Consider the following 144,179-nt stretch of genomic DNA (forward strand, 5'->3'; position numbering starts at 1 on the left):
GATAGATCCTGGTGAGCACCTGGAGCCATCCTCCTGGCATTGGGGAAGGAAAAAATTTGCAACTGGGGGGAAAAGATAATTTGCTAGCTCCATTAACTAGGAGAGCTTAGGACACAAGCGGTTCCTGTCCAGGCATAAACCACCCGTGGACCTTGAGCGCCTTTCCCTTCTGCATGGACCTGTGTGGGCCTATTTCGGGAGAATAGGCCCTTGTTGGCAAACTCCAACCATTTCAGCGGTGCGGTGGAGAGGTGGGTGTTTGACGTTTGACATTGCTTTGCCTATTAAACAAGGTCCCCACCTACCCACAACAAGGACCTAAGGACTGCTGGCTCCACTTGTGTCACCCAAACACCTGTGACAGGGGTCCAGGGATAACTGGTACCTCCCAGTCCTTACAGCAAAAACTTTTGGTGCCCATGGTCCCTCTGCAGAGCCCACCCTCCAGCACGCTTTAAGGAACAGAGACATGTTTTCCTGAGAGACGCTTGAGGGTCAGTTCTCAGCCCCCTGCCTTGTTCAGAGCGTGACACTGCTGCAATCAGATACCGGTATATAAGCCAATCACCCCTGCCCCTCTAAGACTGTAGGACAGAGCCTGTACCACACACTTGATGATCAGCTACCTGGAAACCGGAGCGGAATTCATATAAGAAAACTGAATGGACTGTAAGACTGATATACCTGATAACAGCTCTAGCCAGCTGGGGATAGGACACCAGAGCTCCAAAGATGAAAATAATCAAGCTAGCTCACTCAACCAACCCATAGGGGTATACCAAAACAAAACAAACCAAGCAGCTATGACACAGTAAGCAAGCATAAACCAATACAATAACTTATAGATGGCTCGGAGACAACAGTCAATATCAAGTCATATAAAGAAACAGGCCATGATCACCTCAACAGGCTCTCAAAACGAAGAATCCAGGGATCTTCTAGATGAAAGTGCATTCCTGGAATTACCAGACCAAGAATACAAAAGTTTAATATACAGAACCCTTCAAGACGTCAGGAAGGAAATCAGGCAATACGCAGAACAAGACAAGGAACACATAGATAAAGCAACTGAAAAAATCAGAAAGATTTTTCAGGAACATAATGAAAAGTTTAATAAGCTGGAAAAATTTATAGACAGACAGCAATCAGAAATTCAGAAGATTAACAATAAAATTACAGAATTAGATAACTCAATAGAAAGTCAGAGGAGCAGAATTGAGCAAGTAGAAGCTAGAATTTCTGAACTCAAAGATAAATCACTTAGCACTAATATATTTGAAGAAAAATCAGATAAAAAAAATTTAAAAAAATGAAGAAACCTTAAGAATCATGTGGGACTTTATCAAGAGAAATAACCTATGAGTGATTGGAGTACCAGAACAGGGAGGAATAACAGAAAATACAGAGAAAATTGTTGAGGATTTTTTGGCAGAAAACTTCCCTGATATTGTGAAAGATGAGAAGATATCTATCCAAGACGCTTAAAAGAAAGTCACCGAGGTATCTTAAAAGAAAGTCACCAAGACATATTATAATCAAACTTGCCAAAACCAAAGATAAAGAGACAATTATAAGAGCAGTGAGGGATAAAATAAAAGTCACCTACAAGGAGAGCCAATAAGAATAAGCTCAGACTACTCGGCAGAAACCAGGCAGGTAAGAAGGCAATGGGATGACATATTTTAAAAAATTGAAGGAAAAAAATTGCCTGCCAAGAATCACATATCCATCAAAACCGTCTCTTAAATATGAACATGAAATTAAGACATTTCCAGATAAAAACAAGTTGAGGGAATTCGTAAAAACCAGATCAAAACTACAAGAAATACTAAAGGGAGTTCCTTGGTTAGAAAATCAATAATATCAGGTATCGGCCCAAGACTAGAACACTGGGCAGAGCAACCAGAAGTCAACCCAGACAGGGAAATCCAAAAAAAAAAAAAAAAAGCAAGATTGAAAAAAAAGACAACACAGGGTAACAGCGATGTTATTATATAAAAGAAGACAACATTAAAATAGTAAAGAGGGACTAAGAAATGTAATCATACACCTTCCGTATGGAGAGGAAGATAGGGCAATACAAAGAAATAAAATTTTATATTAGGAAAAATAGGGGTAAATAATAAGGTAACCATGAAGGAGACAAACTATCCTACTCATCAAAATAAAATACAAGAAAAAAATAGAGATGGCAGAAACAAAATCAACAATAAATATGATGAAAGGGCAATATATAAAGAAAATGTACTCAGCACACAAAATTAAGTGGGAAAAAGAAACTGTCAACAACACACAAAAAGATCAAAATGATAGCACTAAATCCATACCTATCCATAATTACCTGGAATATAAATGGACTAAATGCACCATTAAAGAGACAGAGAGTGGGAGAATGGATTAAAAAACAAGATCTGTCTATATCCTACCTACAGGACACACACCTTAGACTTAGAGACAGAAACAAACTAAAACTCAAAGGATGGAAAAAATATATATCAAGCAAACAACAACCAAAAGAGAGCAGGAGTGGCAATATTAATTTCTGACAAAATAGACTTTAAAGTTAAATCCATCAGAAAGGATTAGGAATGCCACTACATAATGATTAAAGGGACAATACACCAAGAAGATATAACCATATTAAATATTTATGCACCCAATGACAGGGCTGCAAGATACATAAAACAAACTCTATCAGCATTGAAGAGTGAGATAGCTCCACAATAACAGTAGAAGACTTCAACACACCACTTTCGTTGAAGGACAGGACATCCAGAAAGAAGCTCAATAAAGACACGGAAGATGTAAATGCCACAATCAACCAACTTGACCTCGTAGACATATACAAAACACTCCACCCAACGGCAACCGACTATACTTTCTTTTCTAGTGCACATGGAACATTCTCTAGAATAGACCACATATTAGGTCATAAAGCAAGCCTTAGCAAAATCCAAAACATTGAAATATTACAAAGCATCTTCTCTGACCATAAGGCCATAAGAGTGGAAATCAATAACAGGAAAAGAAATCAAACACCTGGATACCCTGCTCAAAATAGACTGGAATATAGAAGACATTAAGGATGGAATGAAGAAATTCATAGAATTCAATGAGAATGAAAACACTTCCTATCAGAGCCTTTGGGACACAGCAAAAGCGTTGTTCAGAGGCCAATTTATATCAATAAATGCACACATCTAAAAAGAAGAAAGGGCCAAAATCAAAGAGCTATCCCTACAACTTGAACAAATAGAAAGAGAGCAACAAAAGAAACCCACAGGCACCAGAAGAAAACAAATAATAAAAATTAGAGCTGAACTAAATGAAATAGAAAATAGAAAAACAATTAAGAATTAACAAGACCAAAAGTTGCTTTTTTTTTTTTTTGGTTTTTTTTTTTTTTAAATAATTTTTATTGTGCTTTAAGTGAAAGTTTACAAACCAAGTCAGTCTGTCACACATAAGCCTATATACACCTTATACTACATACAAAAAAAAAAAAATTTTTTTTTTTAATGAGTCACCCCACTCCCTCCCTACAGTCTCTCCTTTCCTGACCATTTTGCCAGTATCTAACCCTCTCTAACCTCCAATCTCCCCCCCAAGACAGGAGACACCAACACAGTCTCAAGGGTCCATCCGATACAAGTAGCTCACTCTTCATCAGCATCTCTCTCCAACCCATTGTCCAGTCCCTTCCACGACTGATGAGTTGTATTCGGGAATGGTTCTTGTCCTGGGCCAACAGAAGGTTTGGGGACCATGACCACAGGGATTCTTCTAGTCTCAGTCAGACCATTAAGTCTGGTCTTTTTATGAGAATTTAGGGTCTGCATCCCACTGTTCTCCTGCTCCCTCAGGGGTCCTCTGTTGTGCTGCCTGTCAGGGCAGACATCAGGTGTAGCCGGGCACCATCTAATTCTTCTGGTCTCAGGATGATGTAAGTCTCTAGTTCATGTGGCCCTTTCTAACTCTTGGGCTCATAGTTATCGTGTGACCATGGTGTTCTTCATTCCCCTTTGATCCAGGTGGGTTGAGACCAATTGATGCATCTTAGATGGCCGTTTGTTAGCATTTAAGACCCCAGATACCACACTTCAAAGTGGGATGCAGAATGTTTTCATAATAGAATTTATTTTGCCAATTGACTTAGAAGTCCCCTTAAACCATGGTCTCCAAACCCCCGCCCTTTCTCTGTTGATCTTCAAAGCATTCAGTTTATCCCGGAAACTTCTTTGCTTTTGGTCCAGTCCAGTTGAGCTGACCTTCCCTGTATTAAGTATTGTCCTTCCCTTCACTTAAAGTAGTTCTTACCTACTAACTAATCAGTAAATAACCCTCTCCCACCCTCCCTCGCTCCCCGCTTCGTAACCACGAAAGTATGTGTTCTTCTCAGTTTATACTATTTCTCAAGATCTTATAATAGTGGTCTTATACAATATTTGTCCTTTTGCATCTGACTAATTTCATTCAGCATAATGCCTTCCAGGTTCCTCCATGTTATGAAACGTTTCACAGATTCCTCACTTTTCTTTATCGATGCGTAGTATCCCATTGTGTGAATATACCATAATTTATTTAACCATTCATCCGTTGATGGACACCTTGGTTGCTTCCAGCTTTGTGCTATTGTAAACAGTGCTGCAATAAACACGGGTGTGCATATATCTGTTCATGTAAAGGCTCTTATTTCTCTAGGGTATATCCCGAGGAGTGGGATTTCTGGGTTGTGTGGTAGTTCTATTCCTAAATTTTTAAGAAAACGCCAGATAGATTTCCAAAGTGGTTGTACCATTTTACATTCCCACCAGCAGTGTATAAGAGTTCCAATCTCTCCACAGCCTCTCCAACATTTATTATTTTGTGTTTTTTGGATTAATGCCAGCCTTGTTGGAGTGAGATGGAATCTCATCGTAGTTTTAATTTGCATTTCTCTAATGGCTAATGATCTTTTAGCTGCCTGAATATAGCTGCCTGAATATCCTCTTTAGTGAAGTGTGTGTTCATATCCTTTGCCCACTTTTTGATTGGGTTGTTTGTCTTTTTGTGGTTGAGTTTTGACAGAATCATATAAATTTTAGAGATCAGGCGCTGGTCAGAGATGTCAAAGCTGAAAATTTTTTCCCAATCTGTAGGTGGTCTTTTTACTCTTTTGGTGAAGTCTTTGAATGAGCATAGGTGTTTGATTTTTACGAGCTCCCAGTTATCTGGTTTCTCTTCGTCATTTTCAGTAATGTTTTGTATTCTGTTTATGCCTTGTATTAGGGCTCCTATCGTTGTCCCTATTTTTCCTTCTATGATCTTTACCGTTTTAGTCTTTATGTTTAGGTCTTTGATCCACTTGGAGTTAGTTTTTGTGCATGGTGTGAGGTATGGGTCCTGTTTCATTTTTTTGCAAATGGATATCCAGTTATGCCAGCACCATTTGTTAAAAAGACTATCTTTTCCCCAATTAACTGACACTGGGCCTTTGTCAAATATCAGCTGCTCATATGTGGATGGATTTATATCTGGGTTCTCAATTCTGTTCCATTGGTCTTTGTGCCTGTTATTGTACCAGTACCAGGCTGTTTTGACTACCGTGGCTGTATAATAGGTTCTGAAATCAGGTAGAGTGAGGCCTCCCACTTTCTTCTTCTTTTTCAGTAATGCTTTACTTATCTGAGGCTTCTTTCCCTTCCATATGAAGTTGGTGATTTGTTTCTCCATCACATTAAAAAATGTCATTGGAATTTGGATCGAAAGTGCATTGTATGTATAGATGCCTTTGGTAGAATAGACATTTTTACTACGTTAAGTCTTCCTATCCATGAGCAAGGTATGTTTTTCCACTTAAGTATGTCCTTCTTAATTTCTTGTAGTAGTGCTTTGTAGTTTTCTTTGTATAGGTCTTTTACATCTTTGGTAAGATTTATTCCTAAGTATTTTATCTTCTTGGGGGCTACTGTGAATGGTATTGATTTGGTGATTTCCTCTTCAATGTTCTTTTTGTTGATGTAGAGGAATCCAAGTGATTTTTGTATGTTTATCTTGTAACCTGAGACTCTGCCGAGCTCTTCTATTAGTTTCAGTAGTTTTCTGGAGGATTCCTTAGGGTTTTCTGTGTATAAGATCATGTCATCTGTAAATAGAGATAATTTTACTTCTTCCTTACTGATCCGGATGCCCTTTATTTCTTTGTCTAGCCTAATTACTCTGGCTAGGACCTCTAGCACAATGTTAAATAAGAGCGGTGATAAAGGGCATCCTTGTCTGGTTCCCGTTCTCAAGGGAAATGCTTTCAGGCTCTCTCCATTTAGAATGATATTGGCTGTTGGCTTTGTATAAAAAAATAGATGCCCTTTATTATGTTGAGGAATTTTCCTTGAATTCCTATTTTGCTGAGAGTTTTTATCATGAATGAGTGCTGGACTTTGCAAATGCCTTTTCTGCATCAATTGATAAGATCATGTGGTTTTTGTCTTTTTTTTATTTATATGGTGGATTACATTAATGGTTTTTCTAATATTAAAACAACCTTGCATACCTGGTATAAATCCCACTTGATTGTGGTGGATTATTTTTTTGATATGTTGTTGAATTCTATTGGCTAGAATTTTGTTGAGGATTTTCGCATCTATGTTCATGAGGGATATAGGTCTGTAATTTTCTTTTTTTGTGGTGTCTTTTTTTTACCTGGTTTTGGTATCAGGGATATGGTGGCTTCACAGAATGAGTTAGGTAGTATTCCGTCATTTTCTGTGCTTTGAAATACCTTTAGTAGTAGCCGTGTTAACTCTTCTCTGAAAGTTTGGTAGAACTCTGCAGTGAAGTCGTCCATGCCAGGGCTTTTTTTTTGTTGGGAGTTTTTTTTATTACCTTTTCAATATCTTTTTTTGTTATGGGCCTATTTAGTTGTTCTACTTCTGATTGTGTTAGTTTAGGTAGGTAGTGTTTTTCCAGGAATTCATCCATTTCTTCTAGGTTTGCAAATTTGTTAGAGTACAATTTTTCGTAATAATCTGATATGATTATTTTAATTTCAGTTGGGTCTGTTGTGATATGGCCCATCTTGTTTCTTTTTTGGGTTGTTTCCTTTCCTGTATTTCTTTAGTCAGTCTGGCCAATGGTTTATCAATTTTGTTAATTTTTTCAAAGAACCAGCTTTTGGCTTTGTTAATTCTTTCAATTGTTTTTCTGTTCTCTAATTCATTTAGTTCAGCTCTAATTTTTATTATTTGTTTTCTTCTGGTGCCTGGTGGATTCTTTTGTTCCTCGCTTTCTATTTGTTCAAGTTGTAGGGACAGTTCTCTGATTTTGGCTCTTTCTTCTTTATGTATGTGTGCATTTATCAATATAAATTGACCTCTGAGCACTGCTTTTGCTGTGTCCCAGAGGTTTTGATAGGAAGTATTTTCATTCTCATTGCATTCTATGAATTTCTTTATTCCCTCCTTAATGTCTTCTATAACCCAGTCTTTTTTGAGCAGGGTATTGTTCAGTTTCCAAGTATTTGATTTCTTTTCCCTGATTTTTCTGTTATTCATTTCCACTTTTATAGCCTTGTGGTCTGAGAAGATGCTTTGTAATATTTCGATGTTTTGGATTCTGCAAAGGTTTGTTTTATGAACTAGCATGTGGTCTATTCTAGAGAATGTTCCATGTGCACTAGAAAAAAAAGTATACTTTCCAGCTGTTGGGTGGAGTGTTCTGTATAAGTCTATGAGGTCAAGTTGGTTGAAGCAATTAGGTCTTCCGTGTCTCTATTGAACTTCTTACTGGAAGTCCTATCCTTCTCCGAAAGTGGTGTTTTGAAGTCTCCTACTATAATTGTGGAGATGTCTATCTCACTTTTCAGTTCTGTCAAAGTTTGTTTTATGTATCTTGCAGCCCTGTCATTGGGTGCATAAATATTTAATATGGTTATATCTTCTTGGTGTATTGTCCCTTTAATCATTATGTAGTGTCCTTCTTTATCCTTTGTGGTAGGTTTAACTTTAAAGTCTATTTTGTCAGAAATTGATATTGCTACTCCTGCTCTTTTTTGATTCTTGTTTGCTTGATATATTTTTTTCCATCCTTTAAGTTTTAGTTTATTTGTGTCTCTAAGTCTAAGGTGTGTCTCTTGTAGGCAGCATATAGACGGATCGTGTTTCTTTATCCAGTTTGAGACTCTCTGTCTCTTTATTGGTGCATTTAGTCCATTTACATTCAGTGTAATTATAGATAAGTATGTGTTTAGTGCTGTCATTTTGATGCCTTTTTGTGTGTGTTGTTGACAATTTCATTTTTCCACTTACTTTTTTGTGCTGAGATGTTTTTCTTTGTAAATTGTGTGTTCCTCCTTTTCATAGTAGTTGAATTTAAGTTTGCTGAGTTGTTATGTTTTTCTTGATTTTCATTTTGAGTTATGGAATTGTTAGACCTCTTTGTGGTTACCTTAATATTTACCCCTATTTTTCTAAGTAAAAACCTAACTTGTATCATCCTATATCACCTTGTTTTCCTCTCCATATGGCAGTTCTATGCCTCCTGTATTTAGTCCCTCTTTTTGTTTATTGTGATCTTTTACATAATGATTTCAATGATTCCCTGTTTTGAGCATTTTTTTTTCTTTTTAAAATTAATCTTAATTTGTTTTTGTGATTTCCCTATTTGAGTTGATATCAGGATGTTCTGTTCTGTGACCTTGTGTTATGTTGGTATCTGATATTATCGATTTTCTGACCAATTTCCTTTAATATTTCTTATAGCTTTGGTTTGGTTTTTGCAAATTCTCTAAGCTTGTGTTTATCATTTATCTGTAAATGTTTTAATTGCACTTTCATATTTGGGAGAGAGTTTTGCTGGATATATGATCCTTGGCTGGCAGTTTTTCTCCTTCAGTGCTCTATATATGTCATCTCATTGCCTTCTTGACTGCATGGTTTCTGCTCAGTAGTCTGAATTTATTCTTATTGATTCTCCTTCGTAGGAGACCTTTCTTTTTCCCTGGCTGTGTTTAAAATTTTCTCTTTATCTTTGGTTTTGGCAAGTTTGATGATAGTATGTCTTGGTGATTTTCTTTTTGGATCAGTCTTATATGGGGTTTGATGAGCATCTTGGATAGATATCCTTTCATCTTTCATGATGTCAGGGAAATTTTCTGCCAACAGATCTTCAACTATTCTCTCTGTATTTTCTGTTATCCCTCCCTGTTCCGGAACTCCAATAACACCCAAGTTATTCTTCTTGATAGAGTTCCACATGATTCTTAGGGTTTCTTCATTTTTTTTAATTCTTTTTCCTGATTTTTCTTCAACTATATTGGTGTCAATTGCCTTATCCTCCACCTCCCCCACTCTGCATTCCAATTGCTCGATTCTGCTCCTCTGACTTCTATTGAGTTGTCTAATTCTGTAATTTTACTGTTAATCTTTTGGATTTCTGAATGTTGTCTCTTTATGGATTCTTGCAGCTTATTAATTTTTCCACTATGTTCTTGAATAATCTTTTTGATTTCTTCAACTGCTTTATCAGTGTGTTTCTTGGCTTTTTCTGTAGATTGCCTTATTTCATTTCTGAGGTCATCCCTGATGTCTTCAAGCATTCTGTAAATTAGTTTTTTATATTCTGCATCTGGCAATCCCAGGATTGTGTCTTCATTTGGGAAAGATTTTGATTCTTTAATTTGGGGAGTTGTAGAAGCAATCATGGTCTGCTTCTTTATGTGGGTTGATATCCACTGCTGTCTCCGAGCCATGTATAAGATATTGTAATGATTTATTTTATATTTGCTCACTGAGTCTTATCTTGCTTTGTTTTCTTTCAATATACATAGATGGGCTACTAGATTGGGCCATCTTGATTGTTGTAACATTTGAATCACTTATGTCCTATTACCAGCTGGTTTGGGCTGTTACCAGATATATAAGCCTAGGTGTCCATTCACTATTCTTGAGTAGAATCTGATTTTGGATCACCAAGTGTGTGGTGTAGGCTGTCACCTATTCACTTAGAGGAGTAGTGGTGATAGTTGTGTGCACCAGATTCTAGTAGCAGCAGGCGGGTCACACTCCGGGGGGGGGCAGGATGCTGACAGGCTTCCCCCAAGTGCCAGTGAGGTAGGTGTGTCTCTATGCCTAAAGCACTTAGATGGATGGGCTCTGTAGCTGTACCTTAGGCACCAAATGCAGGTACCTCTACAGATTGGTAGCTGTCACTATCCTCAGATCCCTATGGCAGGAGGCTAGGTGGTTTGAGTGAGCTTCAGCCCTCAGTTTCCCATTGTGGGTCAGTGAGGGCTCTGTTTAATAGGTAGAGATATCAGACCTGGAGAACTTGTCTGTCCAGTAGTCTGCTAAAACAATTATAGTCAGTTCAGTACCAGAATTGTCTTTGAATTATAATAGCCACCTTGTTCCCTGTAGGGATGAAAGCCCAAGACTGTGGACCTCATATGCTTGGTTGGAGCTTGTTCTGTATTTTTATTCCAAATTCGAGAAGTCAGGGAAGGATTTTTGGTCCCTGGGTTTTTTGTAGCTGCTTCTCTCAGGGCAGGAGAATGGGTTAGGAAAAGACAAAAACAAACAAACAAAAAACTGCAGAGCACTTCACTCTGTGGCCCAGGAAATTCCAATGTTAATGAAGCTGCCTGGGAAAGGGAGGGGAGGGATCAGATAGACAGGAGAGAGTGGTAGCACCCAGGAATATAGACAAAGTTACTTATCTTGCTTGGTGATGACCATTTTATCTGAGATTCTTGAGGGGTGTGTAGCCTATGTGCATTGGCTGGGTCAAGATTGTCCCCAAGGGTCAGGCCCACGTCATGTGCTTGTGCTGACTCAGAAGCCGTGGTCATTTCCTCTGCTCCCAGTCAAAAGCCCAGTGCCAAGGTTTCTGGGCTGGGACGCCACACTCCAGGCTCCAAAACCAGTCACTGTCTCCCGGTGATTTCTCCTACTGTCAGCCGCGTCACTGCGCTGCCTGCGTGCACTGGCTGGGCTTCCCCCGAGGTCACTTCTGGGGGCTAGGGCTGTGTCCCATGTTTGTGCCACCTCAGAATGCCGTTCTCTGCTCCCCTGTGCCCAGTCCAAAGCCCGGCACCAAGGTTTTCTAACTGGAACGCTGGCTTCAGGCTCCAAAAACAGTCACTGCTTCCCTGTGGTTGCTTGTTCTCTCTTTAGCCCCGTTAGTGTGCAGCCTGCTTGCGCTGGCTGAGTCTCTGTGGAGGTTACCCCAGGGGGCTAGGGATTAGGGCTGTGTCCCGTGCCTGCCCCACCTCAGCAAGCCGCAATCAGCCCCACCACTTGGCACCCGGGAACCATGAGGGCTCAAGACTGTGGCACAGGCTGCCAGTTCCAGAAGCGGTTGCTGCTTCAGGATGCAGCTTTTTGCTCCCCTGTAACTCAGGTCAACTCTTTAGATCTGTGTTTGATGGTCAGAGCTCGTAGATTGTCATGTATGTTATCGATTCACTTGTTTTTCTGAGTCTTTGTTGCAAGAGGGATCCGAGGTAACTTCTACCTAGTCAGCCACCTTGGCCCCACCTCGAAAAGCTGTTTTTTTGAAAAAACTCAACAAAATTGATAAACCATTGGCCAAACTGACTAAAGAAAAACAGGAGAGGAAGCAAATAACCCAAATAAGAAATGAGTTGGGCAATATTACAACAGACCCAACTGAAATTAAAAGAATCATATCAGATTGCTATGGAAAACTATACTCCAACAAATTTGAAAACCTAGAAGAAATGAATGAATTCCTAGAAACACACTACCTACCTAAACTAACACAAACAGAGGTAAAACAACTAAATAGACCCATAACAAAAGAAGAGATTGAAAAGGTAATAAAAAAAAAACTCCCAACAATGAAAAGCCCTGGTCTGGATGGCTTCACTGCAGAGTTCTACCAAACTTTCAGAGAAGAGTTAACACCACTACTACTAAAGGTATTTCAGAGCATAGAAAGGATGGAATACTACCTAACTCATTCTATGAAGCCACCATATCACTGATACCAAAACCAGGTAAAGACACCACAAGAAAAGAAAATTATAGACCTATACCCTCATGAATGTAGATGCAAAAGTCCTCAACAAAATTCTACCCAGTAGAATTCAACAACATATCAAAAAAATAATTCACCGTGACGAAGTGGGATTCATACCAGGTATGCAGGGATCGCTCATCATTAGAAAAACAATTAATGTAATCCACCACATAAATAAAACAAAAGATAAGAATCACATGATTTTATCAATTGATGCAGAAAAGGCATTTGACAAAGTTCAACACTCATCCATGATAAAAACTCTCAGCAAAATAGGAATAGCAGGAAAATTTCTCAACATAATAAAGGGCATTTATACAAAGCCAACAGCCAACATATCACCCTAAATGGAGAGAGTCTGAAAACATTCCCATTGAGATCGGGAACCAGACAAGGATGCCCTTTATCACCACTCTTATTCAACATTGTGCTGGAAGTCCTAGCCGGAGCAATTAAGCTAGATAAATAAAGGGCGTCCGGATCGGCAAGGAAGAAGTAAAAGTATCTCTATTTGCAGATGACATGATCTTATACACAGAAAACCCTAAAGAATCCTCCAGAAAACTACTGAAACTAATAGAAGAGTTCAGCAGAGTATCAGGATACAAGATAAACATACAAAAATCAGTTGGATTCCTCTATATCAACAAAAAGAACATTGAAGAGAGAATCACCAAATCAATGCCATTTACAGCAGCCCCCAAGAAGATAAAATACTTAGGAATAAGTCTTACCAGAGATGTAAAAGACTTATACAAAGAAAATTACTGTACACTCCTGCAAGAAACCAAAAGAGACTTACAAAAGTGGAAGAACATACCTTGCTCATGGATAGGAAGACTTAACATTATAAAAATATCTCTTCTACCAAAAGCGATCTATACATTTAATGCAATTCCAATCCAAATCCCAAGGACGTTCTTTAATGAGATGGAAAAACAAATCACCAATTTCATATGGAAGGGAAAGAGGCCCAGGATATATAAGGCATTACTGAAAAAGAACAAAGCAGGAGGCCTTACTTTACCTGATTTTAGAACCTATTATACCACCACAGTAGTCAAAACAGCTGGGTACTAGTACAAGAACAGATACATGGACCAATGGAACAGAATTGAGAATCCAGACATAAATCCATGCACATATGAGCAGCTGATATTTGACAAAGGCCCCAAAACAGTTAAATGGGGAAAAGACAGTCTTTTTAACAAATGGTGCTGGCATAACTGGATATCCATCTGCAAAAAAATGAAACAAGGCCCATACATCACTCCATGCACAAAAACGAACTCAAAATGGATCAAAGACCTAAATATAAAATCTAAAACGATAAAGATCATGGAAGAAAAAATAGGGACAATGTTAGGAGCCCTAATACATGGCATAAACAGTATACAAAACGTTATGAGGAACATAGAAGAAAAACTAGATAACTGGGAGCTCCTAAAAATCAAACACCTATGCTCATCCAAAGACTTCACCAAAACAGTAAAAAGACTGCCTACAGACTGGGAAAAAAATTTTAGCTATGACATTTCTGATCAGCACCTGATCTCTAAAATCTACATGATACTGCAAAAACTCAACTGCAAAAAGACAAACAACCCAATTAAAAAATGGGCAAAAGATATGAATAGACAGACACTTCGCTAAAGAAGACATTCAGGTAGCTAACAGATATATGAGGAAATGTTCACGATCATTAGCCATTAGAGAAATGCAGATCAAAACTACAATGAGATTTCATCTCACTGCAACAAGGCTGAGCTTAATCCAAAAAACACAAAATAATAAATGTTGAAGAGGCTGTGGAGAGATTGGAACACTTCTACACTGCTGGCGGGAATGTCAAACGGTACAACCACTCTGGAAATTGATTTGGCACTTACTTAAAAAGCTAGAAATAGAACTACCATTCGATCCAGCAATCTCACTCCTTGGAATATATCCTAGAGAAATAAGAGCCTTTACGCGAACAGATATATGCACACCCATGTTTATTGCAACACTGTTTACAATAGCAAAAAGATGGAAACAACCAAGGTGCCCATCAACAGATGAATGGATAAATAAATTATGGTATATTCACACAATGGAATACTACGCATCGATAAAGAACAGTGAGGAATCTGTGAAACATTTCATAATATGGAGGAACCTGGAGGGCATTATGCTGAGTGAAATTAGTCAGCTGCAAAAGGACAAATATTGTATAAGACCACTATTATAAGAACTTGAGAAATAGTTTAAAATGAGAAGAAAACATTCTTTTGTGGTTATGAGGAGGGAGGGAGGGAGGGTGGGAGAGGGGTATTCACTAATTAGACAGTAGATAAGAACTACTTTAGGTGAAGGGAAAGACAGCACACAATACAGGGGAGGTCAGCACAATTGGATTAAACCAAAAGGAAAGAAGTTTCCTGAATAAACTGAATGCTTTGAAGGCCAGCGTAACAGGGGCAGGGGTCTGGGGACCGTGGTTTCAGGGGACATCTAAGTCAATTGGCATAATAAAATCTATTAACAAAACATTCTGCATCCCACTTTGAAGAGTGGCATCTGGGGTCTTAAATGCTAGCAAGCTGCCATCTAAGATGCATCAATTGGTCTCAACCCACCTGGATCAAAGGAGAATGAAGAACACCAAGGACACAAGGTGATTACAAGCCCAAGAGACAGAAAGGGCCACATGAACCAGCAACTACATCATCCTGAGACCAGAAGAACTAGGTGGTGCCTGGCTACAACCAATGACTGCCCTGAAAGAGAACACAACAGAGTACCCCTGAGGGAGAAGGAGAGCAGTGGGACGCAGACCCCAAATTCTCATAAGACCAGACTTAATGATCTGACTGAGACTAGAAGACCCTGGTGGTCATGGCCCCCAGACCTTCTGTTGCCCCAGGACAGGAACCATTCCCGAAGCCAACTCTTCGAACATGGATTGGACTGGACAATGGGTTGGAGAGGGATGCTGGTGAGGAGTGAGCTTTCTGGATCAGGTGGACACTTGATACTATGTTGGCATCTCCTGCCTGGAGGGGAGATGAAAGGGTGGAGGGGGTTAGAAGCTGGCAAAAAGGACACGAAAAGAGAGAGTAGAGGGAGAGAGTGGGCTGTCTCATTAGGGGGAGAGTAATTGGGAGTGTGTAGCAAGGTGTATATGGGTTTTTGTGTGAGAGACTGACTTGATTTGTAAACTTTCACTTAAAGCACAATAAAAATTATTTAAAAAAAAAATTACAGCCAAGAAAATCCTATGGAGCAGTTCTACTCTGTAACACATGGGGTCACCATGCATCAGAATTAACTCAGCAGCAGTGGGTTTGGTTTTTGGTGTCTGATGTGCTTCATTCAGTGAAATATTATCATGGTTCTTCCGTGTCATAGCATGTATGGGAATTCCATTTTCTTTATGCCTGTATAATATTCCATTGTACAGGTACAGGACAGTTTGTTTATCCATTTATGTGTTGGTGGGCACCTGGGCTGTTTCTACCTTTTGACTATTGTTAAGAATGCTTGTAACAAATATTGGCGGGTAAGTATCTGTTTGATTCAAGTCTTTTGGGTATATACCCAGGAGTGGAGTTTCTGGATCATATGGTAATTTTATGTTTAATTCTCTGAAGAACAGCCAAACTGTTTTTCACAGAGGCTATGCCATTTTATATTCCCACCAGCAATGATCAAGAGTTCCAGTTCCTCCACATCCTTGCCAACACCGGTTATTTTCCTTTTTTTTTTTTTAATGTAAGTAAAGTTTTTATTGCAATACAGTCACTTCCATTTGTTTACATATTGTCTATGTATGGCTGCTTTCACACTACCATGGTAGAGTCAAGAAGCTTTAACAGAGACCGAACAAACCGCAAAACCAAAAATATTTATTATCTGGCCTTTAGTAGAAAAAATTTGCAGCAAGTGAACTATATTGAGCACATGCTATGTGCCAGGCCCTGTGCTAAGCACTCAGACTGGAATATTGGATCAGCCATTCCTGGTTTCAATAAGTTCACAGACTAGTGCTTCCTAGTGGGAGACAAACAAATTAATCGGCAATATAGGGTCACTGGGTTTTTTGGTTACAGGGTCACTATGAGTTGGGTCAACTCAACAGCAGTGGGTTTTTTAATGGTAATTGCATGTTGTGATAAAATTGGACAGGGATAAGACAGAATTTGATGGGAGCTTGGATAAAATTTGTAACCCAGACTTGAGAATGGAAAAAGAGAATCAAGGAAGCCTTTAAATCCAGACCTAAAGTATTTTGGAGACAGTTGGAGTGAGATGGAAAGAATTTCAGCTATACAGATATTCATTATAACATTATAAAGTGAATGAATAGAGAAATAAAATAAAACAGGGTCACGTGTAGACCAACAATGAGAATATACAGTGATCCAAGAATTATTATTACTTTGTGTGTGTGTGTGCGTATGTGTGAGAATTTCACTATGGCTGGACCTCAAATTTGAAAGGAAGACGTGACGATGCCAAGGGATTGGGCTAGAGCAGCAGGCAGAGGTCAGCTCATGAAGGGCCTGATCGGCCACGTCAAGGAAAATGGTCTCTGTCCTGGATGATGACTGAACCTGAAAGAGTAAAATTCATAAAGCAACAGATTCCACATTTGGGAATATTTTCACTAAAACTGTCTCTGGCCCTAACTGGTTGTAAGATCTCTAAAAACTCCTCCAGCTTGGGAAGTCTATAAATCTGTGTATTCTTCTGGCACCAGAAAAGGACTTTAACCTGGGAAGGGGGTATTTTCTGAGTTTTTTTTAGAGGGGAGTAGAGGGGTGGCCTTTCCTGCTTGTTGTCACCCACAAGAGTCTATTCAGCAAGCTTCCTCTCACTCTGTGACCCTTACATCAGCTTCCCTGTTTCCTGTGATTTCCAGAGGGGTGGGAAATTAGACTGACTGGGCCCTATCTCTGTTTTTTTTTTTTTTTTGTTTGGGCTCTATCTGAACCACTTAGCAGTTGTTGTGTAGCTATGAGCAATGTAGTTAACCTCTCTGTGCTCAGCTTCCTCTCTGTAAAATGGAGATTATAGTACCTGTGTCTTGGATCACCGTAAGCCCTAAATCAGATGGAAGTGCTAAATGAGATGGTCCATGAAAAGCATTTAGCAAAGTACCAGGCATATAGAGAATGCCAAACAAATGTTAATTATTTACTCAGACAGTTATTATTCAGGTAGTGTTAGAGGAACATGAAGGACAGAATGACCTGTTATAGTGGACGTATCTTGTTTTTTCCTGCTCAGCATTCCTTCATTTGTGGGACCAAAAGAAGGTCCAATAGATCCAGTCGAGCATGTGAGTAGGTTGGGCACATGACCTAGGCCTAGCCAATTATCATTAACCCATCCCATTATGGATTTATACAAGGCAAAAGAAGTCTATTGGTTTACTTGGAGAACCTGGTTCAATCTGAGACATGGAGAATCAGAAAATATTGCTAAAAGAAGGTACGTTTTCAACCATCCACCCAAAGCTTAATAAGCTTCTCCTAAAATATGTGGCCCAGCCTCTCCTTGCATACATCCGTCACACAGCCCTACTTGATAGGGAAAGAAAGTAGTTCCCTAAGCTGCCAGTATGTGCCAAGGATTGTGCTGGGTACTGTTCATATATAATCCACACAGCAAAACCGGTGGAGGAGGTATTGCCTTTTGTACTATATTTATAAGGAAAGTGGCATTGGGAGATGTTGAACACAAAACTGAAAACATTTTTTTTTTTTTTTTTATTGAGTGGCACAAATGGTTAAGCTGGTAGTTAAATGGTTGGCAGTTCAAACCCACCCAAAGGTGTCTCAGAAGACAGGCCTGGAGATCTGCCTCTGAATGGTCACAGCCTTGAAAACCCAATGGAGCAGTTCTACTCTGCACTTGTAAGGTCATCATGAATTGGAATCAGCTTGATGGCAATTAATAACCACCACAACAGCAACACTAATTAGACCTTATTTGATGACAAGGACAAAGGTTCACTCATGCTAACTCAAGGAGGAGGTGATTCATAACAAGAACACACATGGTCCGGAATTGGTGCACAAAACCTCCAAGACATTGCTTCTTCTTCTCTCAGGGATCTGTTTCCGCTTCTTTCTGCACCTCGGTCGCAACCAGCTTCCTCATGATTTCTGCTTGCTCATGGTCCATAACATACACTCCAGCTTCAAACCCTTTCCATGACCCTTGACGCAGCTCTCTTAGCTCATTGACTCATCCTCTCAATTCTAAGTTCCAGATTCCTGAAAGAAAATTTCAGGCCCTTCAGTTCACTTTTTCCTTGCTAGGTTGTAGTTCACTGGTGCATCTGTGGTTGGTTACCCTGGGATCAGCCCCGGCTATAGGGAGAAAGATCCCACTGGACAGAACACAATCATTCCATTTGTTATTTCAGCAGTAGGGTCCGTGACTGCGGTATAAAGTCCCTTAGGAGTGGCTGGGGTGGGCAGGCAATAACTAACAACCCTAACACAAACAGGAATTGTTAATGAGTCTGTCACCAAAATAGCCCATTGAATTACTTAGGAATCCATTCCACTGGCGGTAACATAAATTTCAATTCACCGAGACCTATACAAATAAAGGATTTATTTTTCCTCTCATGACAAGCCTAGATGTAGGCAGCCCAGAAATTCAACAGTACCATCAAGGACCCAAGCTCTACTATCTTTCTATTCCTCCATCCACAGCATGTTGGTCTGAAACATGGTCACAGAAGGACTAGTGTAGTTCTGGATATCAAGTCTATTCTTGGGAAAGGAAAGGAGAGGCAAAAGGGCTTTCACCTTTATAGTCCTTGTCTTTTTATTTGGTGAGAGAAGATCTTCCCTGCCAACTTTCTCTTATAATTTATTATCCAAAACTAGACTACCAGTCTGCCCTCAAATCCATCTTATAACACAACTGATTTAGGCCAGTTGGGGTCATTTTAGGGTAGGGACCTAGGGTTCCTGAGATCCAGGGATGGAACATGCTGGTTACATGAAAAAATAAGATTTCTGTTTGGAGATGGAAAGGCTGTGGCCAACAGTCAGCATCTCCTTCAACAGAGCATCCAGAAGGGTAAGGGATCTTGTATTTATACCTTCTGCAGCTGGTTCAATGCCAGACTTAAAATAAACAATAAATTCTTATTGAGTGAATGAATGAAACAATGAATGAATATTTTAACTCCTTAAAGGAAGAAAATGATACAAAAGTAAAAAGAAGACTAGGGTACTTGTCAGGAGATGTAAACACTTCAGAAATCTCTGATACCTTGCCTCACCTTTCTGAGCCTCAATTTTCTCATCTGTAAAACAGATTAAATTATATCTTCACCATGAAATTGATTTGGGGACCAAATGAGACAACTTAGGGGTAAGTTCTTTGAAATCATAACAAATGAGATAAATGCTGTTGCAATTTATAAGCAATGGAAACAAAGATGGGAGAAAGCTGGAGTGAGTCAAGTCTGTTTCCTCGAATAGAAAAGGAGAAATGGAACCTGGGTGGGTACGTGTTCTGGTTGGTTCAATAAGTCATTGTTACATTGGGTTTACCCTCTGAAGATGAAAGAGAGTTTCCATTGAAACAAACATAGGAAGTGCTGAAACCTTGGAAACCCAATTCTTACCCTTCCAGCAAGCCCAAAATCTGTGTTAAGAAATTGAAAGTGGGAGAATTAGATGCAGGAATTCAAAAGTAAAGCTTTCAGCTTCCCTAGTGATAGTCTAGTTGATACAAATACAGTGAAATTGCTACTTCCAGGTCACTTTATACTGCAGAAACTCAGTTGAATATAGCTGGTTGCCTTTGGCAATTGAATTTTATTTAATATAGCTGAATAATAGTTATTTTTTTTACAAATATTCCAGTTATCTTCTGGGCACATTCTCCATCCCCTTCATGTTAGGTGTGGCCACAGACTCGATCTGGCCAGTGCATGTGAGCAGAAGTGGCATGTGCCATTTCTAAGTGCAAGCCTTTAAGAACTGGTATACAATTTGCTACTTTCCCGGGCAGAGCAACTGGCTCCAAACAGTGAAGGCTCCACAAGGGCAGGTCATCCAGCAGTGATTCCTCCAATAACCTGCAATGGAAGCAAGAGAGAAAACATGTCTTTTTTTTCAGCAACCAAATTGTTCATTCATTTTTTAACAGCAGTGTAACCCAATGCATTCTGACTAATACTACCTCGATCATGTACAAACAGCAATGAGGAATGGTTAAGAACACAGTCTTTGGAGAGAGATAGTCCAGGGTTGGCAGCTATGCCATTTACTAGCCACATGGCCTGCAATCTCCGCCGCTATGGCTTAGCTCTTGTTCTTGACTCAGTCTAGATCTGTGGTTCTCAGATCTTTAAACCAAAAAATACACTCAGGGTCCATTCCTAGAGATTATAATTCATTGGTCTAGGGTGGGGCCTGGGCATTGGAGATTTTTTATTTGTTTTTGCTGTTAGCTCAAATATATAACTACGGCTGAGAACCAGTGGTCTATCTACAAAAAAAAAGCCAAACCTGACTCCAACTCATGGTGACCCCATCAGTGTTCGAGTTGAACTGTGCTCCAGAGGGTTTTCAATTATTGATTTTTTGGAAGTAGATCACCAGACTTTTCTTCCAAAGCACCTCTGGGTGGATGCAAACCTTTGCTTTTCAGTTAGCAGCAGTGCACGTTAACCATTTGCACCACTCACGGACCCCACCGGTCTATCTAGAATGTCCTTAATCTTATTTACCCAGTTCATCCTTCAACACTCAAACTAAATTTCTTTCAAAAAGCCTTCCTGAGTCCAAACTTCCCACTTCGGCTGCAGTAGCAACCTTGGAACGCATCTATCTCTGTGCTAAGAACATGGAATCAGGATTATCCATTCCCATATATATTTCACCAACAAAAGTGTAATGTCCTAGAGGGCAGAGCCTGTACTAGAACCATTTTGTAGTCCAGAACTTAGCATATATCGGGCTTCATAGCATATATTAAAGCGTATACCAAAAAATGCTCATTGATCTAACCAAAAAAATTAAGAAAACATCAGCACCCTTTGAGAAAATGGCTATAATGGAATGGTAAAAGAAATTATAATTGTTCTAGATTGGAATTGAATGAGAAAGTAAGTTTGGTTAACTATTTGAAGAAATACTCTTGAGATGAGAAATAGGAAGGCAGATGATGATAGTTAAGAAAATCTTGGAATTAAGTTTTAGGATGGGAAAATAGCAACTTTTGTAGCATTAGGTAAAATATAATTAGAAATGGAAAATGTGTTTTAACATAAAAGTATAATTTTTTTTGTCAAGGATTCAGAAATGAAAGAAGGAGGTGGAAAAAAGTACACAGGTGTACAAAATGTTAGCAATGGCTATTTCTGTGCACTGGGGCTTTGGATGGTTTTTTTTTTTTTTTTTTTTTCCATTTCTAGGGGTGATCAATAAGTATTCGTTGAATGAGTGAATTTTCTTTGCGTGAGTGAACATGAGTATATCTTTTCCCACAGGTGGAGGGTTGAGTTCATCATACTTTTGGAGGCACTGTATTATCATGGGTCTGTTAAGCCTTCACATATGTTCTCTGATATTTCCATACCTACCCCAATTCCTCTCTAATATGTTGAATAAACATCACCAGATGTGTCAGTATTCCTGAAAGATGCATAGTATTGATCTGTATGTTTTAAATTTACAAAATATTTTGCTATAGATCTCATTTGGCTTCCTTTTTTACTCAACCCTGGTTTTTAAGATCTAACCATGTCACTCTACGTACGTTTAGTTTGTAGCTTCTTACTGCTGCATAATATACCATTGTAGGCATACACCCTGTTATACTCACCCATTCCCTTAATAATGAATGAGGTAGGTTACCTCCAACTCCCCACTAACACAAATAGTGTTTCACAGAACAACTTCATACATGCCCTCACATGGACCTGAGAAAGAGTTTCTCAGGGATATGAATCCAGGAAGGGGATTATTAAGTCATAGGCTAGTCACACACTTAATTTCACTAAATACTGCCGAATCTGTCTCCAGGATAACCCATCAGTTTTATCCCTACTTGCAGTAACTGAGAGTTCTGTTTCTCCATATTTTAGATAATAATATTATCCCTCTGTATCTTTTTTGCCAAGTTGATGGATGTAATGTGCTGTTTCATTGTTGTTCTCTTTGGATATCTTTGATTACTAGTGAGTTGCATTATCTCTTCACATACTTGCTGTTTATGTTTCCCCTTCTGTGAACTGATTTCTCATAATTTGCCCATTTTTCTATTCATTTTCTTGTGTGTATGTGTGTGTAATGTCATCTCTGAACATTAAAAGTAATTTCTTTTACTCCAATATCCTTCTGCCAACTTTGTTCATTGTGTACCACATCAAACTGAAATCCTTGATAATGAAATATTAAAATCCACCAAGTTTTATTTAACCTTATAGCTTGTGCTTTGGCAGTCTTAAGAAATCTTTTTCCACTAAAAGATTACAATAATATTTGCCTATATTTTTTCCATTAAGTTTATAGTTTTACTTTCACAATTGGTCTTTAATCCCTCTGGAGTCCACGTTTGTATATGGTATGAGGTAGGGATCCATCAGGTTTGTGATGTCATCTCCATCATATAACATATAGAAAATTTAGATGGAAAAATGTATGTGTGTGTTCTATGCTATCTAGTTTGTTCCACTGGTTTTCTGATTTTCTAACAAGCTTTAATATTAAAAGAGCTGAATCCAACCCCTCTCAGTGCCTTTGCTCTTATTTTATCAAAATCTCTTACCTATTTTATACTTTACCCTTTATACCTCCATGAACATTCTAGAATCAGTTGTCAAGCCCCTAAAAAGGTCCTATGAAATTTGTTGGAATTGCCATGAATGACCTGATTGATTTGAGAAGAATCTTTATCTTTACATACATTAAGTCATTCCATCCCTAAGCTTGGTACATTCAGGTCTTCTTTGTGATCCATTGTAATTGAGTTTAAATTTTTTCTTCATAAAGGTTTTCTACATTCTTAATTATGTTAATTACTATATGCTTTATTATTTTTTTTTATTTTTATGGATAATGTAATTAGTACCTAATTTTTATTTTGCTGGACAATCATTGTTGAAATAGAAGAATAGTCTTGATGTCTCATTTTCTATTTTGCATTCAATTAATTTTTTAACATAGTTTACTTTGCAAAAACAGAAAGTTTTGAGAAACAAAAGAAAAAAAAGCACACAGATGGAGAATGTACCTTTTCAAAGGAACAAGGCTAGTTCTTCCTCTAAAACAGGGAGGGGTAAAATAAGAAAGGTTAAAGATACAGAAAAATGTAGTGGGTTAAGTGGGGAATGTTGAACAGTTAAGATTTTGAGCTGAAATAGTCCTGAGCGGTTTAAATCTCATCCCTTAAAGAGAGAAAATACGTTTCTTTCAGAAAACCCAGTTCAGTCATTGTGAATTAAGGAGTTGCTAAGGAAACCACTATTTTCAAAGTGGTTACATAAGCCAAGAATTGAAGACCTAAACCTTTAGAGGAAAAAGAAAAACTAAGTATCAGAATGAAAACGAAACAATATATTCTCCAGCTAGTTCCTCATCTATAAAATGAAGAGGCTGGACTAAATGATGTCTATCTAAGCTTCCTTCTGCCTCCAGTTTCTCTCTCTCTATTTTTTTTTTTTTTTTTTTAGAAAATGAAGAAATGGTGGTGGAAAAAAAGACTTTAAATGTAAATGGATCCCCTCCATTGATTATGCTATTCTATCATTTTCACTGGTAAAGAGATTTTGAGAGAAGTTGCTATTGAAAGGAACTCAAGGGGAATAAATATAGTCCACGTAAATGGAAAGAGGCAAATTTGGACTGGGCACTTCTAGAGAAGAACTAAATTATTTTTATCATTGTCATTTTGGCTGGTTACTGTTGGTCTCAGGTTCTTTCCTTGTCATCAGCTCCAATCCCCTCTCTAATATTGAAGTTTTTTTTTTTTTTCAACTGAGTCCAAGTATTTTAAGAGTTTTCTAGTTTGGGAAGAGAAGAGGGAGAGGGAGAACTGAAACCTCTGGAGTTGCATTGCTAAAGTAAGCTTGTTCTTTCAGACACTTCACTGTCAATTTTTTATTCAAAAGTTCCCCTTTTTTAGGGTAGTTTTTTTTTTCTCCACATTCAAATCACAAAAATATCTGAGACAAAGTACAAAACCCATCACCTGCATGTCTTGCCTAATAGACATATTTTTTTACTTGGATGAGTTCCATTTCTCCATCTATACACCAAGTTCGATGCCCTCACCAGCATCTCTAGACTCTCTAGGACAGAAGCCAATGTTAGGCTTTTGAAGAGATAGGCAGATCTTAAAACCAAAGGATTATCTCAAAACACAAATGTATGTTTTGAAAATAGGTGGGGGCATAAATAAATTCTTAGAAGTAAATATAAAATTAGTGATAATAATAGCATAAAATTGAAAATAGCCTCAATGTTATGTACCATCAATATGGAAATCCATATTCAGTCATCAATGTAAAGATTCAGCAAACATATTAAAGAATGTTGTAAATGTACATATTGATGGGAAAAGATCTCCAGTATAGAAGTAAGGAAAAAAAGTCTTCGAGATTGATGTGATAATCAAGATACAAAAGATTAGGCACAATATTGATCCATTTTTATAAGAAGAAACACACATATGCACAGACACAGGTCATAATGTAATATAAAATGTTAACAATGATCTCTTCTGGACAGAGGAAACAGGTGATTTTTATCTCCTTTTTCTTTTATATATCTCTATTTTCTAATTTTGTTTAAGAGTTAACTTATATTCTTGTATTAAAGCAAAAGTTTTAAAAGGAAAGAAAACATAAACGAAAAATGCAAGTGAGCACAAGAGATCTATACCCTAGAGTTAGTGGGTCAACAGATTAATGGGAGAAAAGCACAAAACTTTCCTCCTGCCTCTGTTTCCTCATCGGTAAAACAGGAATCATTGCCTTCCTCTGGTAGAGTTTTTGTGATGAGCCAAAATGCTCTCCCACAAATAGCTTATCATTAAGGTAAGGGTCATTTTTTGCACTTAGGCTCCCTGAAAGATCACGGCAGCATTATGCTAACCTGAACAAAACTGAAAACAATTCAAATATCTTATAATAGAACACTACTCGGCAATAAAAAATAATAAATCACTGATACACGCAAGAGCATTGAAGAATCTTTCAAATACTACGCCAAATGAAAAATTCAGACGTGAAAAACTACACACTGTATTATTCCACTAATATGACATTCTGGAAAAGGCAAAACATGTTGTTGTGCGCCGTCCAGTCAATTTCAAATCATAGCAACCGTCTATGGCAGAGTAGAACTGTCCCACAGGGTTTCCTGTGCTGTATGTAATCTTTACGGGAGCAGATCGCCAGCTTTTTTCTCCCCTGGAGCTGCTAGGGGGTTTGAACCTTTGACTTTTCCATTAGCAGCTGAGAGCTTAACTAATAGAGACAGTAAAGAGATCAGTGGTTGCCCAGTGTTCAGGGAGAAGGAGGAAGGATGAATAAGTGGCACACAGGGATGTTTTAAGGGCAGCAAAACTATTCTGCATGATACTGTAATGGTGAACACGGGACATTATGCTTTAGTCAAAACCCTTCTGATTGTACCTAAGGAAGAGTAAATCCGAATGTAAAGAATGCACTTTAGTTAATAATAATGTATCCACATTGGTTCAACAATTGTCACAAATGCAACACAAGAATGTAAGATGTTAATAACAGGAAAAACAGGTGCAGGGAGTCTATGGGAACTCTGTACTTTCTTTGTAATTTTCCTATAAACCTAAAACTGCTTTAAAAAATAAAGTGCTTTAAAAAAAAAATCCAGACACAGAAGACTATATACTACACTATTCCATTTACATGAAATTCTAGAAAAGGCAAAAATTATAGTTACAGCAAGCACGTTAGTGATCGCCTGAGGTGGGGCTAATGGGAGGGGATTGCCTGCAAAGAGGCACAGAGGGGCTCGTTGGAGTAATGGAAATGACCTGTGTCTTGAGTGTGGCGGTGGCTACACAATTATATGCATTTGACGAAACTTATCTAGTGTACATTTAAAATGAGTGAATTTCATCAAGGCTAAATTATACCTCCATATAGCTGTTTTTAAAATCATAGAGCAGAATTATATTGTAAAATGTAAAGCTCCACAAAAACAAAGAAATTTTCTTGGATGCATTTCATTTAAAACAAAGTACAAAGAAACAACCTTGGAATGTATTCAGCTAATGGCAATTTTCCTTTGCTAAAAGGGGGAGTGGGTGTAGGAAAAGAGAAAAGGAACAATTGTTATCTGTTCCTTTGATTTCTCTTAGCTGTGTTAAATTTTACTTAACAGTTGAGGGGAAAACATACATCCTCTAAATTACCTTAATATTTTTCTCTGCTAAAGACAGTAGGAAATTAGAAAGGAGAAAATAGAGGGGGGAAAAAAAACTTCCTCAGCTTTAGCCAAAAATCTTGCCATTAGAAGCCTAGCAAAAACACCACCATAAGTTTAATAATTTGGAAAACCGTTAAGTCCACATTCTCTGTTTCCACGGCACTTTGGAGAAACTGAGTCTGCAAATAGTTAATTACTTGTTTGAGGACACATGCTAATAAGCGGTAGAGCCAGATCCTGCAGAATGACTAGAGCCTAGATGTCTGGTCAGGTTCCCACACTGCCTCAGAAAGGATTCCCACAAAGAATACAGTAATAATTAGTGACAGAAGGAATGTCCCTGACTTGAGGAGCTGGGGAGGGGTCTGGGAGGAGGAAGTCATTTGAAAATAAAGAAGTAGTAAATGTGGGGTGACCACATAAGGAGAAGGGGCCCAAAGGGGAAATGGCAAAGTGCCCAAAGTCAGGTCCGCCTTTCACAGCTCTGGCCTGAACTGGCTTCAGGTGCCCCTTACCATGGACATGGAGGAAGATGACTACATGACACAGTCTGGACTGGGTCAAGAGTGACTGCTCAGTGTGTCTCAGTCACTGGGAGGGTCATTTTTTGCTCTTAGGCTCCCTGAATCTCTGGGCTGAAAAGGAACAGCTAGCAACCCTTCTTGTTAAACTGTATTTACATTTTGTTTCTAATTTATCTTGTCTGCTCCCTTTCCCATATTTCTGGGTTCCTAAGGGTAGAAATCAACACCACAGTAACTAACAACAACAGCTATGTGACAGTGTGGTCTTTGGGTGACACAAATGCACTTGCTGCTAACCTAAAGGTTGGTGGCTTTAGTCCATTCAGAGGTACATCAGAAGAAAGCCTTGGCAATCTGCTTCCAAAAGATCACAGCCACTGAAAACCCTATGGAGCACTGTTCTACACTGGCCACGCATGAGATTTCCTGACTTGATTTGATCATTAAGGTTGTGTGTCAACTTTGTTGGGGCATAATTCTCTGTGGTTTGGCAGTTATGAAGTAGTTTGGCACTTGTATAATGATGGAGTCTCTTCTATGATGAGACCTCATATAATGTGATCACCTCCATGATGGGATCTGCTATGAGTAGCCAATCAGTTGAAAGGGAGTTTCCTTGGGGTGTGGCCAGCATCCAATATAGGTGGACTTTCTAGCAAGGCTCATGGACTTTTTCTCACTCTAGATCCTGCAGCTGGCTCCTGTTCATCTGACCTCTGGTTCTTTGGACTTGAGCTATCAGCTTACCTGCCAATCTTGGGATTTCTCAACCTCTGCAACCTGTTGTCTGACATGCTGATCTTGAGTTTGCCAGACTTTGCAGCTACGTGAGTCAGAAGAGGGTTCCAGCCTGACCAATGGACTTCAGACTTTCCAGCCTCTATAATCATATAAGTCATTTCCTTGATATAAATCTCTAAGCCCCCAGTGCCGTCAAGTCGATTCCAACTCATAGCGACCCTATAGGACAGAGTAGAACTGCCCCACATAGTTTCCAAGGAGTGCCCAGTGGATTTGAACTGCCAACCCTTTGGTTAGTAGCCGTAGTACTTAAACACTACGCCACCAGGGTTTCCATATAAATTTCTCTCTCTATATATATATGCCTATAGACACTTCACTGGTTTTGTTTCTTTAGAGAACCCAGCCTAAGACAATTGATACCAAGAGCTGTTCTAGAGAAACAAAGGATGAGTTGTAAGGATGAGTTTTTTAAATTGGTTCTTAAGCCTGGTTAGTCTTAAAGATGTTGATGACTATGCTTCCGGTAGTAAAGTGGACACTGCTAATCCATGGCATGAGGTGGCAATAGAAATATGCAAAATATATCCATCAGTAGATCAGGTATTGGTGAGAGGCAAGACCCTAGGTGATCACATGTTTGATACCTTTCTACAATTTTGTCATAATGAGAACTATAAGGAAGCTGGTTGGTTGGTCCTACTTTCACTAGACAAAGTGGTAAAAGAAAGAGATGAGTTCAGGGCTTCGGAGTCAAAGCTCAAGTGCTGCAAAAACAACCTCAAACTTTCCACTTGGGCCTTGAAAGAAAGCCTTATTTCTTACAGTAACAGAGCTGATATTGCCAAAAACCAGACCCAGAGTCTTATTGTAAGAGTGGCTGAACCACAATGCCAACTGAATTCCCAATTTCAAGGGGTGTCTGAACTTAAAGTGAGGGCACTGATTCAGAAGAAATGGGATCCTGAAACTTGAAAGTGGGACATATGGGCAGATAATAAGAATTTGCAGACACCGAACCCCTAAATTCCATTGACTCACTCCTGCCAACAGAACCAGCCCTCTCAACTGCCGTATGAAGAGATTACTCCATCTTTTTCTGCTAAGCCACCCTCTCCAGTAAAACCATTAACCCCTCCATCCCATCTGGTAAGATTAACCCAACTGTGTCTGAAAAGCCTTTGTCTAAGGCATTGCCTGGGGCATTGCCTGAGTCAGATGCCTTACAAGACAATGCTGAATGTTGTCAAAACACATCCCCACCACCCATTTTGGCTTCTAGACCTATAACTAGACTTAAGTCCCAGCAAGTCCCAAAAGGTGAAGTACAAAGTGTGACCCAGGAGGAAGTATGCTATGCTCAAAAGAACTGCTTCAGGAGGCAGAGCCAAGATGGTGGAATACACAGACGCTTCTGGCAAGCCCTCTACACAACAAAGACCTGAAAAAACAAGTGAAATGAGTATATTTATGATGAGCTAGGAGCCCTGAGCATCAAAGGCAAGCTTAGAAAATGAACTGAGGGGCAGGGAGAGGAAGAGACTGCTCAGAAGTGGAGACGAGTTACTGGACCTGAATCACGGGGATCCCTCAGGCACCATTCCTGGAGCCGCGGTGATGGGTTGATACTAGTGTTTGGCCGCAGTTTCCCCAGTGACAAGCACCCAATCACACAGCCTACTCATACCTGAAGAACCAGAAAAGAATGGCGTCCTTGGCAAAAGCTAAGTACTTGCATATATTTTACCGTGCCCCCCCCACCCCCAAGCCAGCTTCAGAAGCTGAATTCCCCAGGCCTGAGACAGGCGCCGTTGAGCACCTAGAGCCATCCTCTCGGCCTAGGAGAAAGGAAAAAATTTGCAATTGGGGGAAAAGTTAATTTGCTACCTCCACTAACCACGGGAGCTCAGGACAGAAGCAGCTCCTGTCCGGGCATTAACAGTCTGTGGGCTTTGGGCATCTTTCCACTCTGCATGGATCTGTGTGGACCTATCTCAGGAGAATAGGCTGTTGTTCGCAGACTCCAACCATTTCAGCTGTGCGGTGGAGAGGTGGATATTTGATGTTTGACATTGCTTTGAATATTAAACAGGGTCCTCATCTACCCACATTAGGGGCCCAAGGACTGGCAGCTTCACTCAGGTCACCCAGCCACCTGTGACAGGGGTCCAAGGATAACTGGTACCTCCCAGTCCTTATGACCAAAAACGTTGGGTGCCCATGGCCCATCTGCAGAACCCACCCACCTGCACACTCTAGGGAACAGGGAGATCTTTCCTCAGAGACACTCAGAGGTCAGTTCTCAGCCCCATGCCTTGTTCAGAGTGTGACCCCCTGCTGCAATCATATATCGGCACATACACCAATCACCCCTACCCCTTTAAGACTGTAGGACAGAGCCTGTACCATACACTTGATGATCACCTACCTGGAAACCTGAGCTGAATTCATATAAGAAAACTGAATGGACTCCTAGACTGATATACCTGGTAATAGCTCTAGCCATCTGGGGACAGGACGTCAGAGCTCCAAAAGCTAAAATAATCAAGCTAGCTCACTCAAGCAACCCATTTGGGCATATCAAAACAAAACAAAGCAAGAAGCTACAATACAGTAAGCAAGCATAAACTAATACAATAACTTATAGATGGCTCGGAGACAACAGTCAATATCGAGTCATATAAAAAAACAGACCATGATCACCTCAACAGGCTCTCAAAACAAAGAATCCAGGGATCTTCTAGATGAAAGTGCATTCCTGGAATTACCAGAGCCAGAATATGAAAGATTAATATACAGAACCCTCCAAGACATCAGGAAGGAAATGAGGCAATACGCAGAACAAGCCAAGGAACACATTTAAAAAAACCCAGTGTCATCGAGTCAACTCTGACTCACAGTGACCTTAGGACGGAGTAGTGTAAGGAACACATAGATAAGGCAATTGAAGAAATTAGAAAGATTATTCAGGAACATAATGAAAAATTTAATAAGCTGGAAAAATCCATAGACAGACAGCAATCAGAAATTCAGAAGAGTAACAATAAAATTACAGAAATAGACAACTCAATATACAGAGGAGCAGAATTGAGCAAGTAGAAGCCAGAATTTCTGAACCTGAAGATAAATCACTTAGCACTAATATATTTGAAGAAAAATCAGATAAAAGAATTAAAAAAATGAAGAAACCTTAAGAATCATGTGGGACTCTATCAAGAGAAATAATCTACAAGTGATTGGAGTACCAGAACAAGGAGGCATAACAGAAAATACAGAGAGAATTGTTGAAGATTTGTTGGCAGAAAACCTCCCTGGCATCATAAAGTATGAGAAGATATCTATCCAAGATGCTCATCGAACTCCAAATAAAGTAGATGTTAAAAGAAAGTCACCAAGGCGTATTGCTAAAACCAAAGATAAAGAGAGAATTTTAAGAGTAGCTAGGGATAAACGAAAAGTCACCTACAAAGGAGAGCCAATAAGAATAAGCTCAGACTACACAACAGAAACCATACAGGCAAGAAGGCAATGGGATGACTTATTTAAAAAACTGAAGGAAAAACATTGTCAGCCAAGAATCATATATCCAGCAAAACCGTCTCTTAAATATGCAAGTGAAATTAGGACATTTCCAGATAAACAGAAGTTTAGGGAATTTGTAAAAACCAAACCAAAACTACAAGAAATACTAAAAGGAGTTCTTTGGTTACAAAATCAATAATATCAGGTATCAACCCAAGACTAGAACACTGGGTAGAGCAATCAGAAGTCAACCCAGACAGAGAAATCAAAAAAAACAAAGCAAGATTTAAAAAAATAAATAAATAAAGCTCAAAACAGGGTAACAGCGATGTTATTATATAAAAGCAGACCACATTAAAACAATAAAGAGAGACTAAGAAATGTAATCATAGGTCTTCCATATGAAGAGGAAGGTACGGCAATACAAAGAAATAAAAGTTAGGTTTAAATCTAGAAAAATAGGGGTAAATAATACGGTAACCACAAAGGAGACAAACTATCCTACTCATCAAAATAAAATACAAGAAAAAAATAGAGACTCAGCAGAAACAAAATCAACAACAATGAATATGAGGAAAGGACAATATATAATCTACTCAGCACATAAAATTAAGGGGGAAAAAGAAACTGCCAACAACACACAAAAAAAGAAGCCATCAAAATGATAACACTAAATTCATACCTATCCATAATTACACTGTATTAAATGGACAAAATGCACCAATAGACAGAGAGTGCCAGAATGGATTAAAAAACACGATCCATCCATATGCTGCCTAAAGGCACACACCTTAGACTTAGAGACACAAACAAACTAAAACTCAAAGGATGGAAAAAAATATATATCAAGCAAACAACAACCAAAAAAGAGCAGGAGTGGCAATATTAATTTCTGACAAAATAGACTTTAAAGTTAAATCCATTAGAAAGGATTAGGAAGGACACTGTATAATGATTAAAGGGACAATACACCAAGAAGATATAACCATATTAAATATTTATGCACCCAATGACAGGGCTGCAAGATACATAAAACAAACTCTGTCAGCATTGAAAAGTGAGATAGACAGCTCCACAATAATAGTAGGAGACTGCAACACACCACTTTCGGTGAAGGACAGAACACCCAGAAAGAAGCTCAATAAAGATACAGAAGATCTGAATGACACAATCAACCAACTTGACCTCATAGGCATATACAGAACACTCCACCCAACAGTAAGCGAGTATACTTTCTTTTCCAACACACATGGAACATTCTCTAGAATAGACTACATATTAGGTCATAAAGCAAGCCTTAGCAGAATCCAAAACATTGAAATATTACAAAGCATCTTCTCTGACCATAAGGCCATAAAAGTGGAAATCAATAACAGAAAAAGCAGGGAAAAGAAATCCAACACTTGGAAACTGAACAATACCCTGCTCAAAAAAGACTGGATTATAGAAGACATTAAGGATGGATTAAAGAAATTCAGAGAATCCAATGAGAATGAAAACACTTCCTATCAGAACCTTTGGGACACAGCGAAAGCAGTGTTCAGAGGTCAATTTATATCAATAAATGCACACATCCAAAACGAAGAAAGGGCCAAAATCAAAGAATTATCCCTACAACTTGAACAAATAGAAAGAGAGCAACAAAAGAAACCCACAGGCACCAGAAGAAAACAAATAACAAAAATTAGAGCTGAACTAAATGAAATGGAAAACAGAAAAACAATTGAAAGAATTAACAAGACCAAAAGCTGGTTCTTTGAAAAACTCAACAAAATTGATAAAACACTGGCCAAACTGACAAAAGGAAAACAGGAGAGGAAGTAAATAACCCAAATAAGAATGAGATGGGTGATATTACAACAGACCCAAATGAAATTAAAAGAATCATATCAAATTACTATGAAAAATTGTACTCTAATAAATGTGAAAACCTAGAAGAAATGGATGAATTCCTAGAAACACACTACCTACGTAAACTAACATAAACAGAGGTAAAAAAAAAAAAAACAACTAAATAGACCCATAACAAAAGAAGAGATTGAAAAGGTAATTAAAAAAAAAAAAAAACTCCCAGCAAAAAAAAGTCCTGGTCCGGATGGCTTCACTGCAGAGCTCTACCAAACTTTAAGAGAAGAGTTAACACCACTACTCCTAAAGGTATTTCAGAGCATAGAAAAGGAAAGAATACTACCAAACTCATTCTATGAAGCCAGCATATCCCTGACACCAAAACTAGATAAAGACACTACAAAAAAAGAAAATTACAGGCCTATATCCCTCATGAATGTAGATGCAAAAATCCTCAACAAAATTCTAGCCAATAGAATTCAACAACATGTCAAAAAAATAATTCACCATGACCAAGTGGGATTCATACCAGGTATGCAGGGATGGTTCAATGTTAGAAAAGCAATTAATGTAATCCATCACATAAGTAAAACAAAAGACAAGAATCACATGATTTTATCAATTGATGCAGAAAAGGCATTTGACAAAGTTCAACACCCATTCATGATAAAAACTCTCAGCAAAACAGGAATTGAAGGAAAATTCCTCAACGTAATAAAGGGCATTTATACAAAGCCAACAGCCAACATCACCCTAAATGGAGAGAGTCTGAAAACATTCCCATTGAGATCGGGAACCAGACAAGGATGCCCTTTATCACCGCTCTTATTCAACATTGTGCTGGAGGTCCTAGCCACAGCAATTAGGCTAGTTAAAGAAATAAAGGGCATCCAGATTGGTAAGGAAGAAGTAAAATTATCTCTATTTGCAGATGACATGATCTTGAAACAGTAAGAATTCCTCCAGAAAACTACTGAAACTAATAGAAGAGTTCAGCAGAGTATTGGGATACAAGATAAACATACAAAAATCGGTTTGATTCCTCTACACCAACAAAAAGAACATCGAAGAGGAAATCACCAAATCAATACCACTTACAGCAGCCCCCAAGATGATAAAATACTTAGGAATAAATCTTACCAGAGATGTAAAAGACTTATACAAAGAAAACTACAGTACACTCCTGCAAGAAATCAAAACAGACCTACATAAGTGGAAAAACATTCCTTGTTCATGGATAGGAAGACTTAACATTATAAAAATGTCTATTCTACCAAAAGCCATGTGTATATTTGATGTAATTCTGATCCAAATTCCAATGACATTCTTTAGTAAGATGGAGAAATAAATCACCAACTTCATATGGAAGGGAAAGAGGCCCAGGATAAGTAAAGCATTACTGAAAAAGAAGAACAAAGTGGGAGGCCTTACTTTACCTGATTTTAGAACCTATTATCCCACCACAGTAGTCAAAACAGCCTGGTACTGGTACAACAACAGATACATAGACCAATGGAACAGAATTGAGAATCCAGACATAAATCCATGCACATATGAGCAGTTGATATTTGACAAAGGCCCCAAAACAGTTAAATGGGGAAAAGACAGTCTTTTTAACAAATGGTGCTGGCATAACTGGATACCCATCTGCAAAAAAAAAATGAAAAAAGACCCATACATCACTCCATGCACAATAACTAACTCAAAATGGATCAAAGACCTAAATATAAAATCTAAAATGATAAAGATCATGGAAGAAAAAATAGGGACAATGCTAGGAGCCCTAATACATGGAATAATCAGTATAGAAAACACTGCTAACAATGCAGAAGAGAAACTAGATAACTGGGAGCTCCTAAAAATCAAGCACCTATGCTCTTCCAAAGACTTCACCAAAAGAGTAAAAAGACTACCTACAGACTGGGAAACAGTTTTTAGCTATGACATTTCTGATCAGCGCCTGATCTCTAAAATCTACATGATACTGCAAAAACTCAACTACAAAAAGACAAATGACCCATTTAAAAAATGGGGAAAAGATATGAACAGACACTTCATTAAAGAAGACATTCACGTAGCTAACGGATACATGAGGAAATACTCTCGATCATTAGCCATTAGAGAAATGCAAATCAAAACCACAATGAGATTTCATCCCACTCCAGCAAGGCTGGCATTAACCCAAAAAACACAAAATAATAAAAGTTGGAGAGGCTGTGGAGAGATTGGAACACTTACACACTGCTGGTGGGAATGTCAAATGGTACAACCACTTTGGAAATCGATTTCGCGCTTCCTTAAAAAGCTAGAAATAGAACTACCATATGATCCAGCAATCCGACTCCTTGGAATATATCCTAGAGAAATAAGAGCCTTTACACAAACAGATATGCACACCCATGTTCCTTGCAGCACTTTTTATAATAGCAAAAAAGATGGAAGCAACCAAGGTGCCCATCAGCAGATGAATGGATAAATAAATTACGGTATATTCACACAATGTAATACTACACATTAGTAAAGAACAGTGATGAATCTGTGAAACATTTCATAACATGCAGGAACCTGGAAGGCATCACGCTGAGTGAAATTAGTCAGTTGCAAAAGGATAAATATTGTATAAGACCACTATTATAAGAACTCAAGAAATAGTTTAAACTAAGAAGAAAATATCCTCTGATGGTTACAAGAGTGGGAGGGAGAGAGAGGGGTATTCACTAATTAGATAGTAGATGAGAACTACTTTAGGAGACAGGAAAGATAACACAATACAGGGGAGGTCAGCACAACTGGACTAAACCAAAAGCAAAGAAGTTTCCTGAATAAACTGAATGCTTTGCAGGCCAACGTAGCAGGGGCTGGGGTTTGGAGACCATGGTTTCAGGGGACATCTACGTCAATTGGCATAATAAAATCTATTAAGAAAACATTCTGCATCCCACCTTGGAGAGAGGGGTCTGGGGTCTTAAATGCTAGCAAGCAGCCATCTAAGATGCATCAATTGGTCTCAACCCACCTGGATCAAAGGAGAGTGAAGAATGCCACGAGGTAATTAGGAGCCCAAGAGACAGAAAGGGCCACATAAACCAGAGACTACATCAGCCTGAGACCAGAGGAGATAGATGGTGCTCGGCTACAACCGATGACTTCCCTGACAGGGAACACAACAGAGAACCCCTGAGGGAGCAGAAGAGCAGTGGGATCCAGACCCCAAATTCTCATAAAAAGACCAGATTTAATGGTCTGACTGGTCTAGAAGGACCCCGGTGGTCACGGCCCTCGAACCTTCTGTTGGCCCAGAATAGGAAACATTCCCAGAGCCAACTCTTCAGACAGGGATTGGACTGGACAACGGGTTGGAGAGGGATGCTGGTGAGGAGTGAGCTTCTTGAATCACGGGGACACGTGACAGTGTATTGGCATCTCCTCTCTGGAGGGGAGATGAGAGGCTAGAGGGGGTTAGAAGCTGGCAAAATGGACACGAAAAGGGAAAGTGGAGGGAGGGAGCAGACTGTCTCATTAGGGGGAGAGCAATTGGGAGTATGTAGCAAGGTGTATATAAGTTTTTGTGTGAGAGACTGACTTGATTTGTAAACTCTCACTTAAAGCACAATAAAAAATTAAAAAAAAAAAGAACTGCTTGACTTTTCTAATATGTACACACAGAAACCTGGGGAATATGTGTAGGAATGGCTATAAAGTGTGTGGGATAATAGTGCAAGGAACATAAAGATTGATCTGAGTTTATTGATATGAGCCCACTAAGCACTGATTCTTCAATATTTCAGCTCGAGAAGTTAGGAAATGATCTAATAGTTTCTTTGGTTGGGTTGCCGAAGCATGGATTACACAGTTTTTTTTACACTAAATCATGTTGAAGTACCAGGCCTGCTTCAGTATATTGTAGAAGAACGTATCCAAAGGCTTAGGGAAATTGGCATGTTAGAGTGAATTTATTAGGTTAGATCCACAGACCCACACATGGAGTTCCCAGAGGACACACCTTTTGCCACAACTGTAAGGAACAAATTTGTGAAGAGAGCCTTAGCTTCCGTGAAGACTGCTATGATTTGTTATTTTATGTAAGTCAGATTTGACAGTGGGAACTGCTCTAGCTGAATTAAGACATCTAATAGTGCTGATTGGACCCCATGAGGGGCCAAGTGGTGGGGATGGTTACCATAATGGACAGCAGAGTCAAAGCAGTAAACAGAATAGTCTGATTATAGTATTTTCTACTTAGTCATGGTGTCCCTAGGAGAGAAATAGATAGGAAATCTACTAAATATTTACTTAACCTGTACAAGTGGAAGAATTCTAGGTAAAGTGAATGGCAGTCTAACTCAAATCTCCAGAATAGACAGCCACAGCCCCTCAACCAATTCCCGGGTTGTAAGCCACTTTACAGACTCACAACCCCTTGAATGAAAGGGAAGCTTGATCTCCTTGAGGAAGGACCCTACTACACTGCCAAAAATTTGTACTCTTAGTCTTCTTCCCAGCCTTCTGCAAAGGGATTTACAGCCTTTTAGGAGAGAGACTGTTCACTGAGGAAAAGTAAATAATTAGACTTTTAGCAGATTACTGGATACTGGCTCTGAACTGAAACTAATTCCAGGATACCAAACATCACTATGGCCCACCAGTCAGAGTGGGAGCATATGAAGGTCAGGTTAGTAATGGAGTCTTAGCTCATGTCCATCTCACAGTAGGTCCAGTGGCTCTCTGAACCCATCCTGTAGTGATTTCATCAGTTCAGGATTGCATAATTGGAATACAGATACTCAGCAGCTGGCAGAACTCCCACATTGGAACCCTGACAAATGGACTAAGGGCTATTATGGTAGAAAAACCAAGTAGAAGCCATTAGAACTGCCCCTTCATGGGAAAATGGTAAACCAAAAGCAATACTGCATTCCTGGAGGGATTGCAGAGATTACTGCTACCATCAAGGACTTGAAGGATGCGGGGGTGGTAATTCCCCACCACATCTCCATTCAGTTTATCTATTTGGCTGTGCAAAAAACAGATGAATGACAGTGAATTATTGAAAACTTAACCAGGTGGTGATTCCCATTGCAGCTGCTGTTACAGATGTACTGTCATTGCTTGAACAAATTAATAAATTTCCTGATACCTGATATGCAGCTATTGATCTGATTAATGCCTTTTTCTCCATACCTGTTTCAAAGGACCACCAGAAGCATTTTGCCTTCAGCCGGCAAGGCCAGCAATACACCTTCAGTGTCCTACCTCAGAGTTATATCAACTCTCAAGTCCTGTGTCATAATTTAGTCCACAGGGACCTTGTATCACCTTTTCTTTTCACAAAACATCACACTGGTCCATAACATTGATGACATTATGCTGATTGGACCTAGTAAGGAAGAAGTGTCAACGAATCTAGACTTATTGGTAAAACAGTGTTGTGCTAGAAGGTGGGAAATTAATCCCACAAAAAATTCAGGCACTTTTCACCTCAGTGAAATTTCTAGGGGCCCAATGCTGTGGGGCATGTCAAGATATACCTTCTAAAGTGAAGGATAAGTTATTGCATCTGGCCCTTCCCACAACTAAAAAGGAGGAATAATGCCTAGTGGGCCTCTTTGGGTTTTGGAGGCAACATATCCCTCATTTGGGTGTGCTACTCTGGCCTATTTACCAAGTAACTCGAAAAGCTGCTAGTTTTGAGTGGTGCCTAGACCAAGAGAAGGCTCTGCAACAGGCTCAGGCTGCTGTGCAAGCTATTCTGCCACTTGGGCCACATGATCCAGTTGATCCAATGTTGCTTGAATTATCAGTGGCAGATTGACATGATGTTTGGAGTCTTTGGCAGGCCCCTCTTGGTGAATCACAGGGCAGACCCTTAGGATTTTGGAGCAAAGCCCTGCCATCCTCTGCAGATAATGAGAAACGTCTTTTGGCTTGTTACTGGGCCTTAGTACAGACTGAATGCTTAACTATGGGCCACCAAGTCATCATGCAGCCTGAGCTGCCCATTATGAACTTCATGTTGTCTGACCCACAGAGTCATAAATTTGGAAGTGCACAGCAGCACTCCATGATTAAATAGTGGTATATACTAGATCAGGCCTGAGCAGGACCTGAAGGCACAAGCAAGTTGCATGAGGATGTGACCAAAATGTGCATGGTCTCCCCTCCAGTCACATTACCTTTCATCTCCCAGTCTTGCACTTATGGCCTTATGGAGAGTTCCTTATGATCAATTAACTTAGGAAAAGAAAATTTGTGCCTGATTTACAGATGGTTATGTGTGATATGCAGGCACCTCAAGTGTAGACAGTGGCAGCACTACAGCCCCTTTCTGGGACTTCCCTGAAGGACGGTGGTGAAGGAAAATCCTCCCAAAGGACAGAATTTTGAGTAATGCACCTGGTTGTTCACTTTAATTGGAAGGAGAATTGGCCAGATGTGTGATTCATGGGCTGTGGCCAGTGATTTGGCTGGATGCCTGGGGACTTGGAAGGAACATGATTAGAAAATTGGAGACAACGATTTATGGGGAAGAAGTATATGGATAGACCTCTCTGAATGGGCCAAAGAAGTGAAGATATTTGTGTCTCATGTGAATGTTCACCAAAGGGTGATTTCAGCAGTGGAGGATTTTAACAATCAAGTGAATAGGATGATGTATTCTATGGAAACCATTCACCCTGTTTCCCCAGCCACTCTTGTCCTTGCCCAAAGGGCTCCTGAACAAAGTGGCCATGGTAGCAGGGATGGAGGTTATGCATGGGTTCAGCAACACAGACTTCCACTCACCAAGGCTGACTTCGATACAGCCACTGCTGAGTGCCCAATCTGCCAGCAGCAGAGATGAACACTCAGTCTCTGATATGGCACAATTCCTCAAGGTGATCAGCCAGCAACCTGGTGGAAGGTTGAATATATTGGACTGCTTCCAGCATGGAAAGGGCAGCATTTTGTTTTCACTGGAATAGACACTTACTCTGGATACGGGCTTGCCTTCCCTGCATGCAATGCTCCTGCTAAAACTACCTTCTGTGGACTTACAGACTGCCTTATCTAGTGTCATAGTATCCCACACAGCATCATCTTGGATCAAGGTACTTGTTTCACAACTAATGAAGTGCAGCAATGGGTGCATGCTCATGGAATTCACTGGTCTTATATCATGCTTCCCATCGTCTTGAAGCAGCTGACTTGATAGAACCATGGAATGCCCTTGTAAAGATGCAATTATAGTGTCAGCTAGGTGACAATAGCTTGCAGGGTTGGGGTAATGTTCTCCAAAAGGCTGTGAATGCTCTAAGCCAGAGTGCAATATATGGTGCTGTTTCCCCCATAGCCAAGAGTCATGAGTCCAGGAATCAAGGGGTGGAAATGGAAGTGGCATCACTCACTATTACTCCTAGTGACCCACTTGGAAAATTTTTGCTTCCTGACCCCGTGACCCTATGCTCTGTGGGTCTAGAGATCTTAGCTCCAAAGGTAAGAATGCTCCCATCTGGAGACACATCCATGATTCCACTGGACTGGAAGCTAAGAATGTCTCCTTGCCTCTTTGGGCTCCTTACGCCTCTGTATCAACAGTCTAAGAAGGGAGTTACCATACTATCTGGTGTGATTGATCTTGATTACCAAGATGAAATCAGATTGATATTACATAACAGAGGTAAAAAAGAGTATGTCTGGAATGCAGTAGATCCCTTGGAGCTTCTCTTAGTACTGTCCTGTGATTAAAGTCAATGGAAAACTACAGCAACCCAATTCCAACATGACTTCTAATAGCCCAGACCATTTAGAAATAAAGGTTTGGGTCACTCTATCAGACAAAGAACTATGACCAGCTGAGGTGCTTGCTGAGGGCAAAGGGAATACACAATGGGTGGTGGAAGGAGGTAGTTCTAAATACGAGTTACAGTCACGTGACCAGTTGCAGAAATGAGGACTGTAATTATTATAAGTATTTCTTCCTTGTATGTGTGCTTCATATGTTTTTGTTTTCTTCACTTATAAAACATAAGATATAAATTGGGCTAGTGCATCTTTGGTTGTACATGTGTTAGTTGTATCATGTTAGGTGAAAGTACGACTTTATAATTGTCTTTATTCAGAGATTATGTACAGTTTAAGGAGATGTGTACAGGTGCCAAGCTGACAAGGGGTGGACTGTGATTGTTGAAGTTGTGTGTCACTTTGGCTGGGCCATGATTCTCAGTGATTTGGCAGTTATGATGTAGCTGGCAGTCATGTAATAATGTAATCACTTCCATGACCATATCTGATATAATGTGATCACCTCCATGTTGGGATCTGCTGTGAGTAACCAATCAGTTAAAAGAGAGTTTCCTTAGGGTTATGGCCTGTATCTAACATAGGTGGACCTTCTAGCAAAGCTCACTGGTTTTTGCTTACTCTGGATCCTGTAGCTGGTTCCTGTTCATATGCCCTCCAGTTCTTGGAACTTGAGCTAGCAGGTTACCTGTCAATCTTGGGATTAGTCAACCTCCACAGTCTGTAAGCCAGCAGCCTGCCAGCTTACCTGCTGATCTTGGGATTTGTCATCCTCTGCAGCCTATAAGCCAGAGGTCTGTTGTCTGACCTACCAATCTTGGGCTCACTAGCCTCTGTGGCTATGTGAATCAGGAGAAGCCTCTAGCTTGACCCACAGACTTGGGACATTCTAGCCTCTACAACTGCTTGAGGCATTTCCTTCATATAAATCTCTCTTTCTCTCTCTCTCTACATATATATACATACACACACACACACACGCATATATATATACATACCACTGCTGTCGAGTCAATTCTGACTCATAGCAACTCTATAGGACAGAGTAGAACTGCCCCATAGAGTTTCCAAGGAGTGCCTGACAGATTCGAACTACTGACCTCTTGGTTAGCAGCTGTAGCACTTAGCCACTATGCCACCAAGGTTTCCTATATATATATATATATATATATATATATATATATATATGTGTGTGTGTGTGTGTGTGTATACATATATATGTAGATGTTTCATTAGTTTTGCTTCTCTAGAGAACCCAGCCTAAGACAGTTAGGGTTACTATGAGTTGGGGTTGACTGTTTTTTTCCAATGTAAGAGAGTCCTGATGCCAGTCAACTGTTGCTTTGCTTCACCATACATTTTTTGTCTGAAAGGAGATGGTCTGGAGGAGTCAAGGATCACAGAGGTTTACAGCCTTTTACACTATTTAATTTCTAGGGGGTACCTTCTAAAGCGAACTTCCATTGGTTTTCTACCAGTATTGTTACACAATGTATTACCATCACTTATCTCTCTTTTCTTCATTTCCTAGAAAGGAAAAAGGACAAATCACTTACAATCCCACCACTAAGAGAGAACCATCCATAGCACTATGATGTACATCCTACCAATCATAAACACAAACACGTACACTATGTCTAAGCTTTGGAGACCAGGTTTTTGTCATTTACTGCATCATAGACATTTTTCATATTCTAAAATTTTAACTTAAGCATTCTTCTATTATATATTTGTTAATGTCTACGTGATTGGTTGTGCACTGTATGGATGTGTGATAATTTATTTAAATATACTTTACTGGATAGTTAGATCCCTTTCCCTGAAATTTTTACTATTAGAAGCAGCACTTTAATACCATCACTTATAAAGTATTTTTTCCAAAAATATTAAAACTGAATCTAATAGAAATTTTAGCACTTCCTTAAAAAACTACTACCACTGACTGCTCTGACAGGAATCATAATACAGGGTCCGAGACAGAGCTGGAGAAAAATGAAGAATAAATTTCTAACTCACAAAAAAAGACTATACTTACTGCCCTGACAGAGACTGGAGAAATACCAACGGTATGGCCCCCAGACACCCTTTTAACTCAGTGCTGAGGCTGCTTCTGAGGTTCACCCTTCAGCCAAAGATTAGACAGGCCCATAAAACAAAACAAGACTAAATGGGTACAACAGCCCAGGGGCAAGGAAGAGAAGGCAGGAGGGGACAGGAAAGCTGGTAACAGGGAGCCCAAGGTCTAGAAGGGGAGAGTGTTAACATGTCATGTGGTTGGCAACCAGTGTCACAAAACAATACGTGTATTAATTGTTTAATGAGAAATTAATTTGCTCTGTAAACCTTCATCTAAAACACAATTAAAAAAAAAAAAAAACTAAACATGCAACTATCATTTGATTCAGCAATTGCATTCCTGGGCATTTATCCCAAAGAAAAGATTTATGGTCACACAAAAACCTGTACATGAATGTTTATAGCTTTGTTCATAATAGCCACTAACTGGAAACAACACAGATGTGTTTCAATGGGTGAAGGGTCAAGCAAAGTATGCTATATCCACACCGTGGAACGCTACGAGAAGAAATCGACTCCTGACGCACACAACAACTTGGATGAGTCTCCAGGGAATTATGCAGAGTGAAAAAATCCAATCCTGAAAGGTCACATACTATATGTTCCCGTTCATATAACATTTTTGAAATGACAAAATAACAGAATTGACAATATTAGTGGTTATCCAGGTCAGAGACAGGGTTAGAGAAAAGTGAGGTGAGTATTAGTTGACTGTATCAATGTCAATACTAATGTCAATGATGTATTCACATTATTTCTTACTGGGAGAAGCTGCATAAATGCCATTCACAGTGTCTTTGTATTATTTCTTGCAATTACATGTGAGCCTACAACTATCTCAAAATAAAAAAATTCTAATTAAAAAAAAAATATCTTGACCACACTTTCCAAAATCAACAGTATTATCCCGTCAAAGAATAAATAAAATTAAAAGTAACATGTCCCAGTGGTTACCTTTGGAAGAGAGGTGGAGAAAGGTAGGTGTGTTACTTTTCATTTTCTATCTTTTTCTCTCCTGTGTTTCAATTTTGTGTGTGTGTGATTTTGGTGACAGTTTACAGAGCAAATTAGTTTCTCGTTAAACAGTTAATACACAAATTGTTTTGTGACATTGGTTGCCAATCCTACGATGTGTCAGCACTCTCCCGTTCTCTACCCTGGGTTCCCTGTTTCCATTCTTCCAGTTTTCCTGTCCCTTCCTGTCCTCTCATCTTTGCTTTTGGACTGATGTGCCGATTAGTGTCATATATATAATTGAACAATGAAGCATGTCCCTCAAGTGTTTTATTGTTGGCCCTATATACCTGTCTAATCTTTGGCTGAAGGGTGAACCTCAGGAGTAACTTCAGTGCTGCGTTAAAAGAGTGTTTGAGGGCTATTCTCTTGGGGTTTCTCCAGTCTCTGTCAACCAGTAAGCTTGGTCTTTTTTTTTTTTTTTTTTGGTGAATTTGAATTTTGTTCTACATTTTTCTGCTGCTCTGCCCAGAACCTCTATTATGATCACTGTCCGAGAAGTCCGTGGTAGTGAAGGGCACCATCTAGTTGTTCGGGGCTCAGTGTGGTGGAGGTTGTGGTAGTTGTGGTCCACTAGCCTTTTAATTAATCTTTCCCTTGTGTCTTTGGTTTTCTTCATTCTCCTTTGCTTCACCTGGGATAGGGCTAGTAGATATATCTTAGATGGACCCCTTGCAGGCTTTTAAGGGCCCATTCACTACTCATCACAGTCAGATGTAGAGCATTTTCCTTACAAACTATGTTATGCCAATTGACCTATATGTCCCTCGAAACCATGGTCCCCAGCCCTTAGCTTAGAAATTCGGTTTGTCTGTGAAGCTTCTATGACTTTGCCCTCAAGTTGTGCTGACTTCCCCAGGATCATGTACTGTCTTATCCTCCACCAAAGTTACTACATGTCTGCTATCTAGTTGGTGTTTTTCCCTCTCCATCCTTGCCCTCCCTCATAACCATCAAAGATCATTTCTTTCCATGTGGAAACATTTTCATGTTTTTTCATCACAGTGGTCTCATATACTGTTTGTCCTTTTGTGATTGACTTATTTCACTCAGCATAATGCCCTCCAGATTCATACATGTTGTGAGATGTTGCGCAGATTCATCATTGTTCTTTATCATTGTGTAGTATTCCATTGTGTGTATGTACTGTAGTTTATCCATTCATCTTTTGATGGGCACTTAGATTGTTTCCATCTTTTTGCTATTATGAGTAATGCAGCAATGAACATGGGTATGTATATGTATATTTGTGTGACAGCTCTTATTTCTCTAGGACATATTGCTAGGAGTGGGATTGCTGGATCATATGGTATTTCTACTTTTGGCTTTTTAAGGAAGCACCATATCATTTTCCAGAATGGTTGTACCATTTTGCATTCCTACCAGCAGTGCATAACAGTTCCAATCTCCCCGCAACCTCTCCAACATATTTTATTTTCTGTTTTTTTGATTCGTGCCAGTAATGTCAAGGTGAGATGGTATTTCATTGTAGTTTTGATTTGCATTTTTCTAATGGCTAGTGATTGCAAGCATTTCCTCATGTGTCTGTTATATAGCCTTTGCCCATTTTTTAATTGAATTATTTGTCTTTTTATTATGGCGGTTTTGGATTTTCCTATAGATTTTAGAGGCTAGTCCTTTGTCAGATGTATCACAGCCCAAAATTTTTTCCCAGTCTGTAGGTTCTGTTTTTATTCTTTTGGTGAAGTCTTTTGGTAAGCATAAGTGTCTAATTTTTAGAAGATCTCAATATCTAGCTTATCTTCTAGTGTCCTGTGTTTTACTTTTTTGTGTGTACATATAAATTTTTATGCTAATGAAATTATCTGAGAAGGGGATTATGAAATATTTTTTGTTTTCTTTATATTTTTGGTATATTACAAAACCTAGTAAATATTATTTTAAAATTTACACTAACCAAACCTCATTACTTAATAAGCTAAAATAAACTATCTTTGGCAACTCAGAAAGATCTATTTTACACATTTAACTGCAATTTTGTTAAAGAAGATGATGTGTTAAATGAATCATTCCTAGTTTCTATAGGGAACCCCAGCCTGGGGGTAATTGAGGTATGAATCACAATCCCCTGCTGAGAAGTTTCTCTGAAAACTTTACCCTCTTACAGCTCCCCACCCCAACAACCTCTCCACCTCAACCAGAAATGTGTCTGAGTAATGAACCTCAAGTTGCAATGCCTCCACCCATCAGTATTTTAAGTACAGAATCTTTTTGCCACAGCAGTATCAACTTTTGGATTCTATTCTACCACAATCAAAAAAAAAAAGCTTACTCTCAAGTACTCAAAAATATATATTCAAGGATAGGATAGCAAAGAACTATAAACAACTCATATATCCCATTAATGTGGAATACATTAACTACACTATGTTATAACTATACTATGGAATCCTGGACAGTGGTAAAACAAAATGAAACAAATCTATATGAACAGACCTGAGACTATTCCTAAAATCAACTGTTAAGTAACAAAGTTATAGAATAGGAAGCATAATTTGATCTCATTTTGAAAAACGTAGTGCAAAACAAAATGTATACTTGTATGGGTATTTATATTTGCTTAGAAAAAGTTGTGGAAGGATATACAGCCGACTGTGAATAGTAGTTACATCTTGGGTATAGAATGAGAAGGGCAATGGGGAGAGTATTTTTTCCAGATGGCTTAGTGATTAGAAGCACTCTCTAAGGCAGCACCATCCAATAGAACCTTCTGTGATGGCGGAAATGTTCTGCGCTGTCCAATAGGTAGCCATTAGCCACAGGTGGCTATTGAGTACTTGAAATGTGGCTAGTATGACTAAGGAACTGAATTTTTAAATTTTTAATTAATTTAAATTAAACCATATATGGTTAGTATTTAACTTGTTGGGCAGCAGAGCTCTAGAATCAAAATGGAGAGATTCACATTCTGATTTCACCACTTTCTAGTTGTGTAAACACATTTCTGAACTCCCCTAAACCACAATTTCCTTACCTGTAGAATAAAGATGATTGGAATTTCTACTCCTAAGATTATTGTATAATGCGCTCAGTACTACACTTCAATATTGATAATTATTTCACTTTTTATTTAATATTTTGTGTATTGTTTGAATTTTTCACGATAAGCATGAGTTTTGTGATTCTATAAAATATATATATTTTAAAAACTAAACCTTTACTGGCTTTGTAGAATTTTTCTTCCATTGACAGAAAAAAGTCCTACATTGAGTCTTACCTTTCCCTCTACCCACTTGCCAGTTAAGGTTGATGTTATTAAATGGACAGGGTATAAAGACAGAAATGCCTGTGACTTGGTGGTGTCTAATTGGTCTGGGACTGTCCTGGCTTCAGGCTGCATTTTTGCGGTTCTTTTATGGACTCCTGCAGAAAGTTAGCTGTATGGCACTGCTGTACCACACCCATGCCTCTTAAGGTCATTTCTCGTTTCTGTGAGCTATTTCCCTTCCCTCTCACAGGCCTCAGATGTTTAACCTTTTAGAACTACCATTACTCACTTCCCTTCATAGAGCTCAGAGTCTAGTGGGAGACACAGAGAAAACAAAAATAAATTAATTAAAATCTGAGAGAAACTCTATGAATAAAATGAATGAAAAAAGGGTTGGAGGGAAAACTAATCAAGGTAAGCCTTTCCAAGAAAGTGACATTCAAGCCGCTCTCCAAAGTGAGATGACAACCAAACACTTTGAGGGACAGAGTAGCAGGGGTAGGGGTCTGGGAACCATGGTTTCAGGGGACATCTAGGTCAATTGGCATAACAAAGTTTATTAAGAAAACGTTCTATGTCCCACTTTGGTGAATGGCGTCTGGGGTCTTAAAAGCTAGCAAGCAGCCATCTAAGATGTATCAATTGGTCTCACCCGACCCAGAGCAAAGGAGAATGAAGAACACCAAAGACACAAGGAAAATATGAGCCCAAGAGAATGAAAGGGTCACACATGCCAGAGACTCCATCAGCCTGAGACCAGAAGAACTAGATGGCGCCCAGCTACCACCAGTGACTACCCTGACAGGGAACGCAACAGAGAATCCCTGATGGAGCAGGAGAAAAGTGGGATGCAGACCTCAAATTCTAGTAAAAAGACCAGACTTCATGGTCTGACTGAGACTGGAGGGACCCTAGAGGACATGGCCCGCAGACTCACTGTTAGCCCAAAACTAAAACCATTCTCAAAGCCAGCACTTCAAAGATTAGACTGGACTATAAGACATAAAATGACGCCAGTGAGGAGTATGCATTTTAGCTCAAGTAGACACATGAGACTATGTGGGCAGCTCCTGTCTGGAGGAGAGATGAGAAGGCAGAGGGGGAAAGGAGCTGACTGAAATACAGGATGGAGAGAAGGAGTGTGCTGTCAGATTGTAGGGAGAGCAACTAGGGACATATAACAATGTGTGTATAAGTTTTCGTATGAGAAACTGACTTGAATTGTGAACTCTCACTTAAAGCACAATAAAAAAAAATTACGGTTTTGATAAGTACAAGTATAAAAACCTGTACACAGTATGGAATGGCACGGAACATGAAGTAGAGAAGACATCCAGAAAAAAGGTAAAGACTGAGCTGGATGTCAAGAGGCAAATGGGAGTTAATGAGTTAAATGAAGTTACAAAGAGTATGCTAAGCAGAGGAATCAGTACTTAGAGAATGGTGAACCATTTGGCTTGGCTGGAGGATACGGTGGCAAAAACAGAGGGAGGAGGAGGGTGGGAGCCACATTAAGAAAGGCCTTGCATAATGAAGCAATTCAGGTGTTAGTCTGCAGGTAATGAGGTGAAAGACAGAGGCCTAAGCAGGAGGGAAATATGACAGGCCCTGCATTGTAAGCACATTTCTATGGTGGCTGTGTGTACAGCAGACCGGAGGGGGACCAGGAAAGAGGAAGAGTGGCCACCTGAACTGAAGGCATAGCTGTGGGTAACGAAGGGGAGGATGGATTAAAGAAACAGACAGGGATATAATCAGTAATAGGCTGGACTAATTGCTTGCAGGAGATGGAGAAAGAGCTTTGGGCAGGAATGAAGCAAGAGCATTTGGTTTCCAAACTAGAAGCTGTTTGGGGGAGTGGGACTAGAAGATGCTAGTTTCAGATGTGGACACAGAACACTCCAGCTGCCTGTGACATTGTTTTTGTTGTTAGCTGTCTTAGAGTTGTCCTGACTCATGGCAACTCCACACACATAGAATGAAACACAGCCCAGTCCTGTGCCATCCCCATGATTAGCCAAGGATCAAACAATGCTCCGTTATGATCCATATGGTTTTTATTAGCTGATTTTCTGAAGTAGATTGCCAAGTCTTTCTTCCTAGTCTCTCTTAGTCTAGAAGTTCAGCTGAAACCTGTTCAGCATCATAGCAACATGCAAGCCTCCACAGACAAGCTGGAGGTGGCGATGCCTGAAGCACATTAGCTGGGAATAGAATCTGGGTCTCCCACATGGAAGCTAAGAATTCTACCACTGAACTACCACTGTCCTCCACCTGTGAGATATCCAGTGGAAATGTCCAATAAGAAGTTCACAACAGGGTCGGAAGCTCAGGAGAGATATCAGGCTGTAGTAGAAAATTAGAAGTCTCCAGAGAAAAAAGATGTCAAGGAAGAAGCAGACTGTGGGTTAAGTCCGGTAGAACACTGATACTTAAGGAGAAGGAGATAGGGGTCCCAGCTACAGATACTAAGAACAACTGCAGAGGAGAAGGAAGAAAAGCAAATAAACCATGCCACCTCCTAAGAACAAAAGGAAAGTTGTAAGAAGGGTGGTTTGGTCAGTGGGGTCAAATGTTACAAAGAGTTCAAGTTTGATAAGAATTGAGATATAGCCACTGCACTTACACTGAACTTTTGCCTGATGGCTTCATTGGAGAGATGGGACATTAACTTAAGTTCAGCTATGAGCAGGAACCGACTTGAGGTCACGTAACAACAAGGAGTAAATGGGAGACAGGGGAATGGATATTTGGAACAAAAAAGTTAGGCTCAGAAGTTATGGAAGGGACAGGGAAGTAGTTAAAGTTATTAAAGCGATGGCTGTTAATGGCTTTTATTTGTCATTTTGTTGGTTAAGTAAGAATAGTAGATTTGAACATGCTCAAGTGCAGAGGAGAAGGTGCTGACAGAAAGCGGGAAGTTGGAGATTCAAGTGAGGTGAAATTTACATATACTATTTTTTTTAAGAGATCTTACAAAGTTTCCACAGTCATGGTCCTTGTTCAAAGCGCAGATGTCCTCAGTCCAAGCTTTTCTATTCTGGGGAGTTAAAAAAACAACCAAACCCGTTGCTTTCGAGTCAGTTCCAACTCACGGTGACCCTATAGGATAGAGTAGAACTGTGCTATAGGGTTCTGTAGGCTGTAATCTTTATGGGAGCAGACTGCCAGGTCTTTTCTTCCACAGAGCGGCTGGTGGGTTTGAACCACCAACCTTTAGGTTAGCAGCCAAGGATATAACCATTGTGCAACCAGGGCTCCTTCCACAGACCAGATCCCATAAAAAATCCTTCCTCACATATCTCCCAAGTCCCAAATGCTTCCTATCAATCAATGCAAGTCCCTTTTCTATTCTTAATTTATTTTTATTGAGGTATTTTTCACATACCATAAAATTCACTATTGCAAGTCTACAATTCAGAAAGAAAATGTTCTACATTCTACTTTGGTGAGTAGTGTCTGGGGTCTTAAAAGCCTGTGAGCAGCAATCTAAGATACTCCACTGGTCTCACCCCTTCGGGAACAAGGGAGAATGAAGAAAACTAAAGATACAAGGGAAAGATTAATCCAAAGGACTAATGGAACACAACTACCACAGCCTCCACCAGACTGAGTCCAGTATTAGATGGTGCCTGGCTACCCCCACTGACTGTTCTGACAGGGATCACAATAGAGGGTCCCAGGCACAACTGGAGAAACATGTAAAACAAAATTCTAACTCAAAAAAAAAAGACCAGACTTACTGGCCTGACAAAGACTGGAGAAACCCCAAGAGTATGGCTCCTGGACACATTTTTAGCTCAGTAATGAAGTCACTCCTGAGATTCACCCTTCATTCAAAGATTAGACAGGCCCATAAAACAAAACGAGACTAAAGGGGCATACCAGCCCAGGGGCAAGGACTTGAAGGCAGGATGGGAGAAGAAAGCTGGTAATAGGGAACTCAAGGTTGAGAAGGAAGAGTGTTGACATGTCATGGGGTTGTTAACTAATGTCATAAAACAGTATGTGTACTAACTGTTTAATGAGAAGCTAGTTTGTTCTATAAACCTTCATCTAAAGTACAATTTAAAAAAATAACATCTGTGGTTTTTAGTATATTCACAAGATTGTAAAACCATCACCTCTAATTTTAGAACAATTTCATCACCCAAAAAGAAACCCTGTACCTATATTTTTACAACAATAAAAACGTAATAAAATTAAAAACAAAAAATCCTGTACCTCTTAGTTAACAGTTACTCTCCATTTCCATCTCCCTCCTACTAACCCTGGCAACCACTAATCTACTTTATATTTTATGAATTTGCCTATTCTAGATATTTCATATAAGAGAGATCATATAATATTTGTTCTTTTGTGTCAGACTTATTTCACTCAGCATGTTTTCAGACTTCATTCAAGTCATAATATGTATGTACTTCATTCTTTTTTATAGTTGAATAATATTCCATTTTATGGCTATACCACATTTTTTAAATATATTCATCAGTTGATGGATATTTGGATTGTTTCCACTTTTAGCTGTTGTGAATAATGCTACTGTGAACATTTGTGTACAATTTTTGTATGAATGTATGTTTTCGTTTCTACTGAGTATATAACTAGAAGTGAAATTGCTAGGTCATGTAGTAATGCTATGGTTGATTTTTTAAGGAACTGCTGAATGTTTTTCCAAAGTGGCTGCACCATTTTATATTCCCACTAGAACCAGCATGAGGGTTCCAATTTCTCCACATCTTAAGCAATACTTGTTATTTTCTATTTTTATTATTATCGCCATCCAAGTGGGTATATACTATCTCAATGTGTCTTTAATTTGCATTTCCCTGATGATTAATGAGGTCATTGTGTATCTTCTTTGGAGAAATGTCCATTCAAGTCCATTGCCAATTTTTTTTTAACCTGAAAATCTTCATTTATTATTATTATTATTACTTATCGTGCTTTAGTTTCTCATATAAAAATTTATACACATATTGTTGTGTGACCCTAGTTGTTATCCCTATAATATGACAGCACACGCCCCTTTCCACCGCAGATTTCCTATGTCCATTCAACCAGCTTCTATCCCTTTCTACCTTCCCATCTCTCCTTTGGACAGGAGCTGCCCATTTAGTCTCGTGCATCTACTTGAACTAAGCAGCACACTCTTCAAGAGCATCATTTTGTCTTATAGTCCAGTCTAATCTTCGTCTGAAGAGTTGGCTTCGGGAATGGTTTTAGTTCTAGGTTAACAGAATCTGGGGGCCATGTCTTCTGGGGTTCCTCCAGTCTCAGTCAGACCATTAAGTCTGGTCTTTTTACTAGAATTTGAGTTCTGCACCCCACTTTTCTCCTGCTCTGTCAGGGACTCTCTGTTGTGTTCCCTGTCAGGGCAGTCATTGTCAGTAGCCAGGCACCATCTAGTTCTTCTGGTCTCAGGCTGATGGCGTCTCTGGTTTATGTGGCTCTTTTTTCTCTTGAGCTAATATTTTCCTTGTGCTTTGGTGTTCTTCACGCTCCTTTGCTCCAGGTGGGTTGGGACCAAATGATGCATCTAAGATGGAGGCTCGCTAGCTTTTAAGGCTCCAGACGCCTCTCACCAAATTGCTTTGCCCACTTTCTTGTTGGATTATTCGTCTTTTTATTATTGAGTTGTAAGAGTTCTTTACATATTTTAGATACTAGACCCTTATTAGACATATGATTTGCAAATTCTGTAGGTTGTCTTTTTACTCTCTTGTGAGTATCCTTTGATGTACAAAAGTTTTTAATTTTTTTTTTGGGTTTTTTTAATAATTTATTTTATTTTTTGTGGTTGTTGAGACTATACACAGCAGAATATACACCAACTCAACAATTTCTACATGTGCAATTCAGTGACAATTATTACAACCATTCTCACCCTCCTTTTCTAAGTTGTTCCTCCCCCATTAACACAAACTCACTGCCGTCTAAGGTTCCTATCTAATCTTTGCAGGTGCTATTGTCAATTCGATCCCATATAGATAGCTGTTAAAGGAGCACAGTTCTCAAAGCAGACATTCTTTACTAGGTAAGCTAAACTAGTGTTTGGTTTTAAGAAGACTTCAAAGGATATTTTTGGCTTAAGGTTTAAAGGTTATCTGAGGACAATCGTTTCAGGGGTTCATTCAGCCTCCATGGCTCCAGAAAGTCTGAATCCCATAAGAATTGCAAATTCTGTTCTACATTTTCCCCTTTTTGATTAGGATTATTCTACAGAAGATTTGATCAAAACGTTCAGTAATGGTACCCACTCCTAGGTCTTTCTTAAACTCAGCATTTCCTTCTGTTACACTCTTGATTATTCCCTCAATCCATTTATTCTGGTCTCTCAATAAAACCACTTGTTTTTCACATGTTAACTCCTCATTGATTACCCTTCTTGCCTAAAATCTTCTAGTCACAAGCCTTTTGGAAACCAGATGTCTATTTTCAAATTGTATCTTTGTTTCTTAGGATCTTCACAAAGGACCAGAACACCGAGGAAGAGAATACAGAGGACCAGTTTCTCTATGACCTCCTTTTCATGCTCTTCAAGAAAAATAAGGTGGAGATCGCAAGCGCAATAACGAAGACTTTCCCATTTTTTATGGGCCTCCGAGACCGTGGCTTCCTCTCTGAGCAAATGTATGAGGTTAGTGAGGAGATGTCCTCACGATGGGAAACCAGCCCCGCTATAGCATGCCAGACTTCAGGGGGCAATGACCTGGCTGAAGGGCCTCCTGTAAGTGGAAACCTTCATCAGCCCTTCTTCTAACTGAAGAAACTGTCTTCTGTAGTTAACATGAGTGATGAGGGATGGTGACAGAGGTGTGGCAGGACTGGAATCAGGAATGCTTCACAGATGTAGAGCGTCTTCCAAAACCCATTGCTGTCGAATCAATTTTGACTCATAGCGACCTTGTAGGACAGAGTGGAACTGCCCCGTAGGATTTCCGGGGTGTAGCTGGTGGATTCAAACTGGTTAGCAGCCATAGCTCTTGACCACTGTGCCACCAGGGCTCCAGAGCACCTTAGGTACGTTTATAAACCTTTTGCCATCAAGTCGATTCTGACTCATAGGTGCATTTATAAAATATAATAATAGAAACTAAGATGAAAATAAATGAGTTGGGTGGTGTTCATTTCAGAGTGCACGTATTTCAAACACTTGGCTTTGAGATAATGGAAACTCACAGGGAAGTTGACCCCCTTAGTATAAATTTGAAAGCAGATGATTGCTATTCTCTTTACAAATTATTTCTTGTTTTTTAAACATTTCTGGAGCCCTAGAATGCAGAGGAGGGCAGTGGTAGAATTCTTCCCTACCACGTGAGAGACTTGGGTTGGATTCCTGGCCAGTGCACTTCCAGTGTAGCCACCATCCATCAGTAGAGGCTTGCATGTTGCTATGATGCTGAACAGGTTTCAGTGGAACTTGCAGACTAAGGCAGACTAGGAAGAAAGGCCTGGTGATCTACTGCCAAAAAATAAGCCAATGAAAATCCTACGGACCACAGCAGACTGATCCTGTTGTGCATGGGGTCACTGTGAATCAGGGGCCGGATCAATGGCAGCTATCAACAACAGAATGCAGGTAAAGGTTAGCACTAGGTCTTCCTGGGGATACTGGGGATGAGCCTACTTTTTACCCTGTGAATTTTCTTTGTTCTGTAGTCAAGTTCACAGCAGGGGAGGTGGTCATCTGGCTTCCCGGGGCCCTTCAGGCCAGGTCAATCCTCGGGTTTATTGTCTAGTCAACAGAACTGTCTCTCCTCACCTGTTAGGGTCACTCCGGAAGCATCCTGGCCAGCCTCTTCAAGGGCCACATTACATTCAACTTTGAACCCATTTTATTCATCACAGTGACTCTCTTCCATTGAGTGTACATCAGTGCCAGGAAGTCAGGTTCATAAAGTAATAGTCTGTTTTTATACTGGAGGACATTTAACAAGTCATCCAAATACATGAAAAATTCTAAATTTTCACAAGAGAACAAATGGTCTCTCTATGACCTAAGAATCTTCTATAATGTAAGAGTAAATTCATAACTACATAATTCTCCATTCAATATTTTTAAGCATTTTCTAGACACCTGTGCAAACCTGGTCCCAGTGGAAAGAGTGGTGTACGATGTCCTTACTGAACTGGAGAAGACGTTTGACTTGCCGCTTCTGGAAGTCTTGTTCAGCAAGGTGAACATGAAGGCCTATCCTGATTTAATTGAGGTTTACCAAAGCTTCCAAAATGGTAATTACACTTCTCAATTACCTTTGGGGATTCAAGTCTGTTTCATTCACTAATGCATTCATTCAGCCTTCAGTAAGACCTGACAAGTATTTAATTGAGTGACCATCACATTCCATGCACAAAGGGAATGCAGGCATGGCCTGTGCCCTCATGGAACAGAGCGGGGGTGACTGGAGTTAACCAAGTCATCCCACAGAGGAGTCCTCAGCCAAGACCTGTTTTTTGTGCTGAGGCGTTTTTCTTAGTAAATTTTGAGATCCTTATTTTCATTGTGTTTGACTTTATGTTAGTTGAGTCGTTACGTTTTTCTTGGCTTTTATCTTGAGTTATAGAGTTGTTATACCTTTTTGTGGTTACCTTATTATTTACCCCTATTTTTCTAAGTAAAAACCTAACTTGTGTTGTTCTATATCGCCTTGTATCACTCTCCATATGGCAGTTCAATGCCTCCTGTATTTAGTCCCTCTTTTTGATTATTGTGATCTTTTACCTATTGACTTCCATGATTCCCTGTTATGTGTGTTTTTTTTTTTAAATAATCTTAATTTGTTTGTTTTTGTGATTTCCCTATTTGAGTTGATATCTGGACGTTCTGTTTTGTGACCTTGTGTTGTGCTGATATCTGATATTATTGGTTCTCTGACCAAACAATATCCTTTAGTATTTCTTGTAGCTTTGGTTTGGTTTTTGTAAATTCTCTAAACTTCTGTTTGTCTGTAAATATCTTAATTTCGCCTTCATATTTCAGAGAGAGTTTTGCTGGATATATGATCCTTGGCTGGCAGTTTTTCTCCTTCAGTGTTCTGTATATGTCATCCCATTCCTTTCTTGCCTGCATGGTTTCTGCTGAGTAGTCTGAACTTATTCTTATTGATTCTCCCTTGAAGAAAACCTTTCTTTTCTCCCTGGCTGCTTTTAAAATTTTCTGTTTATCTTTGGTTTTGGTGAGTTTGATGACAATATGTCTTGGTGTTTTTCTTTTTGGATCAATCTTTCATGATGTCAGGGAAGTTTTCTGTCAGGAGTTCTTCAACTATTTTCTCTGTGTTTTCTGTCCCTCCTCCCTGTTCTGGGACTCCAATCACCCGCAGGTTATCCTTCTTGATAGAGTCCCACATAATTCTTAGGGTTTCTTCATTTTTTTAAATTCTTTTATCTGATTTTTTTTCAGCTATGTTGGTGTTGATTCCCTGGTCCTCCAGATGTCCCAGTCTGCATTCTAATTGCTCGAGTCTGCTCCTCTGACTTCCTATTGCGTTGTCTAATTCTGTAATTTTATTGTTAATCTTTTGGATTTCTGCATGTTGTCTCTCTACGGATTCTTGCAACTTATTAATTTTTCCACTATGTTCTTGAATAATTTTTTTGAGTTCTTCAACAGTTTTATCAGTGTGTTCCTTGGCTTTTTCTGCAGTTTGCCTTATTTCATTTGTGATGTCTTGAAGCATTCTGTAAATTAGTTTTTTATATTCTGTATCTGATAATTCCAGGATTGTATCTTCTTTTGGGAAAGATTTTGATTCTTTTGTTTGGGGGGTTGGAGAAGCTGTCATGGTCTGCTTCTTTAAGTGGTTTGATATGGATTGTTGTCTCCGAGCCATCACTGGGAAACTAGTTTTTCCAGAAAATCCGCTAAAAAAAAATGCAGTCAGATCCCTATCAGAGTTCTCCCTCTGGCTCAGGCTATTCGGATGTTAATGAAGCCGCCTGGGGAGGGTGGGGGAGGGAACAGAGAGATAGGAGAGTAGCACCTCAGAATATAGCCAGAGTTGCTTGTCTTGCTTGGAATGACTATTATATCTGAGATTCCCGCGGGCGCGTCGCCTATGTGTGCTGGCTGTGTGGAGATTGCCCCCGCGGGGTCTGGCCCACTGGAGTCACGGTCAGATCCTCCGCTTCCAGCCCCACGCCCAGCATCAAGGCTCCCCTGCTGGGACAGTGCACTCTCAACTCCAAAATCAGTTGCTGCCTCCCGGGGACTTCTCGTCCCTCCAGCCGCGTTGCCGTGCCAGCTCTGCGAACCAGTTGGGCCTCCTCCCGGGGTTAGTTCAGGTGGGTGGAGCAGCTCCCCGTGCTTGTGCCGTGACCCAGTGTCCCGGCTGGGACGCTGTTCTCCCCGCTCCAATACCAGTCGCTGCCTCCCGGGGACTTCTCCTACCGGCTGTGTCCCACGCCGCCCGCGGAACCGGCTGGTCCCCCTCCCAGGGTTAGTTCAGGGGGGTGGGGCAGCTCTCTGTGCTTGTGCCGTACCTGACTGGTACACTGGCTCCAGGCTCTGGAAACAATCGCTGCTTCCCCGTATTAGTTCATTCTCCGTCTCTAAATCTGTGTTTGTTGTTCAGGGTTCGTAGATTGTTATGTATGTGATCGATTCACTTGTTTTTCCGTGTCTTTGTTGTAAGAGGGATCCGAGGTAGCATCTGCCTAGTCCGCCATCTTGGCTCTGCCTCTAAAAGTTTTTAATTTTGATGAAGTTCAATTTATGTTTGCTTTGGTTACTCCTACTTTTGTTGTCATACCTAAGAAACCATTGCCTAATCCAAGGCCATATATACACCTATGTTTTCTGCCACTCTTAATCTTTGAAGTGCTGGTATGAGGCAAACGCATGATAAAAATTTGTTAAATGTTGAATGAAAGATCAGCTAGGGGTAGAAAAACCAACGTAAATTTTCTTTCTTATGTCAGTCACAAAAGGACAAATATTGTATGATCTCACTTGTGTGAAATAAATAAGACAAGCAAATATAGAAAGACAAAAGTTTATTAGTGTTTACCAGGGATGGTAGGGAGGAGAAAAGAGGGAGTCATTGCTTAGGGGGTATTGAGGTTCTGTTAAAAGTGATGGAAAAAGTTGGAAATGGATAGTGGTGATGGTTGCACAATATGATGAACATAATTGTTACTGAATTGTACATGTAAAAAATGTTGAAACGGCAAATGTTTTGTTATATATATGCTTAGCACAATAAAGAATATATATATATTTGTTTCTTCAAAAGTATGAATCAGAGAGAGGCGGAGCCAAGATGGAGACGGAGAACGAACTAATACCGGGAAGCAGCGATTATTTTCAGAGCCTGGAGCCAGCGTACCAGTCAGGTACGGCACAAGCACAGAGAGCTGCTCCACCCCCCTGAAATAACCCTGGGAGGGGGACCAGCCGGTTCCACGGGCAGCGTGGGACCCAGCCGGTAGGAGAAGTCCCCAGGAGGCAGTGACTGGTCTTGGAACGGGGAGAGCAGCGTCCCAGCTGGGGAACCGTCCCGCCGGGATTTGGACTGGACGCAGGTACGGCATAAACACGGACAGCTGCTCCACCCCCCTGAACTGTCCCTGGGAGGCAGCAACTGGTATTGGAGCGGAGAGAACAGCATCCCAGCCGGGACACTCGGTCACGGCACAAGCACGGGGAGCTGCTCCACCCACCTGAACTAACCCCGGGAGGAGGCCCAACTGGTTCGCAGAGCTGGCACGGCAACGCGGCTGGAGGGACGAGAAGTCCCCGGGAGGCAGCAACTGATTTTGGAGTTGAGAGTGCACTGTCCCAGCAGGGGAGCCTTGACGCTGGGCGTGGGGCTGGAAGCGGAGGATCTGACCGTGACTCCAGTGGGCCAGACCCCCCGGGGGCAATCTCCACACAGCCAGCACACATAGGCGACGTGCCCCACGGAAATCTCAGATATAATAGTCATTCCAAGCAAGACAAGCAACTCTGGCTATATTCTGAGGTGCTACTCTCCTATCTCTCTGTTCCCTCCCCCACCCTCCCCAGGCGGCTTCATTAACATCTGAATAGCCTGAGCCAGAGGGAGAACTCTGATAGGGATCTGACTGCATTTTTTTTTTAGCGGATTTTCTGGAAAAACTAGTTTCCCAGTGATGGCTCGGAGACAGCAGTCCATATCAAACCACATAAAGAAACAGACCACGACAGCTTCTCCAAGCCCCCAAACAAAAGAATCAAAATCTTTCCCAAATGAAGATACAATCCTGGAATTATCAGATACAGAATATAAAAAACTAATTTACAGAATGCTTCAAGACATCACAAATGAAATAAGGCAAACTGCAGAAAAAGCCAAGGAACACACTGATAAAACTGTTGAAGAACTCAAAAAGATTATTCAAGAACATAGTGGAAAAATTAATAAGTTGCAAGAATCCATAGAGAGACAACACGCAGAAATCCAAAAGATTAACAATAAAATTACAGAATTAGACAACGCAATAGGAAGTCAGAGGAGCAGACTCGAGCAACTAGAATGCAGACTGGGACATCTGGAGGACCAAGGAATCAACACCAACATAGCTGAAAAAAAATCAGATAAAAGAATTTAAAAAAATGAAGAAACCCTAAGAATCATGTGGGACTTTATGAAGAAGGATAAACTGCGGGTGATTGGAGTCCCAGAACGGGGCGGGGGGGGGGGACATAAAACACAGAGAAAATAGTTGAAGAACTCCTGACAGAAAACTTTCATGACATCATGAAAGACGAAAGGATATCTATCCAAGATGCTCATCGAACCCCATTTAAGATTGATCCAAAAAGAAAAACACCAAGACATATTATCATCAAACTCACCAAAACCAAAGATAAACAGAAAATTTTAAAAGCAGCCAGGGAGAAAAGAAAGGTTTCCTTCAAGGGAGAATCAATAAGAATAAATTCAGACTACTCAGCAGAAACCATGCAGGCAAGAAAGGAATGGGATGACATATACAGAACACTGAAGGAGAAAAACTGCCAGCCAAGGATCATATATCCAGCAAAACTCTCTCTGAAATATGAAGGTGAAATTAAGATATTTACAGATAAACACAAGTTTAGAGAATTTACAAAAACCAAACCAAAGCTACAAGAAATACTAAAGGATATTGTTTGGTCAGAGAACCAATAATATCAGATATCAGCACAACACAAGGTCACAAAACAGAACGTCCTGATATCAACTCAAATAGGGAAATCACAAAAACAAACAAATTAAGATTAATTTAAAAAAAATACACATAACAGGGAATCATGGAAGTCAATAGGTAAAAGATCACAATAATCAAAAAGAGGGACTAAATACAGGGGGCATTGAACTGCCATATGGAGAGTGATACAAGGCGATATAGAACAATACAAGTTAGGTTTTTACTTAGAAAAATAGGGGTAAATAGTAAGGTAACCACAAAAAGGTATAACAACTCTATAACTCAAGATAAAAGCCAAGAAAAACGTAACGACTCAACTAACATAAAGTCAAACACTATGAAAATGAGGATCTCACAATTTACTAAGAAAAACGCCTCAGCACAAAAAAGTATGTGGAAAAATGAAATTGTCAACAACACACATAAAAAGGCATCAAAATGACAGCACTAAAAACTTATTTATCTATAATTACGCTGAATGTAAATGGACTAAATGCACCAATAAACAGACAGAGAGTCACAGACTGGATAAAGAAACACGATCCATCTATATGCTGCCTACAAGAGACACACCTTAGACTTAGAGACACAAACAACCTAAAACTCAAAGGATGGAAAAAAATATATCAAGCAAACAATAAGCAAAAAGGAAGAGGAGTAACAATATTAATTTCTGACAAAATAGACTTTAGACTTAAATCCACCACAAAGGATACAGAAGGACACTATATAATGATAAAAGGGACAATTGATCAGGAAGACATAACCATATTAAATATTTATGCACCCAATGACAGGGCTGCAAGATACATAAATCAAATTTTAACAGAATTGAAAAGTGAGATAGATACCTCCACAATTATAGTAGGAGACTTCAACACACCACTTTTGGAGAAAGACAGGACATCCAGTAAGAAGCTCAATAGAGACGCGGAAGATCTAATTACGACAATCAAACAACTTGACCTCATTGACTTATACAGAACTCTCCACCCAACTGCTGCAAAATATACTTTTTTTTCTAGCGCACATGGAACATTCTCTAGAATAGACCACATATTAGGTCATAAAACAAACCTTTGCAGAGTCCAAAACATCAAAATATTACAAAGCATCTTCTCAGACCACAAGGCAATAAAACTAGAGATCAATAACAGAAAAACTAGGGAAAAGAAATCAAATACTTGGAAAATGAACAATACCCTCCTGAAAAAAGACTGGGTTATAGAAGACATCAAGGAGGGAATAAGGAAATTCATAGAAAGCAACGAGAATGAAAATACTTCCTATCAAAACTTCTGGGACACAGCAAAAGCAGTGCTCAGAGGCCAATTTATATCAATAAATGCACACATACAAAAAGAAGAAAGAGCCAAAATCAGACAACTGTCCCTACAACGTGAACAAATAGAAACTGAGCAACAAAAGAATCCATCAGGCACCAGAAGAAAACAAATAATAAAAATTAGAGCTGAACTAAATGAATTAGAGAACAGAAAAACAATTGAAAGAATTAACAAAGCCAAAAGCTGGTTCTTTGAAAAAATTAACAAAATTGATAAACCATTGGCTAGACTGACTAAAGAAAAACAGGAAAGGAAACAAATAACCCAAATAAGAAACGAGAAGGACCACATCACAACAGAACCAAATGAAATTAAAAGAATCATTTCAGATTACTACGAAAAATTGTACTCTAACAAATTTGAAAACCTAGAAGAAATGGATGAATTCTTGGAAAAACACTACCTACCTAAACTAACACAATCAGAAGTAGAACAACTAAATAGACCCATAACAAAAAAAGAGATTGAAACGGTAATCAAAAAACTCCCAACAAAAAAAAGCCCTGGCCCAGACGGCTTCACTGCAGAGTTCTACCAAACTTTCAGAGAAGAGTTAACACCACTACTTCTGAAGGTATTCCAAAGCATAGAAAATGACGGAATACTACCCAACTCATTCTATGAAGCCATCATCTCCCTGATACCAAAACCAGGTAAAGACATTACAAAAAAAGAAAATTATAGACCTATATCCCTCATGAACATTGATGCAAAAATCTTCAACAAAATTCTAGCCAATAGAATCCAACAACACATCAAAAAAATAATTCACCCTGATCAAGTGGGATTTATACCAGGTATGCAAGGCTGGTTTAATATCAGAAAAACCATTAATGTAATCCATCACATAAATAAAACAAAAGACAAAAACCACATGATCTTATCCATTGATGCAGAAAAGGCATTTGACAAAGTCCAACACCCATTTATGATAAAAACTCTTACCAAAATAGGAATTGAAGGAAAATTCCTCAACATAATAAAGGGCATCTATGCAAAGCCAACAGCCAATATCACTCTAAATGGAGAGAACCTGAAAGCATTTCCCTTGAGAACGGGAACCAGACAAGGATGCCCTTTATCACCGCTCTTATTCAACATCGTGCTGGAAGTCCTAGCCAAGGCAATTAGGCTAGACAAAGAAATAAAAGGTATCCGGATTGGCAAGGAGGAAGTAAAGTTATCACTATTTGCAGATGACATGATTATATACACAGAAAACCCTAAGGAATCCTCCAGAAAACTACTGAAACTAATAGAAGAGTTTGGCAGAGTCTCAGCTTATAAAATAAACATACAAAAATCACTTGGATTCCTCTACATCAACAAAAAGAACACCGAAGAGGAAATAACCAAATCAATACCATTCACAGTAGCCCCCAAGAAGATAAGATACTTAGGAATAAATCTTACCAAGGATGTAAAAGACCTATACAAAGAAAACTACAAAGCTCTACTACAAGAAATTCAAAAGGACATACTTAAGTGGAAAAACATACCTTGCTCATGGATAGGAAGACTTAACATAGTAAAAATGTCTATTCTACCAAAAGCCATCTATACATCTAACTCACTTCCAATCCAAATTCCAATGTCATATTTTAAGGGGATAGAGAAACAAATCACCAATTTCATATGGAAGGGAAAGAAGCCCCGGATAAGCAAAGCACTACTGAAAAAGAAGAAGAAAGTGGGAGGCCTCACTCTACCTGATTTCAGAACCTATTATACAGCCACAGTAGTCAAAACAGCCTGGTACTGGTACAACAACCGGCACATAGACCAATGGAACAGAATTGAGAACCCAGACATAGATCCATCCACGTATGAGCAGCTGATATTTGACAAAGGACCAGTGTCAATTAATTGGGGAAAAGATAGCCTTTTTAACAAATGGTGCTGGCATAACTGGATATTCATTTGCAAAAAAATGAAACAGGACCCATACCTCACCCCATGCACAAAAACTAACTCCAGGTGGATCAAAGACCTAAACATAAAGACTAAAACGATAAAGATCATGGAAGAAAAAATTGGGACAACCCTAGGAGCCCTAATACAAGGCATAAACAGAATACAAAACATTACCAAAAATGATGAAGAGAAACCCGATAACTGGGAGCTCCTAAAAATCAAACACCTATGCTCATCTAAAGACTTCACCAAAAGAGTAAAAAGACCACCTACAGACTGAAAAATTCAGCTATGACATCTCCGATCAGCACCTGATCTCTAAAATCTATATGATTCTGTCAAAACTCAACCACAAAAAGACAAACAACCCAATCAAAAAGTGGGCAAAGGATATGAACACACATTTCACTAAAGAAGATATTCAGGCAGCCAACAGATACATGAGAAAATGCTCTCGATCATTAGCCATTAGAGAAATGCAAATTAAAACTACGATGAGATTCCATCTCACACCAGCAAGGCTGGCATTAATCCAAAAAACACAAAATAATAAATGTTGGAGAGGCTGTGGAGAGATTGGAACTCTCATACACTGCTGGTGGGAATGTAAAATGGTACAACCACTTTGGAAATCTATCTGGCGTTATCTTAAACAGTTAGAAATAGAACTACCATACAACCCAGAAATCCCACTCCTGGGAATATACCCTAGAGATACAAGAGCCTTCACACAAACAGATATATGCACACCCATGTTTATTGCAGTACTGTTTACAATAGCAAAAAGCTGGAAGCAACCAAGGTGTCCATCAACGGATGAATGGGTAAATAAATTGTGGTATATTCACACAATGGAATACTACGCATCGATAAAGAACAGTGACGAATCTGTGAAACATTTCATAACATGGAGGAACCTGGAAGGCATTATGCTGAGCGAAATGAGTCAGAGGCAAAAGGACAAATATTGTATAAGACCACTATTATAAGATCTTGAGAAATAGTAAACCTGAGAAGAACACATACTTTTGAGGTTACGAGGAGGGGAGGGAGGGAGGGTGGGAGAGGGTTTTTTATTGATTAATCAGTAGATAAGAACTGCTTTAGGTGAAGGGAAAGACAACACTCAATACATGGAAGGTCAGCTCAATTGGACTGGACCAAAAGCAAAGAAGTTTCCGGGATAAAATGAATGCTTCAAAGGTCAGCGGAGCAAGGACGGGGGTCTGGGGAACATGGTTTGCGGGGACTTCTAAGTCAATTGGCAAAATAATTCTATTATGAAATCATTCTGCCTCCCACTTTGAAATGTGGCGTCTGGGGTCTTAAATGCTAACAAGCGGCCATCTAAGATGCATCAATTGGTCTCAACCCACCTGGAGCAAAGGAAAATGAAGAACACCAAGGCCACACGACAACTAAGAGCCCAAGAGACAGAAAGGGCCACACGAACCAGAGACCTACATCATCCTGAGACCAGAAGAACTAGTTGGTGCCCGGCCACAATCGATGACTGCCCTGACAGGGAGCACAGCAGAGGACCCCTGAGGGAGCAGGAGATCAGTGGGATACAGACCCCAAATTCTCATAAAAAGACCAAACTTAATGGTCTGACTGAGACTAGAGGAATCCCGGCGGCCATGGTCCCCAGACCTTCTGTTGGCACAGGACAGGAACCATCCCCGAAGACAACTCATCAGACATGAAAGGGACTGGTCAGCGGGTGGGAGAGAGATGCTGATGAAGAGTGAGCTAATTATATCAGGTGGACACCTGAGATTGTGTTGGCAACTCTTGTCTAGAGGGGGGATGGGAGGATAGAGAGAGAGAGAAGCCGGCAAAATTCTCCCGAAAGGAGAGACTGAAAAGGCTGACTCAAGAAGGGGAGAGCAAGTGGGAGTAGGGAGTGAGATGTATGTAAACTTATATGTGACAGACTGATTGGATTTGTAAACGTTCACTTGAAGCTTAATAAAAGTTAATAATAAAAAAAAAGTATGAATCAGTCATTCTCCAAGTGTTTTCTAGGCTCAAGCAGGTACAGGGTCTGTCAAACAGAGGAAGCCCGTCTCAGTAGTCCACAGTACAGAACAGCAAAGGTTACCTTAGAGCATTTCCTTGCATGCCTAAGGGGATTTTCTTCTTTCCTTATTTTCACAGCTTGTGGGGGAAAACAAGAGCCAAGTCAGCAACACAGCTGTGGACGAGCTTCCTGGGAAGCTTTACAAGAGCATGACAACGTTCAGATGTTCTGTTCCCAGGGCTGCCATCTACATGGTGCTCTTGCCATGGAGGCCAGACATCGCACAGAGCTCCTATTTCCCAGTGTCATGCTCCTTTTCCTACTTGGGTTTTCACCTGCCCTACCCATTGTTGATATTTTCCTGTTTTATGTGTTTTGTGTCTTTTATGTTTTTCCAGAGCATTTGTCATATAGAACATGAAAACTTGCTGTCACCTCTCCACCCCGAGTCTCTCTAGGATAGCAGTTCTCAACCTTGGCTGCACATTGGAATCACCAGAGAAATTTTTTAAAAATTGTAATATCTGGGCCCCACTTCCTAGGATTCTGATTCAGTTGGTCTGGGCATGAGTCACTATCCAAGCTTTCCAGGTGATTCTAATGGGCAGCCAAGATTGAGAACTCCTGGTCTAGGAGAGTCCTTGAGGCTCACACTCCAGCCAGCCATGTGCGTAGTTACTTCAATCCCATAAAAGTCTTTTAAAGCAACTTTTTCCTCCCCTACTCCATCCCTAGCACACACAGAAAGGTTCTAGGAAATATCCATTCAATCATTTATTCACTGATTTTAATAAGCATGCCCTTGAGTGCCTACTAAGTGGAAGTTAGGTATTGAGAAATGCAGACACTTCCCTCAAGGAGCTCAGTGTAAAAAGTACCAACAACCTAAACATCTCTCATACTAAGAACTAAGTTATAGGGTCACCATTTATCATTGCAGTTTGTATGGTGCAAAGATCCAGGCTCAGACTCCATCTGATAAGGCTCTGCCCCACTCAGGACCAGGAGGAGGAGGGAGCCTTTTTGGGATTCACACATAGGTGCCACACATGCGGGGGACATGGGGTAGGGACCTGTCTACCTGCAATATGATCTGAGCATGGCACTAGCACCAAGCCTGGCATATGGAGGCATGGTATAATATTTGTTGAGTGAATAAAAAGGGTTGTACAGGAATCTTCAGAAGAGGGATTAATTCTGTCTAGGGAGACGATGCTCAGAAGGACTGAAAATGTGCCATTCGAGCTGGGCCTTGAGGAACAATCTCCCCAGTAAAGGAATGGGGGGGGGTGTGAGTTTCTAGCAGGTGGAATGACCCATGGAGTAGTGGATGGATATCTGGGATATTTATATCCACTGGAGTGCAGCAGGGAGTAGGTCTGTGAGGCAGGAAAAGAGAACTGGGGATACGTTATAAAGGGCTTGCTATGGACTTTGGACTGTTACCCAGTGAGGAAGAGTTGAAAGACTTTAAGCTGAGATGTAACACAATCAGATATTGAGTTTTTTAGAGTACACTGGTGACCGCGTAGAGGAAGGGCTCTAGAGGAACTGGAGAAAGACCCCACTGGCCACCAAAGATACCAGGTCAGAGCTAGAAAGACCCCTGGGGACCTTTAGAATCTCCACGGAAAATTTAGCATTAGATTCCAGGGAATTCTAAGTATTGGTATCTTTCTCCCTCAGCCTCCCACACACCATGCTCACATTCTATGCCCAGGACACCACCTCATTATTGGTCAACTGTCATTACTTCTACGATGGGTGAAGCAATGATTTTTTAATGTGTATTTCCTTAGGAAATCTGATGCCTTCATGAATCAAAGGAGGAAAAAAAAGCATTCAGAGGATGTGTATCCCAGAGACCCTCCAATGCTTTTCACAGACAACCAACGAAGGGAGACCTTGAAGAAGAGAGACCAGTAGGCGGACCAAATGACAAGTGTCACTCCTTTCCTTCAAGAGAGCACTAGGAATCTGGACAAAACATGTCTGCACTGACTAGACTATGAAAACTAGGATATAAACATTTTGTAGAGTTTTCCTATATTTTGGGGACTCTGGGTGAAGAATTTTATTTCACTTCCAAAGTGTCATAGCCATACTCACAAAGCCCCCAAATAAACTTTTTATCTCAATTTTTGAGATTTATATCCACAGTAAGCAGAAAGGAAGGACAATTTCATGCTTTTATTTCTACATGGTTTTAATGAAGTCTGAATGTTTTTGTTTAAATGTAAAATAACTTAGTCACTTGTCTTCTGCAATTTAAGCAAACAAACATATTAAATTGTCAGTTGCCACCCATCTTACTGAATCAGAAGCCCTAGGAGTAGGCCCAGGAATCTGCATTTTAACAAGCTCCCAGCTGATCCAACTAATGCCTCCCCACCTTCAGACATCTTCGTAACCTTTGCCATGCTCACGTTGCCCTTTTGTTATTATTTACTTGAATTGCTTTAGATTAATTAACTTTAAATTTTTAGTCATTCTAGATAATATTCAATCATGGGTTTGATGCAGTTTTGTTTTTTAAATTAAAACTCATAGCTATTTAAAAACCTATTTGTGGGCCAACTGAACTCAGCTTCTGCCCCACCCCAATACTGCCTCTCAAGGCTGTGAGTTTGAGGAGTTTAGGCTCAGCGGCTGCTGGGCCCAACACAGTAAGAACCAAACTTTGGTGTCTTATCTGTCTCCTTCCAGGACCCCTCATGTCAGCCCTGAGGACCCTCACCAACCCTATGGAAAGCCTCTCATTGCCAGGATGTACCCCTCTGCACCCCTCCTTTCCCTACATACCCTCTCCTGTCACCTCAACCAAGCTGCTCTCTGATCCTCCTCACTCAGGGCACCAAAGTTTGGCTCTGAATGCATTATCCCTAGCAATAGCTGAGCGCACTCTCCTCAAACTCAGAGCCTTAATGGCTGTAGTGAGGTGGAGCAGGAGCTAAGTTTAGTTGGTCCACAAATGGGTTTTTAAATAGTTACATGAGTTCTAACTTTAAAAACAATAATGTATCAAACCCATGATTAAATGGATATTATCTCTTGTTGTTAGCTGCTGTAGCGTGGGTTCTAACTCAAAGCAACCTCATATGACAGAGTAGAACTGCCTCATAGGGTTTTCTAGTTTGTAATCTTTATGGTAGCAGATCACCAGGTCTTTTCTCCTATAGGGTTGATGGTGGGTTCGAACCTCCAACCTTTAGGTTAGCAGCAGAGCATTTAACTCTCACACCACTAGGGCTCCTTGGATATTATCTAGGGTGATTAAAAATTTAAAGTTAATTAATCTAAAGCAGTTTGAGTAAATGGTAGCAAAACGTCACTGTGAGCATGGCAAAGGTTACGAAGATGCTTGAAGTTGCGGTTAGGTTGCTGTGGCCACACTGACTTCTTTTGGTCCTTAGAACACAACTCCCTCCCTCTTAATACGCAAGCTTCTTGCCCCAAGATTCTTGCATTTGGGGAGGGGGGCGGGGTTTCTTGCTGCCAGATCTTCCTGTGGCTGCCCTTACTCATCCTTCCGGTTATAACTTAAATGGCACCTCTTTCCCACAGGTGGCCCCGACCAACCTAGTGAAAGCTGCTCCATTCCCCACCCACCCGTCCCCCAGGCACCTCTATTGCAGTGGTAATTTTGCCCCTCAGGTGACATTTGGCAATGTCTGGAGACATTTTGGGTTGTCATCACTAGGGGCGTAGGGTGCTATTAGCATCTAATGGGTAGAGGATAGGGATGCTGCTTAACAGTCTAGAATCCAGACAGCCCTCCACAACAAAGAAATATCCAGCCCCAGCTGTCAGTGACACAGCTGAACAGCCCTGCTATGTCACATTCTCTTTTATCGGCTTCGTAGCATTAATCAGTACCTGCAATAATGGTTTTGGGGTTCCTTCCCTACTAAATCAGAGGTCCTTGGGAACTAGAGCTCAGGATCCTTCTGCTAGATCCCAGCAACTAGAAGAGTTCTGGCACATCTAAACTCTCAATACATTTTGACCCACTTTGACCTTGGCCTGTGAGCCCAAAGCAAGTTGAAGACACCTGGCCCAGACTAACTGATAAACCCGGGAAAATAGCAAGTCAGTTTTCAAAATGAAAAATCTTTTATTAATGAGTGTACATACAAATGAAACTAGGCAGTCACCAAGAGCCCCTCACGTTTCCAAGTGCTCACAAATTATTCCAACCGTCTTTACAGTCATCAGTGAAAGGCTGGTTCTGCTGTTTCTCAAAGCTGTGCAAAGTTACTGAAGCTTAAAACAGTCTTAATTACACCAGTGTCCTAAGAGCCCGAGACAGATTGCAGGCAACGGAATCTCAATTGTGTTTCAAAGTATCAAAAATGAAAAAAACATATTCAACACATTCTACAAGATTGATATATTTACAGAAAAGAAGTTCATATCATCAACCAAATTACCTCCCTGCCCTCCCCTCTTACCCATTCTTCCTTCTCAGCTATTAACAAATTCTTACTTCTTGATCAGCAACAACAGTATGAGACACAAATAACTGAACATCAACTCTTTCAAAAAAGAAACACTGAAAAAATAAGAGGTACAATATAGCAAGAGACTTAAGATTGCAACACCATTGAAATTATTTATTGAGCACTAACGCTAGGTCTGCTGTTACTATGAGCTGTACTGGAAAAAAGAAACAAAACCACCTTTCATTTCTGTAGTGTTTACTTTTCCAAGATGTTTAACAAGTACCGTTTCATTAGCACTTACCACTATACTTCAAGGTAGGTATGGCAATGATCATCTCTATCAGACGAAAAAACTTAGGCATAAAGAACGATTCGCCCTAATGGCATTGGGTGAGTGTTACTGTTAGATGAGTTAGGATTAGAACCCAGGTCTTCTTATTCCTAAGCCTGTCTGCAGCCTATTTCCTCCCATACTCCCACATATTCTGTCACAGAATGTGAGTGGGTGTGCCATGAACAAGAGTCATAAGCTCAAACAAGTTTTGGAAATGCTGGATGAAACAAAGTTAACTAGATCCCCAGAGACTTTAACACGCATTGTAAATCTCCAGAAAGGGCAGGGAGAACAGAGCAGGCATCACAAACACCAGGCATGTCACAAAAGTTGAGAGTGGCAGATCCCAGGGTGAGGAGATGGACTAGAGGGCGTGGCCCCATCTAACGGGGCCCCAACCACTTTGGAATACAGCCCCATGTGCTATGCAGAGGGTCTATTCAGAGAGGCTACACATCTGGGTTTTAATTTCAAAACTTCAAGTTTATGCACATTGGCTACAAATAGAAAAAAAGAAAACACTGTAGACGGAACAACATGTATGCATAGAAAGATGAGGCTAGCCCTGCTGGGAAATCCAGTGTACCATGCTTCCCAATCTTATTTTCCCATAGAACTTTTATTCAAAGAGGACCTAGTCGTTTCCCTGAGCTCTGCAGAACAGTGTAGAAAATGTTGCCTTAGAAAGCAAGCATCCTACCCTCCTAGATCACCATAGTGTGAGTAGCTCTGAACCGCAAGCATGGATCATTGTAGAGTTGACTCCAATTGGAACTGAAATTAGCCCCAGCCTTGTTAACCATTCAAGTAGAAATGTTTCTCTTCTGATAACTCTTGCCCTTGGAAATTGACATGAAAAGGGGTCAACCACATTTCTAAACCATCAAACTGGTGACTGAGATGTACAATAAGCCTTTGTTTGACTCCTTTGGCAAAACTCAAAATTTAATTGACTCTTGGGAAAAGATAGCATTGGAATTGATCAGGTAAAAGATCCTTCATCTTTCTGAACCAAGAACAGTTTAGAAATTTAGAATTTTGGTTGGAACTAGTGATGCTATCGAGCAATGCTATTATATTTGTAAAACAGTTTTTGTAGAGTCTTTAATAAGGCAGAAAGCCTTTTTCCCTACTCCCTCCCTTTCTTATTTTTTCTGGCTTTCAGTACTTCCCTGCCTCATGCTAAAAATTATTTCAGAGAGCCATATGGTTGTCTATAGAGCGCCTAGCACTGTGGCACAGACATACCATAAATGTGTTGAATGTCATGGCAATTGATTTTCTTCCCATGCTGTCTACTTGGTTCATAATCACTACCCAACAAACTGGTGATGGCCCCAGAAATTACACATGGTCCTTGTGATTTTCTAGCTTCTTCTAACTGCTAAAATACTCCTCCTGGTCCCAGGGAAAGCCCTTGATACTTCATATTTCCAGAACCAAAATGAGGAGCCAAATCGATCTATAATGGTGAAATTAGACTCACTTCCTATCTCCCCACGAGGGAAACAAAAACCTGTGCAACCACATGATTTGAAACCCTCTGGGGAATCTAGGAAATGCAACTGTTGGAGTTACAAGACCAAAAAATGAAAGAAAAAAAAAAGAGCATCATGAAATGCCTACAGGTAAAGCTCTTCTAAGCCCTCAGTAGGATTTGCTGATTTTAAATTCTACCCCTCTCTTCTTTGACATCTTTGGTGACCAAGAAAGAAGTTCATTTCTTGTTTTCCTAGTGAGGCTTCTCTTTGATGGATACAGAATTCCTGGGGGCTAAAGAGAATACTGAGGAGCCCTGGTAGCACAGTGGTTAAGCGCTTGGCTGCTAACCAAAAGGTCAGCAGTTTGAACCCAACAGGGGCTCCGTGGGAGAAAAATGCGGTAGTCGGATTCCATAAAGACTGCAGCCTTAGAAACCCTATGGGGCAGTTCTATGCTGTCCTATAGGGTCGATATGAGTCAGAATCGACTCTACAGCAACAGATTTTTTAAAGAAAATGTATGATTCTAAAACTTTTGTGTTTGAGAAAGAGCTCTGTGATGATCAGATTATTTGAGCCAGTCTTAGGGTAGAAAAAAAATAGGACTATATCACCAAAGGGGTTGACTGCATGCAGTTTTGAGCTAGAGAGTCATGGTGCCCAATGCCACTGACATGTTGGATGCCAGGTGAAACTGACAAAGAAAAATGGCCCTGGAGCTTAGAAGTCTGGCACGGGGACAGCTGGTCTGTGTCTTCTGCAGTCCTGATCAAGCCTCTGCAGGGCCAGTGGGTCTTACTCCATGACATAAACATCCTCCTCAATAATGTAGACATTGTCTTCTGCTCGGACGGGCGATTCAGCTGCACTTCGTAAAGCGTCAATTTTAGGGCCATTAAATGAAACTGCTCTGTAGAAAGAGTTGTTAAAGAATACAATGAGTAAGGGAAAGAACAGACCAGTTCTAAAGTACAAGCAGCACTTTGGTTTACGATCACCCAAAATGAGTATTTGCAACTCCAGAGCTCTATTCACATAGACTATGAATGAATAGTGCCCTCTGGGGTTATAAAAATAGTGGCCGTAAGTATTAAATTGCAGAGAAGTTTAATAATCAGGTAGACAACCTAATTAGTGCTTAAAATCTCAGGCTGGTCTCCTTCAGGAGACTCATGTAACAGAATATCAAAATGGAAAATCTAAAAAGACAGGTATCAGATGTTGTTATGGATTGAATTGTGTCCCCCCCCCCAAAAGTATGTTGTAAATCCTAACCTCTATGCCTATGGTTATAATCCCATTTGGAAATAAATTACCATTGTTATGTTCATGAGACAGATTTAGTGTAAGGTGTATCTTGAGTCGATCTCTTTTGAGATATAAAAGAGATCAAATAAATGAGCAAAAGAGAGATGGGGGAAGACTGATGCCAAGCCACATGGAGATCTCCAAGGAACTGTGAAACAAGCTGAAGAGACAAGGACCTCCCCCAGAACCAACAGAGAGAGAAAGCCTTTCCCTAGAACTGTTACCCTCAGTTTGCACTTCTAACCTCTTTGTCTGTGAGAAAACGAACTTCTGTTTGTTAAAGCCATCCACTTGTGCTAATTCTTTTATAGCAGCGCTAGACAACTAAGACAGAGGTCAAACTGAAGTGCTAAATTTTAAAGGTGACTAAGAACTAGTTTGACCGGTATTTTCCAACTGTGGATTGTGACCCTTTAGAGAAGGGCATTAACTCTATTTAGTGGGCCACAACCTGCACTTAAGAAAAACATAGACTAGAAAAGTAGCGGAGCATATTGGATGTAGTTAAAATAGTATTGTTTCACGTAACTAGGTACTGGATCATGGTGTCAAAATCTGGTTCTCATGGTCAAAAATTTCAAAGCCATCAGTTAGATGACTTTTATAGCACAGATACATACACCTAGGAGACAAAAGTGTCAGGCAGGAGGTTAAGGGATTAATATTTTGGAGAGAGCTGCTATGAGAGAGATGCTTTGGTGAGGCTGCTTGAAGAGCTTACCCTGTATCTCCTGCAGTTTGTGGGGGTCATAATAGACTGATGCTTGAGTTTCACAGAAATCAGAATAAAGAACAGAAGTACAAGTCAAGGTCAATGGTGGAGTTTTGATGCAGCTGATCTTTTGTAATCTGAATAGTGACTTTCTATCACCTAAGACTACCCAGAAAAGCTATGGAACCTACTAAGTCTTCTACCAGCCACAGAGGAAGAACAATGCCCCACTGAGTACCTTTAAAGGGACATGAGAGGCAAAAATAAAGTTTCTCTATGTCCTGTAAATGGATTAGTCATACATGTGTGAAAAAACACTTAGTTCAGGTGTCAATAGGAGCCCTGGTGGTGCGATGGTTAAAACACTCGGCTGCTAACCAGAAGGGTGGAAGTTCTAACCTACCAGCTGCTCCACAGAAGAAAGATGTGGCAGGCTGCTTCAGTGAAGGTTTACAGCTTTGGAACCCTATGGGGTGGTTCTACCCCATCCTATAGGGTCACTATGAGTCAGAACTGACTTGACAGCAGTGGCTTTGTTTTAGGTTTTAGGTGTCAATAAGCTCAAAATGAGTCAGTGTGATATAAATGCCAAAAAGATGATGTCACGAGGAAATGCTTCTAATGTAAGTGCTATGTTCTGTTTCTCTTTTTTATATTTTCCACAATAGATATTTTTCATTTATAATTAGGTGATAAAAAATGAACCTTTTAAAACAGATCAGTTAAGAGTGCAAGGACAGAAATCAAGTAACTAAAAGGATGCTATGTTCCATGCTTTTCTGCCTATAAAGAGTTGGGTTGGTTGGTTTGTTTTTGCCCATTCTCAGAAGCTGTTAGCCAAAAACTAGATGGGTTTTGGAATCCAGAAGACCTGAGATTGAGTCCTCTTTCTGCTCTCTAGTGTGACCTTAAATGTGAAAACACAGTTTTACAATCTGCAATATGGGAATAATAATAATACCTATCTCATAGGTTTATTGCTGTGAAGCACATGATTGCAATAATAAAAATCAATATTTATTGAGCACTTACAATATGTTAAGCACTGTTTAAAACACATTCTGTGTATTGATCATGTAATTAACTTGGACATTTGAGGGTCTGTATACAAACACCCACAGAAGGAGAACTAGGAAAATGAATGGTAGCCAAAGAGGGATGGATTTTGAGTCAAGGTAAGGAAATCCAAGCTGGACCAAATGCAGCAGGCTAGTTGGTCTTGGAAGTAGTGGTTTCCCACCACTGTAGGTATTCAGGCATATGAACCCTGTGGCATCGAGGCAGTAGAGGGGATTTAAGTTTTAATTGGACAGCAGGGTGGACTGAAAGATCTAAACAAAGGTTGTGAATTCAAATGCCTACAGGCCAGAAAGCTAATGTAAAGGAGTAGAGTATTGTGGGTATATAGCAGAGGGGAATGTTGGGAACTATGGAGAACTGGAGACATGTGCCTCACTTCAGGGCCTTTACACTTCCTACACCTTCAGCCTGGAATTGTCTTATAGGATTTCAGCAGAGCTACTGTCTTCTCCTTCAGGGATCACTCAAACAGCCCATTTCCCTGCTCTGTATTCGTAATAGTGTTTATCTGGAAGCACCTAAAAGTACCTTGCTTATTTGCTTATATGTTTTCTGTCTGTTTTGTTCATCTCTCTGGAATACAGTAGGCATTCGATAAACATAACACTGAATGAAATGAAAGAATAAATCAAATAACGCATTCAAATATTCAGTTCCATCAAGCAAAATGCTCAATTTAGTTCTTTCGCTCTAAGAGGCTAGAACTGAGTTTCTTCCTGTCGCTGGTAGATGTGTACAATGATAGATGTGCTCATTAAACTAGGTTTTCAGGGTCCAGAGTATAAACTAGAAAGTCTGGAAGAAAAGGAGGAAGGGGAAGAAGTATTTCTCTTTATTTTTACTAGAGTAGGAACACCAAAAGGTGTTCACACAAACTCTTTCAAACTTACCTCAGTTGCTGCAGTTTACTTTTCCTGTGTAAATACCCTATATTGGAGAAAAATCGAAAAGAAAATTAAACATATCCGCAAAAAGGTTCATGATATCTTCTTCCAAATCAGACTATTATTTCTGCTATTACTTTAATATGAACACAAAAATCTGTACAGAAACCAGAACCTGAAAGAATGAAATGTAGAACTAAGAAAGAATGTTTTAAAAAAAGAAGAGACGTTTCCCTAAAAACTTCAGTAACGCCCGCGATTCCCTTTTGAATTTGTAGGACCCAACTAATGCCCTGACTGTAAAGTATCTCATTTTCATTAATGCTTTAATATATACATCCATACATCTGGGCTTACTATAATCTAATTACTAATTATTATGTTTCATTTAAAAAAATTAAAAAAAACAGGATTTTTTAGATGGCTGCCAGAGAACCGGCATAAACCAGAATTGTCCCAAGTGACACAAAGTCTTAAGAAAAGTCACCTCTGTTATAAAATACCTTTGACAAACTTCATGCTCCTAGTCACCCTCTCCTCAAGAAATAAAGACTTGATTTGTTAGGGAAAGAAGTAGATTTGAGGTATTTTACCCAATTTCTGAAAAATAATTTTGACTAACCAAGTTCTAAGTATGTGGAAACCCTTCTCAAAGCTTATTCTAATTTCCTAACTCTCCTCTGCCCAGATAAATGAAAGAAATGGATCAGTCATGGATTTATATATGGTGTCTTTAAAAAGAGTTCCTTCTTGGGGGCAGTAGATTATAGCATAGAGGAAAACACACACAACTGGCGGTTGGGAAGGAAAAGAAGGTATAGAACACCGAATGGCTGCCTTTTGAAACCCTTTTTTTTAATCCTGGAGACAGGCCTGGAGATCTACTTTCAAAAAATCAGCCATTGAAAGCCCTATGGGGCACAGTTCTACTCTGACACATGTGTGGTCACCATGAGTTGGGGCCGACTTGACAGCAACTGGGTTTTTATTTATTTTTTATTCTAGTCCTAGCTGTGCAATCAGTTTCTTCTCCCAGAGTCTTGCCTGCCTCCGGGTTAAATGGGTGGGTATAGAACATGCAATCTCTGCTATATCACTCAGGAGGGAGTACATTGATTTGAGGGCAGGGAGGAGCACAAAAAATATTTTATATATTCCAATGGTTTGTGGCCCTCCAAAGCTCAGCTCTACCCGACAAACTCTTATTTCTTAGTATTTAATTTCTCACCTTTAGGGAAAATTAAAATTTATTTCTTCTCTTTATTATTGTTGTTCTTGTTGAGTCAATTTGAACCCATAGGAACCCCATGTGACAGAGTAGAACTGCCCCATAGGATTTTCCTGGCTATAATCTTTACAGAAGCCAATCTCCAGGTCTTGGGTTGGGGGGGAGGTACAAATCTGAGGTTGACTGGTGTCAAATATAAACTCCACTAGAATGTAAGCTCCATGAGACACCCAATGTCCTAGGAATGCCTGGCATATAGCTGAATGAATGGTTCCAACTCCAACTGACACAATCATTAGAATCACCTGGGGGTTAAATCCAAAAGCCAAACCCACTATAGTCAATTCCAATTCATAGCTACCCCATAGGACAGGGTAGAACCGCCCCACCTTTCTCACCCAAAGCAGCTGGTGGGTTTTGAACCGCCAACATTTCAGCGCTCAACCACTGTGCCACCAGACCTCTTTCCTGGGGGTTAGGGAGCTTTAAAATGTAGATTTCCAGGTCCCCCGCCCCCGCCACTGGAAATTCTAATTCAGGCCTGGATTGGGGCACAGGAAGGCCTTCTATGCAACACCAATACCACTTGATTCTCATAAAAACCTTTCCCGTTCTAAAATTGTTATCTATATGTTGATAATTCTTCTTTACCTTCAACTGTATTTCCAGAGGTTCATGGCAAAAAGGACTTTTTCTAACTACAATAACAGTAGTTTATGACTGCTGTGCCCTTACAATGTGCCAGGCACTATTGTCAGAGTTTTGCACATAGTAACTCACTTAAACCGGGGCTTCGAACAGGTTCATTCCACTCCAACCCCCTGCTTAGAATTTGCATTGTCACCACAGATGTACTGAATCAGAATCTACATTTTAACAAGATCCCCAGGTATACATAAGAATCACCTAGGGATTGTGTTAAAAATTAACGTGCATAGATACGAATCACCAGGAGATCTTGTTAAAATGTAGATTCTGATTCAATACATCTGTGGTGGCAATCCAAATTCTCAGCAGGGGGTTAAAGCAGAATCAACTGGCTTGAAGTCCTGATTTAAAACCTCACATCCACATTGAGGTAGGTGGTATTACCAGGTGCATTTTATAGATGAGGCTATTGAGTTACAGGGAAGTTATGTGAAATAAAAATCACATGGCTCGAAAGAGTCGGAGCTACTTGAGCCCAGGCAGGTTGACTCTAGAGCCTTTGCTCTATTCCATTAGGCACAATCCTGAAATGACTTACTTTTGATACTCAGGACAACCAAAAGACTGAGGAGCACCAAAGCAGAAACACTGATTCCAGTGTAGAGTTTCTTAGCAGTGGTCATCTTTGTCTCTTGTACCTGGAACACTTCCTAAGGAAACATCAGCAATTGAAAAACATCTGGTTAGAGTCATGGAGAGAGAACATTTCCTGGAATAACTTCCCCACCAACATTGATCTTTTTGGTCTTTGGGTACTTCAGGAACACCCAGGGTAAGATCAAACAGCCTGAGGTTGTGACCATGTGGTGAAATTCTAAGACAATCTGAAATTCACAACACTTTTGGAGATGATGGAAAGGTTTTATGTCTTGCTTGGGGTGGTATTTACATAAGTGTATACATTTGTCAAAATGCAGCCTATGTACTCAAAATGGATGCTATTTATTGTACATAAATTATACTTTAATAAAATTAAAAAAAATGTTTTAAAAAGAAAAAAGTCAATAAGCTGGTTCCATAAATACCTACTCTTATGATATTGACAAAAGCCCCTGAGTGGTAAAAATGATTAAATGCTGGGCTACTAACCAAAAGGCTGGTGGTTCAAACCTACCCAGAGGCACCTCAGAAGATAGGCCTCTATTTCTCCTATGGAGCAGTTCAGCTCTGAAACACATGGGGTCTCCATGACTCAGAATTGATTCAATAGCAACTGGTTTGAGTTTAAGATATCGGAAAAAAAACTACCTTTAGTTCATATATAAATTGGCTGTGATGTTAACTGATGTTATCCTAATGTGCTCAATTATTGAATTTGGTTCTGGGTTATGGTACATATTAGTTCTTTTAACTGTAACTCATTATTTTGGTTTAAGTCTATAGAAATAGACTTGAAAGTAGCTGCTCACACACATGATCCTGACTAACAACTTAATGCTGTGCAAACAGGTGGGAATGCAGAATTTTGTTTCAGTCTCTTGCACATCTTAAGAGATCACCATCTTCCAGAATAAACCTGAAAAGTGCCAGCCCTCATGCTAGGCCCCTTTATATAGCTTAGCTCTAATCCTAAAGGTTTCCTATAGAGTGGGTATTTTACAGAAAGTGGAGGGTCAGACAGGGAAGGGTCTAGTCTCTTCTCGGGCAAAAGTTAATCCTGGAGTTACTCACTGTGTGACCCTGGACAAGTGGTTTAACCTCTCTGAACCTCTGTTTCTGTGTCTGTAAAGTACAGATTAAATAGAGTTTTTGAGAAAGGCACTTTTAGGTGTTGCCTGATAAACAATATGAGGAATATAGAGAAGGGTAAGGTGACACCGAAGTAGCCCTGGTAGCTCGGTGTTAAGCACTCAGCTGCTAGCTAAAATGTAAGCAGCTCAAACCACCAGCCACTCCATGAGAAAAAGATGTGGCAGTCTGCTTCTGTAAAGATTATAGCCTAGGAAACCCTATGGGGCAGTTCTACTCTATCATATAGGGTCACTTGAGTCAGAATCAACTCATGGTACCCAACAACAATAAATATGACACCTGAGTGAGCCTTGTTTCAAGAATTAATGGCCGGTGTCTGGGAGGGAAAAGTCATGTTCTTACTACCTTACTTATATGGGGTAAAGTGGTTAGACAGAGCACGGGGTTTTAGGAGTCGGGCTTTGCTTTCATTCTATTTTAAAATATATTACACAAAAACTGCATGTTCATTTTAGAAAATACAGCTAAGCATAAAGGAAAATGAAAATCAACCATAATCCTAACATTCAGAAACAGCCACTACTACTCTGTTGCTTTATATACCCTTCTAGAATTTTATCCTTTTAAGGGTTTCTTCTTAACAAAAATAACTGTTGTATAATATATATACTATAAGTACTATATATGAGCCTGGGTGACACAAGTGGTTTGTGACTGGCTGCTAACCTAAAGGTTGGCAGTTGAAATGCCCCAGTGGCTCCATGGCAGAAAGGCCTGGCAAACCGCTTCTGTAAAGATTACAACCAAGAAAACCCTGTGGAGCACACATCTCCCTGGAGTTCTGCTCTGTAACACCTGGGGTTGCCATGAGTAAGAACTGACTCCACAGCAATGTTGTTGTTGTTGTTGTTGTTTGTTTTTTAAGTACTATATACCATTTAACTCTATGAGGCGGTTAGTTCTACTTTATCCTATAGGGTCACTATGAGTCAGAATCGACTTGGTGGCAACCAGTTTGGTTTTTTTTGTGGGGGGAAATATATGATTTGGAGCCCTGGTTGTGTAGGGGTTAACAGTTTGGTTACTAACCAAAACATGAGCAGTTCGAATCCCCCAGCTGCTCCTTGGACACCCTATGGGGCAGTTCTACTCTGTCCTTATAGGGTCACTCATTATGAGTCAGAATGAACTCAGCAGCAACTGGTTTGGTTTTGGGTTTTTTTTAAATATACCATTGTTGCCCCCTCTGAAGTTCCAACTCAGGACCTTCAGATTATGAGACTCACGTGCCGCCTGATGTGCTAAGAAGGCAACCCCAGCCTTCAGTATGGGTTATACCTCAACACAAAACAAAAATCCTCACAACTGGACCAATAAGCAACATCATGATAAATGGAGAAAAGATTGACCTCGTCAAGGATTTCATTTTACTTGGATTCACAATCAACACCCATAGAAGCAACAATCAAGAAATCAAATGACGTATTGCTTTGGGCAAATCTGCTGCAAAAGATCTCTTTAGAGTGTTAAAAAGCAAAGATACCACTTTGAGGACTAAGGTGTGCCTGACCCAAGTCATGGAATTTTCAATCACCTCATATATGTGTGAAAGCTGGGCAATGAATAAGGAAGACCGAAGAAGAATTGATGCCTCTGAATTATGGTGTTGGTGAAGAATATTGAATATTCCACGGACTTGCAGAAGAACAAACAAATCGGTCTTGGAAGAAGTACAGCCAGGATGCTCCTTAGAAGCAAGGATGGCGAGACTTCATCTCACATACTTTGGACATGTTATCAGAAGAGACCAGTCCCTTCAGGAGGTCATCATAGTTGGCAAAGTAGAAGGTTGGCAAAAAAAAAAAAAAGGAAGACCCTCAACAAGATGCATTAATACCGTGGCTGCAACAATGGGCTCAAACATAGCAATGATTGTGGGGATGGTGCAAGACCGGGCAGTGTTTCATTCTGTTGTACATAGGGTCGCTATGAGGTGGAACTGACTTGATGGCACCTAACAACGACAACAACAACACATACTATTGTAAAACTTGCTTTTTTCACTTAACAGTCTATTGTAACCATCTTCCCATTTCGGTAAACTCACGCAGTAACTGCATTCTTCAGGGCAACATGTAGACATACTTAATTGATAAATTAACCCCTTAGTTTTGAACATTTAGGTTGTTTATAACATTTTCATGGTCAAAAATAGCAGCAATGAACATTTTTCTCAAACATCTTCATGTGTTTGTTCAATTATCTCCTTAAGGTAGAGTCCAGGAAGTTGACCTACTTAATCAAAATATATGCTGCATATTTTGCAGATATGTAGTATCCATCCTGACATCTTCAGGGTCAAGGCAAAAAAAGCTCATGTCTTCTCTGCTGCCTACCTTGAACTCGCTTCTAAATTGCTCCTACTTGCTGCTAAACATACCTGTTCTGCAGATAACTGAGGCCAAGAACAACTTCACACTCGGAGTGTTTTTTTCCCCAGCGTAAGTCTGATCATGTTGCAATTTACACAGTTTCAGTTCTGATATGTAGCCAGTATGTACAAATTCAGCACGCATCCATCATATCAATCAGTGCCCACGTCATATTGATCAGGAGCCACGCTGTACAGGGGGTTCAATTTTTTTGTTATCACTCCTGTGCAGTCATGTTTTCAGTGCCTACTATGGCATATGGCATTAAGGCCATTCGGCCCTATGCTAAATAGCTCCACCTTGTCTGAGCTTTCTGGCTTTATTTTTTCTCTTACAATAGTCTGTTACCATCTCTCACCACTTGCTAGAAAGGGATCGTTCTTACAAGCTCAGCCTCTTCTTGTTTGTGCCTTCCAAGTGTTACTCGCACATAATATTAGCAAGTTTGTTTTTCCCAGGACAGCCAAAGGAGAAGGCACTATTGACAAGCTTGTCCAACTTATTCGAAGGATGACAGTGCAACTGCCTAAGACCAGGGCCACTTAGATGTTTCTCAACCACACTGCGGGAAAGTACAAGAACTGACAGAATTCACAAAGTTGCTTAAGACCTCAATAAGTCATCATATGGGAAGATATATGTGTAGAAGGAAGCAATAGTGGCCTCAAAATTTCTACATAGGATAGCAGTTGGGCTGGAAAGGATATCAGGGAGCATGTCTTTAAGCTGTGATAGCATACACACTTTCACTTCCATTATATGTGTAACTGGGGTGGCTTCCTCTCTACCACACTCAAATCATGTTGTTTCCCTAAGGACACATTGAAGTCTTCCTTGGTATATTCCATTAACTTACTCTCCTTGAATTAGCTCATTTTTTATTTCCAGTTTTTGGCTAGGGGGAACCCTATCTAGTGTCCGTGTGTGTATGTATATGCGTGTACAACAAAAAATCACTCATAAGTCATCTCTAACAAAGTGGTCTACCTAACCGAATACTTCAAGTGAACCTAAAGGTTGACAGTTTAAACCCAACCACGGAAAATAGGCCTGGTAATCTGCTTCCTTTAAGATTACGGTCAAGAAAACCCTACAGAGCAGCTCTACTATGTAATGCATAGGGTTGCCATGAATCAAAATCAACTCAACAGCAACTGACAATAATTAAAGAGTCAAATTCTTTCTTTCTGTCGTTCTTTTTTAAGGAAATTTTGTAGGGTAGGCTTTCAGAAGTAGACTGTACATGTAGCTTGCTTCCAGAGTGACATATACAAGTGAATCTGGCTCATAAGACAGGAAAGAATATGCTTACGGTTTGATTGTCAGGCCAAAGGCCATGTGTAGACGGTGTCACGGTGAAATTCCCACCTGCTCAACAAGAAGGAGAATTAATTAGAATTACAAAAAGCATTGCATTTTCACTGCAGAAACTAAGTATATTCACTTTGCCTTTCGATGATGACAAGTTGAATAGTAATATGGCCAAACGCTGCAGGCATTGCAAGTCATAACAAGTGGCTAACACACAACAATTTAACCTATAAGATGGTGACTCAAACTTTTTGTCACGGTCCTACTGAAAACGGAAGCCATTTTTCTTCTTTTTGGGAAAAAAGAAATACATTTACACACAAAATGTTACCTGCAGTTTTAGAGGAATCACAGATCTCCATAAGCACACTTTTGAATCCTGGTTAAGAAGGTCACTTAAAGGTAATGACTGATTTCATACTAGGAAAAAAGCTGTCAATGTGTGCCTCTAGGTCATATGCCCAACCAAAGATCAAAAATAAATAAATAAATAAACAAAAACCAGTTGCCATCGTGTTGATTGCAACTCATGGAGACCCCACGTGTCGCAGAGTAGAACTGCACTCCATAGGCTTTTCAAGGCTGTGACCTTTTGGAAGCAGATTGCTAGGCCTTTCTTCCGAGACACACTGGGAGGGTTTGAACTGCTAACCTTCTGGTTAGTAGTCAAACACTTAACTGTTGGCGCCACACAGTGACTCCGTCTAAAGATCAGAATCAGCCAATTCAGAATGGGCGTTGCATTGGTTTTAGATTCAGAATGTGAGTAAAATGTACTAAGAGGTCCAAAACAGGTCACATATCACTGCTACATTATATCCAAATGTGCCTTGACTTTGGCCGAGAAGTGCTTTCCAAAATATGTTTTATCAGTCACAAAGACCAAAGCATCTTATACCACCTAACCTCTTAACTAAAAGGATATTATGCCTTAAATTTTTGAAACTTTAAAGTTTCACGATATTTTGAAATATCTATTTTGTAAGACAGAACATAATCTGTTGGCCGTCTAAGACAATGATAGCTCAAAAACAGAATCTTCTTTTTACTGCGTGTCTATCAATCAGAGGTCAACTCGATGACAGCAGCTAGTAAAACCACCACCACCATGTATTACACACTTCACAGGCTCATAACAATTCTTTCCTCAATTTTATTTTATAGATGATGAAACTGAGCCCTGTAGTGGTTAAACAAGTTCCCAGTTCTAGTAAATGACAGAACTCTGCTTGTAACCACCACACACATTGCCCTCTCATCAAATGAAATTTCCCTAACTAATGAAAAAGCCATAAAACCTCGACACAAATGAAATTAGACTAACCATGCCCTCCAAAATCTTCGCAATGTTTACGTTTTACTCATTCTGGGGCTATTTCCCAGAGAGCCAAAGGCAAGATCTAGGCTCTGCTTAAAAACTTGTGTTACCACCTTAGTAAGTCATTCTGGTATGAGACTGGGTGATGCAATAAGAATAACACAGAGCCAGATAAAATTTGAGTTCAATGCTGACAATGTCCCTTAACGATGCAACTTTGGATCATAACTTTGATGCTCAGCGTCCTTTGTATACATATATATGTAACATTTCTAGCTGGGGTAACCTTGAACAATAAGCAATTTAATCCACCTATTCTCTTCATCTTTAAAATGAGGATAATACTACCCAGCTCATAAAGTTATTATAACAATGTATGTAAAGCACTTAATACTTATTTCAAGGAGTCTTGGTAGTGCATACAGTTAAGTCCTCAGCTGCTAACTGAAAGGCTGACAGTTCAAACCGATCCAGTGGCTTTTCAAGAGAAAGGCCTACTTGGAGATCTACTTCCATGAATATTATAGCCAAGTGAAGGCTGGGGACCATGGCCTTGGGAGAATGTCTAGCTCAGTTGGCATAACATAATTTATAAGGAAAATGTCCTACATCCTACTCTGGTGAGTAGAGTTTGGGGTCTTAAAAGCTTGTGAGCAGACATCTAAGATACTCCTCTGGTCGCATCCTGTCTGCAGCAAGGGAGAATGAAGAAAACAAAAGACACAAGGGAAAGATTATTCCAAAGGACTAATGGACCACAACTACCACAGCCTCTGCAGACTGAGTCCAGCACAACTAGATGGTGCTCAACTACCATAACCAACTGCTCTGACAGGGATCATAATAGAAGGTCCCAGACAGAGCTAGAGAAAAATGTAGAACAAAATTCTAACATGAAAAATACCAGACTTACTTGTCTGACAGAGTCTGGAGAAACCCCAAGAGTATGGCCCCTGGAAACCCTTTTAACTTAGTACTGAAGTCACCTCTGAGGTTCATCTTTCAGCCAAAGATTAGACAGGCCCATAAAATAAAATAAGACTAAAGGGGCCCACCAGCCCAGGGGCAAGAACAAGAAGTCAGCAAGGGACAGAAAAACTGGTCATGTGAAAACCAAGGTCAAGAAGGGGAGAGAGTTAACATGTCATGGGGTTGACAACCAATGTCATAAAATAATATATGTATTAATTGTTTAATGAGAAACTAATTTGCTCTGTAAACCTAAAATAAATAAAAATGAAATATAGTCCTAAAAAAAATACTACAGCCAAGAAAACACTAAGGGGCAGTTCTACTCTGTCATGTGGGGTCACTATGGGTCAGAATCGATCAACGGCATCTACCAAAAACAACATTATTTATTTGTGATGATGATGGTAAGGAGCATGGGTGGCACAAGTGGTTTTGGATCAGCATCAACCTAAAGGTTGTCAGTTTGAACCCACCCAGCAGCTACAGAGAAGAAAGGGCTGACAAACTGCCTCAGTAAAGATTGCAGCTAAGAAAACCCTACGCAGCAGTTCTACTCTGTAATATATGGGGTTGCCATGAGTCGGAATTGACTCAGTGGCAACTAACAATCACAGCATGCGGATGACAATATAATGGAAGGGGTGGTGCACTCTACAATACTTTCCAAACATCATGTCCTTTAATCCTCACAAACATCCAGTGAAGTCTGTTAAACGACTCCCCAAGGGCACAGTAGAAACTGACAAAGCACCACAGCTAGTAACTGGCAGTTGAGCTGGGAGCTGTCTGGCTCCAAAGCAGAACTATAGGGCCTCCCTAATCTGTAGGAATAGCAACAGGATAAATCAGACCTTTCTTGAAAGAATTAAATGAGATAACCTATAATCTGTCAAAGGTAGGTGGCCAGCAATATGATAACAAAAATCCTTTCCAGACCTAACTTTCTTTGCTTCTGTAATGCTTTAGCCAACTAGGGCTGACTTGGGCACAGAGCGCACTTGGCCTGAGAGCCTCAGATACACTGCCAAGATGACAGCAGTCACCCAAGCCCCAGGAACACAGCTGCTCCCATATCTGTTCCACTCCGGAATGCTCTACCTTGACGGGGTTTTAGTGGCATTTTAGAGAATAATTATCCACTCCTACTCTCTTCCTCCTCACACACTAAAATCATGGGGTACAGCTGCTCCCACTGCTGCTACCTTGTGTTTTCATTTTATTTTTGTGCCCAGAAACAGTTCTTACCAAGGACTTCATTTTCAAAACCAAATGTCACGATTATCTAATCCCAAGTGAATGGGTCCCTGTGTGATTCTCACTGCAGGTCCATTTAAAATTAACCAGCTCCCAGGAATCATGGGCAAAAGGAAGGCCATTCAAAGGGCTCCCTTCAGATTGGCAATTCCTGAGTACAATGAGTCATACACGCGAGGAGTCCTGCAAGGCTTGACCTTGTTTGGATGTAGTACAAGGACACACGAGCCACCTGAGCAGTGATGCATCACAATGGGGTTCAGCAGACAGCGCTCTCAGAACTCACTGCCATGACTAACAGACAGTTAGCTGCATTTTAACTCTACATGCTCAATTCTACATTCCTTTTTTTTTAAAGAGGAGGGGGAAACCTTGGTGGCGTAGTAGTTAAGTGCTACGGCTGCTAACCAAAAGGTTGGCAGTTTGAATCTACCAGGCACTCCTTGGAAACTCTATGGGGCAGTTTCACTCTGTCCTATAGGGTCGCTGTGAGTCAGAATCGACTCCATGGCAATGGGTTTTTTTTGGGGGGGGGAGTTATTTAAAGAGGAGGGGAGAGTAGTGACGGTTGCTTGGAGGGGAAAGGCAGAAGAGGAAAGGGCATGATCTCAGTGGGACATGTCTCTTTGGTACTGAAGTTGGCATCCAAACCTAACCCAAAATGTCCATGTAGAAGCATGGCGAGATCAGAGGTGAGCCTCCTGGCTGTGTTCGGGGGAGGGCCCAGAGCTTGGACAAAGCATATAACATCGGCAACCAGTGTGGTCTTGACACCAGAAGGCTGGATTTAACTGTTGACGATCTGGCCCAGGGGATGGAGCCCAGGTATAGGTTTGGAGTCAAGACTGATTTGATTTAGAACAATATGGCACGTGAATATTGCCAAATCATACAAGCTACCTGTGCCAGTCAGTTTACAGTAACCATTGTAGCATCTGTCAATCACTCATTTGTAACTATGTCCCAAGCCCTTCATCTCATTTAATCTTCACAAGCAATCTACAAGATGGGTGGTATTACCTCCATTTTACAAAGAGATTAGGGAGGGTAAGAAATTTGTTCAAGTCACGTAGCTGATTTGAGTGATCCAAGTTGGAGCACAAATCAGATGTGTCTTATTCCAGAGTCTATGTTCTTAAGTATCTATCAATGGTTATCAAAAAACTAAATGCTCCCAGGAATTCAGGAAAGAAAATACAGTTACCTGTTGGGTAAGAGTACCATGGTGAGCTGGTGGGTTGTGTCTTTTTTTCCTGTGGTGTCTTAGGTTGGGTTTCTGCTGGCTGTGTTGGAGGAGATGAAGTAAATACTAGAATGAAAAGAATGTAAAAATTGTATTCTATTTGTGGGGAAAAATTCATACCTCCAACAAAAAAATGAAAACACAAAAATGAAATAAAAAATTGCTACCTCTTCCTGTACTGCCTTCAACCAGCCTTCCCAGAAGGCATGCCTCTCACCTACCCACTTCTGGCCCCTTCAACTCCCTTTTGGAAATTGATTCAAAGCTGGCCTTGAATTGATTCAAAGCTGGCACTGCTATGTAGCTATTTCATTATTACGAGGAAATCTGATCTAGATAATGATCGGGATAGTTATCAGTATGCAGGATCGATTCACACTTTCTACTTTCCTAGGTTCTCCCCACATGTACGGAGCCTACAAGAGTGCATCCTATGTAGGACAAGCAATTCATACAAGTGACATTCTTACAAGTGACATTTCACTTTCAAAGAACAGAACCTCAGAAATTTGCATTAAACTGCCCTTCCCCTCTCACAATAGTCCCAATCTGGATTCCTTGCCTTATTCAGGTTCCAAATTATCCATACTTCTTTCCAGAGAGATGCACATACTGGCCAACACAGGACAAAAACCAGTTGCTGCTGAGTCGATTCCAACTCATAGAAACCCCATGTGTTCCAGAGGAAAATTGTGCTTCATCAAGTTTTCAACAGCTGATTTTTTGAAAGTGCATCATCAGGCCTTTCTTCCTAGGTGCGTCTGGATGGACTCGAACCTCCAACCATTCAGTTAGCAGCTGGGTACATTAGCAACACCCAGTGACTCCAACACAGGGCAGATACTCACATATTGAATTCCTTGGTATCTCTTCAAAGTGACAATAGTGTCCAATGTCTTAGCCTTGGCAATGATTCATGACATTTAAGACAAGTTTCCTGGCAAATCCTGACTGTGGCTCCTTCTGCAGTTGCCTTCCATTCTCCCCTTTTGTAAGGGTGATTACCAGTGTCATCTCTGACTCATCTTCCACTTCCCATCAAAAAAAGAAAAAAAAACTTCCACTAAGAACTCTTTAATTTTCCCCTTTCCTTTCTTAAAATCACTCCCTGATTTTTCTATCAGATAACTCACTTTTCTTATCAGTAGAGTATCCCTGGGTATTGCAAATGGTTTGTGCTTGGCTACTTATCAAAAAGTGGCTGTTCAAACCCACCCAGTGGCACCTCATAAGAAAGGCCTGGCCACCTGCTTCTGTAAAGATTACAGCCAAGGAAATCCTATGGAACTCAGTTCTATCCTGTAATACATTGGATTGCCATGAGCTGGAATCAACTTGATGGCAATGGGTTTATCTGCTGAGTTGATCTCTTGCCTCTTTATAAGATATTTCTATGATTTTCTTCTCTTACAGCGCCACAAAATGTTACAGCAAGTTAGTGGTGGAACCTAGAAGATAATTCCCAAACCTGGTCTTTCCTATTGCCACCAGCTCACCATGGCACTCTTGCCCAACAGGTAATCGTGCTTTTTCTGTCTTGAATATTGGGAGCATTCAGTTTTTTGACCACGACTGACATAGAGTTAAGGTACATACTCTGGAATAAGACATCTGATTTGAGTGCCGAGTCTGGCAGCTCAAATCAGCTGTGTGAGTTGAACAAATTTCTTACACTTCTAAATTTGTTAGTCTTTCTCTGATTTCTCTTCCCACCACAGCTTCGATGATTTCAGATTTCAACGTCACCCTTTCTCATGTTCTGAGTTGCTTTTTTTTTTTTTTTTTTACTTTTCTCTAATGCTCAAAGTTACAATAGGATGTGCCCTTCCTTAGGAATTAAGACCAGGCCAACACAAGAGTGTCACATGATCAGAGTCTTTACCCAATTTAGGTTTGTGCAAAAGACCTCTTGTGCTTAAATGCTTTGCTCAAGTTTCTTTCTCCCCTGCTCTTACAACCTACAATCATACAGGAAGGTTTTAGGCATGTTGCAGAGTCACTGAGCCCAGGCAAGAGATAGATTAAAAATAAATAAATAAATATCAGTCCCTGCATTGGACTACCTTCTCCTTATACTGCAAGTTTTGATTTCAAACTCAACCTCTCTATCGCTATCAGGACAAGGATTTTACTTTCAAAGAACTGAACCTCGGGAATTTGCATTAAACGCCCTTCTCCCTTCACATTAGTCCCAATCTGGATTCCTTGCCTTCTTCAGGTTCTAAATTATGAGCCAATTCTGGCTCATGGTGACCCCACGTATGTTAGAGTAGAACTGTCCTCCCTGGGGTTTTCCATCGCTGTGATCTTTCGGAAGTAGATTGCTAGGCCTTACTTCTGAGGGACTCAAACCACCAGCCTTTTGGTTAGCAGCCAAGCTCTTAACCGTTTGTGCCACCCAGAGACTCCTCAGAATGAGGATAAGGCTCAATTAATACTATCCGCCACGAGGTCATATGGATCTATGAATAAATGCTTTTCTTCTGAATCTATGTTTTAAATGAAGTGCAACGACCTCTGCATGTTCTCCAAGCCAAGTCTACTAATCCACCTTAGCAGGCACGAACTAAGTATTAAGATGTTAAATCAATATTGAGAAAGTCAACAGACTCTCTCTGTTCAGCTGCCTGGAACAAAGCTGTTTTTCTTACAAACTTTTATGGCTCTAAAATCCCAGATATGACCTAAGACCCCCTCTTCCAAACTCAGCTCCTAGCCCAATCCTTCAGACCCCTCCTGGTTAAATATACACAATGGTTCAACAGGAGTCAGGGGAAATCAATGTTCTATCAGGTTTTTCTGGCTAAAAGCTTGTGACATCTCTGTTACTCCTCAGAATCCAGAGCCAGCTCAAGGGGTCAAAGAGCTTTTGGGGCTTTAAGAATCTCCACTAAAAGTTATCTTTAATCCCCAAAATTGAAGGCTTGAACCTAAACTTGTCCTCACAATGACAAGCTATTTCTCTACCTCTATTTTTATGTCAAGTTATTCTCTATTTATCTTAAATCTAAACTCTTATCTATGGATAATTTGAAGTAAGAACCATGTGGCCTAAATGGAAAAATGAACATGTATACGTTCTAAGTCCCTGAAGTCTTTAAAAACTGATGTTCACTTTTTCAGCAGTAAAAATAGTATCTTTTGCAATGTTCATGCTACATAAATAAAGGATGCTAGAAGCAAAATCCTGTAAGTCACTGACTGCCCCCAAAAGATAGGGTAGCTGTATAAAAAGGCTTTTTCAGTGAGGATATAGGTCAAGGCAGATTCATCCAAACACAAAGCTCAGTGCTCCTGATAGCAGGCACAACCGAGTAGCTAAGGGCAAAAATTCAGATTAATGGAGATAGAATTCTGCCTCCACTTTCTATCTGTGTGACTTTCAACAAGCAACTTAGACCCTGTGTGTCAGTTCCCACAAATATAAAATATGATTGAATCATATCTACAATGCATAGGGTTGTCATAGATTTAAATGACATAATAGTATTTGTAAAGCTTTTAGCGTGGTGCCCCTCATGTAAGATGCACACAGTAAATGTTAGTTTCACTGAAATCTCTTCCTTAAGCGGAAGGGTCTTACTTCAGAGAGCTAAATTATCTCTATTCGGAGCTCCTGAAGAACAGAATCTAATTAACCTGACCCTTGTTCTCTGGATTTCCTAGTTTTTCCTCACAAACCTGTGTCCAGCTGGACCAGAGCCACACTAACCTCATTAGATGCTCTAGATCTGTGGTCTTGCCTTTTTTGACTAATAATTGATCCCTTTAAGAGTCTGATAAAAGCCATGCGTTCCCTCCCCCTGAAAGTGCTTGTACACACAAAAGGCTGCATATAATTTGGGGGTGGGGAAGGAGGGTCACAGATTCGATGAAGCCCATTCTTAGAATCCAGGTAATAACCCTTAACCCTAGATTGACCCTAAGTTCTTCTGCCTTGAAACAATGCCCTGCAGGGTCTACATTTCCTCATTAGAAAGCCTTTGGGCTCAGAAGCACATCTGTTTTACCTGGTTTGTGGTTGTGCTCTGGTGTTGGCGTTGGAGGAGCAGAGGTAGAGACCCTAGGTGATGTTGGAACATTGGTGTCCTGGGCTGCGGTAAGAAATCAACATGAAGGTGAGGATGGATCAAGCAGGAAGAAGTAACTGCAAGCTGCGGCTGCGCATAAGCACACCCAGTGAGAGACCATACACAACACGACTAGGCATTTCTCTTCTGAACTCAGAGTCCTTGTCATCGGTCAACTAGGATGTGTGATAGGGGAGGGCTTGAAGATACACTCACAAAAAGGAAACAGCTGCACTGAAAAATATACATATGGGGAGATGTGAGGTGAGAAATGACACCTTGTATTTGCATAGAAGCACTTTTAGAAGACCAGACATGCATATCGGATTTATGTGTCTTCATGAACACCTCTGAGGTAGGGAAGGTATGTAGAGTCTAGAGGATCAGCAGTTCTTTTTCCTTCTCTTAGGTGAATGACTAAGGCTTAAATAGCAGTTCTCAGGCCCAGAACGTTTACCAGATATAATGAAGAGGAGTCAGCTCAGTCAGTCCTGAAAGCACCCACCCTACAGACTTGTACCTTAAGTGAGGGTTAAGTGACACTCTTTGGCCTATGCTGGACCACATGTGCAGACCAGAACAGGAAGGATTTATGCATTTGGTAGGAAAGAGCTACTAAGGTTCCTTCCTGCCTGAGAGATAATGTACAAGAGGTAATAACTGACACCTTCCAGAGTGAGTCAGATGTGGTTATGGAAATCTAAATGACTCACAGAAAGTCTTAGAGCTACACAGAGAGAAAGCTGAGAATAGAATTAAGTCCAAAAACAGGACCTGGCACAAAAGGAGAGTCAATGAAGTAATGACTCAAGAATGAATGGGTTTGTTTTTTTTTTTTTCTCACCAGGCACAAATTTTTTTCCTCCAAGAATTTTCATTAAACCCCAACTCTACTAAATATATCTATATATATATCTCCACCCAGAACCCTTATTTATAAAAGCCCTCATGTCCCTAGAATAGGGGACATTTTGTTTGAAAACTCCCCTTTCTAAGGAATCCGATTTAATTTGGAATGTAGTCAATGTTTGCCTTGAGGAGAAAAAAAAAAAAAGGTTTTCAACAAATATTTGTGAGTGCCTACTGTGTACAAGGCATTAGCCAAAAATAGGGGTCAGAAAACACCTTCTGTAAAGGGCTAGATAGTAAATATCTTAATCTTTGGGGGCCCTATGCTCCCTATCACAACTACTCAACTCCATAGACAGTATGTAAACAAGTGGAGGTGGCTGTTTTCCAATAAAACTTTATTTGTAAAATAGGTGGTGGGCTTGATCTGGCCCTTGGGCTATATAGTTCATTAACACTGGTCTAACTTGTTAAGAACAGTACAATCCAACCTTCTCCCTCCACAGCTTAAAATAGAATCTGGAGAAAACAGCAAGCACACAAAAAAACCTGATCAAAGGACCATAATGGGAACAGTAATAGAGAGAAGGAAACTGAATTGGCTGTCTCATAAACTTTCTTTTCTTCCTCAGCAGTAAATTTTTCCCCCAGGAAGAAGTCTCAAAGTCTGAGAAGCTGCAAGAATAGAAGAAGCTGATGAGGAAAAGCCCCAAAGAGGGTTGGAGAGTAAGCTCAACTTGTGAAAAACACAAGAAAACCAAAGTAAAAGCTTGGTTATTTGGGGAAGAGGCAGAGAGTCACGTTGGCTCAGTTTTAGAACCACCTCTGAAATCTGCAGGCTTTCACTGGACATCTACCTACTCTTGACTGGACCCAACACTAGTTTTGTAACTACCCACCTCTCACTGAATTTCCAAGCATAATATAAAAGTCTCCTGCTAATTTCTTTCAAGGCCACTTTTTTAAAAATCCAGCCAAACCAGTAATAATATAATTTCACAATTCCAAGAAAATTGTACTCATAGCCCTATTGTCCCTTATTCTCCACCTGCAGACCCCTCACGTCTGTTTCCTCTAGCACGCTCTATCGCCCTCTTCTTTTGGCAACTTCCCTAAACTGCCTCCCTGATGCAGTTTCCTCAGTCAGCCATTTCTCCTTAGAACAAATCTCAGCCTGCTTGGCTTTATGAGGGAAGCAAGTCATGTGCAAAGGCTGGGAGATTGCTAAATAGAGTTCTAGGAAGGTCTTTTCCTCTTTATTAAACAAACAGACAAAAAGGCAGCAACAAGCACAAATTATGAAATAGAGACACAGTTGTCAAGGTCACAGGTCTTAGGTTCTATTATCAATTATCTATTATCAATATTATCAACTGGCCTTTGTGGAAGGAGATTCATTAGAAAACAGCACCAGAGACACGAAATTCTCAAGAAATTCTCAGGAAAATCAGGATGACCACATCAAAATGGGAAAATATAATGTTGCCAGATGTTTGGATCTCATAACTTCTTAGAAGCAACTGACTCAGAGTTGTTGGGATGCAAACATTTAGTATTGTAATATAAAGCCATTTCATTTTTTTAATGCAATTTTTATGATACGATGTGATGATATGATATGAGACATGTTTCTAAAAATCCAGTGTCAGGAAAAGCAAAGAAATAAAACCATCTATGAAACAAGATTGGCCCTGAGTTGACAATTGTTAAAGCAGGTGCTATATTTAACAGTACTACATTATTCTCTACCTTTATGTTGGAAATCTTCCATAACAGTTTTTTTTTTTTAAGGACATTTTAATATTCTTCTAAGACATAATCTCCACAAAAGGGCAGTTCTTCGAATCAATTAAGCTTGATAAAAATATTTACTAGCAAAAACCAAAGACACAAGGGAAAGATTAGTCCAAAGGACTAATGGACCGCAACTACCACAACTTGTACCAGACTGAGTTCAGCACGAGTAGGTGGTGCCCGGCTACCACCACTGATTGCCCTGAAAGGGATCACAGTAGAGGGTCCCAGACAAAACCAGAGAAAAATGTAGAACAAAATTCTAACTCACACACAAAAAAGACCAGACTTACTGATCTGACAGAGACTAGGTAAACCCCAGACACCCTTATAGCTCAATAAGGAAGTCACTCTTGAGGTTCACCCTTCAGCCAAAGATTAGACAGACCCATAAAACAAAACAAAAACTAAACGGGCACAACACCCCAGGGGCAGGAACGAGAAGGCAGGAGGAGACAGGAAAGCTGGTAATGGGGAACCCAAGGTCGAGAAAGGGAGAGTGTTGACATGTCATAGGGTCAGCAACCAATGTCACAAAACAATATGTGTATTGTTTACTGAGAAACTTGTTTGCTTTGTAAACCTTCATCTAAAATACAATAAAAAATAATAATGCATTCACTAGATTTCTCTATGGAATAGTGAATGCTTTTTCATGGACCAACTAACATTTTTAAAGCACTGCTTCAGGAGATAGTCTGCTGACTGCCAAGATCTTCTGGCCTAAGGCCTTGAATCAAGGTTGGTCTTAGCACTTCATCTACACACATAAAAGCTTTCCTATTATTTGAAAACAGGACTGTAGGACCTCCTCTTTTTCTATTAAATGAAAAGAGAAAATTATTACCGAACAGAAAACCCTCCATCTTAGTTAACCCGCAGGAAATGACCAAAGAAAGAAGAAAAACTCGAGCTCACCTGCTTTAATCTCCAATGATATAGTGAGTTTATGATCATTAAACCAACCCCTGTGTTCAATACGACAACAGTACAGGCCACTGTCTGCCTTGACTGCATTGTCTACAGTCAAAGACACATCCCCTTTCAAAAGGGACCCATTTAGCTTATAACGTCTGTGCTTCCGAAAGGTGATCTGGGATCCGGATTCATCAACCCAGATAATTTCGTCTGAGCACTGAGAATTAGGACATTTCCCTCGGCCCCAGCACATGGACGTGAGCTGTCCTGAGTATGTACAGGGTAGTGTGACAGGCTGGCCCTCTACTCCATTCACTTGCAGATAAGAAGCTACAGCATCTGCAGATAAAGAGAGGAGAAACAAAGAATGAGGGTTCAATATTTTTATTTTAATTTTTTTACTTTATTATTTATCTCTTGTCTTCTTTGCATAGCGTATTTGATTTCTAATCATATGACGTTGTTGCTTGAATTTTTAAAATTAATACTTATAAGCATTTATCTGTGTTAGCATACTCTTCATCTGCATTATTTTTAATGGTCATGCTTGTGGATAAAACATACTTTATCGTACTCTAAGATCCTCAGGTTGTTTCCATTTTTACTATTATTAGTAACTTCACAAAATCTTTCTGCATAGAACTTTTTCTGTGTTTAGTATTGTTTCCTAATATTGTAAATTCTAAGAGAGAAATTACCAGAATAAAGGGTAGGAATATTTTTCAGTCTTTTGATGAATATGGCCAAATTGCGTTCCGAAAGGTTTGAACTAAATGACACTCCAGTAATACATGAGTATGTGTTTCACCTGAGCTTGCCAGGTATCTGCCCCTTGTTGTTGATATTTAAATAGGTAATACATGCCTGTGGTTTTTTAAAAATGAGAACAGTACAAAAGGGCATATGCAATGAAACGTCTCCCTCTTGCTCCAGGCTCCCAGGCCCCTCCTGAGAATCAATCGCTGTATCAGTTGAAAGACATTTTTTAAAAAAATAATAAATTCTAAGGCATTTAAATATTTTTTTTTAAGTCTTAATGCAATTTAAAAACAGCTTTTGTAAATGGGATCATCTCCTCTTTCTGAGTCCCTACCTTCCAAAACAAAACAGAGCTAATATTTTGTTTAAAGCATTGCTGGCATGAAGGCAGAAATCAGATACATTCTTCAGAAATCAGTTTTTAAAATATGGGTTTATAATACCTCCAGTTGGGGCTGAGGCTTATTATGGGCTTTAGGATTGGTCCAAAAAAATCTGAGCAGGGGCCTCTTCTCACAAGTCAATGAGAGGCTAGCAACTGAGCAAGGCCCAGTTACCCAGGCAAAACAAACAGAGGAGAGGAAAATATTATTTTAAGTCCTAAACTGTGCCATTTGAAAACCAAACCAAAAACTATGTCCTGGTGTAGTGGCACAAAAAATGCAGTCAAGATGCCCTTAAAAAAAAATCCGAGACTCCCTTATTAATCATAATTTACTACTGGGCTGTGAGTTTGGGAACTGCTCTAGGAAAAAAGGCTCGTTACTAGATAAAGTAAGAGTGTATCTTTCACTGGAATTCTTATAGTATTTAATTTTGCCTAATGCCCTATTTTTCTGATTACAAATGTGATACATGCTAATAATAAAAACAAAATATTAGGAACATACATAATTTAAAAAAAAAAAAAAAAAGAACTTTCCCCATAATCTCACTTTCCAGGGATTACTAGTTTTTAAAATTTAGGATATATCTGTTCCTCAGGGGTATTTTTTTTTCCCTGAATGCATAGAACTTTTTAAATTAAAAATTTTTTTTAAAGAAATAATTGTTCGCGATTTAAAAAAAAAAAATCAAAAAGGACCAAAGAGTATAGGAAGAGCTAAAGTCTCCCTTCCACCCCCATCACCATTTCCTCTCCCCACACCATGGTATCCACCGTTACTATTTCTTTTCTATGCTTGAGAGAGAGTCTATGCGTACACAATGCCTACCCACACAGGACACACTGTTCTGTATCTTCACCATGGATTTGGTAATTCACTGCATTTAAGTAACTTCTTTGGAGTAAGATTTTAGCCTAGCTCTTTGCTCACTAATGAACCCATTACTGTCAAATATAGTCCAAGGAATAGCTTCCTCCACCACTGCCACCCCCTTCACTCCCCATCCTCAGCCCTCCTCATCACTTACCTGTCAGAAGCAGTATGAGACTTGAAATAACTACCTGAGGATGCATCACGGGATCAGCCTGAAGAAAAGTGAGAAGACAGACTGGTTGGTCGTACCCTGACCAGATGGTATCCGAGAAAGTCTTAATTCTCAGATTTGAACTTCTCCTTTCACCCTGACTAGGCAAATCACATGAACCTGCTCTGCTGGGTATGTCAGAAGACCACCACACAGCTGCAGGATTCTGTTGGTTCCGGAAGCTGAGGGCTCTGTCTGCGCTTGCCAGCAGGCAAGGGAAGCAGCCCTCAGAAGCAGCCCTTTATATCCCAGCTCCTTCCCAACACAGAGCCTCCAACTGGATTCCTGGTTTTGACACAGCAGATAGAGGAACAAATAGGGAGGAGCCAGAGGCAAAGATTAAGAGTGTGGTTCAATGACAGAACATTAGAGAAAAGACCAGCCTTCTAATGTCAAAGGTGCACTTCCTCTTGGCCTCTAGGATGCAAGAACTCTGGCCCTTTGGTAGACATAGGGTTTTTCCTCCCCTGTGGCCACAAAGATTTGTCTTCATCCTCAACCAGTTAAATGCTAAGTTTGCCATTAGCTAGAAGAGTTGAGCAAGAATGTGAATCACTGTGCCTAACCATTCGTGCTACCAGAAATAATGACTCATATTACATACTTTCTGAGGTATGTCAAGAGAATGTATCAGGAAGCAGCAGAATTTGGAGACACAGGTTCAAATCCCAGCTCCACCACCACTGAGTATCTCTAGGAGTCGCCAAGCCCCTCCAAACCTTGATTTCCTCATTTGTAAAACAGGACTAAAAATACTTGCTGTGTCTCCTTCAAAGGTTGTTATAATGAGCAAAAGTGGAGTGGGAGAACTTTGAGAACTACACCTAAATATACATTATAATATTAGGATTTTAAAAAAAAAATTGTTATTGTGCTTTAGACGAAGATTTACAGAGGAAATTAGTTTCTCACCAAACAATGCACACATTGTTTTGTGACACTGGTTGCCAACTCCACAATGTGTCAACACGCTCCCCTTCTTGACCTTGGTTTCCCCATTTCCATTTGTCCAGCTTTCCTGTTCTCTGCTGCCTTCTCATCCTTGCCCCTGGATTGGTGTACCCACTTAGTCTTGGATACATAGTTGAGCTACATGTAGTATTGTTTTTTTTTTGGGTCTGTCTAATCTTTGGCTGAAGGGTGAACCTCAGGAGTGACTTCTGTACTGAGTTAAAAGGGTGTCCAGCGGCCATATTCTCAAGGTTTCTCCAGTATCCATCAGACCAGTAAGTCTGGTCTTTTTTTTTTGTGAGTTAGAACATCTGTCTAGGACCCTCTATTGTGATCCCTGTCAGAGTAGTCAGTGGCGGTAGCTGGGAACCATCTAGTTGTGCTGGACTCAGTCTGGTAGAGGCTGTGGTAGTTGTGTTCTATTAGTCCTTTGGACTAATCTTTCCCTCTGTCTTTGGTTTTCTTCATTCTCCCTTGCTCCAGATGGGGTGGGACAAGTAGACATACCTTAGATGGCTGCACACAAGCTTTTAGAATCCCAGATGCTACTCACCAAAGCAGGGAGTAGAACATTTTCCTTATACACTATGTTATGCCAATTGAGCTAGATATGCCCCAAGACCATGGTCCCCAGTCCTCAGCCCAGTAACTCAACCCCTGTGGGAGTTCGGATGTGTCTATAAAGCTATGACTCCAGTATTGTGTACTGTCTTACCCTTCACCAAAGTTATCACTTATCTATTGTTTAGTTAGTGTTTTGCTCTTTCCACCACCCCCCCCCCATTGTTGTTATTAGGTGCCATGGAACTGGTTCTGATTCATAGCAACCCTATAGAACAGAGTAGAACTGCCCCATAGGGTTTCCAACAAGTGGCTGGTGGATTTGAACTGCTGACCTTTCGGTTAGCAGCTGAGCTCTTAACTACTACACCACCAGGCCTCCCCTCCCCTCCCTAGTAACCATCAGATTGTATCTTTCTATGTGTAAATCTTTTCATGAGTTTTTATAATAGTGGCCTCATACAATATTTGTCCTTTTGTGATTGACTTATTTCACTCAGTGTAACACCCTCCAGATTTACTCATGTTGTGAGATGCTTGGCAGATTCATCACTGTTCTTTATCATTTTGTAGTGCTACATTGTGTGTATGTACCATAGTTTGTTTATCCATTCATCTGTTGATGAGCACTTATGTTGTTTCCATCTTTCTGTATTAGCTAAAATTTTTCAAGGACAGTCCATGTAGCAGAACCCCATAGGTAGGAGCTGCTATTAACTCCATTCACAGAGGAGGAAACTGAGTCTTGGAGGGGGTAAATGAGCCTACGTTCCAAACCCTGACACATGACTTTTGCTCTTAATCATTAAACCATCCAAACATGAGTAAACCTGCCTAGTACTTCATTAACTTCCCATCAGTTCTAAAGATTTGGTAACTCCTTCCAGTGAGACAGGCAAAGGTGCTCTCTTGCTGACTTTCTTTCATGTTCTTTCAGCCCATGATCAGCTTCATGGTAAAGCAGGTGACCTTGGCATACTGTGGCAGTGAGTCTGGCACTGCCTAGGACTTGGAACCCCACACTCAGCAGCCTATGTACTGGGAAGAGGCCTGAAACCTGATGCTACAAACTGTGGCCCAAAGACTATGTTTGACCTGCAGACATGCTTTTCTGACACTGTTTAAAAGCTTATTTCTTAATTAATTGCTAAAATTTAAAAATCCAGAGAGTGCACATGAGAATGCAGATTTTTGACTTTTCGTAAAATGAAATTTAAAGCCTGACAACACAGGGCCCAAACACCCTGTCATAGTTATCTAGTACTAGTACAGAAATACCACAGGTGGGTGGCTTTAAAGAACGGCTCAGGCTAGAAGCACTGGCTGCAGTGGTTCTGTCAGTTCTAGAAGACCCTTGTCTTTCAGCTTCTGTAGCCCCAGGATTCATCAGTTCGTTGGTCATGTTCACATGGTATCTATCTTTGTGCTTCCTTCTGTATCTAATCTGCTCTTTTTATAACTCAAAATCAATTAGGTTTAGGACACACCCTATACTGATATGGCTTCATTAACGTAATCAAAAAAACCATATTCCCAAATGGGATTACATCCACAGATACAGGGTTTAGGATTCCAACACATATTTGGGGCGGACACAATTCAATCTATAACATACCTTATCCCTTTAGACTGGGCATGAGTTCTTCAACCTACCCCAGCCTTATCTGTCAAACTTCAGTGACTTACACAGACCTTGGTTGAAGGGAGGCCCCTGCTTTAGGCCTTTTCCAGTTTCTTGAACACAAGCTTTCTCCTGTCACTGGTTCTTCACACAGACTGTCTGTCCCATGGCCTACTTTCTGTAATTCTCCTTTTCCATAAAATCAAAGTGTTGGACCATATGATCCTTAAACGCCCTTCCAACTTTACAATGCCAAACTTTCCCCACACTCTTGAATTCAATTAGGTGATGTGATGAGTTCATTTCTAGGTATCTACTATCCCATCATTCTTTGCCATTATACACTGGGAGGGGACACTATTGATCCCACCTTAGCCATCACGAAAGGTGAGGGAAGGGCAAATTCTGAAACGGTTCACACAGAATTAGGTCTTATTTATTTGGGAGGTAAAATATTTTATGACTAGTTGCATTATACTCAGGCTGGAAAAAGACTAGGTAGGTCGGTGATAAGAATTTTTTAAAATTTTAATTCAATTCTGTAACCTTTATTACTAATATATGAGACTACAGGGCCTGATTCAAGATACTAAGGATGAAAAAAACCCAAGATTGTGCAATCTGGCAGAGACAAAGGTAAGTAAAACCAAAAAATCCAAACCCATTTCCATTGAGTCAATTCTGACTTATAGCAACCCTATAAATAAGGAACTAATTAATAATATCAGGCAGAGTGAGATAAATGGTCAGTATATAATCACAGACCATGTCATTCCCCATATTTACAACCTCTTCATGCCTCTCTCAAGGAAAAAAAAAATAAACCAAACTGTTTACCCAGGTTTACAAAGCTCCAGTGGTCTGGCACCTGCCTACCTTTTTTTAGACCACTCTCTCCCTTGCTCATGTGGCTCCAACCACTCTGGTTTTCTTTCAAATTTATCTCTACCTTAGGCCTTTTCTCTAGTGCTGTCTTTTGCCTAGACACCCATTCCTTGACCATGCCATTTTCACCTTTGCTTTGTCATCTTGATGCCCACTTAAATATCACCTCCTCACATACTACTCTGATCCCTCTAAAGTCATTCTCTCCGTACCACCCTAGTTCAATTCTCTATATAACATTTATCTTGTTTCCCTCTAGATCTGTGCTGTCCAATACAGTAGCCACTAAGTCACATGTGACTACTTAAAATTTTGCTAGTGGGACTGAAGAAATAAATTGTTATTTAATTTTAATTAACTTTAATCTAAGTAGCACATGTGGCTACCAGATCAGACAGCATAACTCTAGAACATACACACCTTTAAATACAGCTCTTCCATCCCTTTCTCTGATCTATCCCTGGATCATTATACCAGTCTAGTTACCATGAAATCCATTCCAACTCACGGTGACCCCATGTGTGTCAGAGTGGAACTGTGCTGCATACGTTCTCATGGCAGATTTTTTCAGAAGTAGATCACCAGGCCTTTCTTCCAAGGTGCCTCTGGTGGACTCAAACCACCAACCTTTCAGTAGAATGCTTAACCATTTGCATATCCAGGGACTTCTTGATCGTTATAAGAGACTCGATAAATATTGATTGAACAAACAAGTGAAAGCACAAAGGTATGGGGAAAGGCCATTCATTTTGATTGGGGAGTAGGGGTAGGTGAAAGGAAATCCTTAAAAAAAAAAAAAAAAAGTGGCATGTGAGGTTCATACTCGTAGAAGAATGGGGAAAGGGGAAGAGGGATTTTTAAGCTGAGAGAGTGATGAGCAAGAGTCAAGGCAGACATTATGAGAATGAGTGTTCAGGACATGTACCAAGTCTCTAAGATGTTAAATAACTGTACAACTCCATAGTATTGGATTTTCTGATATAAGCCTGCAAGAGCCTCTTCTGGGTCCTAACGGCTCCCAAGTGATGCAGCACAGTAGTTTTTTTTTTTTTTTTTTTTCAGTTGAGCTATACAGCCTTCATGAACCACTACTCTTCAGGGTTAAATTTGCAATTCCTTGAAGGATACATCCCAGAAGAGGAGTAAGGGCCAATGGGGTGACAAGACTCAGGCTCCAAACCTGAAATTCCAGCTGCTTACTGGAAGCTACAATTGCATAAAGCACAGCTAGCTACAAAGCAGTAAATTCCAGAACTGAATTCATTGTTCTCTGATGTTGTCATCATTCCCCTTGCTGTGTGGAGCCTACCCTGCTCTCCAGTTCCCAACCTCCTGCAAAGCAGTGCAACTTCTTGCATTTTCCCTGTCTTCACCAAAGCAAGCTCTCCCTCAACCCCTCCACGTCTAGCGCTTCACTTCATCCATCCCCTGGTACCAGGCAGTCTGCCCCTCATTCCCACTACCTAAATCAGGCCTCCACAACCTGTAACCTGTTAGTGCTGTTGTTGGGTGCCACTGAGTCAGATTTCTGACTTGTAGCAACCCCATGCAAGCAACCCCAGCTACAACCGATGGAGTAGAACTGCCCTACAGGGTTTTGTTGCCTGTAATCTTTACGGAAGTAGATCATCAGGTCTTTTTCCCATGGAGCAGCTGGGTGGTTTTAAACCACCAACCTTTACATTAGTAGTCAAGTGCTTCACTGTTGAGCCACCAGGGCTCCTAATCTGTAACCTAGACTTCTACAATTCCCTCCAAAATTGTCTCTCTACTGCTACTCTCTTCTTCCTACTTTGCCCACTACCCTTAATTAGCTATTTTCTTGAATTTACTGCTCTTATTTAATAAAAAATAATACAATCTGGACGAACCTCAAAAAATATTATGCTAAGTGAAAGAAGCCCGACACGGAAGTCCATATATTGTATGATTCCATTTGTATGAAATACTCAGAATAGGTAAATCCATAAAGACAGAGTATACATTGGTGGTTGTAGGGACTGGGGAGTAGGGAGGATAGGTACAGGTCTTCCTTCAGGGTGATGAAAATGTTTTAGAACTTGCTAGAGGCGATAGTTGCAGAATATTGTGAATGTATTAAATTCCATTTTAAAGTGGTTAATTTTATGTTGTGTGAATCTCACCTCAATTTTCAAAAAAAGTCATACAATGCTCAGAATATTTTAAAATCATAAGAATAAATGCAGAGATTATAAGGTAGCCATTTTGTAATAGAATACATAGCAAAATATAATACTAAAAATATATTCATTTAACAAATATGTTTGGCTACTGGCAATATATTAGACACCACTCTATTCACTTAAAATCTGTCAGTAAATGAAAAGATCTCTGACATCATGAAGCTTAAATTTAACTAGAATAAAATAAATATAAAAATAAAAAATTAACATAACAGGCAATGAGTGCTAAGGGAAAAAAACAAAGTCCAGGGTAAGGAAGCTTGGGAGTGCAGAAATGGGGAGGAAGGGGCAGCTGCAGTTTTAAAGATGATGATCAGGTTTGAATAGAGGGTCATTCGCCTTTACTGAGAAGGCGACATTTGAGTAAAGACAAAAACTGTTAGGGAGTTAGCCAAGCAAGAAAGAGCTTTCCACAGAGAGAGGACAGGGCAGGCAAAAGTCTGAAGGCAGGAGGGGCCTGGTGTGTTCCCAGATCAGCAAAAAGGCCAGTGTGGCTGGAACAGTGTGGGGTCCAGGGAAGGCACTGACTGAAAAAGAGTACCACCGCAGGGGAGTAGGGCAGTGGGATTCAACTTACCTTTAAGAAGGACCTTTGAGAAGGACCTTTGCGCCTGTTCAGTTGAGAAGCACAAAGACCTGTCAGGTGACTATTGCAGCAATCCAGAGAGAGAAAAGTGGATAGTAGTGGAAGTGCTGTAACAAGTCTTTAGACACTGGTGGTTTAGAGCAAACAGGATTTCCTGTAGGATGTGAGAGAGAAGTCTAAAGATGACTCCAAGGGTTTTAGCCTGAACAACCGGCAGGACTGGAGGTGTCACCAACTGAGAAGGGAAAGCGTGTGTATTACAGGTTTTAGAGGTAATATTCTGAGTTTTAACATGTTGATTTTGAGATGTCTTAGACAGCCACTATGAATTGAATTGTGTTCCCCAAAACTATGTGTAGTAAATCCTAACCCCTACACCTGTGGTTATAATTCCATTTGGGAATGGGCTGTTTTTGTTATGTTAATGAGATACCCTACTACTGTAGGATGTGTCTTAAATCAATCTCTTTTGAAATATAAAAGAGATTAAACAAGCAAGTGAGCATCCAGAGATGGGGAAGAGAGATGCCAGGCCACATGAAGGTTGCCCAGAAGCACAGTTCAAAAGAGACAAGGACATCCCTCCAGAGTGCACAGAGAAAGAATGCCTTCCTCTAGAGCCAGTACTCTGAATTTGCACTTCTAGCTTCCTAAACTGTAAGAAAATTAATTTCTGTTTGTTAAAGCCACCCATTTGTGGTATTTCTATTATAGCAGCACTAGATAACTAAGACAATGGCCAAGTGGAGACTGGTGGAGTTCAAGAGAAAACTCTTGGTGAATATTACACTCTGGGCTAAAGACATACATTTGGTAGTCATTAACATAAAAATGGTATTTAAAGCCAGAAGCCTGGATGAAATCCTTAGGGGAAGGCCTGTGAACAAGGACTAAGACTTGGGGCCTTCCAACATTAAAAGTTTGAAGTGGAAGAGGCACCAGTACATGAATAGAAGCAGGCCAGTTAGGTAGGAGGAGAAGCAAAAGGATAAATGGGGTCCTGGAAGCCAAGGGAAGCAAATACTTCAAGGAACAGAGAATAATCATGAGCCAAATGCTGCTAAGAAGACAACAGATGAGATTTGTCCATAGGATTTGGCAACCTGGATGTCATTAGTGCCCTTGACAAAAGAAGTTTCTATGAAGAGTAGCTGAGTGATTGCTTACTTTTCCAAATGTATGTTATACTTCTATACAAAGTATAGAAGGGAAGCTAAAATCAGAATTGGAGACAGGAAAATTTCAAGGAGTTTTGCAACAAAGGAGAACAAAACAAAACAAAAAATGGAGTAGTTGTGGGGGATTGGCGAGTGAGGTCAAGAGAGAGCTTTTTTAAGGTGATAAAAATAACATTTGTATGCTCCAGAGATGACTGAAAGGAGAAAGAAAAATTGATTTGGTGGAGAAAGACTTCTTCAAAGCATTGGAAGAATGGAAGCTAGTGCCCAATTTGAGGGTTCAGGTGCCCAATTCAGGGGTAGTATGTTGAGTACACAGAATCCTGGGTGGTACAAATTGTTAATATGCTCAGTGCTAACTGAAAAGTTGGAGGTTCAAGTCCACCCAGAGGTGTCTCGGAAGAAAAGTCTGGTGATCTACTTCCAAAAAATCAGCCACTGAAATCCGTATAGAGCACAGTTCTACTCTGACACACATGGGATCACCATGATTCAGAATCAAATCAATGGCAACTGGTATGTGGGTAGACATGATGGGTGGGTACATCTGGGTAAGCTCTTGGTTGATGGTTTCCTCAGTGAAGTAGGAAGTTCAATCATTGGCTGACAATTATGAGGAAAAGGTTTTGGGGATCCGAGGAGAGTTTTAAGAAAGCAAATGTACTAGGGGCTGTTTTATGACAATTTAGCAGCACTAGGTGGCCACTTGGAGGAGCCCTGGTGGCACAGTGGTTAAGCACTTGGCTGCTTACCAAAAGGTCAGTGGTTGGAGCCCACCAGCCACTCCCCAGAAGAAAGATGTGGCAGTCTGCTTCTATAAAGATCACAGGCCTGGAAACCCTATAGGGCAGTTCTACTGTGTCTATAGGGTGGATATGAGTTGGAATCCACCTGGCGGCAATGGGTTACGGGAGGGGGCTGCTTGAGGTAGGGATTTGAAGGAGGGGTCAGTCCAAGTGGTTGATGTTCTCCAGGAATTCGAAGCTATAGGCTACGCGGGAGGAGTAGGAGAATCCTCCTCCTTCATGCATAGCTTTTTTTTTTTTTTTAATCATCTCAGGTCTCTCTCTAAACACTCAAATATCAAATATCTCCCCACCTTAAAAACATTACATGGCTTCTCAGTGCCCTCAATGCGAGGTCTAAACTCTAAAAGCCCCCACCTCCCTAGGCTGGCCATACCCCAACACTTCAAACCTAGCAAAACTCTGACTAAATCAAACCATTTGTGCTCACTAGCCTTTGCAAACTCTGGTTTTATCACAGGAGAGAACTTTCAAAACTCAGCAGCCTAGTTCCTCCTTTACTGGACATTATGCTTCATACAACTGGTTATTTACACTTTACAAAAAACAGAAGTCAATGAGTAAACCTATGCCTTTGGCACACATTTTCCCATCTCAATATTATTATGTAACACTCACTTTAGAGATGAGGAGGCTCAGTGAAGATAAGGGACTAGCTTGAAGTCACACAGCTTGCAAGCAAGCCCAAATATGGTTTTAGCCAAAAGTATTATACTATTCAGCCAGGGGGTAGTTTCTCCCTTATATTTCTCACACTGACCTTGCCCGGGAAAAAGCTTAAACAACTCAGCTGTATAATTCCATGACCCCATTTAAGATCACTAAAATAATTAGAATCTAGCCCTGGTGGCGCAATGGTTAAGACCTTGGCTGCTAACCGAGAAGTCAATGGTTCAAACCCACCAGCTGCTCCCTGGAAGGAAGATGTGGCAGTCTGCTCCCATAAAGGCTACAGCCTAGGAAGCCTTACAGGGCATCTCTACTCTGTCCTATAGGGTCGCCATGAGTTAAAATAAACCTGATGGCACACAACAACATCACCCAAGAAATCCAAATAACTCTACTTTGTGCAAATTTCCCCTAATTTCTATTGGCTTAATCATCTCTGTCCTAATATCCCGTATAATATTGACTAAGTCCAAGCAGCAATGTTTATAGGTTTTCTCTTTAGCATAAGCTTCCAGAGGACCCTACTTACCAGTTGATTAGGAGGTAGTTTTCCAGCTTCTCATTTACAGCCTTTCTTCCCTGTCTTGGCCTGTTGGTCACTAATCCTTTCTCCAAAGGTTTTTCTGGATAAAGACAACTTTCTCCCAGAATTCCTTTATCTCCTTGACACACCTTTACATAAGAATAGTGAGAAGTATCTTTGAAATTTCTCCAGTCTTCCGGTTAGATTTGATCCACTTATCTTAAACAGACAATAGGGAGATACCAGTGCTATGAGTAAGAACTGACTTGACAACAACGGAGAATAGTGGGCTGGAGTCCTTGGCTGGTGCAAAGGATTAACACGCATGGCTGCTAACTGAAAGCCTGGAGGTTTGAGTCCACCCAGAGGCACCTCAAAAGAAAGGCCAGGCAATCTATTTCTGAAAAATTAGCCATTGAAAACCCTATGGAGCACAGTTCCACTCTGAGACACATGGGGTCACCATGAGTTGGAATTGACTCAGCAAGCAACTGGTTTGGTGGGCTGGAACAGTGTTTGTTCTCTGCTGGGTTGGTTTTAAAAGATTCAGCAATGATCTTGATTTTAGGTCATACTCCAAGCCTGAAAAATGATACAAGCTTTGAGACTGTTCATGCACGAAGGGACTTAAAACTTCCTCCGGCTATCCCTTCTATTTATAGATAAATAAACTGAGGTCCAAAAAGAGGAATTGAGTGTAGGGCATATAGACATCACTCGGGGGCAGAGGCAGAAGTCAAAGCTGGGTTTGACTATTCCTGGCCCACAGTTCTTGCCACTCAATAAATACTATCTCGACAAATATTTATTAAGTACCTCCATGTTGAGCAAATGAAACAAACCTTCAGCCTCTGCCCTCAGCAAGTTTAGGAAAACAAGCTGCCACCTTTGAATAGAATGAAGTAGAACTACACTGTGCCCCAATATGTAATTTACATGCACCTTTCAGATGTTAATAACACGTCATCTGAAATAGCCAGGGTTTTGAAGTTGTGTATGACCGGGATGTCAGAAGACAGAGTGTGTGCACTAGTTTTTGTTCACACAGCTAAAGGATCCTACCTTATGTAAAGCAGAATGTTTCCTAAGAAATTATGAGGGCTTTTTTTTTCCCCCTGAAGCCAAAGCAATGGACATTGTCTACTTAAAAACATTGACGACAACATCATGAACTTTTTGGGGACCCAACTGTAACTTTTAACCAGATGTACCCTGCTTCATGACCACAGGAATGTGAGACATTTTCCCCACATCTATTTTCTGGAAGATGGGTGGATCAGAGACTTACCAGCACCTGGCTTTTACCAGATGGGTGTAGGCGAGTCTTCAAAAGGACTCTGTGTGCTCCCAAAACAAGAACACTGCAGAGCCTGGGCTCCAAGTCGAATTTGCCTGTACTAGTAGCAACTGTGGAAACCCTGGTGGTGTAGTGGTTAAGAGCTATGGCTGCTAACCAAAACGCTGGCAGTTCGAATCTACCAGGTGCTCCTTGGAAACCCTATGAGAGAGTTCTACTCTGTCCTACAGGGTCGCTAAGAGTTGGAATCGACTCGGAAAGCAGTAAGTTTGGTGTGTTGATTTAGTAGCAACTACACAACATGTACTCTGAGCTCTGTTGAAACCCTTGGTGTTGGTGGCGCGTATTGTGTCTTCAAAGTCTGTCAATTCTGCTTATAAACAAAATACATGGTTAAAGAATGCCAACCTTTTATTGGGACACTCTGACATGAAAATATTCCCAAGAAACATGAAGTGAAAAAACAAATTTACAAGACAACATATTTCATAGGAACCCATTTTTATAAAAACACTATTAACAAAATGACAACATACATATATGCATATATATCTATAGGGGAAAATCATAGAAAAAGAATTTCTCTTGTAGAGAAGAAGGAGCTCTGGTAGTGCAATGGTTAAGTACTCGGTTGTTAATTGAAAGGCTGGTGGTTCAGACCCATCCAGTGGCTTTGTGGGAGAAAGACTCGGTGATCTGCTCCCATAAAGATTACAGCTTAGACAACCCTATGGGGCAGTTCTCCTCTGTCACATGAGGTGCCACTGACTCAATGGCACCTAACAGCAACAATTGGTAGAGAGGTAAACAACAACAACAAAAAAAAAAACAAAGCCATTGCCATCGAGTCAATTCCAATTCATAGCAACCCAGTAGGACAGAGTAGAACTTCCCCATAGGGTTTCCAAGGCTGTAATCTTTACGGAAGCAGGCTGCCACATCTTTCTCCTGCGGAGCTCCTGGTGGGCTCGAACTGCCAACCTTTAGGTTGGCAGCTAAGCACTTAACCACTGCACCCCCAGGGTTCCTTGGTAGAGAGGTAGCCTGGGGGAAAAAAAAAAAACTAAGGTCATTTGGGGCTATATATTTATGTATCACTTAAGTATTTCACAAGAATGTATCAATGTACTGCTTGTGCAATGTATGTAAAGTGTTTTAACTAAAAACGAAAAAAAAAAAAAAATCAAACAAGCAAGTCCCAAAACTTTGCATCCTTATAAAATTGGAAGTTCTTTTACATTTATGTGATATATTTTTCATGGCCTATTCTTTATTTGAGGAAGACAGAGAGAAAGAAAGCAACTTAAGTTGCTTACAGTTTTGTTTGGACATCACCAAGCATCAGGAAGAATGGAAGATTATGAAGTAATGCTCTAATGAACACTCAAGAGCTTACCCTGCAAAACATAGATTTTTCTACAAAGTAGGAAAAAGTAGGAAATATATTGGGCCACTATCTACTTATTTTGGGAACCGCTGTTAGAATTTATGTCACCTGTGACATGTCATGCGTTCATCAAATTAATATTTATTGAGTGTCTTCTGTGTGCCAGGTTATCTTTACCTTATAAGACACTTGGAATTTTATACAGACCTAAATTAAGTAGGTGGTAAAGCTAGGGATTAGTATTTCCCAGAAAAAAAAAAAAATACAGACATCACTGAAAGATCATTTTCTGTATCATCCAGGATCTAGTATGCTATAGTAACATCAGGCTGCCCTGTTAGACTCTGACACAAAAACTTTTATATACCTTGCTACATGATCCCAATTGCTCTCTCCCTAATGAGACAGCCCACTCCCTCCCTCCACTCTCTCTTTTCGTGTCCACTTCGCCAGCTTCTAAACCCCTCCACCCTCTCATCTCCCTCCAGGCAGGAGATGCCAACGTACTCTCAAGAGTCCACCTGATCCAAGAAGCTCACTCCTCACCAGCATCCCTCTCGAGCCCATTGTCCAGTCCAATCCATGTCTGAAGAGTTGGCTTTGGGAATGGTTCCTGTCCTGGGCCAACAGATGGTTTGGGGGCCATGACCACCGGGGTCCTTCTAGTCTCAGTCAGACCATTAAGTCTGGTCTTTTTATGAGAATTTGGGGTCTGCATCCCACTGCTCTCCTACTCCTCCAGGGGTTCTCTGTTGTGTTCCCTATCAGGGCAGTCATAGGTTGTAGCCCGGTACCATCTAGCTCTTCTGGTCTCAGGCTGATGTAGTCTCTGGTTTATGTGGCCCTTTCTGTCTCTTGGGCTTGTAATTACCTTGTGTCCTTGGTGTTCTTCATTCTCCTTTGATCCAGGTGGGTTGAGACCAATTGATGCATCTTAGATGGCCGCTTGCTAACGTTTAAGATCCCAGACGCCACTCTCCAAAGTGGGGTACAGAATTTTTTCTTAATAGATTTTATTATGCCAATTAACTAAGATGTCCCCTGAAACTATGGTTCCCAAACCCCCGCCCTTCCTACGCTGGCCTTTGAAGCATTCAGTTTATTCCAGAAACTTCTTTGCTTTTGGTTTAGTCCAGTTGTGCTGACTCTGACTTTCTCGAAGGAAAAACTTATGAATCTTTGTGTCTGTGGTGCAGTACCTCAGCTTGAATTTGCAATATAGTAGCAGGCATATACTCTGTCATTCAGTCAGTCTACAAATGCTTATTTAGCACCTACAACGTGTCAGGTATTATACTAGGTCCCTGGGATACAACATGAAAGAAAGAGTATACTTTCTAGTTGGGGGTCAGAGAAGACAGGTTACAAAAATGTAAACAAAAGAATTTCAGATTGCTACAAATTCTGTGAAAGAAATAAACTGGACTGATGATGGACAGGAGGCAAATTTAGGTAGGGTGGTTGGGGAAAGCTCTTAGGTGACGTTTATGCTGGCAACTGAAAGATAAGAATGAGGCAGCTCTGCAAACAGTCAGAGAGAAGTGTTCCAAGCATAGGGAACAGCCATTGAAAAGGCACTGAAACCAGAAAGAACTTGATCTGCTCTAGAAACAGAAAGGAGGTCAGTGCAGCTGGAACAGGGAGAACACGGAGAAGTTGGCAAGTCAGAAGTCCAATTCCATGGGAGCTATGGAAAGATTTTAAATAATGGCACAATGTGATCTGATTGATTTTTTTATTTATTTTTTTTTTTTTAATACTTAGGCTTCTATGAGCTGAAGGAACTATTAGGAAAACAAAATTAGAATCGGGGGATACCAGTTAGGAAGCTATTTCTTAGAAGGATGCATGGATGCATGGATGGATGGATAGAAAGAGATGAATGAGTGAGTGAATTATAGTTTGGTTACAAAGGAACAAGGCTATGAGAGTCATTTGAACTGGGATTTTAGCTTACGCTGGTTCTTAAATTAAAAAAAAAAAAATTTTTAATATACTGAGTTAAAAGAATATTGGTGGAATAAAAAATTTAGTTTTCTAAAATGACTGCCTTGAAAAAGATAGTACACATTTAGCTATACACTTACTGGCATATTTGTTTAAAAATATATATTATTGTTTTTTAGCCATGTTACTTCAGACAGGATCATACTCTTTGACACAGCAACCCCATACCTAGAGCTCCATGCTCTGGAAGCTCACAAATGCACAGAAGTTTGAAATGGGAAAAACAACCCTAAATATCTATCTGCAGAAGTGGTTCAACAAATTATGCACGATTGTTCTACTCAGTAGAACAATCAAAACCAAACCTGTTGCCATGGAGTTGATTCCAACTCATAGCAGCCCTAAGGACAGAGTAGAACTGCACTATAGGGTTTCCAAGAAGCGGCTGGTGGATTCAAAGTGCCGACTTTTTTTTTTTTTTTTTTTAAAAAAGGGGTTTTATTTCCTATATTCTGACATGAACCAATGTCCTTCTATAAATAGTGGGGGGGAAAGTAAGTAACAATGTGTGTGTGGGTGAAAGAGCACAGAGAATGGCCTAGAACTATGCTGTCTAATACTAGGGCCACTACCCATACATGGCTGTTGAGCACTTAAAATATAGCTACTCAGAATTGAGGTATGCTAGAAATATAAAATTCACACTGAACTTTTAAGACTTAGAACAAAAAAAAGTAAGCTTTCTCATTAATAATTTTTATATTTATTCCATGTTCAAATGATAATCCTTTAGATGTACTCAGTTAAATACATTATTAAAATTAATCTTACTGTTTCTTTTTACTGTTTTAAATGTGACTACTAGACAGTTTTAAATTTTATTGTATTTCTTTAGGATGGTGCTGGTCTAGAAGGATGTAATACCGATTACTCTCGGGGAGTGGAATTAGGGAGAAGGGTTGGATGGGGAGGAGAAGAAATGGTACTTTCAGCTCTAACTTAAACACTTCTGTGTTTTTCAAAAAAGCATTTAATTCCAAAGTTTAAAGTTGAATAATGGGAATCCAAGTAAAGTCTATTGTTTAGCTAATAGTACTGTACCAATGTTCCTTTTTCAGTTTTGATAAATGTAGCATGGTTATGCTAGCTGTTAATATTAGAGGAAACTGGGTAAGGGGTAAACAGGAACTCTCTGTGCTATCTCAGCAACTCTCCTACAAATCTAAACTCCTTTCCAAATAAAAAATTTAAAAAAATAACAATAAGGGGGAAAACAAGTAACCCAACAAGCAACCAACAAGATGTGTATCTTCTGCTTAAATAGTGATTCTCATTCAGGGTCCCAACACACCGTAAAGCGACTAGCTCCAAATACCCCCACTCAGATTATCTCTTATAAACACATTTGCTTGGAATATGGCTGAAAAGACAGCCAAAAGAGGCGTGGTGGTGCAATGGTTAAGCACTTGGCTGCTAACCAAAAGGTCAGCAGTTCGAACCAACCAGAGAAGAGGAGAAAAGATCTGGCAATCTGCTCCCATAAATATTACAGCCTAAGAAACTCTATGGAACAGTCCTACTCTGTCCTACAGGATCACTAGGAGTAGGAATCTACTCTACAGCATGTTTTTATTTTTTAAATTCATACAAGAGCCCATTCCTGCTCTAACTCCTCTTTATTAGCTGCCCCTGGGTTGGGTAATGAAGTGTCCATCCAAGTTCAGTGTAGTCCAATACCCATGTGAGCCAATTACCTTTAGAAAATAAGGAAACTCTTCTGTGAACTTGGACAGTACCTCTAAAACCCAGTCAGCTGCCAGATTTCATAGTTTTTGAGAAAGACAACCATGAGCACAAAAATGAAGTGGTCGGATCCGATGGCACGAGATTCCAAAGACTTGAAAGGTGACAACCCAGGGTTGTCAGGGCCGCTGCCAATCGCTGATGTAGCAGTAGTATTCATTTGAATCCTCCATTTCATAAACATTCTCCTCAATGGTGTAGATGTTTTCCTCTGAGTGCATCCCCGCTGCTACTGCATTTACTAACCCTGAGGGAGGGAGGCTAGCCATAGAGACGAGGCTGTGGAATGGAATATTGCAGTTCAGTGAGCAATTCCTGAGGCAACTTGAGAGAATTAGGAAATAGGCTTTGCTGAAGATACAGAACAATCAAATGCAGCAGGTGATCCTTGACTGTATTCTGACTGAAGGGAGGGAGGAAATCATCAAATAGTAATAAAATGATTTGAGGAACAACCAAGGAAATTTGAACGAATGTTAATTTTCTTAGGTATGGAAATGGTATTGTGTTATCTAAGTGAATATCCTTATTCCTAGAATATGCAGGTTGAAGTGTTTCGGTGAAGGGTTAAGATGTCTGCAACTTCCTTACAAATGGTTCAGAAAAGAATTATGTAGATAAATACAGAAACGGGTAAAGCAACTGTTTCAAAATGTTGAATGGTGAGTTTAGGCGAAGGATTCCATTGTTCCTTGCACTGTTATTTCAATTCTTCTGCGGGCTTGGACAATTCCAAAATGAAAAACAAAAGAAATGAATATGCTATGGATCCGATAAGACTTGAGTTTGTGACTCCGTCACTTACCAATCATATGACCTTGGATAAGTTAGATTTTTTTTTTAATTTATTCATTCAAGAAATATTTTCATTCTGTCAAGAAATATGAATATTTTTATTCATTCATTCAAGACTTATTCCCCTGTCATAGGCAGCTGGAGATACAGCAGTGAACAAAGCACACAAAAATCCCACAGAAGTTGCATATTACTATGCTTTGTGCCTCAAGGTCCTAATCTGTAAAATGGGAATAATAAGAGATCCACTTCACAGGGCTGCTGTGGGGGGCACTGATTCATTTAATCATCAAATATGTATCAGGCTCCATGCTGATGGATACAGTCAATACATCAGACAAATTCCTAATTTTCTGTAGTTTACAATTTATAAAGATGAACATTAGTCAAATAATTTTTGTTATTACATTTTTATTATTAAAATATTACCTATGAATATTAGTATATACCAGTGTTTCTGCTCTAATAAGGAATACTGACATGGATAATCTGAAACCATCAATTATTTGACTTTTTTAATGCAGACTATTTTGTCTTTATAAGGCATTTTCCTTTGTTGAAAATTTTAAAATTATTAGTGGTTTAGATAGCATTCAGTGGACATTCATTTTTTTTTTGAGATATACTGCATTCTACCTATGTACCAAATGTCACTAAGATCTAGTAAAAATTATGAAAGCTATGTCTATTTGCAATGGATGTGTGTGTGCACATATATATGTATATAGTCAGGAATGGAGACTGAAGACAGGAATATAATAGACCAATAGTTCTCAACCCTGGCTGCACATTGGAATCACCTGAAGAGCTTTTAGTAAAACATCTAGCCGGAGCCTTATCCCCAGAAGGGTCTGATTTAATTGCTCTGGGATGGGCCCTTCTTCACAATATTGCATGTCGCAGATGATTCTGATAGGCAACCAGCATTGAGAGCACCTGGGCTGGGCTGTAAATGCCCTGGGAGTAGCTTCTGTGTTTCTTGTTCACTGCACTAGGTAACCCCAATGCCTGGATATGGTAGGTGCTCAGTAAGTAGAAAGTTCAGTTCATTTAAAAAAACAAACAGACAAAAAACAATATAGAGAGAAGTAAGCATTTCCTATTAATGGGGGGATAAAGTCTATACCCTAACTTTGGAACTGGTGGCGCAGTGATTAAGAGCTATGGCTGCTAACCAAAAGATTGGCAGATTGAATTCACCAGCCACTCCTCAGGAACCCTATGGGACAGTTCTAACCGTCCTATAAGGTTGCTATGAGTTAGAATCGACTAAACAGCAACAGATCATTGTGTTTTGTTTTGTTTTTTTTTTACTTTAGAACTGAAAAAGTTAGAAGGATCAGGAAGTAATCAGAGTATGCTGATATATTACATTTTGTAATCCAAGTCAAGGCAAAAAAGTACTGTATAAACTTAGATCTCAAAGCCCCAAGGCAGGACTTCTCAGAGCAAAGATCAAAGCCATATTAGAGCAGGAGCCTCCAAGATGCCCACATTTCCCCATCCCACCCCATTATCCTTACCTTGAGTTCTGTAACTTCTCTTTCTTACGAGAATACCCTAGGTAAAAGGGGGAAGAAAATCAATAAAAATGCTTTCATAAAGTAAATAAGAGATAAATAAAATGGACTCACTAGAAGGAAGAGTTGTTTTGGGAAATCTGGTCTCACCTCGGATTGAATGAAATCTAACTCCCAATGTGTGTCTTGGTGTATTACGTGGACCATGCAAGAGGGTAATAAAGGTGCATTTTTCTTATTCAACAAGTATTATGGAGCATCTATTATGTGTCTGGAAACCCCAGTGGTATAGTGGTTAAGAGCTAAGTCTGCTAACCATAAAGGTTGGCAGTTCTAGGCGTTCCTTGGAAACCCTATGGGGCAGTTCTACTCTGTCCTTTAGGGTCACTGTGAGCCAGAATTGACTTGATGGCAATGGGTTTGGTTTCTTTTATCATGTATCTGGCAGTTTACTAGGCACCAGGAACGCAAAGGTGAATTATAAACCCTGACTTCTTGAAGCTTGTGTTCTAGTGAAGGAGACATAATTTTTTTAAAATAATTTAAAAAACAGTAAGTAGAAAAACTAACTTTATAATGTGGTGTGATATGAAGGAAACTAACAAGGCACTGGTCATAGAGTGTGTCAGGCAAGAACTCTCAGAGAGGTGCCCTTTACACTCAGTTATGAAGGAAGAGAATCAGTCAGCCAAGTAAAGAGCCAGGGAAATATTCCAAGTAGACAGAACCCTTGATAAAGAGCTTGGTGAGTACTTGGTGGGAGGAAGGGAGTGGCCCAACATAAGGTCTCAGAACTAGATGAGGCTAGATGCTTCTAAGCCATTGTCAAGAGTTTAGATTTCATTCAAAGGCTAATAGAAAACCATTGAAGGATAAAGTTACGATTTGTGTTTTAATAAATTGCTGCTATTTTGAGAATAGATAAGAAGCAAGAATAAATAAAGAAGATAAGTTAGGAAGAGATGATGGTGCCTTGGAGTAAGGTAGTGGCTGGAAGAGGCATAGAATAGTGAATAGATTTTAGGTATATTTTGGAGGAAGACTTTCCAGGAATTAAAGCTGGGTTGTGTGGTCCTAGTGAGAAAAGAGAGGATTCAGGATGATCTGGCTTTCTGTCTTTAGCAATCACATGATGGTGGTGGCACTTACTGTAATGCAGAAGACCAAAGAGGGAGAGGTTAGGTTGTAGGAAGGTTAATTATAGAATCCAAAGCTTAATTTTGGACATAGTAAATGTGTGATACATCTAAATGGAGATGTCAGTCAGACAGTTGGATAAGCAGTATCAACACTCTAAGAGGTGTTGTAGGGGAAAAAATATCGCGAAGTTTAGTAAAGCAAAAAGAAAGTTTTATTTGGCATATATTCAAAAAGACAAAAGTTGAGAAGTGGACAAGCATGCTGCCAGAGCTAATGTCTGTAAACAAGAATGGGAACACAGACAAGCACATTTCACAGCCATGTCTGCCTGAATCCAAGGAACATTACAGAATAAACAAGAATGGGAAAATGAACAAGCATGCTGTCACAGACATGTCTGTCCAAGTTCAGAGAATATTACAGAATAAGCAAGAATGGGAAAACAGACAAGCATCCTGCCACAGGCATGTCTATCCAAGTCCAAGGAAGTTTACAGAGTCATCGGTATATATTAACGTTACAAATGGTCAAAACCATTGAAAGCTCCACCTTTTCACAGAAGCTGTATTTCTACATTTTGAATTGTCTTTCTTCATGATCATTGGTACGGGTTTCACTAACAGTCAGGAGGGTCTTCGTTGGTCCAACAAAATTCTATTCACTAAATGCCAATAGAAAATGATAAAGAGTAGAAATTCTTTTGTGTTCTGGCTTATATGTGAAAGGTTCCCTAAAAGATATTTTCCAAGATTATCCAATTGTCTTTATCTCAGGGCTCAGTTGATATGTTCTTGTGAGTGCTGTTGAGCTCTTGTGAGCCCAACTCCAGCTGGGTCACATTCTCTATGCTCAAGGATAGGAAATAATGACTTCAATATTATTTCCTAAATCAGAGGTGAAGAGAGAAATTAAAGGTGACATTTAAATCCATGAGGATATATGTCATAAACTAGAAGGTGTAGAGAATGGAAAAGACCCATCCCTGGGGAATCTCAACATCTAGATGTCAAGCAGAAGAGGAAACAGCAAAGATGACTAAAAAGGAGTGGCCAAAGAAATAGGAGAGGAGGGTTTCTAGGCTTACTAGAATGAGTGGAGTCAGCTTGGTAGGATATTATTGAAAGAGTGACTATAATGAAGACAGAAGTGTCCATTAGATTTGGCAAAATGGAGATTATTGGTGATCTTGAGTAGAAATACTTCCAAGGTGCTTCAGGGAAGCTGGATCAGAAGCTAGGTGATGGAGGGTTGAAGAGTACAGGAACGTGAGTAGAGACAAGTCATTCAAGAAATATGCCTGTGAAAGAGAGCAGAGAAATGGAAGAAGCTGGAAAGGATGTGTAGATAGAACATGTTTTTATGCTAAGGGAAAGACCCAATAGAAAGGGACAGATAGACAATTCAGGAGAAAGAGATTATCTTAGTTACCTAGTGCTGCTATAGCAGAAATACCACAAGAGGGTGGCTTCACCAAATAGAATTTTATTTTCTCACAGTTTAAGAAGCTAGAAGTCTGAATTCAGGGTGCTGACTCTAGAAGAAGGCTTCCTCTCTCTGTTGGCTCTGAGAGAAGAAGGTCTTTGTCTCTTTTCAATTTCTGTTTCTTGGTTCCTTGGAGATCTTACATGGCATGGAATCTATTTTCCCCCGTCTGTGCTTGCTTGCTTAATTTGCTCTTTCATACCTCAGGTGACTGATTTAAGACACACCCTACACTACTACTGTATCATTAACATAACAAAGAAAACCCATTCCCAAATGGCACTATAATCACAGGTATAGGGGTTAGGATTTACAACACATTCTTTTGGGGGACACAATTCAATCCATACAGGGATAAAAGGAAGGATAAAGTCCTGACTAAAGATAGGAGATGGGATAGGCCTTGGATACTTTATCAGTTGAGAGACGGGAAAGAAGGATTGAATTATAGGGAGATATTTTTATGGATGGTCATCTCAGAGAGTATACTGGAAAGTCATAGTAGGATTCCTGGGCATTACTGAGTGCCAATTTGTGCTTTTTAAGGTCATGATTTAAAAACCTGTCACCTTGCCTGTAAGATTTTCTCCAGCAACTTCCAAGGAAAAGATTGTAAATTAAACATGATGTCCCCATCTGTTCTTCTAATTAGAAATGTTTTTGTAGTAATATACATGCAAAGCCTTATATTTTTCCCACTCCCTGTTATTTTCTCTTCAAACTCCCTTACACAAACTAGGATGGCCCCTAATGTCCATGCATTGGCAGAACTCAAGAAGGTAGTGAGTGTCATCATTACTTCTGAACGATCCCTAGACTTCATATTCATATGATTAATTGACAAATTCTACTGCTATCTCTAGGTTAAAAAATAAACTAGTTGCTGCCGAGTCAATTCTGACTCACAGAGCCCTCACGTGTGCTGAATAGAAGAACTGCACTCCATAGGGTTTTCAAGGATATGACCTTTAGGCAGTGGCGTCACTAGGGTTGGTGTCACCTAGTGCGGTAACTCATGGTATCACCCCCCTCCATGGACCTCCTCCCATACTAGCCCATACAGAATCCTTAATAATGTTTTTTGTGCTAATGTTACTTGTATATAATTTCCGTTTATCGCTCCTTCTTTTCCTTTAATTACTACCTAGTTCTCAAAAAAACTTATGGATATAGGTTCACAAATAGTAATTACCGCAACTGTATAGCTAAAACACCAGAAAACTTGACAAAATCAGCAACTATAAAAACACTGGCAGCAAAGAAAACAACGTGTGCTTGTAGAGTGTGCAGATGAAACCGCATGATTCAAAGTGTCATTGTAATTGGGTAATAAGGACAGCTCTGACCAGAGCACATTAACCCAGTGCATTAGAAGGCTCAAAAAGTAATTAGCATAGAGTTTTAGGCTTGTAGGTATAGCAATACATGTAAGCTGGGCTTACAAAAAATGTTTTTTTTTGTTATAGCTAACTACAGGGGTATTTTTATTAAAAATAATAAATTTCTGCTGAAACGCTGCACAAAAATTTTATAGAAAGACATTTTGGTGTCATCCCCTTGACCGTATCACTCAGTGTGGTACACATCCCCACACCCCTCAATGACACCACTGCTTTTCAAAAGCCAATCCCCAGGCCTTTCTTCCAAGGTGCCTCTGGGTGGGTTTGAACTGCCAGCCTTTTGGATAGTAGTCCAGTACTAAACCAACTGCACCACCAAGGGACTCCCTATCTCTAGGTAAACCCAGGTAAGTGTGGGCAAGGCAGTTTCTTTTTTTCAACAATCCAATTATCAATAATGGCAGAATATCAATGGTAAGGACCAGAATAACCCTGGGTTAAAATTCTGTGTTCATGAACTCGCTGTGTGACTTTGGGCAAGTTACTTCTCAGCATCTTAGTTCTCCATTCAGTAAATTAGAATAATATTATCGATCTCATATGGCAGTTACGAGGAATTAATGAGATAATAACTTGTAAAAGTGCTTGGCTGCTTCAGACCACAAGTAGAGCGACCAGCTCCTCCTGGTTTGCCCTGGGCTGTTGTGGTTTTAGCACTAGGAGTCCCACATCTCAGGAACCCCTCAGTTCTGGGTACCCTACACAAAGTGTGTTTGCATACTATTAAGAAAGGATGCAATAATTTACTAAGCCCTAGGAATACAAGGCCTTGGTCTCTGCCCTCAAAGAGAAGACAATATATCACAACCACAAAAGGGAGGCTCTTGAAGTGACTGAAGTGTTAGGATCTTGATTGCGGTGATGGTTTCATGGGTGTAATCATCGGTTGAAAATCAGTAGATTGTATACACGTTAAATATTCAGTTTATTAGACATAGGTTATACATGAATAGATAAGTAACTTAGAAAAAAGAGTGTGAGTTGACTGCCATTATGGACAAAAACACAAATATTAACCCTGGCCGTGGCCCAGGGTTAAAGGGACTTGCTACCCCTCTCTAAGGTGCTATGCCTGAGAAACAGGTACGATAGGAAAATGCACAGATATGGATTTTGTTGTGTTTCCTAATAAACTTAGGCATATTCATGAATTAAAGAGGTTACTTTTCTTAAAAGGAAGCCCTGGTTGTGTAGTGGTTAAGAGCTGCAGCTGCTAACCAAAAGGTCAGCAGTATGAATCTACCAGGTGCTCCTTGGAAACCATAAGGACAGTTCTACCCTGTCCTATAGGGTCGCTATGAGTCAGAATCAACTCGATGGCAACAGGTTTGGTTTTGGGGTGGGGGTTCATAAAAGATAATAAAACAGGTATTGAAATCAGACTGCCTAGATTTGAATTCTGGCTCTGCCACTTCACTGACCCAGGAACCTTGTAAAAGCCATTTACTCTCTCTAACTTTACTTGCCTCTGCCGAAAACTGGGGCTAATAATACTACCTAAAGAAGGAGCCCTGGCGGCACAGTGGTTAAAGTGTTCAGCTGCTAACCGAAAGGTCAGTGGTTGGAACCCACCAGCTGCTCTGCAGGAGAAAGATGTGGTAATCTGCTTTCATAAAGATTACAGCCTTGGAAACCCTATGGGGCAGTTCTACTATGTCCTATAGGGTAGCTATGAGTCAGAATCGAATTGATAGCAACGGTTTTCTTTCCTTTTCTAAGAGTATTTAGTCCAATCACCTTTAGGTATAAATACAAACTTCTATTTCTACTTAGATTTGTGTTGGTTACTACATGAACAGTTACTTACTAGAGGGAGAGAAAAGCAACTTCTGACAACTTACATTGGAGAATTAAAGCATAAATGATGAGGACAAGAGCCAGCCCAGCAGAGATCCCTACTCCAATGTAGACAGCTATTCGTGTGGTCACTGCAGAGTCATGAAACTCATTAGCCAATGAGAATTTTTGCTATGGAAACACAAACAGAATTTAAGCAGTAAATGACCAGAAATCAGGTACGTACTCAGCCAGCCATATGACTTGTGAATTGAACCATCCCTTTCATGGCACCACAGGATTGCAGGGACCTTGAAACCACTCTTAATCTGCTCCCTTTTAGAAAAGCCTCAAACCATCCCAAAGAGATTAGCCTAATCTTTGGAGTGAGGAAGGAAATAAAATATGCCCTTCTGCACTGTGGAAGGAGAAGGTGCTCTTAGTAACTGGACTCCCCCCCTCCACCCCGCCCCACATCACCACCACTGCCTCCGCAACAAAAATAGGCTCTAGAGTGGAGCAGTATTCATTCAAGCATTCCTCAGCATGGTCTAAATATGATGTCCTGCAGTAAAATCCCTATTTTCTCCGAACCAGGATTTTGCAGCGAGACCATTTTGGGTTCATATCCCAGCTCTGTCACCAAGAGCTGAATGACTTCATAAAGTTATTATGAGAATTAAGTGACAAAAAAATAAAGTCCTTAGCACAGGGCCTGTTATCATGATCAATGCTCTGTCAATGGTACCTGTTACTGCTATCGCTCTAACTAATTTGGTTTTCTGATAACTCAGAGTCACTTAGAAATTCCTTCGGTTTCAAAACTATCAGCTCATGTTCCTTCTTTAGAACCAATAATCATAAAACCTTTTAAAACATAGTCATCAAGGAAATTAAATCTTCCATACATTCATACACATTTACTGTGGAAATGCTATATGCAAAGTATTGTATATTAAGTATTGTGGGCAATGCTTGAGACAGTCCTTGATCTAAAGAAGTGGAAAGATAAACACACAAAATGCTGAATGCTGGTTGTGAATACGTGAACAGAAAACTGAGTGAAATAAATGCCGACTCCTGGATACGTCCTCAAAGAACTTTTAAGTCATGACTGCGAGCTTGCTTTCTAGTAGTTTTCCTTTTTTACCTAAGAGTAGGGTACATGCAAATTGCAGTTAATTGAAGTATTGCTTTATTTATAACTAGATATATAAATTTTGGCTTGGAATATTCCTCACTGTTGTCTTGCCTTACATAAACAAAATTTTTAAAAAATCATCTTTCTCGCAGGCATACTCATTAGGGTTGCAATGGAAGCAGGAAGAAACATATTGTAGGGAGTTGGTAAATCTTTGAATCCTTCACAGTGGTACAAGGTTGCTAAAATTTGGAAAGAGGGACAAAACGATAATGCTTTTTCTTCTTTTTTGGCTCTTTAGCACTTATCATGTACCAGGCCCTTTTGCAGGTACTTTAAGGCATCAACAGCTCATTCCCTTCTTGAACAACACCATGTAGTTAGAACTGATATCATCAACATTTTACAGTTGAGGAACATGGAGGTCAGGGAGGTTAAGGGACTTCCACAAGGAGAGGGTGGTTAGAAAGGAAAGTTAAAGCCGTAGTTTTCTCTAAGATGAGCACGACGTTAGCTCACAAATTCAGGGTGTTGGGGGAGCTACTTACTGTTTGATTACAATCATGGTGGGTTTCCCATGTCTGTGTCTCTGCTGCAAATAAAAAGGAGAAATAGCTAATAGAATAGTGAAGAATGTTTTCTTCTATCTTGATTTGAAAAAAATAAACACCTTAAAGATGCCTATAACCCTCCAGATACAGAGAACACAGCCACTCTATACTCTTCACAATAAACTAGGAGACCAAACAAAATTTACTGAACACTTACAGATGACTTTAAGATAGGTCTATTTGTAACTACATGGTTTGTTTTGTCCACAGGGCTCTAACACAAATCCAAAAACCCGGACAATGCTCAGGCATTATATTCTAATTAGACTTTGAGAGAAAACCAAAATTAATTTGAAAAAGGTTTAACGTGGTCTCTTTAGAAGGAAGGCAGGGTATTTTATTGCCTAAAAAAATGAAAATGATAGTAATAATTACAACTACAATATACCATGAGACAGACATTTTGCTACACTTTTTAAGAGAAGTATCTCATTAATATCCAAAACAACTATCCGAAAATAGAGAGTATTGTCCCCATTACACAGATTAAGAAGCTGAGAATTAGCGAAGTTAAGTGACTGACCCAAGGTCACACAATTTAGTGAATGACAGAAGACATTCCAGTTTAGGTCCACATGGCACTAAGCACACGCTAATAACTCTACTGCCTTCAATAGCCGTCACCTGAGTATCATCCATTGTCACTACTACTAAGAAGGTGGTCGTGGCTCAACTACAACTCACCATCTTCTCTTTTCATTCACTCACCTATTTCTTCATCTGCTCATCCATCCAATGAACACATACTAAGCCCTCACTCTATGCCAGGTACAGAGATGGGCACAGACACTGACCTCATGGTCATTGCATTTCAAAAATAAAAACCAGTTGCCATCAAGATGACTCCAACTCATAGCAACCCCATGTGTGTCAGAGTAAACTGTGCTCCACAGGGTTCTTGATGGCTGATTTTTTGGGAAGTAACCTGCTAGGCCTTTCTTCCAAGGTGCCTCCGGTGGACTCGAACCTTGAACTTTTTGGTTAGCAGCAAAGCTGTTAGTACCCCAGGGCTTCACTCCAAAAATAAATAGGATAAAAAATGTCAACTGTGGGGAAATGAACCACGCTTACTCATTTTTCTGGCTGCGTCAACTCTGAAACCACTTAAATGTCAGAGTCACCTTTTGGAGACCTAAAAGTCTAAACCCTTTAATATGTGCAAAGAGTGTGACTAAGCAGTGGTTCAAGAGATTATCTTAATATTACAAACACACAGTCTCTGCTTAAGATTAATTTATTAAAAAAAAAAAAAAAAGCTAAAAGTTTAGCTTCCACTTACGTTCACTCTTATTACCCAAAGTGAATTTATGTATAAAAACCACATTGGGGAACTGCTTATTAAACATGAAACTTCACACGAATTTTCTTTCCCTGTAATTATTTTTCTTGTTCCCAATGGTAAGACTGACTTTTTTTTTCTTTTTTTTTACTTCATTTTGCTGTGAAAGTGATCAGTAAAATAGATACTGCTGGGTTATAACAACTTATTTTCACATAGATTTGCCCATCAAACAAGATGGGTGGGACAGTTGGAAGATGGTACAATGTTTTTTCTTAAGGACACAAGACTTGGCTGAGGTGGAGGCGGGATACGAAGGTCTCAAAAGCAGATAAACTTAATAGTTACCATCCAGTCAGCACTTATTATGTGCCAGACATAGTACTTAGTGCTTTACATGCAAACTGTCATCTACTCCTCACCACAACATGCAGGGCTATTATATTTCCCCTTTTTAGATGAAGAAGCTGAGTCTCAGAGGTACTTTCCCAAGATCACACAGCTATTAACTAGCAAAGCTGGGATTCAAACCAGGTCCAATTGCAGAGCTGAGAACTTACCCACAACCCATTCTCCCTCCTTTAGGTGGAAGAGGGAGTGCACTTGTTCTGTGTTTAAGAACTTCCAAGGTCCATGGAACTCTTACTTTTTAAGGGGCACTCCACTTCATATCAAACATATCAAATGCACCCCCATCCCACATTAAATAAAAGGAATATATGTAAGACTTAACTTGTAGGTGACTAATTGATACGTTACATATTACAGACATGTTTTTAAATATTCATTAATTTCAATTTTTCATTTTATTTACCTATTTTGGAGCCACTGCCTTCCCCCGCCCCCCCCCCCCGCCCCGTATGTTTTGTTTTGTTTTCTTCTGGTTTCAGACATATTCTCAGGACCTTGAAAAGTTCAGAGGTTCCATATTTTGCCTATATTTCTTGATGCAAGAGATGGCCCCATCCTTGTTGTCCTAGAGAAAAAGAACTAACAAATAAAAACTAAAGGGAGAGAAACTTCTGTTCAAGGTCTGGACGGCTATTTGTCTAATAAGGAAATACACTGCCTTGTGAGGACGTGAACTCGCCATCACAGGAGGTGTGTGAGTATACAGTGAGTGCCCACTTGGTGGTGATGTTATAAAGAACTTGAAGCACAGGCCAAGTGGAACTAAATGATTCTTGAAGTCCCTTCTAGGGCTATGGCTGTAACATTCTCTAAAATATAGCAAGGACATACAATAAGCATCTGCTATGACCAGGAACCATGATAGCGCAGAGGTTAAAGTGCTTGGCTGCTAATCAAAAGTCAGTTGCTCCAACCCACCAGCTGCTCCTCAGGACAAAGATGTGGCAGTCTGCTTCCATAAAGATTTACAGCCTTGGAAACCCCATGGAGCAGATTTACCTTGTCCTGCAAGGTTGGCTATGAGTCGGAATCAACTCGATAACAATGGGTTGGGGTTTGATAACTTGGTTAATGTTCCCTAGGTGGTGCAAATGATTTGTACTTGACTACTAACCTAACCATTGACAGTTCAAACCCACCCAGAGATTGCGCTGAAGAAAGGCCTGGAAATCTGCTTCTGTTAAGATTACCCGCTAAAAAAAAACCCTAAGATTACGACCTTGAAAACGCTATGGAGAAGTTCTACTCTGTAACACATGGGGCCGTCATGAGTCAGAATCAACTTGACAGCAATGGGTTTGGTTTTTGGGGTATGATTTAATTAGTCCACAATGTGGGTGATCATCAGTTTCTACCATATTTACTAATTGCATAAGAGATGTTGGCTACCAAACACTAAAGAACAACCAAAGATTGAACTCTAAGCTAAGGTTAATTAATAACTGTGATAATAAAAACTAATATTTGAATGTTTTCTATGGGCCAGTTATTACGCTGAGTGCTTAATATGCATTATCACTTTTCATCTTACAATAGCCCTCTAAGTAGGCACTGTAATTACTCTCATTGCAGAGATGAGAAAACTGAATCTCACAGAGCTTGAGCAACTTCCCTGAATTCACACAGCTAGAAGAAGAGCTAAAATTAATATCCATTCTGCCTGTCACTGAAGTACTTAACTGCAATCCCATTCTGCCTCTTGATTTTTACTGATGATATTAATGATAATGACTAACATATACTGAGTATTTACTGTGATCAGATCCTGGGCTACGTATTTTAGACACACTTTCTTATTTAAGTCTCATAGAAATCTTAAGAGGTGGGACTTATTATTAACCTCATTTTGACAAACAAAAGGTGAAGCTCCAGGGAGTTTAGAAGAGACCAAGACTCTGACAGAAAATACTTGAGATTAACCTCCTTGATGAATGTGACCCACAGTCTGCTCTTTCTGCCCTATTTTCTCTTCCAGAACTGGACAGGAAACCCCTTGCTGAATTAAATGAAAAATTTAGCTGCTCCTTCTCAGGTTGAAATCCAAGAAAGCTAATAGGTTTTATTCCAGTTAGAAGGGATCCTAGAAATCACCCACTGCAACCTAGCAGTCTCCAAAGGCTGGTCCATGGAGTGCATTCATGATAAAGCATCATTGGTCCAGGGGTAAATCAGAAAAATGATGACAATGTAATTAGATTTTTTATTAGATTGTTTATTTAATTAAAAATAAACAATCTTTTTTTTTTTTTTCTTAATGGAATGATAGCAAGCTAGATGCCAAAACCAAATCCATTGTCATCGAGTTGATTCTGATTTATGGTGACCCCATGTGTTACAGAGTAGAACTTCTCCATAGGGTTTTTTCGTTTATTTATTTATTTTTTTGGCTGTAATCTTTATGGAAGCATATTGCTAGGCCTTCTTTCCACAGGGCCACTAGGTAGTTTTGAACCGCCAACCTTTAGGTTAGTAGTCGAGTATAAGCTAAATAAAAGGTTGGTTTTTCTAGATGGTGTCCAGCTATAACTGATGACTACCCTGACAGGAAATACAACAGAGAACCCTTGAGGGAGCAGGAGAGCAGTACCATGCAGATCCCCAAATTCTCGTAAAAAGACCAGACTTAATGGTTTGATTGAGACTAGAAGGACCCTGGAGATCATGGTTCCCAGACCTTCTGTTAGCCCAAGACAGGAACCGTTCCCAAAGCCAACTCTTCAGACAGGGATTGGACTGGACTATGGGATAAAAAATGATAATTGGTGAAGAGTGAGCTTCTTGGATCAAGTAGACACATAAGACTATGTGGGCAGCTCCTGTCTGGAGGGGCAATGAGAGGGAGAGGGGGTCAGAAGCTGGCCAAACGGACATGAAAATAGAGAGTGGAGGGAAGGATTGTGCTGTCTCATTAGGGGGAGAACAACTAGGAGTATATAAAAAAAACATAGCAAGGTGTATATAAATTTTTGTATGAGAGACTGACTTGATTTGTAAGCTTTCACTTAAAGCACAATAAAAATTAAAAAAAAATAGGTTGGTTTTTCTTTTTACTTATTTGGCAGAATATATAGATCACCAAAATTATTTTTGGTGGGTGGAAAATTTCACTTGGGTCATAAAATCAACAGCCTCTGAACCCATTCCCTGTACAGAAGTGGAAACTGAAATCCAGAGAAGTGAAATGCCTTGCCACAAGTCACATAGATAGTCTGTGGCCAGGGGTGGATTACCCAATAAGCAAGGTAAGCACGCCTTACTTGTGCATTCTCACTAATCTGTAGTGAATAATTTCATGAGCATGTGAAAATGTTCACATAGTCAGTAAGCATGTACACATATGGTGACAACCATGTGAAATTGTTTACTACGGATTAGTAAATATGCACAGATAAGGCCGTGTTTACCTTACTTACTGGGTAATCCACCCTTGTCAGGGACTGTAAACTTGAAAAGAGGCCTTGAATCTGTAGGAAGGTGCTGTGGGGTTGGGACAGGCGCTAGCCATACCTACAAGCAGAACCTTCAATGAGGTGAAAAACCGTGAAACTGTTCACTACAGATTAGTAAGTAAGCACAAGTAAGCCTGTGCTTACCTTGTTTATTGAGTAGTCCACCCCTGTTTGTGGCTAATCCGGAACCATAACCCAGGTTTCCTTTTCTCAGCACAGGTTTGTTCCACCACCTCCCTCACCTCAAACACACTTCATTTCTGTCTCAGGTGCACAGGAACATACATGCTTCCACCCTTAAACTGTTTTTTCTGCTTTTTCCCTTATTTAAAATCCTCTGAACTCAATAACTGGCTAAAGGCTTCCTCCTAAACCCAGTATATAATTACCTGAGCGAGCACCCTTGGTGGTGAACATCCTTGGCAAGATTGTGGTAAATTCCTTCCGAGGGGTCCGAGCAGTGGTGACCTTGGCTAATGTGAGAAAGCAACATAAGGACGAGGCTCCTCTGAGAGCAGAGAGCTTGTTTCAGGGGATCAAAAGGGCAGCAGAAAAAAACATGAAACACAACACATCAACAGAAACTCACCCTCAACTTCTGAACCTACGTGGGCACCTTCGGTGAGAATACATCACACACGTAAAATGCTTGACAGAGGGAAGCTGCAGCCATCATTAGCAGTCTAATTGTTCATCACAATACTAATAGCTGCACTAATGACCACACTCAGTAAAGTGCTTTGCATAAAGCATTATCTCATTTATACAGACTTTCTATGGTCTAGAAGGCATGTATTACTGCTCTTATTTTTTTACAGAGAAGGAGGTCAGATTTTAACTTTCTCACGATTACTCAGCTAGTTAGAGGCAAAGTTGGACTTGAACCCAGCTCAGTTTGGCCACAAAGTACATGCTGTACAAATCTTAAAACTTACACACACGTGCACATACACAGTCCAATGCTTCTCAGCCCTGGCATCACACTAGAATCACCTCCTAGGGTAGACTTTATGAAATACCAGTGCTCAGGCTCTACCTCCAGAGATATGTTTTTCTCTGGCTTGTGGAAGAGACCAAAACACCTGTGTCTGTTAAAATTTCCCCAGGTGTTTCTACCAAGCAATCAGGGGCTCCAACCATTGGTTTAGATGTTTCTTCTCATTCCATATAGATCCTATCAGTAGGCTTCAAAATAGATGGAGGGTATTAAACACAGCTGGACATCACTGGTAGGGCTTGCTAAAGTTTAGGTCTTGGTGGTCCATCCCCAGAGGCTATAATTAAGGCAGAGGTCAGAGGGGTCCAGGCAATATAGTCAATGTGACCCACAGGTGAATCTTAAGCATAAAGAAGGCCTACAAAGGCCCACTCACCTGGTGTGATCACCAACTCCAGGGTTAATTTTTCGTCATTCATTAGGCCTGGGAATTGTATCCGGCAGCAGTAGGTCCCACTGTCTGCTGAAGTCACATTCTCTATGGTCAGGGACACATCTCCTGTGTGTAAATATCCCTTTAGCTGGTATCTGTTCGATTTCCGGTAGTTGACATGACTTCCATCAGTGCTGAGCACTGTTAGGTGGCATTGCAACATGGGACAGGATCCCTGGCCCCAGCACACAGGCACATGATTTACTGAGGCTGTTGGAGAGTAGTTGCAGGGCAAAAGGGCATTCTGACCCACTTCGACTATGTATGCCCCTTCCAAAGACCCTGGGTAAAGAAAGAGCAGGGAGAGCAAGACCCAGGCAATGAGTGAGGTGAGGTTCACTTCAGGAAAACTGAGAGCAATGCTTACACAACAAAGAGGAAACCATGCTGTTTGGAAGATGATCCCCTATGGCAGTGATTCTCAGACTAAGGGGGCATCAGAATCATCAGGAAGCCTCAGGAAAATGCAGATTGCTGGGCTGCACCCCTAGAGTTCCTGATGCAGTTGGTCTGGGGTGGGGCCTGAAAATTTGCATTTCTAGTAAGTTCCCAGGTGTTGCTGCTGGTTGCAGATTCACAGTTTGAGAACCACACAGGCAACTGTGGTCCAGTCCTGTGAACACCAGAGCAAAGGGCTGATAGAAGAAGAGATCAGAAAATGGGTCGCTGTCGGCCAGGAAAAGGTCATCCGTCTTGGCTACTTATCTGTTCATCAAGGAAGCGCAGCTATCATCTCTTCATTGCTCAGCACCAGGCACACAGCGAATAAAAACACTTGGGTGAATAAAAAGCTTGTGTATCTGAAACCGTTCATAGGCTGTTTCGAGGCTTAGCATTAATTCCTTTTTTTTTTTTTTTTAAAGTAATACATAAAACAAAACAAAAACCGTTGCCGTGGAGTCAATTCTGACTTATAGCAACCCTATAGGACAGAGTAGAGCTGCTCCGTGGAGTTTCTAAAGGGCAGCTGGTAGATGTGAACTGACAACCTTTTGGTTAGCAGCCAAGCTCTTAACCACTCCGCCACATGTACATGACAAAATGTTCAAACAGTATAAAAGGTGAACAATGAAAGGACTCCCTACAGTCTTTCCCATTTCTAGCTCTTTTTCTAGAGTTTATACATTAACAACGAGTTGCCATTGAGTCGATTCTTACTCATAGTGACCCCACAGGTATAAGAGTGGAATTGTCCATAAGGTATTCAGTGGCTGATTTTTCAGAAGTAGATCACCATGCCTTTCTTCTAAGGCAAAAAGAATTAATGCTAAACCTCAAAACAGGAATTTAAAAAAGGAATTAAAAAAAAAACCTCAAAACGGGAATTTTTCAGAGTAGGAATTAATGTTAAACCTCGAAACATCCTGCGAGTAGCTTTAGGTACACAAGGTTTTTATTTAGCCAAGTGATTTTCAAGTCTGGAAGAACTCGAACCTCCAACTTTTCAGTTAGCAGTGACTGCTTTAACCATTTGCAACACCCAGGGACTCCTACACATTAACAAGGGTTCATGTGTCCTTCACACGTACTAATAGAAGGCTGATCTACACATTATTCTGCTCCTTGCTTTTTCCAATTAATGTTATAATTAGAGACATTTCATACCAGTAATTCTGGTCAGCCTCACTGTTTATATCATGTATATAAATGTATTTATAGTACAATCCATTCACCCACTCCCTCACTGGTGGACATTTAGGCTGCTTTCCAAATTTTTGTTATTAAAACATTACGATAACTATCCTCATATCTCTGTCTTGCACCCTGTACCACGCCACGATCCAATTATGAAAGTCCATGCCCAGACTTACTTGTAAGTAGCAGCAGCACTAGCAGGACACAGATGAAGGATAGATTTGAAAACATGAGTTCCACAGAAGAAAAACTGAAGACAGCTCTGTTTAGGCGCAGCTTTAAATTCTCCAGTTGAACTGGGTACTTCCTTCAACTGTCTCTCTACTCCACGAGATCACGTGAGAGATTGTCTACTGATGATTTCTACATTAATGCTGCCAAGTCCTCTATCACCTCAAAGGAAACCCCAGTTTTATGTCATGCTTCACCACATGCATCCTGTAAGGGTCCTGATAGAATCAACAAAGTGGAAGAAAAGTGTTATTCCATCACAGCAAGTAGAGAGAGCCCTCTAATATCTGTCTGAAATGGACCACATATGGGTCCAGCTAGTTTCCAGGGAGCACAAAGTACAGGTGTATCATTCATGTATCATCAGTCAAGGGAGTCAATCAGTCAGACACGTGACCAAAGTTTACGCGCGCTGACTGCAATGGGTTTAGTTTTTTGGTTTTGACCATAAGTCAAAGTAGCCTTGATGGCACAAAGTTTAAGTATTTGGCTGCTAACCAAAAGGTCAGCAGTTGGAACCCCACCAGCCACTCTGTGGGAGAAAGATGTGGCAGTCTGCTTCTGTAAAGGTTTCCAGGCTTGGAAACCCTACAGGACTGTCCTATAGAGTCACTATGAGCTGGCATTGACTTAATGGCAACTGGTTTGGTTTTTTGGTTTACCATGTGTCAGGCACTGGACTGGAACTAGACAACACAGCAATGAATGACATATCCCTTATCCTCACATTTGTGGACCCTTTCTACTCCAATCATGAGCCTAAATTCTTGTGCTTATTCTAACGCATATTAGGCTGTATCACAAAACCTTACTTGGGCCTCACTTTCCCCGTTTATAAAATAAGAAAATTACGTTATATATGTGCTACTTCCTGCTCTAATGTCCTGAGCTTGACCTGAAAATTCTAATTCTTCAATTTAGGAAAGACACTTTCCCCTTTAAAAGTTTCTCTTCCCCTACTTTGGGTGGAACTGAGGGGACCTCAATATTCTTTTTTATATCATGCAAAAGAGGTGTCCCCTCTCAACCTACCATAGGGGACTGCAGGCATGAACTGTCAGAAAGTGTTGAGTTCCAGCCATACCATCCATCACTGAGATGTCTCAGATCCAAACAGTCTCAGGACTGGGGAAGTGACTTTTGTTCAGATATCTTAAAAGCCAAAGCTTCTTTCCAAAAGGGAAATAAGCTCATAGACTGAGTTGTTTCTGAAATCCCCACTATCTTTCTCTATTTCTTCCCTTCATGAGTTTCCTTCTCACTCACCTTTATGCCATTAAATGCATTTAATATAAATATCTGACTTGTTCAGTGTAAACAAATGGCACTTAATACACATATCCAACTTGTTCAATGTGTATACTTTGATAGCATCACAGAGCTGGCAGTTATCCAAGAGATCATAAAAAATTTCCTCATTTTATAGACAGGGAAACTGAGACCCAGGAAGACTGATCTGCCCAAAGGCACTCAACTGGTGGTTTCAAATGAGAACACAAGTCCCCTAGGCTCTAAACTCTCACTACAAACTATGTTTCTTGGATTAAATGTTTGCCCTCAATATGTCCATTCACATAGCTATGACAACCCACACATGCCTATATTCAAACTTAAAGTAGAATGGATTAAAAATGGGGTGAGGGCTCAGAAGCTGTATTTAGGTTAAAGACTCCATTCTTATATTTCCCAACAGCATGACCTCGTGCAAGGCTCTTAAAAGCTCTACCCTCAGCTTTTGTGGTTTTGATTTGTGTTTACATATGTTTAAAATTATTGCTCTGTTTTCTATCTCTAGAATTGCTACTGGGACCAGCCTTCTAAAATACCAGCAACTTATTAATTTATTAAAGTTTAGACATGAAGGAACCTAGCGATTTACTCTAACCCTTTCCTGTGGTTTCTGTGTGTAGAGGGCTCTTTTGGAACATTCTCATGGTTTAACTTTTATTACTTGTTTATTAAAAAAAAAATTAGATAATACATTGAATGGTTCAAGAAGTAAAGCAATATAAGACATATATATTAAGAAGCCTTGCTCACACCCCTTCCTGTCTATCCCATTTTCGCTAACTGCTAACCATTCTAACCACTAGTTTCTTGTGTATACTTCCAATGCAAACACAAGAAAATAAAAATATATTCTTATTCCCTCTTTTCTTAGACAAAATAGCATGCCATATATACTTTATGCACCTTGCTTTTCTTCTTAATATTTTGCCATCAAAAATTTCCAGTATATACAAAGTAGAGACAATAGTACAATGAACCTTCAACTTCCCAATGCAAAGATTCAGAAATTATCAAATTTTTCCACATCTACTTCACTTCTACCTTCTGTTTTTAACTTTTTCTTTGATGAAATATTTTAAAGCAAATCCCAGACATCAGGTCATTTCACCTTAACAGACTTCAGCGTGCATCTTAAAAAAAAAAAAATTAACATTTTGCTACAAAAACATAATACCATTATCACACCTAACAAAGTTAATAATGATGTCTTAGCAATATCTAATACTTTAGTCCATAATCAAATTTCCGTGATTATCTCACAAATGCTTTTTTACAATCGGTTTGTTTGAATGCAGACCCAAACAAGGTCCCCACATTTATTAGGTTGTTTTTTTAGGTCTCTTAAGTGTCTTTTAATTCAAGACAGTCCTCCCACTTTTCTCCTCTGCCACTGACTGGCTGTACAAACCAGCTGTCCTGTGGAATGTTTCACATTCCAGGTTTGTCTGTTTACTTCTTTGGGGTCATGCTTAAATTGTTCCTCTTTTAAAGAAAAGAAAGTAAAAGAAAGTTCTAGAGGTTTGATTAGTTTCAGGTTTGACTTTTTGGCACAAATACTTCATAGATGGTGCGTGTGCTTCATAGTCTATCACTGGCTGCTCCTCTCTTAGAGAAGTAAAGATTGATCAGCTTGTACTTTTATTTTTTAACTTAATATTACATCTTGAAGAGCTTTCCATTTCAGCTCATAGAAAGTCCTCCTTCTTTTTATAGCTACACAGATCCCATTGGGTGAAAGTAAAGTTTTTTTTGTCAGTCTCAATCAAATGGACTCTTCAGGTCTCAATTTTTTCATTCGTAAAGGTGCTCATAAAAGACTCACCCATTCAAGGCCTATGATTCTTTCATTGTGTCCCATCGGTGTTTGCATTTTTACAAAGAGCCCTTGGGTATGTTTTTGGTAAAGAAGTCTTTCATGTTATAACTAATTAGTCACTAAATTGTGTTGAGAAAGTTATACCGTTTTCTTAAGGAGCAGTTGTCGAACATTGGCTAAAATTATATAGAGGGATACCCTGCTAGAGATTAAGTTTGTGTTTTGGTTCTCCCCTTCTTCAGCAGGAAAAGTGGCAGAAAACCATCTCAAAGGCCTTAAGGATAGCCTCTAAGCTCCAAATGGAAAGATTAGAATTCTGTGTAATTAGAATTATGCAATAACAAAAAACTAAGAAGCCACTTAGCAAAATTCATAAAATGGAAGTTAATGAATTTTACTCAGGTTAGGAAACAGGAAAACATGGGTGATATAGATAGGGTTACTAAATAAACTCAGTCTACTTAGAACCTACAGTCCCTGGGTGGCACAAACAGCTTGCTTAGCTGCTAACCAAAAGGCTGGAGGTTCAAGTCCACCCAGGTACCTTGGAAGAAAAACCAGCAATCTACTTCTGAAAAATCAGCCATTAAAAGTCCTATGGAGCACAGTTCTACTCTGACGCAGATGGGGTTGCCATGAGTCAGAATTGATTTGATGGCAGCCGGTAGTTAGATCCTACCTTACACAATGGGGGAGCAGAAGTGGAATGTTATTGGGGAGATAACCACAGTGACCACTAAATGTACAGGTCCTATGCATACTTCACTCAAATTGATAATCTTTTCTTATTTAAATCACAACACTACAGTTAGGTTGCATGTACCATTAGTCCCAAAAGCTTGCAAAGGGAGATCTGAGGTAGGATATTAAGGGTAAGAGGTTAAGTTAAGCAATTTTGAGCTAGATCTTCTGATTGCCAGATTACAGATATCCATGTGATTTCCCTTGAAGAATGGTGGTAACCCTGCGCATTTATGCAGTATTCGAAAAACCTTTGTTATTACTACAGTGTGGTTGGTTGCTTTTGCGTGGTCTCTCTTGCCATTGTCTTGTAACTCCCACCCAAGTGACTGGGTAGAACTGTACAAACAGGATAATTGTATCCCACCAAGGGGATGGGTCAATTTTACCATCCAGCTGGGCTTGAAATGAGCCATCCCAGAGGTGGGAAAGAGACAATCCCACCACCACCAAGGAAGGAGACCCAAAAGCGGAGCGGGTTCTTTGAACTCAGGATCCCTGCACTGAGAAGCTCCTGGAACCAGGAGATGGAGAGAGAAAGACAGAGAGAGAGCTGTAAAACTGAAGACGGCAAGAAGTAGTGGCAGAGAAACAGTGGCAGCAGAGGTTGGCAGAAGATGGCATGGTGGTCTTCCCAGTCCAAGGAGCAAGAAAGCTGAGTGCCTTTGGGCAGGAGGCTTGCTAGAGGACTACAGTGCCCAGCACTTGGTAGAACAACATTTGCTGACCCACAGAGCTAGAGCTGAGTGCCTTCCAGCCAAGGCTTACTGGCGGAGTAGGGTGCCTCTGGGCACTTACTGGCAGAATTAAAAGAGCTTTGTAATACTTGCCTGAGCAAGGCAGAGGCCAAGGGCAAGACAGAGGCATGCCTTCAGTCAGGACTGAGAAGAGGCTGTCCTGACGGAAGAATTGTATCCTGAATGTTCCTGAACCTGAATTGTAAACTGTTGCTTCCCTAATAAACCTCATAATCATGAGTTTTGTCTATAAGTTCTGTATGGCCATTGCAATGATTTATCGAACCCAGCAGAGAAGTACACGGTGCCATGGGAGGGATGGTTGATATCAGAATTGGTAAAGATGGCAGAGAGAAGAGGCATGTCTGACCTCCACCTCATAGGAATCAGCCTCGGGCTGTTGATCTTGATTCTCCGTCCCCCTCGTGAAGTTAGAGGAGGTCAGATACCACCTCCACACTGTTTTTACAATTACATAATCATTCACTGTAGAAAATTCTGAAAAACAAGATAATAATAAACATAAAATAAAGGACACAATCCCAGGAACATAAAATAACCACTGTCAACATAATGGGTGTTCTTTCAGAGTTTTTTCTCTGTACTTCTACACATGTGTACAAACAAGTAACTTGTTACTAATGTCCGTACATCTTGCGGATACATTGCCTGAAAGAAAGTCTCACTCCTGGTCAGTAGTGAACATCATGAACATCTGTGGAATCCAGGAGAAGGTGTAAACATTTCTTTACGCTTTCCAATGAATCCCCTGTCAGTTCTTGACTCCTCCTCAGAAAGGAGCTGGAAGTACTTTCCCTTTTCTGGTCTCACTCAGTCCTTTCATTTGCAACAAGTTGCTTTTCACACTTCGCCCTTCCCACTAGGCCCCAGCGCTGAGAAGGTCAGTTCAGACCACGGAGATCCTGGCCATACATAGAGGGAACGCCAGGTCCTTCAGAGCTTAAGGAATACACAGTCACAAGACAAATCTCTCCCTTGCTATTGACCACTTCTTATAGCATGATTTTGGTGTGTTCTTACACTGGTTGTGGTATGTTCTTATACCAGCAAACTCTTCGTCTCTCACCAAAGACCCTGTACTGTGACAAATATTTATATTGCATATGGCAGAAAATTCAACTCAAACTGGCTTGAACTGTACTTGTTTTGATTGATGGTATTGAAAAGTCCAGCTTCAGGCAAGACTTGACTCAATGGTCCTACTTTCTATCTAAACTCAACTCTCAGCTGTCTTCAGTGCTGGCTTCTCCCTCTGATTCTACGTGGCGTCCTCTCTCCTGTAGCTATGGGTCACATATCCTCACACCAAAACACATCTCGTGGCTGCCCCCACACAGGTCCAGGAACTCACACTCTTCATGGGTCCAAACTGGGTCACAGACACGTTCCTGAAAAATCATTGCATCCACAGGGTCAAAAAGCATTAATTGGCTTAGTCTGGGGTCACATCCTCAAACTTCATGTACTGAAAGTGAAAGAAGGGTAGCTCCTCCAAAGAAAAATCAGTGTATTTCAGGAGGAAAAATGGATACTGGGCGGAAAAAACAGAAGTTGTCTTCTCCCCTGCCCCTACCCTCCCCCCCGCCCACCAATGGGGGTGAGTAAGGGATTTGAGGAAAGAAAACCTGCACAACCAAATATGTTTCTTTTCTCTCAAAAAGGACTCTGGTGGTGAAGTCATTAAGAGCCTGACTGCTAACCAAAAGCTTGGCAGTTGGAATCCACCAGTCGCTCATTGGAAACCTATGGGGCAGTTCTACTCTGTCCTGTAGGGTCGCTATGAGTCAGAATCGACTCGATGGCAACGTGTTTATACTTAGAGGGCTGTGGATGAACGCCAGAGATTAAGCTTGAGGTCACACTCTGGTGAGTACCAGAGCCAGCCTAGAGCACCCCTCCCAATGGTCTTGTCCTGCAGCCCAGAAAACAGCGGCCCAGCAAGAGCAAGTCAGTGTGTTGAGATATCTCAACATTGACGCAGCAAGCTTAACCTTCAGGGGAAGTTAAAGCTGCTTCTCTTTAGAGTACAGGAAACTCAGAGGAGCGTAGAAATAATTTACCCTCAACAGCTCTGCTAGGCTCCACGTGACAAAACAGCAAAAAGGTTCACCATAGAGAAAATTCGGCTGAGCTATAAGTCACCGTAGGAAATCCTATCTGTAGGTCTCACCTTGAAAAAGCAGGTCCCACACCTCCCACGGAGACCTCACGGGTGGCAGAGCAGCGGGGGTGGCCACTCTTTCTGAGCATGCTCTACTTCAGGTGCCAAAAAAAACCCACTGCCATGGAGTCGATTCCCCCTCACAGCGACCCTATGGGACAGAGTAGAACTTCCCCATAGAGTTTCCAAGGAGCGCCTGGCGGATTGGAACTGCCGACCTCTTGGTTAACAGCCGTAGCACTTAACAGCTCCACTACCAGGGTTTCCACTCCAGGTGCAGAGAGTTAATTTAACTCAGCTCAGAGTGCGGCTCATTGTCAAGGCCAGTGAGATCCCTTTCTCGTTTTATTCCATTTTACTCGTTCTTCTTTGGCCCTGACCCACATGCTCATTTTTCTCTTCTCTTAGGCATCCACTTCACAAAATAATGTTCACCAGTTTTCCAGAGTGCTTATGCCAGCTTACACTCCCACTGGCAGTGAGAAGAACTTCCGATGATTCACGTCAATATCGGTACTGTCAGGCTTCTGCATTTTTTTCCAGTGCGATGTGGTTAAGCACCACTTGGCTGATAACTGAAAGGTCGGCAGTTCAAACCCACCAGCCACTCTGCAGAAGAAAGATGTGCCAGTCTGTTTCCCTAAAGATTATAGCCTTGGAAATCCTATGGGGCAATTTTATTGTCCTAGAGGGTCCTATGCTTCCGTTAACTCAACAGCAATGGGTTTGTTTTTTTGTTTTGTTTTAATATATCCCGAAATTTTATATATATACAGTTTTGCTGAACAAAATCATATTATCTGTAATCTTTTGCTTCTTTCACTCAACAGCATATTTGTGATATCTGTCCCTGTTGTATGTATCTGTAGGTTATTTTTATTACTGAATGGTTTTCGTAGTAACAGATATACTGCAAATTATTTGTTCATCCTACTTTAGATGGGTGTTTCATAGTCCGTTTTGGTTACCATGGGCAGTGCCATTCTAGACATACATGGATCCTTGTGCAGGTGTATAGGAGTATCTCTGGAGTATATTCCAAAGAGCAGAATTACTGGGTCCGGGGGGCACGTACCTCTTGAACCTTCTTAGATAATGCCAAACTGTTTTCCAAGATTCCCACCAGAAATGTGTAAGATTTCTGTTGTTCTACCTCCTCAATGCTTGGCATTGCCAGTTTTTTTTTTTTTTTTTTTTTTTTTGTCAAACCGGTATGGGTGTGATGGCACCTCACTGTGGCTTTAATTTGCATTTCTCTGATTACTAGTAGGGTTATCCAGCTTTTCTTTTGTTTATGAACCCTTTGGATTTTTTTTTTTTTTGGATAAATGCTTATTCCAGTCTTTTGCTCATATTTCTCTTGGTTTCTATATTTCTCTTATTGATTTATATATGTATAATTTACATATTCTGAATACTAGTCCTCTGCTGGTTTAATCTGTTGCAAATATTTTCTCTCACTTTGTGGCTTGTCTTTTCATTTTATTTATGTTTTGTTTGTTTTTTTAAATCAATTTTTTAAAATTTCAGTGTAGCCCAATTTACCAGTCTTTGCTTTTATAAGCCGTGCTTTTGTATTTTATTTAAGAAATTCTTCTCCTTCCCAGAGACTATAAAAATATTCTCCTGCATTATTTTTTTAAAGCTTTATAGTTTTGTCTTTCACTGTTAGGCCTTTAATCCTCTTGGAATTGATGTTTGCATAAGTTATTACAGCCCCATTTATTGAAAATTACAGCATTTTCCTACTACTTTATAATACCACCTCTTATATTTCAAAAATCGTATAGGCATAGATATGTTTCTTGGCTTTCTATTCTGTTCCAATAGTATGCTTGTCTATCCTTTTACCAATAAAATGCATTGTTTTAATTACTGCAGCTTTATGATAGCTACCACTTATCTGTAGGGCAAATTCTTGCACTTAGTTCTTTTTTAAGGGCATCTCGGCTATTTTTAGTCCTTTGTACCCCCTGTAGGTTTTAGCATCAGCTTATAAATTATTAAATAAACTAGTGGAAATTTGATTGGCTTGATTGAATCCACAGGTCAATTTGGAGTAAATTTGACCACTTTGTAATATTGAGTCATCCAACCCATAAACATGTTTTATTTTTCCTTATATTTATGTTTTCCTTGATATTTCTTAATGAACTTTTAAAATTTACTCCATAGGAATAAAGAAAACCACAGACACAAGGGAAAAATTAATCCAAAGTTCTAAGAGACCACAACTACCACAGCCTCCACCAGAATGAGTCCAGCACAACTAGATGGTGCCCGGCTACCACCACTGACAGCCCTGACAGGGATCACAATAGAGGATCCCAGACAGAGCTGGAAAAAAAGGTAGAGCAAAATTCAAACTCACATAAAAAAAAGAAAAGACAGACTTACTGGTCTGACCGGGACTGGAGAAACCCTGAGAATATGGTCCGTGGACACCCTTTTAACTCAGAACTGAAGTCACTCCTGAGGTTCACCCTTCAGCCAAAGATTAGATAGGCCCATAAAACAAACAGTAATACACATACCGCAACCATGTATAGAAAACTAAATGGGCACACCAGCCCAGGGGCAAGGATGAGAAGGCAGGAGGGAACAGGAAAGCTGGACGAATGGAAATGAGGAAACCAAGGTCAAGAAGGAGAGAGTGCTCACACTTTGTGGGATTGGCAACCAATGTCACAAAACAATATATGCATTAATTTTTTAATGCGAAGCTAATTTGCTCTGTAACCTTTCACCTAAAACACACAGACACACACACAATATATATTAAAAAAAATGTTACATAGATTTCTTCAATTTATTTCCCTGGGATCTTCATATTATTGATGCTGTCATAAATATCTTCTTTTTAAACTTTCATTTTCTGTTTGTTGCTTGTATACTGAAATGTAATTTATTTTCAGATATTGATTTTTTTTTCTCCAGCAATCAGCAAATCCTCTTATTAGTAAGATATCTGTAGCCTTTATTGAATATTCTATATCGACAATCATATCATCTACAAATAATGGCAGTTTAAGTTTTTTTCATTTTAAATCGTTTTCTTTTACCTTACCATGTTGTGAAAAAAAATTAGCACATATTTACTAGAAGTTGGGATTTCAGGCATCCTTATTTTATTCTAGCTCCGCACCCCCCCCCCAAAAAAAAAAGACTTCAGCTTTCCAGCTTGGGTGTAATGCATGCTATAGTATTTATGAAACTACTATTTATTAGATTAAGAAAGTTCTTTCCTATTCCTAATGTTCTAAGAGTTTTTTTTTTTTCTTTTTCATGAATGGATACTGAATTTCATAAAAATACTTTTAATGTATCTTGAGATGATCAAGTGATTTCTCTCTTTTATCTGTTATAGGAATAACCCCACCCACTGCCATCGAGTCGATTCCGACTCATAGCGACCCTATAGGACAGAGTAGAACTGCCCCCATAGACTTTCCAAGGAGCACCTGGCAAATTCAAACTGCCGACCTTTTGGTTAGCAGCTGTAGCACTTAACCACTACGCCACCAGGGTTTCCATTATAGGAATAGAGAAAATAGATTACATGAATTTTCTATTCTATATTCCTGAGTAAAACACAGATTGGCATAATACATTACTTTTTCCTTTACATATTACTGGTTCAATTCAGGAAACCGTGGTGGCGTAGTGGCTAAGTGCTACGGCTGCTAACCAAAAGGTCGGCAATTCAAATTCACCAACCGCTGCTTGGAAACTGTATCTGGCAGTTCTCTCCTATAGGGTCGCTATGAGTTGAAACAGACTCGATGGCAACGGGTTTGGTTTGGTTTGGTGTTCAATTCGCTAACATTTTGTTTATGCTAGTTTCATAAAGAGTTGGAGAATGTCTTTTTCTAATCTCTGAAAGAGTCTGTATAAGATTATAATAATTTTTTATTCTTGTTTTTTTTCTGGCAATGTTTGGCAGCACTTGCCAGCAAAACTTCTCAATATTGTTTTCTTTGTGAGATTTTGACTACTACTTCATTTTATAAATGGTTAGAAAACTATTTAGATGGGCTGTTCTTAAGCCAGTGTTGGTAATTTTTCTAGGAATGTATCCATTTTGTCTAAATTTTCAAATTTATTGTTATAAAATTATCCATATTTTCTTATTATTTTGTACTTTATGTAATGTCTGTAGTAACATCCCTTTTCCTTTCTGCTATTGATTATTTGTACCTTTTTTTTGATCATTCTTCCCTGTAAATAGCAGTGATTACAGCTCTGAGCTCAAACAGCTCGTTAGTCTCCCAGCCACTTTTCAGTGGTTTCAGATAAGATGCCTCTGCACAGAGGATTAAGAGGACTGAGACCTAACTGAGCCTGAGCATGCTGCCTGGGGGTAAATGGGTTCCAGAAAGAGTCAGGGTGGGTTTTCTCTTTCATTCTCAGCATTAGATTGTACCTACTCGAGGAGAGGAATCCCGGAGTGGTGCTAACAGTTAATGCGCTCAGCTGCTAACCGAAAGCCTGGTGATCTACTTCCGAAAAATCAACCATTAAAAACACTATGGAGCACTTGGGGTTGCCGTGAGTCAAAGTCAACTTCACAGTAACTGGTTGGCTGGCTATGAGATTGGTACTGTAATTACCATAACCAACCAACCCGTTGCCGTTGAGTCAATTCTGACTCATAGCAACCCAATAGGAAAGAGTAGAACTGCCCGATAGGGTTTCCATTAAGTGGCTGGTAGATTCGAAATACCAAAGTTTTGGTTAGCAGCTGAGCTTTTAACCACTGTGCCACCAAGGCTACATAATTATAATAGTCAAGGAAAACGAATTTCAGGGAGA

The 144,179-nt window shown here is 40.1% G+C and overlaps 3 protein-coding genes across 9 annotated transcripts; 1 reads left to right on the top strand and 2 right to left on the bottom strand.

Moving 5' to 3' along the window:
• Positions 1-19,900: 19,900 nt before the first annotated feature.
• Positions 19,901-107,912, bottom strand: HAVCR1 (hepatitis A virus cellular receptor 1). 6 transcript variants are annotated; one of them, XR_007516170.1, is made up of 9 exons: positions 97,827-98,275; positions 95,655-95,993; positions 92,034-92,117; positions 87,985-88,089; positions 83,238-83,293; positions 78,340-78,451; positions 75,872-75,908; positions 70,076-72,791; positions 19,901-20,107 (listed from the first exon to the last, which is right to left on the bottom strand). XR_007516170.1 is itself a non-coding variant. In XM_049874201.1 (9 exons), exons 2-9 carry the CDS (start codon positions 97,870-97,872, stop codon positions 72,677-72,679), a joined length of 894 nt encoding a protein of 297 aa, XP_049730158.1. In that variant the 5' UTR covers positions 97,873-97,884; positions 107,874-107,912; the 3' UTR covers positions 69,742-72,676. The 6 variants fall into 6 exon arrangements, 5 of the variants coding, with proteins under 5 accessions (XP_049730158.1, XP_049730157.1, XP_049730159.1 ...); XM_049874201.1 differs by lacking the exon at positions 19,901-20,107 and adding an exon at positions 107,874-107,912 and having other exon boundaries at positions 69,742-72,791; positions 97,827-97,884; XM_049874200.1 differs by lacking the exon at positions 19,901-20,107 and adding an exon at positions 104,683-104,755 and having other exon boundaries at positions 69,742-72,791; positions 97,827-97,884.
• On the top strand, positions 49,695-55,471 carry LOC126067241 (nuclear body protein SP140-like protein). The gene is made up of 3 exons (XM_049868958.1): positions 49,695-49,741; positions 53,646-53,823; positions 55,250-55,471. Exons 1-3 carry the CDS (start codon positions 49,695-49,697, stop codon positions 55,469-55,471), a joined length of 447 nt encoding a protein of 148 aa, XP_049724915.1.
• A 5,379-nt stretch (positions 107,913-113,291) lies between the features above and the next one.
• HAVCR2 (hepatitis A virus cellular receptor 2) lies at positions 113,292-137,658 on the bottom strand. Of its 2 annotated transcripts, none has more exons than XM_049874205.1 (8): positions 137,556-137,658; positions 132,547-132,819; positions 130,679-131,017; positions 129,695-129,778; positions 124,104-124,147; positions 122,480-122,606; positions 116,620-116,656; positions 113,292-114,580 (listed from the first exon to the last, which is right to left on the bottom strand). In XM_049874205.1, exons 2-8 carry the CDS (start codon positions 132,599-132,601, stop codon positions 114,421-114,423), a joined length of 846 nt encoding a protein of 281 aa, XP_049730162.1. In that variant the 5' UTR covers positions 132,602-132,819; positions 137,556-137,658; the 3' UTR covers positions 113,292-114,420. The 2 variants fall into 2 exon arrangements, with proteins under 2 accessions (XP_049730162.1, XP_049730163.1); XM_049874206.1 differs by lacking the exon at positions 113,292-114,580 and adding an exon at positions 114,939-115,022.
• Between the last annotated feature and the right edge of the window lie 6,521 nt (positions 137,659-144,179).

This window comes from Elephas maximus, chromosome 2 (assembly GCF_024166365.1).
Source record: "Elephas maximus indicus isolate mEleMax1 chromosome 2, mEleMax1 primary haplotype, whole genome shotgun sequence".
NCBI classification, from domain to species: domain Eukaryota; kingdom Metazoa; phylum Chordata; class Mammalia; order Proboscidea; family Elephantidae; genus Elephas; species Elephas maximus.

Bases quoted from the DNA above. Each gene is read 5' to 3' on its own strand.
- HAVCR1 (XM_049874201.1), bottom strand. From the start codon at position 97,872: ATGCATCCTCAGGTAGTTATTTCAAGTCTCATACTGCTTCTGACAG. The intron at 83,294-87,984 runs GTAACTGTATTT...CTTGTTGAGCAG, and splicing joins ATGGTACTCTTACCCAACAG to GTGGGAATTTCACCGTGACA. The intron at 78,452-83,237 runs GTAAGCATATTC...ATGTTTCCTTAG, and splicing joins TTTGGCCTGACAATCAAACC to GAAGTGTTCCAGGTACAAGA.
- LOC126067241 (XM_049868958.1), top strand. From the start codon at position 49,695: ATGCCACCTCCTAAGAACAAAAGGAAAGTTGTAAGAAGGGTGGTTTG. The intron at 49,742-53,645 runs GTCAGTGGGGTC...TTTGTTTCTTAG, and splicing joins GTTGTAAGAAGGGTGGTTTG to GATCTTCACAAAGGACCAGA. The intron at 53,824-55,249 runs GTTAGTGAGGAG...AATATTTTTAAG, and splicing joins TCTCTGAGCAAATGTATGAG to CATTTTCTAGACACCTGTGC.
- HAVCR2 (XM_049874205.1), bottom strand. From the start codon at position 132,601: ATGTTTTCAAATCTATCCTTCATCTGTGTCCTGCTAGTGCTGCTGCTA. The intron at 129,779-130,678 runs GTGAGTGGGCCT...TTCTCACATTAG, and splicing joins GGAGTTGGTGATCACACCAG to CCAAGGTCACCACTGCTCGG. The intron at 116,657-122,479 runs GTAAGTTGTCAG...CCTTTTACCTAG, and splicing joins TTATGCTTTAATTCTCCAAT to GGTATTCTCGTAAGAAAGAG.